Here is a 144179-nt window from a genome sequence, read left to right on the forward strand (position 1 = left end):
ACTGCGAGGTCCATGTAAACTGTCCAACCAGAACCACAAGCACTTTATCACTTTTCAGGAACTGAAAGAATGCAAGAACTGTGGCCAAGAGGGTAACTTAGAGGTTGAGTCCTCCCACTCCATTTCACCCTGAATTTTTCCAAATAAAGTCATCAGTTGTTTTCTAAGATCTTTCCTTTTCTGTAGGAAATTTTGGTCTTCTACTACTGTTTGCAGAAAGCCAGAATCTTTGACTTTTGACCAGCTCTCTCATTTTCTGGTATCTTAAAGTAGACAAATCATCATCATAAAAAAAGGAGCACCTTGGAAAAGGAAGAGCACCTTCTGCACAAGACCCCTTCCTGTATTCTCACATGCATGCATCTGATACTCTCAACATAAGAATTTTAAAAGTGATCTTCTTTTCTTCCTTCTAAAAGCCACCTGATTAGTAATGGCAGCTAAGACCTATGGAGGCATCTGATGCAAGGGGGAGCTGGGACATGCTCATCTGCCACCCTAAGTATGAGGAAAGAGGCAGATTTTGCCCTGGCAACCTGGCCCGATGCAGGCAAGCCAGCAGCAGCTCACAGTAGCCAGTGGTGTATGCGCCACTAGCACCATCACAACCAGGGAGGACCCACAGACCACTCGCACAGCTCGGGTCTCAGCAGAAGGCAACATTTAGCTCCTTCGGCTATGCCACCAATTCTTCCTGGCTCTCTTGAGAGAAAGATGATACCCCTCCCCAAGCTTCCAGTAGCTGCTCACACCAAGCTGATGCAATCAGCTCACCTTGATAAGGGGTATTTTAGGCAGAAATCACTCTAGTCATGGGGTTACCTCACTATGGAGCACAGTTATATCCTCTGTTCCCAGTCTGTTTTCTGCAAAAGGTCTTTATGTGGCTCTGTTGTGGCTGTCCATTGCATATCCCAAAAGAGACAAGAACTGCCAGTTAGCATTAAGCTGCCTCACGGCCAGTGGTGGTCATGTGGGGAGATGAGAAGATTCAGGGCTAGCTAGATTTAGTCGTAAGATAATTTTGGTGTTTGTGATCAAATGTCTGTGATGGGCATTACTCAGAGGTACAAGCAGTGCCAAAAGAAGAGAGATCAAGATTATTGCAAAGCCCAAAACAATAAAAATAAATTGAGTTTGGGGAAGAACATGCACACATTTCATCTTTGCCTAGACATGACTCATCAGTACTCTCCTCTCTATGCAGCCCAAGAAGCTGCCCTAGTACTTCTCTCCCTCCTCCTCTGGTCTCTCCCCTGTTCACTCACAAACTGCATTGAGCCATGGCTTAATAGCTACATCACTTAGCTGGGCAGAGCATGCATAATAATTCAAGGACTACCATTACGCTACTTTTGAATAACTTTTTGTCTGCAAATCAGGATGAAATTGGATTAGCTTTCAGTGCCTGACCTCATGGCCACACTACCCAGCCACTTTGAAACACTGCTTCATTTTCACTATAACATTGATGCAATAAGGAATTATAACCATTTTATAGAGGCACGGAGTGATTAAGCTGTTTGCTCAGTCAGCAGCAGAGTCTACAGCTGAAGTTGTAAAATCTAAAAGCCCACAACCCAAAAAATAGCGTCATCCATTGTCTGTCTTTTTGATAATTCTGATGCTACAAGGGAGAGTTTCCTGGGATGGTCATGTTCCACTGCTTCTCTGGCAGAAATGACCATTTCCCAGATTTGCTAATAGTAGAACAAGAGAAGGGAAATATTACAGAACAACTTTAAGCTTAAGAAAAAACTGCAGACTGATCACACAATAAAACCTCAGGGGATTATACAAACAAGTACCACATTGTATACAGTGAAGCAGAAAGGAAATAGTTTGTGTACAAAGGAAAAATACTTCAGAAGTACAGCTATGGTTAGAGAACTACAAATAACTTTATTTAAAAGTATTTATCAGAAGTCTGACTAAGAGATTTTGATTACCCTGAAGATATGATTTTAGTGGAATTTCCACACTCCTCTATCCCTTTAAAAGTAGTCTTTACCAGGAAACTAAGAAGAGAGGCAGACCTTTGAGTGTATTCTCATTACCTCAAACTTTCCCACATCTCAGTCTCACCCCTGACAGTACATGCTGTTCTACAAGATATCTCCTACTTCAGATGAACAAGATGCTAACTCACTGTATGCCTTTCATCTCAAAAGAGCAAGTTTAAGCACCCAGACAACACCCAGTTGTCAATCTTAACCATGAAGAAGCTATTTTCTACAAAGAAATACATTAAAAGTGGGCCAGAAGGATCATTTTCCAAATATACAGGATGTAACTTGAAGACTCCCACTGTTGTACCACATCCAAGGAAAAAAATTTCTCTTCCTCCTGTTCACTTTACAATTAGAAACCGTATGATATGAGAAGGAGTTACACATGAACCATACAATTTCAAAGTAACTAAAGTATACACAGAAGAGTTTCAATCCTCCTTCCATTCCTTATGCTGTATACAGATGTGTTTCTCAGGGTTTTTGATCCAAATAATTTTTCCTTGTATTTTGAAGAGGCTAACGTTTTGTTTCCATGTAACTAGTATTTAAAAAAAAATATTAAAAATTGCACCATTTTGAATTGTAGAATAGCTACATGACAGAAAAATGGTTTTCTGACCATTTATAGATTCTAAGTACATTTTTTTTGATAGATCTGTCATTTTAAGGTAGTTATTATTGCACTTGGGTTTTATAACGTGATACATTCAGTTAAACACTGTGTTACAGTGAATAGTGTCACTGTTGAAGAGAATGCAGTTTAGCCTGGCTGATCTCTAGCGATTCATGGAGATAAGCTCATTATAACTTCAACAACAAAACCGTAGATCACATGAAAGAAAAAAAACAAAAGGAAGATTTAGCTGGTGTGTCAGGAAAAACGGCTATAAGAATACAGAATAACTGCATTACATTCTTCAGAACAAGAAGAAAATAGCAAAGGAAAAATACTGTTCTCTACCAAAAGAAATATTCCTTTTAGGATATTGTAATGGGTTAAGAGCAGCAAGAGGAAAAAAGCATTTAGTTTACAGCTTGCATTTGTAATTTGACATCAGGCATTTCAGTATTTTCCCACCTTCCATACAGAAAACCCATAGGAAAAAGTCAGTTGTAAATGATACAGTTTTTCTCTCTCACGCAATTTAGAAACTCCAAGAAATGCCGCTGCCTGCAGTGGAGCTGATAGGACCATATTTCACCACTGCCATGCTGAACTTCCTGCTCAAGCCAGAAAAGGACACACCAACAACACACCAACTGAAGAATAGTTTTCTCTTCCTCCCTCTGGCTGGTCTCTTTCTCACACAGACAATTCTGCTGCCCATGACACAAACTCACAAGAAAAATCTCATGTCGAGGGACAGTTCACAAATGAAGTTGCGCTAATGCACAGGTCTTGGTGCTTGGGCAGTAGCTTGTTTCTTTTTCAACATACTCTTATCGTACAGTTTCCTTCACTTTCATCAGAGAATAAGTGTTTGCAGGTTTCAAACACACACATATGTATGTCTCCCACAACCCATTTTAAAACAATCATTTGTCTTTTAGTCTTGGATCTTTAACGTAACATTTTGATTTTTTAGGTAAAAGCAGCCTGAGATGGTGTAACTATAGACCTTAGATGTCCTCAGGAAATTCAAAGTGCTTTAGCTAAGCTGTTCTCAGTTTCAGTAACGTGGGTGTTTGGAATTAGCACTTGTCACATTTATCTTATGTTAGAGTGGTTACAAATGCATTGCTGAAACCATGACACTTTAAGAAGCTGCCAGCATAAATTAGTACTACCTAGCATGTTAGCTGTGAATCTCAAAGCATGCTACAGAAGATGGTAAGCAGCATGCCATTTAGCAGACAGAAAAGAGTGAGAGACAGTGTAGTGCAACTGCCTGCCAGGGGCAGCTCAGGAAGAAAGGTTCCTAGCCACTGCAAGTGGGGCTGATAACATCTTGAACAAGGATGCTCCCTGCCTGCCTGCCTGCCAGCAAACCTTCAGAAACACCTTGCATGCATCCGAAAAGCAAGGTTTCCACACAGTGTTATGGAAGTTCAACTCTTGCTACTGCAAAAGAGAGAAGACAAGGCAGAGGACTCCCTATATGAATGCATTTCCACAGATTGGCCTTCTCTTAAAATGTTTTTCCAGTTGATTTTTCACCAGGAGTGCTTTTCAATTCCAGCACTCTCCCGTGTCTGTCATATTTTGAAACTCTGCTCAAACCCAATCCTACTGCCAAAACCACTAGAAACCTTTCAATTTCATACCTGCAAATCAGAGTAACTGAAATGCTCTCCCATATGAAAATGCCAGTAACCATTTTAAGCCACAATATATTTCTTTAGCAGATGATTACAACCAAACTGGCTTTTAGTCAATCTAGTCTGCTGTGCCATACCATATCTTCTTTCACTAGAGCAAATGGAAGCCTTTTTTAGTGAGCACGCAGTCTAGTCTCTAGCATTGACAAAACACAGGTTAAGCAGCAGACAAAACAAAGCTAAATAAAAAAAATATTTAAACATTGTTTTGATAGAATACAACAAAGCTAGTTTATGCCTGTTTAGATGTAACGTGACAAAATAGGACTCTCATTTTCGAAAGTTAACCTCTTTTCAGATTTTTATTTCAAAGCATCTCAATGAGAAGGCTATGGCTATTTCAACTACAGCTTTCAAAAAAGAAATCTGTGAAGCATAACTGGATATCCAGAGCTGAAATTCTTGGCTACTTACAGTAGGAAGTAAATGCATAGCATGCACAGAGGACCATGCTTACGCAGTTTTGAATCCCTGTACATCTGACATGTTTGAAGGATACTTGAAAGGCATCTTGGAGAGAACTACAGCACTATCTAACATCTTTATACATGTGTGTCCCTCAGTACCACTCTTTCTGTCTCATCAACACCTAAACATTTGCTAAGGTTGGAGTAGGGATTGGTGTGACACAGCATAGGCTTTCTGTTGCCTATTCTTTCCAAGTCTTTTTTTAAGAGCTGACTCATGATGCTTTGGCCATATAACATGGTTTAAAAGTAGCTGGAATGAGAAACAAAATCCTAATTTGCATACCAGGGTACAGAACTCAAAACATGGAGTGAAAAACACTCTAAGACCTACTTTTGAATTGTTGGACTTTCATGAAAATGGAAGAGTTCAAAACAGAACTTGCACTTCCCCCTGAAAATTACTAAATCTAATGGAATGAAGAAGAAAGAAGCAAGAATGAGATACACTTTTAAAGGACAAAACCCTACCAAAACCAAATAAACCATATTTTAAAATATATTTCATAATGATATTATATGGGGCTTCTGGATTGAAGATTTCATGCTCATATTCTCCTGCCTAGATCAGTCTTCCCAGTTAGCCCAAGTTCTTCTGTGATGCACGACTTGTAGCTCACAGTGGCTGTGCTCTCCTTCCTGCTCTCCCCTGTGAAGCCCAGATAGGACTTGTAAGCACTGGGAAGAAAAGGAAACTCAGGACTTATAGCAGTGTAGCATCTCAGAATAAAAAGAATTATATTTACAACAACAAAAATAGATTTGCTGGGGAGAAGACAACAAGCTTCTTGCCAAAAATTCTGATTTTTATTTAGCCTTAGTTACAACCTTTTTATTGGCAAATAGCCAGCAGCTATTCTAAGCAAAATTATGCAATTAATTATTACAACAATAAATAACAAATTATCTATTTAGATACTGATATGAAAGCAATATACACTTCTAAAGGAATTACTCTACAAATGAGCAGGTTAATATATGTCTTGTACTATAATTTTCAACATACCAGCCTGACAGATAACACACACGGAGAGAAAATTATGAACTTTGTGTCCAAGTAATTGTTGCCCCTTCATAGCTACTGTATGTACACACAAGTGCATGGAAAAAAGTATAAACACTGTAAAGCACATTTAAACTTCATAGTCATATATTAATTTAGTATTAATAATATTTAGTATTTCATATTAAACATTAGCTGTCAAAGAAGTGGTGAAGCTACGTATCAATATTTGTATCTGTGCATTGGTAAACTTATGCATTTGCTGCTAGGTTAAAGGCTTTTTGTTTTGATTTACATCATGTAATTAATTTCTTTCAAAACTCTGAGAAACTAGCAATAATGCTATAATTTTTGGCTAAGAAAAGAACTGCTATATTGTATAGAGGAAGAAATGAAAAAAAAATTAAAAGTTATATTCAAAGGTTTTAATGGCACCTAAGATGGTACTCAAGCCATTCCATGCTTAAATGTATTAAAAAAAAAAAAGAGAAAAAAAAACAAAAAAAAAAACCCAAAGAAGTATTCACAAGGACAGTATAGGATTATTTATTCCAGCAAACACAGAACCTCATAGCCATCTTATTCCCTGTGCTAATATTTGGAAAGCACTGAATTTGAGAAGCAATTCAATTCCTAAAGCCCTTTACATCTTTTTAAGACAGAGGAGGAGTAAGGAAGGGAAATTTCAGTCAGCATCATGACCCATATAAAAGAAATATAGTAGGTAAAATTACTGAAATGATACTCCAGGGATTACTATAGTGAATAGATGTTGGAATTTTTTCTTAGAGGACCAGGGTTTAGAAAAAGTGGTTCCAGGCTCACAGAGTAACATTCACACTACTCTCAGATCTACTCCATTTTTTTTTCTCTATGCCCCAAATCCAGTTCTATAGAAATGCTCAACTCTTCATTCTTAGTTTCTCCTTTATACACTCTGTCAAGGTTGCTGTCCTCCTAATCTTTTTTCCTTACCAGTTTTTTTTTTTCCAAATACTACTAGACATGATTAGGAAGAAATTATTAAAGTTGGAAGCATTTATTCACAGAGAAACGGCAAATCTATTCAATCTAAATTAAAACATAATTATGTGCACTTTGCCAAAAATAGCTTTTTTTGGTACAAAAACACAAAAACGTGCTTTCTGTAAAAAAATAAAAAAAATTAGTACATACTTTCCACTGAAGGCTAGCTTTTTAAACTACAAAAAATTCAGTCAGTTCCTACCAGTGTCAAAAAACCTCAGTGCACAGAGACTAAAAAAAGCCTAACAAAAATTCCCCAAAAAACCCGAGTGAATCAAAAAACTTGACATGTTAAACAGCAAAGTAGCCAACAGCAATCACACTCTTGCAGTTTCTTCCTTCTGACTACATAAAGAAACCTAATCCTTTCCCAAATGTCATTTCTTCTTCTTCAGCTCTCCTCATTCACTTCCTTTTCCTCAGCCATTAGTTCCAGCTCAAACCCATTTAAACAAAGCTTGCAGTAGGTTGCAGAAGTCACGCTAGAGCTTACTGCCTTCAGATACATAGCTACGACAAGGTGAGCCTCTTTTTGTTTAGATTATTTTCAAAGCTTCAACTTTCAGCTGGAAAGTAAGATGGATGGCAACAATAAGAGTGACCCATTATTCATCTTTTTCCCTTTATTAAGCCCTTCTTCAATGCTGGTGAAGAGATGCATACAGGAAAGGAAGCTTTGTGCCACATGGCTATTCCCCCGGGTAGGCAGCAGCTCAAAGCCAATGAAATCACTAAAAAGTGGCAGACACTGAATTTCATCTTTCTGGCTTTTCTGGCCTCTGGAAGGGGTGTTCAGCAAGATTCTGGTCACCTCCATTTTCCCTGCTCCTCACTCACTTCCAGGCAAGCTTGCAGTAGAGGAGTTTCTAGACCCTGGAACTTTCATCTGTTCTTTCACCTCCCACATGAAGCAGCAGCAGTCATATCACAACTATGATAAAAAGAATTTTCAGATTAGGAATAGTAAATTGAAGCATCTATGTAGTTCACACTCCTGTTGATGGTGGGAGTGCCACCCTCCTAGCTTGCTTTCAGTTATCATTAAATACAACGCAGCAGGTCACTTTTCCATTGGTTGCAACAATAAAATTTTAATATGCATTTCCATTATTTAAAATACTGCATTTATTTCTGGTGTTATTTTTGCCTTGCAGCTAAAAAAGCAAACACAATCACTACCATTGTTCCCAAATTATTACGTATGTATTTGACAACTGTTCTTGCCTTTGCCTTGTACTGTCTTCAATGAGAAGTACAGTTGCAACTAGCGAAAGACTTGAGAAAGCAGAGCCATATCCATCCACCTTTAGAAAAACAAATTTAAAGTAGCACTGATGCAATTCAGCTTCCCTTCTGGAGGCTGACAGCTATGTAAGATGCCTTTCAACACAGTGAGAACAAGTATTTCCCCTCCTCGCTCGTACTGAGTAACCTGGATATGTAATTTATGATGAATTCACAAACAAACCGGTCAATGGTTCAGTACAAACCAAACATAAGTAGACACATTTCTAAACCTGTCCGTCATGCTGCTTACACAATCTGTTGATCCATTGAACAAATATATGTTGAGAGATTAGGCAGGAGTTGACTGCCATTCAGTAAGATAAATGTAGACTAGACTAATTTTCTGCCTGACTTAACACTTAAGGATTTGTATTAAAGGGGAGGAGGAGGGAATTCCAGCCACCTAGGTCTTCAGAATGAGATTACCCTGCCAAGGACCTCACACAGAGGTCCCTACCAGCTCTCTTTCACATACTGAACCATCTGTTTTCTGAATAAAATTGCAAAGCAAGTGAACTGGTACTCAAGGAGCACTAATTCTGGTTATTCAGATTTTTTTTTCTTGGCAGTAGAGAAAAAAAAAAAGCAGACGGATGAAGTTGTATGAGGTACAGTTGTAAGTTAAAAGTGCTAGCTGTGCTGTCATGGTCTTTGTTATACTGTTTTTTCACAAAAGAGTTGCAGGCTATCGAGCTAGAGAGAAAACTGAAGACCATTAAGTGGGGAAAAGCATTCATGTTGCCTAAGGCCATCCACTGGCATATTCTAAACCTCTCTCTGCTCCTTCTTAGTGACAGTCCCTCTGAAAGCAGCTTCAGTGTGCGCATGTTTTCACAAGCTTACAAAAAACATCCCTCCACCCAGTGTCCAGAGTTTGCATCCCACATGCTTTCAGGAATGTGTCTTTCTAGCAGCCTATACCAGGTGTCTATCTTGTGCTCCTAGATCTCCTGGCAGAGATAAGTTATTCAGCATCTCAAAGCCTTCTATCCCACGACAACTGAAATGCACTTGTAAAGATTTTGGGACAAGTGACAATTTTCTAAGCATCTTAATTCTAACCTGTAAACTCTTGCTCCATTTCTCACATAAGACAAGATTTGACAGAAGCAGGCTGGATATATATAATTATTACATAATCCCTTGTCCTGCTCTTGGACCAACACTGGCATGCTCCCTTGATATTTTGCTACCTCACAAATAAGAACAGACATCTTGTATGCCCCAGTGCCTATTTCTCTTATGTTACAGAAAAGTTGGTCTTTCAAAATTTTTTTTTTTTTCTCTAGAAAGTAGCATTTAGAGTGCTAAAACATGCTAAACCTAGGTCACCTCTCCACCCTTCCAGTTTGTTAATTTACTGCTTCTAAAGTAGATCCTGTGGTCCTTAGCATAGGATGCCTTTCTGTTTGTTTGTTCCAACAAACAGAGGCCAATGAAGTGCTGATCCCTACCGGACACTGCTGTAATACTGAAAGCAGCACCGCATTAAAATAAGCAAACCTACTGCATACCAGATACAGACCAGTAAACAGTCCAAACATTACTCCGGTTGATTGCATCTCCCTGTTTCATCTGCAAATAGTAGTCTCTGCGTATTTTAAGTCCAAATTCACTATAGAAATTGAAGCATTTTAGAAAGCAGAGGTAATTTTGCTTAACCACCTAAACTATATAATAACAGAGCAAACCACACTTATATTTTTAATACATCTGGTATTACTACAGTACTCCTACCCACCTCATAATCTGTTCGTCCTTTGACATTTGACTCACTGTTGTGATATGATGCACGTAACAGATGGGTTATGTGGTCCCAGGTACTATTGTGCTTTATTTTCCAGATGCGTTTCTACAACACAATGCAATTCTGCAACAGAAATTGATCAGACTTTGGCCTGTTACTGGGCTGTGAAGAGTCTTGAGATGATGCTCCACTGCATGACTATTATGATGCGTGTGGGGCAATGTAACTTTGTATTTGGTATATTCAAGGGCATTCAGAAAAAATAGCAGAGGCCAACAATCAAGAGTTTGAAATAGATGGACAGACACCTTCAGAGGACATGTTTTACACCTGCTACATTTGTTTTGACAGGGAGAATACAACTCTTGTTTCCAGCACTCAACAGCTTTTGTTAGAATTCAATCTACTTAATTAAGTAAGCGAATGGAAACTTAATCCTATGATTTCAAAATTTTATACATCTATTTGATGCTTTGTCAATGAATGAATTCAAATTGGATAGTTCAGAGGACATGATCAATTTAACTGTCACACCCTCGCAAGAAATATTTCCTTATAACTAAACAAATATCAGAAGAAAAAACATACAATCTTCATCTCCTTCTCATGGTGCATTAGATGACACCAGTTGACTTGCTCATGTCAGTACTTCTCCCATACACACAGAGAATAGTCATACTATCTATTGCAATCAACTTAAGACAATGAAGTAGCAGTGTGATACTATTTACAGACCGAACTGCTCACTATAGGACCATTTCTCATTGTAAATGGGCAGAGTTCACTTCCTCCATCTTTCAGGAAGTATAAGAAAAGAAGGATTAAAGCTAGTTTTATTTTAAAAGTGACATAAAAAAAATCCTAAACAAACCAAAACCCCCAAAAATGCAAAGTAGTGAACACCCAGAACTGTCCTTTCTATACTGTTCTTTCCCAAGTTTAAAAATAGACGAAAAAAATAAAAATAGACTGTCCCTTTACAGATGAGTCAGTGAGTATCCTATTATTGTCCCTGTATCTGCTTTTTCTGTTTCAATAGAAATTTGGTTTCCTGAATTCTCAGAAAAGTTGCTATCAGAAAAGATCAGTAAAACTATCAGAAAAGATCAGTAAATAACACCTACTGGTCTTTCATAAGACATCTGGTGCAAATTGCTGGTGGGTTTGGGTTTTCTTGGGTGTTTTACTCAGACAAAATTATTTTTTACATCACTAGTCATAAGTATTAGAGTTTCTTTGAGGCTTTAATTCTATAAGAAATAATTTGTATAAAACCATTTTATTTAGGGTCTCAGAATTGCTTCATCTTTAACCTACTTTGATAGAACAATTAAAGAGCAACACCTGTCCTAAATTTGGGGTACTTTAACCAATCTTTAAAACAAATGAAAAAGCAAACAAGCAGAATAGTATATGAAGAAACAGTCTGGAAACACATGTAGACAGAGATATGTAGTTAATTAGCAGTAATGTTTCTTATTCAGTAAGTGACACACCCATGATAAGAATAAGGCAGATACCCTGGCTGAATACATTAAAACTACAGCTCCTTGTCATTCAAACATTTAGATTAATTCAAGACAAAAACACTGTATTAAATACTGTCCTGGGTTCAGCAGTAGCAGTCATTTTTCTCTTTCTTAGTAGCTCGTGAAGTGCTGTGGCTTTCACTTTCAGCCTGGGAACAGCTCTGATAACACTGATGTTTTTAGTTGCTGGTCATTAATGTTTACTCTGACCAAAGACTTTCTGAGTCTCATGCTCTGCCAGGGAGAGGGGAAGCCAGGACGAAGCAGAGACAGGACACCTGACCCAAACTAGTCAGAGGGGTATTCCATACCACAGCATGTCATGCCCACTATATAAACTGGGGGCAGTTACCCAGAAGGGCTAGATCACTGCTCAGGTCGGGCTGGGTATCGGTCGGCAGGTGGTGAGTGGCTGTATTCTCTTCCCTTGTTATTTCCCTTATCATTATTATTATTGGTGGTAGCAGTAGTGATTTGTGTTATACCTTAGTTACTGGACTGTTCTTATCTCAACCTGTGGGAGTTACATTCTTTTGATTCTCCTCCCCATCCCTCCGGGAGCAGGGGCAGGAAGGCAGGGGGAGTGAGCGAGTGGCTGTGTGGCTCTGGGTTGCCGGCTGGGCTTAAACCACGACACTACTTCTCAATAACCTAAGCATTAATTAGCAGAAATTTAATTTAAAAAAAAAATGCAAAGGGGAAAGAGAAGGGGTGATGTGTGGGAAAGAAGGGGAGATAGAGAGGAAGAGGGGGGAGAGGGAAAGACAAGAAGCGAAAATGGAAAGAATTGTTCCACAGTTTAAACCCTTCAGGAAAAAAAAAAACAAGCAAAACAAAACAAAAACCCAAGCAAAACGAAATAAAAAACCAAACAAAAGAAAATCAAACCAAAAGAAAACCAACCAAACATACAAAAAGCCCCCAAACAATTAGGCAGTTGATATTAGTTTGGCAGTCCCAGGCTTTTTAACCTAGCAGGTAAAATTATACTAGAAAAAGAAAGCTACAATATGGTTCTAATGAATTCACTGGAGACAGTTTTCATTTTAAAGAAAACACACTTGACCATCTGGATTAAGTTATGGCAGACTGCTGAGTATTTTTCTTCCTTCAGTCCCACGTATACGTCTAGCAACATCATATTTGTCACAGCAGTAACCTCTGATAGGCTCCATGGCTCTTTTGAAAGTCTGCTGATACCTGCTCCAAACTTAGGAAGTCAAATTGTAGTCATCATGATAAATGACAGCCAAAGAAGGCATCATTTGGTATTTTCATAATCTTAAGATAGCCACTACCATTACTCTTTCTGATGCCATAACATGTACTCAGCAAGCAGCAGCTACAGACAGCCAAGTCCATCTATCATACCAGTTACTATCTTGTGTTTTACAGCAAAAAGAAGATAACAACAAAAATCCAAGACAAAATGAGTACCTGCCCATAAGACCCCTGTTATTCATAAGCTCCTAGGAGTGCAAAATATGCATAGCTCAGAACTTACTTGAATTTATCACACTTCCTCCACTCTCCTCAAGTTAGATGCATGTTCCAGTTTTAATCCCTACTCACCTGAAAGGAGGAACAGACAAGCTACATTTCTTATATTAGAATCAACAAACAACAAACATGGAAACCAACAAATAAAAGTATGCAGACAGTACGTAAGAAGTGGTGAGTGGGAAAAAGAAGGTTCAAAGGCTACTGAAGTAGCTCAGGGCTGCATTCAGCACAAGGTACTTTCACCGAACTCAACAAATTTATGTACAACTTACATGCAGATCAGACTCATCTCCAAAAAAAAATCCTTTAATTCTCTTTCCTGCAATTAACAGATGAATTTGCTGGAAGCAGGAATTTTACAAGCACTACCTTACACTGTACTACACAAAGATTTTGAAGCTTCAAACACACTTAAATGCAACTTTTCAACTAAAAGAACTCTTGTTTTGAAACACAGGAAGTTAAGACCTAAAGTTTTGCCCAGAGAGGGAATCCCACAGTGTTTAAAAATATCTGATTCAGCAGAAGGTAAGCAGCAGCATTAATAATACCTTTATTATGTCTTGAGAACAAGCACGGGTCACCCCTGCTTTCTGTTTACACTGCAGTGACACCTGAAGCTTCTAGAGCAATTTGTTCAGCTGTGTATACAAGCCACATTATGTGCTGCATTCCATCTGGTGGCCAAATTTTATCTCATCATCAATATCCACACACACTTTTTGATCTATGGTCATTACAGGTGAATAAGCAGCTTTTCTGTCTCACACGAATTTTGCCTTACAATTGATAACTAGCAAATACAATCTGTGTATCTCAATGCCATGGTAGAGTATATGGTGTCTAACTGGCCTTTACAACAGATGAGATTACAATTAGCTGAAATATGAGTAGGAGGAAAACAGTGCTCTTAGGATCTTCCCTGGTCCATCACACTGCCTCTGGACAAATGTGCATAGCTAACAGCACGGACAGTAGAGCTGAGTACTCCCAGCTCTTCCCCAGTAAGTATGCCCAGAGTTATGAAAAGGTTGCTATCCTTTTGAATCCACATTTTGTATTATTACCACTAGTCAAGCTTATTCCAGCGCATACAATGTTTCTGTGACTGCTCAGGTTATACAAAGAACATTTAGGAGAATTAGGACACGATAGCAGCACATAAAGCTTTCTACAGCTTTTGCAGTTCAACCAGGAGTAAGTCCTCCATAAAGTCAGTGCTGCATACAACTGCCACACTTGCAGTTAAGAAGTCATCTCAGATACTGCATGGGAAGGAATGATTCATATACAGAAGAGCTTTAACAGTTCTCAAGGATGGAAAACACAATGGTATTTTTAAGGTATAAATTCCTTCTTCATCAAATGAAAGGAAAAAAAAAAAAAAGAAAACCATGACAAGATTTTGCAGCCCACTCAAGACTGAGTCATATCCATGGAGGAGTTAAAATTACCATTTATTCTTTTTCCCCCCACATAAGGTTGTCTTTTCCAGCTTCTCTCATACCAGCCGGCTATCACCTGCATTGCTGTTTCCCCATGTCCATCTAAGCTACTCTCCTTCTACTTCATTCCATTTATCTTCTGCCACCCATGTGAGTTATCACTTGTCCCACTCCAGTACATGAGAAATACATAATAAAAATTGAGCAAGGACTGCAAGTGGAACAATGAAGAGGAGGAAGACAATGTCTCATCTCTGAAAGAAAGCTAGTCAGAAGGAATAGCCGACAAATCACTCTGCCCCAAACTTCTTCCAACTCCATTTAAAAAAAAACAAATTAACCAACCAAAACCAACTAAAAGCCAAAACCAAACCAAACCAACACAATAAAAACCCACAAACAAACAAACCAAAAAAACCAAACAACCCATAACTCATAATGAGAATGGTCAGGCACTGCAACATGCTCTCCAGAAAACCTGTGATATGTCCATTCTTCTAGTTATGCAAAATGAGAATGGACAAGTCCTAAGCAACCCAGCTTAACTTTTGAATAAGGTCCTATCTGAGCAAATGTTGCACAAGACAATCCCTTCTGACCTGAATTTTATTCAATGATCATATAAAAGACACAGACTTCATGAGACTTTCCAAGCTATATCAGTAACATTGATAAGAACCAGCTTTGTGGGAAGAAGAGCTGGCAGGAGGTCAGAAGCCTTTATGATAAACATCTACATAAGGGTTATGGCTCCTCCTTGTTTTTACTGAAGTTATTCTTTTACATGAATAGGGACTAGGAAGTAAGAAGACATGAAGCTCGAGGCCTACACTAAATATTTTATGGGTTATTTTTATGAGACAATACAAGAGAAGCTGCTGAAAAATAACTAGATTTTAGCAAAGGCTGGTTTAGATGTATAATTGAGGAGACCTATGGTGGATGTGCATGTGTCAAGCTTCACTTGGTAGAGCAAGTAAGTCTGCTACCTTAAGAAAAAGTTTTTTGTAATTGGTTGTTAGTTTGTGGGTTTTGTTTTGGTGTTTTTTTTTTTCCCCATTAGATTTCCTGCTGGATGTCTGAATTGATAGTTATGAGACAGCCTCCTTCCATCCGCAGTAGGAAATCAAGCACATATTGATCGCCCAACGTGACATTCCTTGCAAAGCTAACAGAAACAACAAAACAGCTTCTTCCTCCAGTACAACAAGATACTAAACACTGTAGCCTCTTAAATTGCCAAGTCCAGCAGATTGGGATTTAATACTACTTCCAACTAGTTTAATCTAGAGAGATTGGTCCTGGTTTACCAATTTGTGCAGAATAGCTCAGCAGCCCAAACCACTCATCACGCTGGTTCCTCAGGACTGCATAAGAAATAGAAAATTGCTTATGTTCAATCCCAAAACAAAGATCAAGAGGAAAAAAAGAACAGAAGAGATGTTAGGCAGGCCTTTCAAATCCTCCCCATCTCCATTTAGAGACATTCAAAAAGGAAATGCTAGCTTTAAAAAGCTCAAAATTGCAATGGAAAATAAATCAGTGAAAGTAAGATCAAATTAAAGTTCTTCTAGAAGAGGAAACTTGATTGCTGTGGGATATTCGGACAATTGTTCAGAGCTGAAGCTGTTTTTTTTTGTCTAAGTGCTGTTTTCTTTCATTTTGCTTTTGTAACATGAATTTCTTCACATTGGCGTAGAAGCAAGTTACCTCCCAAGGAGCTGGAGAGACAGTCAAATAACTGGCAATGTTTTACTTTTGATTGAATGTCTTGCTTGAGGCGTATTTTCAGGCTTTGGATGAAAGCATGGGAAATTGCTATGATAAGCCTCAGACTTTAAAGTAGTGGTGTAGTGGGGAAGACACTTCACTATAGCACAGATTGTGGAACATTTCAAAGCAACACAGCAGAACATTATTCTGTTCCTGACAGAAGATTCTGTTACTCTATATGAGATTAACAAAACACACACAAATATAAAACCCACTTTTAAGGATTTCTATAGTACCAGCCCTAGAAAACCAACAGTGATTTTGAATGATACCTGCAATTTTCTGTATTATTTGCCAGTTTGCAAAGATTAGAGAGCACGGAACGTTCAGTAGGATTGCTAAAGGATTTTATCCTTTTTTTGAGGTAAATGGCACACAGTGTTCAGCATTTTGACACTGGCCTGTATTAGTTCCTAACAGGAACTATTAGTGATGCATTGTGCTCGCCCATGCTGCAAAAGGCAGTGGCTTCATCTGGGCAAATACCTTCTCCATTCCTTTCCTATATCCAGGTTCCAAAGTCTCCACATGACTTATCAAGAGTTAATCATCAACATATTTGCACTGGAAATTTTCAGTCTTTTCTAGATAACTGTGTTCCTGAACAGGAAGGCGAAATTCCTTACAAGCAAGGTATTTTCCTGTGAACAGAGAGGAGGACCTCTGGTGGTACTTACATACAGCTTATTTTCATTAGAACAATTTCAAGCAAGCTAGCTCAAACCAGAACATTGAGGTCTCTGCCAAAAGTACATTACATTTTAACCACAGTTGTTAGCCACCACCTGGTTGGATAAGACCATTTCTCAGGAACTTATCAAACATGCAGATAAACATTTGCTTTTATATTTGCTCTTTCACTGCCTTCTTTCCTGAGGGTACTAAGAAAAAACTCAGAACAACCAGCAGTGTGTTCTGGCCTCCCTGTATTTCGTTCAATAACACAGAAGTAATATTTCACCCAGATCGCTTCAATCAAGTATAAAGTCTTGGCTTACCTTTCTGGTGTTACATCTTTGCTGCTACTTGAATGCGCTGTATCAAATGTATTTCCATTTCCTCTGTAAATGGAAAAGTCTTCCCTCCTTGCAGAAAAATAATGTTCCTTTCCAATCCACAGTCACCTTCCTTTCCAGTAAACAAGACCCAGATAAAGCAATTCTTCTCCCTGGCTGAAGAGAGGCAGCAAAGCCAGGGTGTGCAATTCCTTCCCCTCAGGTGCATCAAATCTGCTGCAGGCAGCTTGCTGCAGGGAGGTGAAGAAGATGAGAAGTTCACTGTTAATTTAGTGGACACCCCACAGGTGGAAGCAGCCACAAGCCAAACACTTGATGTCACCTCAAGAACCCCTTTCTTCCAGGACTTTTTCTTCACTTGCCCCCTCACTTGCTTGACCACCTTAGGCAAGCCCAGACCCAAACGAGTGTTTAGTGATGGGGCCATAAATTATTTATTCGTATATTTGTTAGCTCATTCTTATTCACAGTAATTTTATCTATACTGCATCTTGTGATCCAAATTTCCCACTGCCCACGCCACCCCCCTAAATTTCCTCTGACAACCCTTCTCCCAGCAGGGCCCACATTCCAGTCCCCCTTCCTCAGCTCCCCATTCCTCGGCTCCTTGCCTAGCATCCAACCCGCTTCCCAGCAGCACAGGGGCCGGCTGGGTAAGCTGGTACCCCACCCACCCTACCTTCACACTGCTGCTTCCCCCTAAAATCACTGACATTAACTGGGGGTCCACCAGAACATGACTTGTCCTTGAGGCTACCCTCTTCACCAGGCTCTTCCCCCTCAGGGCCAAGAGCCAATAAGAAAAACCTAGTCAAATGGGAGGCTTTGCTCTTCATCTTCCCCCCTTCCTCCCTATATTGCCTCTGATCCCATCCTGGCACCAAAAGCCTTAAAGGCTGTGATACTGCTATATGCCTGTTTAGTGCCTTTTTATAATCTGAAGGCTGAATCTTTATGAGGGTATAAAAACCTCTGGGATATTTTTGGCTAACAGGACAAAACACTAGAGGATTTTGTCTCATAGTGGCAAACAGTGGGTACTAGGTTGGTTTACCCTCAGATGGATTACCAGAAAGGTACCCTGCAGGAGAAAGGATAGTTTGGTAGAGCCCAGCAATGCTCAGATCAACTATTTCATAAAAAAAAACAAACAACAAGTGAAAAACTTTGATGGAGAAGCTGAAAAATATTATGAATAGTTTCAATGAATGACCATGAATATGACCGCAGGTACAACAAACTATTCACTGCTTAAAAATTTTTGCTAAGGCTAGGAAAAATGACACCAGCAAAACATTTGATATTCAGCAGCATACTGCAGTAAATTGGAACCATTTTACAACATTTTGAATGCTGGAAATCTGAATAAAGGCAAAAAAAAGCTGCATTTTCCTAGCATAGCAAGAAGAGTTAGGAAGACATAATTAAAAAAAAAAAAAAAAACAAACGAAAAAACCAACCCAAGTCAGGCTGATTAAAGAACTCAGATTTCGCTTTTCTGATGTGTTATTGGCTGTATTTATGCAATATGAAAAACAGCCTGACCAAACTCAGACTGACCCAACTTAGATACTGACAACAAACTCTCTTTAATTACAGAAAAAGAAAGCAAACGCAGCTTAGTGTCCTGTCTTTTGCTGGAGCTCATGAGCTGTTACAGGATGAAGGGTGCTACTTATGGCTTGCACATCTTTTCCAGTAATTAAGTGTTGGCTGAGAACTCATTTGTCCAAACTATTTTTTCCCCCACTAACCCTCTCTTAAAGCATCCACTATCTAGAGCAGCATTTGGTGCAGTTCAAATCCCTTACATCCCAGTCTGAACTTTGTTCTTTCCATAACAAAGCTAGAGCCTGCAACTTCAAATTTAAAATAAGAAGCTTCTGCTTTTTTTACTAGAATGATTTGTTACTTCCTTGCTCTATGCAGAATAATGGGTTTGGCCTCATTAAAGTCAAGAGTAGGCATTCAGTAGCAGTGCTCACATCACATCAGCAAGGAGATATTAATTCCTGGATACTGTGTGACACAACTGTATGTGTTTGTTACAAAAGAAGGTAAATTCAGTGATTAGCCAGGGCAGATTTTGTGTGTCCTATAAAATGGACAGATTTTGTGTACCCTTTAAATGTTCTTTGCTCACTTCAATATAGGTATTGCACTATACAAACCCCTCTGTGTTTGTTAGTAAATGGAAAGGTTTATTTTGAGAATGCAATTAGTATTTAATACCTTGGAAGATGAACAGCTATTGTAAATATAGAATAAAGGCTAAAGCATAGCTCTTCTGTTCCTGTATTTTTCTTCAACAAGAAAAGATACACAGCACTAAGCTGCATAACTTCCATAAAAGGTGCTATAACTAATTTAGAAAGACAATGCTTCAACAAATCAGCATTTCAGATAGACATCAGTGAGCATGCGTAAGAATTCAAAACGGGTCCAGAGAGTGTTCTTGATCCCCTTCAGCTGTGCTTTGAACTATGAGTAGTACCTGTTTTGCCATGCTGCCCTATTCTCAGCACCTCTGCCCTCAACTCCAGCAGGCCACTAATTTTCCTTATCAGTTGTGTGAGTGTTAATAAGCCTTGTTGGCTCATTTACATCAGTGGACACTAATACAGTAAGAAATGAACACATTGATTTCACTGAGATCCCCTGGGTAGCTGCCAGTTACCGACAGTTCTCAGTTGAGTATGAAAACAGCAATGCTTTTCTTTGCAAAATGGCTATTCCCCTGCTGCTGGTCCCTCCCCCCTCACTCACTTCTGATCAATACATCATTCTGATTTACACACACATCTTCCTCAAAAGACTTTGAACCAACTCAGTACAATTGCAAGCTCAAAGAAAATGCTGGCATTTATTTTTTATGTTGCTAACTAATTCTACGTATCTCCTCACTCAGGATTCAAGAAAAAGTTGATTTTAATTGAAACTGAGGTAAAGAACAAGATTAGAAAGGTAGCTCTAGTAGAAATGACAGTGTATCACACCATGAAGAATACGTGGGAATTTGTTTAAGCAAGACAGAAGTGAGTCTGAGTCCTAGCGGCAAAGAATTTAATGCTAAAATCTATGAGAACTAATGTGTGTCCCATGACCTTTACACTCAACAGTTACAGTATAAATCAGCTCAATTTCACCATAACTGCTCCAAAATCAAATGTTTATTATGGATATACACACAGAATGACATAACCAATGTTCCTACTCTGACCAAGACTAGATCAAGCAGACGCAATTAACATTTTTTTTTGAGATTAGCTTCATAAATTACCTTTCGTTTTTCTCACTAAACTTTTGAATTTCATAGGTACTAACATCATTAAAAAAGACATAGTGGCTTTTGATGACCTGCACAATGATGACCTGAATTTCTGGTTAAGGCTCTAACATTTCCCATCTTCCAATAAGGAGATGGAGACAACAAAACCTATGACTTAAGCTTCCTGGAGCAGGCTGTCTACAAGTATAGCTAGGATAGTAATTTGCACCCTCCTTCAACCACACATAATACAGTCTTTATTCAGAAAATAGCAAAGTCGTTTCACACCATGCCAAAGGTCAGCTTTTGCTGTATTAATAGCTGCTCTGGGAGGATCAGTGTTGTGCTATCCTACATTTTTTCCAGCGCCTGGAGATGCAATTTCCTACAATCTGCAGGCAATTTCCCACCAATTTTCTTGTGGAGCTAATAGGCTGTGACAGGAGATGGAGCTAGAAAGCAGCAGGCAGCTTCAGAAAAGAAAAATTGCATCTCTGCCACCTAACTGGGCAATCTAGGAAGACAGAGTTTATAGCTTTGTAGTGTTATTGGGCCCCATGCTAACAGCAAATCATTCAAGCTGCTATGTGAATTTCATATTCTTCTCCTTCTAAATTTGTTACCACCACATATCACTTTGTAGCACTTTCTCTACAAATGACAGTTAAACATGGATAATGTATGATTACTAGTTTAACTGCCTTTTAACTAGACAAGCCTTGCTAAATGCTATTCACACTTAAGAGAAATATACCGTCTCACTGTCAAACACAGTGATATTTTAGATTACTTTCATACTTGTCAAGGTACAAAGCAGATGCTTCCAGAAACGGACTCATTTGTAAGCTACATTCAAATCAATCACACAGTGCAAACTATGGGAATATTTTAAAAAGTCACTACAGTGAGTACACCTATTGTGGTAAGAAAGTCCCACTGATCTTACGTAATACAAAATGAAAGTGTAAAAAAAAAAAAGGCGCCAAATATAACGCTAAGTTCTCCTATTCTAGTAGCGCTTGAAACCTAAAAAAGTTAAACTGAACAGTCTACAATCAGTTCAAAAACATCCATGAAACCATTTAGCTTACAAATTTAAAATTACTTTAGTAAAAAAGAAAGTTACTAAAACTAGTAAAGCTATAAGAATGTATCACCATATCCACTTTAACGGAAAGGAAAGGATTTAAAGCCGCTAACCCTCACCTAAGACACATATTAAAAAAAAAATAAAAATCAATGAATTAAAGAAGATTATTCAAAGGCACATAACACCAGCAACTACTGCAAGTTATATCTGTCACTGTACTTCCCCTTACTATTACAGCAAACCCCGGTATAAATACTGTAAACACATTTTAATACTGAACCCTGTATATCTGTATGTTTTTCTTCAGTACATAGAAGAGCAAGTTTCTGAAAGCATGGGAATTATTAAAAACAACCACCAATACTAATCAAATTATTATAATTAGAAAAATCTGCAAGGTTAATATTTTCCTCTCCTCCCCACTAAGAATAAATTAAGTAGAGTAAAAAACAATCCCATCTAAATTATTGCTGTCCACTGGGAGACAAAATTAATACTGAGAGATATAAAATTTTACTATAATTCAACCTTAGGGATTTTTTTAATTATTTAAGTAATTAAAAAGTGTAAAATTACAATGAACAAAGTGTTGAAATATTCTAACATGCATTTTGAAGTTCTCACATCTAAACCACTTGTCATTAATATCCCCATTTCATATTTGTGGTTTTTAGTAAGTTGTAGTTCAATAAAATACTGAAGAACCACACAGAATTATAAATAGAGTACCAGGTCAATAACCTGCACTCAATAAAGAAGAGTGTCTACATAAACAAAAAAAACTATGAAACCCATTCAAACCCAAGAAGTACTTCCTTAAAGAGATTCACTGATAAAAACACAAGAGTATCAAGACTCTAGAATCTTGAATTTAACAAGTAACAATTAATGATTTCTCTATAGAATTCTGAAGTACACATTCAAAACCTCAGTGATATCATAGATTAGCAAATATGCACTCAACTGCTGTCAGAAATACACATTTCACATAATTAACAATCAAAAAGAGAAATGTATAAGTATTATGCGTGTATACTGCATTAAAACATTTCTAAAGGACTAATACATATGCAGGAGGAAACATGGGGGAGCACAGTAGTAAACTGGTCCCTGTATTGAAAGGAAACTTGTTCTAGGAAGTAAATTTAATGTGGTGACAAAATTGAATCAGTCCAAAGTTTTGCTGCATGCATGGCATGCTAAGCAATACCAAACTGACATTAAGGACTTAACAGCAGTGTTTGGACGATTCATCGGTAATCAAAAAATATTTTGAATTTTCAAAGCCATCAGATTGTATATTTACTTGAAATTTAATTAAGAAAATACTCAGGTCCAACAAAAAAAAAAAAGCAACAACAAAAAAAAAAACAACAAACCCACAACAAAACAACAAACCCAAACAATAGCTGATAATCCTTTAAGAATAAAGTGAAGCTTCACTGCTCTCCAAAACATCTTTTCCTAGCAAAGCACAAAATAAGCATTATTAGCTTATCATAATTGCAGCCAATTTTTGAAGTAATGGGGTAATCCACTGTGGATTGTCGTAAGGAAGTGGTACAAAGACTGTGATGTGAAACAGATGGATTTTATTTTCAACAAATTAGGCTCACTACCAGGAAATTAACAAGTGATTTCTAAGTTTCCCAACACTATGAATTAACGTTCATTTATGACCCCTTCTTTCTGCTTGTTAACCTTTTTAAGATGCCATTAAAACCAGACCTTGAAGGAAAACCAGCATTTATTATTTGCAGTTACAAGCCATCATCTCAATTTTCTATACTAATGCCAGAGTATACAAAATGAACAATGATAACAGTATGTTTGATTACTTAATCTCCAAACTATGTATTATCTTCACCTCTGACTAATTCTTGGCAGAAAACAGAAAGAGAAATGAGGTTCAAGAGGTACTATACCTTTGTATTATGAACATAGCAAAGGCAATCCTTGCCAAGCTCTATGCAAAAGCAATTGTCTAGTGTGCGTTGCAGCATTTCTTCTGCGAATCAACATAGCTTTAGGAGAAAAGGTCTCAAAATTTAAGTTTTACCTCAGAAGAATTTTCCTACCACTTCAGAATTTTTCTACAGAGTCAACTACACTCATCAGTAATTTCACATACAGTTAAAGTATGAGTATGGAACAATGATGCTATCTTATATTTGGGTTCTGGCCTTGGTAATGAAAATTATTACAACAGATGCTGGCTGATACCTATGCAGCTATCCACTAGAAGATTCAATCACCAACAGACTTGTTAGCAACAAAATTCTTAGTAATGCATGAGCCAGAAAGGGCACAGCCTGTCATTCAGCTTTGACTGAAGTGTAGGAACTAGCAATGCAGAAAAAAAAAACCAAAAAACAAAACAAACAAAAAAAAAAACCACCCCCCCCCCCCAATAATGTAAACTCAAAACTTTGCTTAGATTTGAAAATGGTAACTAATAAGAACAGCACTTTAGTTCCAAGGAAACACAAATCCAGTGCTCTCCAGAATTAATATATCGTAGAAGCAATATGTTATTTTGATATACAGCATCTTTCAGAACAGTCTGCCTGCTGAAGGCAATCATTCATTCATTCCTCTTCCCTTTGGTGTTTTCTTGGTGTATTCAATTCATAGATGTTTTTAATTATGTATGAAGAAAAAAAAAAAAAAAATCTACACCCCCCCCAAAATAAAAAAAATAAAAAATAAAACCAAAAAAAGCCACACCCATGTGCTTAAAGCATGTTCAAAGCACAGGTTTTGCTCATTTAGAAAATGTTGAGTGAGCAAGCTTTTCTCCTATACAGTTGAACAGAAATTTTGAGTAAACTTCCCAGAAATGTCAGTAGTCTCACAAGGCAAATTTTTAAAGCACCCAGGTCCTACATGTCTGTTTTCCCCTACAAAATCTACCATGCTGCACTAAGCACTTAAGCTGCAATCGGACATCTGGGAGCATATTGCTGAAAATAGGATTATCAATTGCTGGAAAGCTGATCTTGAGCTACAAAAAATACTAGGTAATGGGAAATACTGAAAACTGGCTGTGACTTAACTCTCTTTCCTCTTGGGATTAGATGACTGCTTATGGATGTCAAAGAAATGCTCGCTTCCAGCTCCAATACACATCTCAGGTGTCACTGAATTACTATGCAGAAACATCTGAACAACTTGATGTTGACATATGTCAGTGAAATGTGCCATCATACTGGAATCTCATTCTAGGTGAATTTTGCAGTTTAGGTATCAGGTGAAATCTAAAATGTATGTGTGTGCATGTTCCCATCCTTCCTTGTCCCCACATGTATCCCACGCCATGAACCGTTTCTTTTGGTGTTCATTGGGTCCTACTCTGAGCTGCTTCACCTTTTCTATTCTGTAGTACAAGAACTCTCTCTGGAAGGACACTGTAACTCAAGTCTTGCATATACCTACATTCTCACCTTCTCTCTATACACTTGTGGTTAAGGAAAGCCCAGACAAAATCCTTTGAAGAGACAGCACAGTTGGAGTCAGCACAGCTTCTCCAGTGAACTGGCTTAACGGCTAAACAATTTATCAGTATTGTTAAATCTGAATTCAGTACTCTTCCTTAGCCTGGAAACAATAAATTCCACCCTTCTTAGTTGCTAGAATGGTTGAAGTTCCTCACCAACTCAAAATTGTACCAATACAATAGAAAATATGAAGGAGTACTTTAACCAGATTACATGATCCCGGCAAGCTCACAAGTGCAGCAGCCTTTCACAAAAAAAACCTAAACCAAAACCAACCAACCAACCAAAAAACAAACAGCTGGTCAACCTGAGTTTAATTTACTTGAGTCACTTACACACTTCTGAAAATTCTACCTGCATCACCAATGGAAAACTGTGACAGAAAAATTATGGTCAATTGTTTATACAAAGAAGTATGCATGTGATCAGATGGCAGATTCTATTTTGATGTTTATATTAAAAAAAACCACTATTTTAAGAGTCTGTGCACTTCATATTTGTTTCGTGCTCCCTCCGCCCTTTAAAGGGGCAAAAGCTTTTCAAATGCCAAGCAACTTCGAAAGAATTAATGTGGATAAAAATTCTCTCTCAAGGCTTGTGGGTTAATGTCGGGATCTTTCCTTGTAACTATAATCCAAGAGGTATTCTGACATAGACAAATGCATTGTGTGGAATAGTATCACGATTTTTCTGCACAATTGATTTATAAAAGGTTTTGCCTGGTGCACATAAAATATATATATATATATATATATACATATATACATATATAACAGCTGGCAAAGGATTTTGTTCAGTTGAACTGGTATTACCACAAATGTCCTCTTCATCAGTTATTGTTTGCACTGACATCTAGTACATAATTTGTAAGGATTCCCTGCTTCTATCTGGCGCTAGTGTTTGCCAGACCTGCACCCAAGTATCTCTGAACACTGAGGACCACCCAGCAAACAAATACTGTCCCAGGAAGGGGTAATCAAAGGAATGTTTCAGGATTGTAATTAAATTGACACGCGCCCACACACACACAAATAAATTACCTGCACCATAGTTATTGATGTACCTCTTTTTTTTCCATGTGCTTTTCCTAGTGCCTTTTCTGTTAATGCTGGTCAGGGTTGGTCTGCTTCTTCATTCAATATACAATTATTTTCATCCACTTATTTACACAGCACTACAAGAATTTATGGAAGTTTTAAGCTCTATTAGTTTTAAATCTTGTACATAATAGCATAGACCAAGATGCCAAAATTTCACCAAATGTATCTTTTAATTAAAAATTACATCTGGTGGAACAGGCTTTACTGTTTGACAAACGAAAGACAAAAATTTCATAAACTGCAAGTGAAACCTGAAAAAACATCTGGAGAGGACTATTGTATGCTGCATCCCCAAATTTGCAGACCCAAAGCTTAAAGCAGGTCTGATTGGGGGAAAAAAATCTTTCTTAATTACAAAGAAATATATGGTACAAATATGATTAAATTCATTCACACACATAAATAATGTCCAATTCCATAACTTCTCTGACTCATTGTGCATTCTGGAAGCTAACAAGAAAAGACAAGGTATTTCATTATTTTCCTGATACTATGATTTTGAACTTCCTTATTGCAAAGAGTGTGGTCTTCCTAACAACCACTATGTTGCAAGTTATAGCAGAACCGTTATATAAATGTTCCTGTGATACCAACTTTAAAGAAAGGCAAAAGAACATCTATGAAGTAAAAGCCAAGGTGACAGCAGTGTGGCAGAAATCCAAGTCTTCCAAATTTGCCACTGCTGCTAAATAAAGTCAATGATCACTGGCAGAGTCAGACATTTGCAAAAACTTCAATATGAAAACATGGTCAGTGTAAAATTCAAGTATCCTAGTACATACTCTCTTTTTAAGATTTCTCTTTTTAAAATGGCATAGCACTTCACTGTTTCAATGTATCAAATACAATTATTTCTTTGAAAAGCATTATGGTTCTCCTTTTTGTGTCAGTATGTGTGAAAGAAACATGACCACCACCTAAGCTGGGATGTCATTTTCATACAGATTTCATACTCACAACACAGCAACAGACAAAGATACAGATATATATGGATAGAACACTAATTTTAAATGTCTAGAAGACCAGATTATCCTGAATGGTTAACATTTTACATTCCAAATGCAAGGTTAATGTATTAAGGCTATTACAATTCTAGATGTTATAAAACTGGTTTCAGTAGAATGGTCATGAAAATTGAGAAGAAAACTGATGTCGCTTCAGACAGGAAATAGAGAGAAAATTTGCGCCCAGATGAGAAATTTCCTATCCAGTGAATGTATCTGTCAGTCAAACTTGTTTCTTCCTAGTTACATGTCTTTAAAGAGCACAGATATAGGCCATTGTCAAATTCTAGCAAAATGAGAAAGCAGCTCTTCACGGATGAGTCTCCCAGTTTGTGTAATCTGAATTATTTGTTCAAAGATACCTTTTCGTTCATCTGTACTCTCATTTGGCAACAGAAATTCCAATTAAATTTCAGAATGTAGGAAATATATGACCCTCACTGGTGCAACAGTTAGATTTGTCCAGCACAACATGGTAGAACTCATTAATCTGAAAAAACATGGTTAGAATAAAATGTACACATTCTCTCCTCATTCATTTCTCGAGTACACCGCAAAAACTTGAAGATGCATAACTTTGGTAACTGGCTGCTTAGCATGGCTCTCCACCAATGTTACACTGATTGAACAGGGGAAAGGACTGAAAGATTGTTCAGTACAAATATACAGACCCTGTAGGCCCGCGTAACATGGGACACTCAGGGAATTTAATTCTAATTAATATGTACAGTGGATTAGTTTACTTAAAAATAAAAATATTTCTTTGTCAATATTCTCACAAGAAATTAAGAAGTTAGTTTAACTTAATTCAGGTTAATCCACTTCACTTGCATCCCTGCAAGTATCTAACATTGTTTTAGGTGATTCCCTGTAAAACTTAACACTTTTGGTAATTTGATTAAATTCACCTGAATATCTAAGCATAGACAAGACATTAAAAAAGAAACAGTCCTTAACTACCACTTCTCTGTAAAATATTAACGATGCAACTTATCTAACTTTGATTAATCACAGACATCCTCAGTTAATGAATAAAAGCTCTGATGTATTTAGTTGAAATGTGGTTCGTGTATGAATTCTGTTCAGCTGAGGGAGAAAAGAGAGGGAAGTCACTCCCTCTTCTAGAGAAATGACCAAATGAACTATGATCAAGCACGTATTACTGTATCTGCCAAAGAACATATCCATGGGACATCAGAATAAACTTAAACTGCACAACTTTGTGAAATGTTCCATTTTTATATTTACACTATCATTAGTACAAAATTGCCTTTTAAGATTTCTGTAGCACAAGACAGTATTCTACTGGACTTGATACCCTAATATGTCAAAACAACTACTTTGAAGTATGATAAAGGAATCTAGGAAGAGTTATAAAGAATAAGACACCATTTTCAAACTATACATAGTGTTTGCTTTTGCTTCTAAAAAGGTACTTATATCCCCAAAAGGTTTTAAATTTTAAATAAGCAGGGTAGGCAGGGAGAGGACGGGGGGAAGACTGGTTGTTGGTACTAAAGCCTTTACTGTAATAAACTAAAGATATTTACAATTTATACAAATGCTTGACCTTCAACAAAAATACAAAACATATCACAAGATGCAAAACCAGAAAACAAGTTCATCTGAGACACCACTTCTCTACACAGGACAGAATGCAACTTGAACTGCACAGAACAGAAAAGTATTTATCCCCCATAATCAGGCAATGAGAACAATTTGCATGAGGTTACAAAGAAAGAAAAAAAAAATAAAAGGCTCCAACAGTCTTCAGTAGACTCGGCTTTTAAAAACTATGTCAAAAACCTACGCTACATCTGTCCATCTTGCCTCTGTGTTCCATTTGGTCCACGTAGCCAATATTTAGTTGCTGGATGTTGCCTTCTATTTTGAAAAATTGGAGCAGGTTCATGGCAAGGTCTGGAACCTCAGTACTTTTGTTCCTTTTTAAAAGGCAAAACTTTTCTACTTCTACAATTAAGAACAATTTTGGCCCAGTTCAACTTTTAAAAGTTATATCCCCATCATATTTTTCAGTAGATAACTTCATAGACTGTAGCCTTTTTGTCTCCAGAGCCAGTGACTATGTACTTATCATCCACAGAGATGTCACAGCTAAGCACTGACGAAGATTCTTTGGACTAGAAGAAAAATAGAAATATATTACATAATTTAAAAAAAAAAAGTCTGTTACCCTCATCTCAGCATCCCAGTTTGGGTAGAGATGTAAGTGAAGATATCTGAGTCCGCTCTTGGGACTCTGGGTGTTCTAGTTATCTTTAAAATCATCATCATCCCCACCTGAAAGATACTGGCTCCGTAAGGAGTTCTCCATGCATTAAGAAGGTTATCTTTCCCAGTACTGACAAACCATTTACCTAGAATATAAAACAGAAGGGCTATGAAAAACATGAAACACATATGGGTTTTCAACTCACACCTATGAAGTCTTTTATCTAATTCCTGCTGTAAAAGTTCTCACTACTAATCACATACTTTTGCTTACAATCGGTGTGGACACTGATGCTTTCGTAGCGTGTTAACATATTAGGAAATCCCTAGATTCTGTAAACTGAAATGTTTTTTTTGCACACAAATCAACCATCACAGCAGCTTTTAGATAAACAGATGGTTGTTTGTAGGTAAGTACCTTTGAACTCATAAAGCAGAGATATTTATTCATAACTTAAGAAACTGAGATACACTCCTGCTACGGAGAGTGCTGGCCACATGTGCACCTTGAGGCATGTAACACTGACTCTTCCCCAGTGGTTTGTAGTTATGATACTGCTCTGTGCTCTGTTAATTTTTAGCCTGTCTGTGCTGAGGAACATAAAGGTTTCACTTACATTTCTACTTTGGAGACGCTAATTAATTTGTAGTATGCATACTGGAACAGGCTGCCCAGAGAGGTGGTGGATGCTCCATTCCTGGTGACATTCAAGGCCAGGCTGGATGTGGTTCTGAGCAATCTGATCTAGTTGAAGATGTCCCTGCTCATTCCGGGGGTGTGGACTAGAATATCTTTGAAGGTCCCTTCTAACCCAAACTATTCTATGATTCTATGATTATCGAATGAGCTATGACTATGTATTAATGAATTAGTGAAATATGAACTAGACCCTGACTGCCAGTTTTGTGTTCAGTGCAACTTACCACAGTAAGCAAACTTGAGTGACAATACACAACTCTCATGAAGGTGCAGTTGATATTTGTCTGGTTTATTTACATGTAGCACTTCTACGTTGCTGCTCTCCATTCCCACAGCTAGCCATTCCCCAGTAGGACAATAACCAAGGGAAAATATCTGAAAATTAAATAACATTTACACTTATTTTTTTTCCTACAAATACTTTTTTTTTCTACAGTGATTAAATTGATTGGGAGAGGGAGAGAAAGAGCCAAATAAATTCACACTGTTCAATAGCAAGACTGCTGCTCAAAATTCAAGTGACTATAAATAATTCTGATCTTACATATTTAACTTAGAGTAATAGGCAAAGCGAGTAGTGTCAAGCTATCATTTTGTTCTGGAAGCTCAGCATATGAAAGCTCCAAAATATTGTGTTGTAAGCAGCCAAAAGGAAGAGCGGGAACAATCTGCCAGCTGCACTGGGCTCAATCTCAGCTTTCATCCTAAATGTTTCCCTCCCACCTTCCCCTCTTGCTTCCCCACACTGTAAGAAAATCCAGGTATACCTGTGATGTGAAGTCATGCTGTTGTAGCTGTCTTCCTTCTCTCAAGTCCCAGGATCTGACAGTGTTATCCAAACCTCCCGTCCAGAGCTTGGTACCATCGTTAGAAATGTCAATACAGCTGGCTCCATCTGTGTGGCCCTGGAATTGCCTGATAAAACAAACCAGACTGAATAATGATTTCCTGCCAGAGCTCAAGGTAAACACTGTTGTGGTGTTAGTTTTGGACTCTCTGTGTCTGCTGATGGGTAAAAATCAGCCCCTCCTTAATTTTTACCATGCATGAAATACAACAGTATTGCAAAAACATTTTCCAGGTGCTAGGAGAAATTAATTACATGATGGTTAGCTGAACAAAAGCAAGTACTTCCGATCGGGTTTTGAAAGCAAAAAAAAAACCAAAAAAATCCAAAACTTGGGAGAACAGTAAAGTACAGTAACTATACTTCAAAGCAATTAAGACGACTCAGATTAAAACAAGTGCTAAAAGAACAAAACTCCAGTTTCAGAACACAGCTTCTGTATTTTTCCTTGGCTGCAAGTCAAGATGATAAATAAAAGCAGACATATTAATAGAAAGGGATTCAGATAGCGATCCAGACAGTTAATCACAAGCATTGCTGAGTCAGCAAAGTTGCATACTCTGTGGCAGACGATCATAAAAATCTAAATGGTGTACTTCGTTCTAAAAACTTCTCATCAGTGATTCTTTGTCTTCAGCAACCAGAAGGTCATCTCAAGTCTTCCTTAACCCTTCGTCAAAAGCCTTCCGAGCCTCTTGCATTTTTCATCAGCAATTAGCATTAGGAAAAATCCTGTGACTCAATGTGAAAGGTGGAGGGCGTGGGGAAAAAGACAACTAGCTTGGGAATGAAGCATATGAATCACCACATAAAGGTCACACCACACATTTTGTTTTGCAGCTCTGGTCTCAAAATACCTCATGTTATAAATTAGCAAGATCAGTCAGCAAGTGGTGGAACACCTACAGCAAGCATCTAAAAGGCAAGGCAGTCACAAGATTGGGTGCACCTTTACAGAGACCAAGCACACAAAGGGCAAACTGAAGACTGTATATAGCTAATATCTTCTTTGTTCAACAGAAAGTAAAATTTGCATGTACATTAATACAACTCTGAATATAAATTTAGGATAATTATTGACAAATGGAGTATAACTGAAACACAGCAGATGAAGCAAATTCTTCACTGTTTGCATTTGGAACTTTTAAATTATCATGACCTTTCCCAATTCAGGCTCTCATGGTTTAAGCCCAGACAGTAACTCAGAACCATGTAGCCGCTCACTCACTTTCCCCCCCCTTCCTTCAGCCCCACTCCCGGAGGGATGGGGAGGAGAATCGAAAGAATGTAACTTCCACAGGCTGAGGTAAGAACAGTCCAGTGACTAAGGTATAACACAAACCACTACTGCTACCACCAATAATGATAATGATAAGGGAATTAACAGGGGAAGAGAATACAACTGCTCACCACTCCCTGACCAATACCCAGCCCAACCCGAGCAGTGATCTAGCCCTTCTGGGTAACTGCCCCTAGTTTATATACTGGGCATGACATGCTGTGGCATAGAATACCTCTTTGGCTAGTTTGGGTCAGGTGTCCTGTTTCTGCTTCCTCCCAGCTTTCCCTCCTCCTGGGGAGGAGCATGAGACACAGAAAATCCTTGGTCAGAGTAAACGTTAATGAGCAGCAACTAAAAACATTGGCGCTATCAGAGCTGTTCCCAGGCAGAAAGTCAAAAAACAGCACTGCACCAGCTACTAAAAAAGGAGAAATATGATTGCTACTGCTGAACCCAGGACATTATCCACCCCTTATTCCACACCATTCACATCGTGCTCAGATCCCACATTTTCAATATAACATCACTCTTATCTCGTATGCATACATATATATACACTCATACACAGAAAGAGATAGATTATTCCCAAGTGCATGGACCAATCCCTATAAAGCTGCTGAGTCCATCCGGTCCATGATGTCAGGCTCCATCTCTTGTAACAGTCTTTCAGAGCAGGAGAGGCTGTGTGCAGTGTTGGACTGTTGCCTGCTGATGATGCCGCAGAACTCGTCTGGTTTCATCAAAGTTCAGTCTTTGTTGGGATGACAGTTGGAGGGAAGTCAGGACCAGTCATTGGTGACCTAAAGACATCTAGTTGGTGGGCTATAAAAGTGCTACATAGCAGGCAACAGCATACAATTGAGTTCGTTGGCTGTTTTCCCCTAAAATCAAATCCCCTTGAGGTATACATCAGACTTTCCCATCTTCCCGCATTACCCACCAAGTATATTTGGGTCCCTGAGCAAAACCAGTCCCATAACTGGGTTTGCTTTTACCTGAAGCAGGAATAACCCAGACTGTCTTCCCCAGCAAATTCTTTATATGCACCACAGGAACTTTGTCCCCTTCTACAGTATGTAAAAGTTCTGACTAGGCTGGGCCAGCCCTGTTGGCAGATCCTCTGGTGTTGACCAACCAGGTGGCCTTTGGTAAGTGTGTATCCCAATGCTTGAAAGTCCCACCACCCATTGCTCTCAGTGTAGTTTTTAACAGCCCATTGTACCGTTCGATTTTCCCAGAAGCTGGTGCGTGGTAGGGGATGTGATATACCCTTGCAGCACATGTTTCACACTCATGAATAACGTGGGCAATAGTGTCCATTGTTAAGTCCACCCCTCAATCACGGGCCCATCTATATGTTGCATCTCTGCCCTGATGGCCTGAAGTGTCATGGGCCCACCAGGCCAAAAATAATTCACCTTTATGTTGCCAATCTAAGTCCATCTGAGCCACTTCAATCTTAGCCCCTTTATCCACTTGTTGGTTGTTCTGGTGTTCCTCAGTGGCCCGACTCCTGGGTACATGAGCATCTACATGGCGTACCTTCACGACCAGGTTCTGCACCCGGGCAGCAATATCTTGCCACAGTGCAGCAGCCCAGATGGGTTTACTCCTGCTTTGCCAGTTGCTCTGCTTCCATTGCTGCAATCACCCCCACACAGCATTTGCCACCATCCATGAATCAGTATAGAGGTAAAGTACTGGCCACTTTTCTCACTCAGCAATGTCCAAGGCCAGCTGGATGGCTTTCATCTCAGCAAATTGACTCAGTTAACGTCATGTTGACAGGGATTAGTCTTTATCACAGGAGCTGGAGTAAAATCAGCTCTTCCACTCCATCTGGGAGCCTGCTTACCAGAGACTGAAGCCGCAGCTTTCACGGGATGATCAGCCTTGACCTTTGTTCTCCTCTTCAATTCACCCGTTCCTCCAAATCTGAGGTAGGTTTTCCGTCCCACTACTTCATGTCTACTCCGTGATCCTGCAGGTAAAACCACAGGGTGGCCCGTGGCATGCACCTTCTATATCTTCTCTCTCGAGCAGTAGGATGCCTTTTGTTAATAGCTGAGACGTGTGTTGGTACATGTGGGGAGATGGATAGATCAGATAGATCATCTCTCAATTGTTTGAGGTCCTGGGACAGTTTTTCCACAGCTGAAATGATGGAAGGGGTGAGATTGTCTTCGAACTCTCAGAGTTTATGAACCATTTCATCCACTGTTAGTGGTACTATGTCATTTCAGGTTACTGTTGCCAATGAATGGGCATATGATGACGGTGCATTCCGTGTAAATTTCCGCCACATGGGTCGTGTACATTCAACTGCATCTGGATCTATGTATGCATCCACAGCATTCATCTTGATGTGATAGATGATCTCTACAATGACTGATTCCCTCAGAGACTGGATGCCTTTCTCTAGAGTAGTCCACTTGGCTGAATGACTCATAACATTGTCCTTGTATGGAAACCTTTCTTTTGCAGCTGCCAAGAGCTGCCTCCAAAGGCTGAGGGTCTGTTTCTCTCCTGCAATTGCTTCGTCAATTCGCCTTTCCCTAGCAAGTGATCCCAGCTGCTTGGTTTCCCTACCTTCATGAACTGGAAGTTCGTGATCGTCGGCCCCATTGCCCCAGCATCGGTACAACCAGGCGATGATGTGCTCCCTTGGTTGATGGGTAAATTCTTTTCGCACATTCCACAGTTTGGTTGAGGTCCGAGGTCGAGAAGTCACCTCCTTCTTCTGGTTCATGTGATGATGACTTCTGACCAGATGCTGTCCAGGGTAGTAAGTGCATAGCCACTGCTTCTTCATCTTGTTCCTTCATCTTTATTTTTTTTTTGCTTTTCCCCTTGTGTACAGGGGCAACCGATATCAGTACGAATTGATCCTCTGGTTTAGCTGCAGTGATTATCACTGCAGTTGGAGTAGCTGCAGTATCAGCTGTCGGGGTTTGGGTAGCTGCTGTACCTGTTGATGGGGTTGGCATAGCTCCTGTGTTTGGAGCTGGGGTAGCTGCATTATCTGTTGTGGTTGAAGTTTGAGTAGCTGCTGTACTTTTGCTGGGGCTTGTGTAGCTGCTGTGCTTGGAGCTGGAGTAGCTGCATTGTCTCTTGCTCTGCCCTCAATCCAAGGACATTTTTTTTCCCTTTGAAGATGCTGGATAGTGTTGAACAGGGCTCTGTAAGCACAGGGCAAGCCCCAGCACATTGCCATGATTTGTCTCTCTCTGGTATGACCAGAATGACCACACACCTCATCTAAGTGGTTTACTAATTTTTCTGGATTTTGAGCTTGTTCACTTGTGAACTTTCAGAGCCCTGGATGGGCCCACTGGCCTAGAAACTTCCCATACTATCCCACACACCCTGTCACTCATGACTGTCCAGCCTTGGGGAAAATCTCTTGGTCCTCCTATATCGTTGTCTAACCCTAGACAAGACCCAAACCCGACTCTGCTTAACTTTTGAGATCAGATGAAATGGTTGTGGGTAAAACACGCTCTGTATGCATGCCACCATGGTGATCCCAATCAGCAGGCAGGTCTCAAGGATACCCAAAGGCCATTGAAAACCTTCAGAACTCTCAAATGATGCTGTAAACAGTCTGTTGGGGGGCTGGGAGTGTAAGGGAATGTCTCCTTCACAGGCTGACCACACGAGGAGGGGGAAAAAGATGTATAATTGCTAAGCAAAGGAGAATCGAAAGAATGTAACTCCCACAGGTTGAGGTAAGAACAGTCCAGTAACTAAGGTATAACACAAATCACTGCCGCTACCACCGATAATAATAATGATAAGGGAAATAACAAGGGAAGAGAATACAACCGCTCACCACTTGCTGACCAATACCCAGTCCGACCCGAGCAGTGATCTAGCCCTTCTGGGTAACTGCCACCGGTTTATATACCGGGCGTGATGTGCTGTGGCATGGAATAGCCCTTTGGCTAGTTTGGGTCAGGTGTCCTGTCTCTGCTCCCTCCTGGCTTCCCCTCCTCCCTGGCAGAGCATGAGACTCAGAAAGTCTTCGGTCAGAGTAAACATTAATGAGCAGCAACTAAAAACACCAGTGTTATCAGCACTGTTCCCAGGCTGAAAGTCAAACACACAGCACTGCACCAGCTACTAAGGAGAAAAATGACTGCTACTGCTGAACCCAGGACATCATAATAGCGTATAACACTACTATTTTGGTAAGCATAAACCAAAATTTTTCTTGTCATGAACTACACAGCTAGTTGCTTGAAGCCATTTCACCGTCAGAGCACTAATACTGGATAGTGACCTGTCAGAAATGTTAATCTTCCTCTAATGCATTTATTAATCAAAGGTCTAACAAAAGATTTTAAAAGTAACTTACATTGCAATCCATTTATTCTCTGTGCAACCCACTCTAAAACTTTTAGAGATCAAATTCCCCCAAAAAACTCATATAGCTTTTTTTATGAGTGACCTAATATCAGTTCTTTATGATTTCCTGAGGAATTGACACTTTCAACTGCTTTTGTAAGTTTAATTTTAATACTTACCATCACTAAATATGAACTGAAAATTCTCTTTATTACTTAACAAAGCTTAGGACAGAGGAACACACCTCAAAGAGTTCCCTAAGTTACGTTCAGTCTACACCAACCACAAACCAGCAAAACTGCTGACTGTAGAAACCTGCAGACAAATCCCAACTAACCAAAACCAACAGAAACTTTCAGCATGTTATGGTCCAACCCTTTAGGTAGGCCCTGAAGCGCATCTTCCAAGACTAGGCTGACGCTACCAAAACTAGTTTCTGCTCAACTCAGGTGGCAAACCACATTCTTTGTATAAGAAATACTATTTACTTTGCTGTCAGGAACCATTATTCAGGAAGATAAATATTTATGCAGCTGTCCAAAGAGTAACTTCTATCAAAGTTTTCTGTAAATAAGTAATGACTCACCTGACCAATGTCTGATTATGCAGATCCCACACTGCAATGTTCCCATCACTGCAGCACGAAAAGCACACCTTGGAATCAGGGCTGATAGCCAGAGCATAGCAGGCAGGGGCTGAGGATGTCAGCTCTGCTTTTATACGAGGAGTTGGTGCTGCCAGGTCCCATATGGACAATGTGCTGGCTTCTCCGCCAACTATTAGGGTGCATCCATCAGGCAGCAATTTACAAGAGCGGATGTAGTTATCTCTGTTCTGTACAACACAAATCACCTCAGTTATGTTAATACATGCCCTGCCAATAATGACCACTAATACAATTCCGACTGCATCCAAGTTTTAAACAGTATGCAATTTTTTCCATTATCAGAGTACTGAAGAGGAACCAGGAAATTCTAAAAGGCTTCAGACACCTATTTCTCATCACTAACCAGAGACTGCAGCTGCAGAAACCAAACTGCAGACTTCTGCTGTCACAATCTACTCTGTTTTAAACCTGATGAATGACGAGTCTGCCAGCTCATTACACAAAAACAGAGCCAAAGTAAGCTTGCGTTTCTGCAAGTGCACTCCACCAGTGAAGGTCACCAACAACAGAAATATTAAATCAAATGACCTTTCATTTGGCATTTAGGTAACCCTATGCAAAAGTGTGTTTCAAGTCTCATGCCCTTCAGGTTTTGGAGTTCCTTTCAAATACTATTTTGCATTCACCACTGTAAAGTTAAAATATGAAGTAATCCCATAGTGCTCCTGAATTTATGTTGGTCCTTGTTCAGCATGACTCTTATCATACTTGTATCATTAGTTTCACATTAATGATACTATTGCTGACTGAGAGGTACTACAGGGGATTTAGAACTGGAAAACATTTCAACCTTCACTTATTACAAGCTTGACTTCTTAAGTATATTGGATACCCACTTCTCCATAACAGTTGCTGAATTAACCAACACTTCTTTAGGAAATGGAGGGTTAAGATCTGTAACTCAAAACATACAAAAAACCACTGCAAGAAGTAGTCAAGAGCATTCCTACTACTATTCTCTTATTCATAAAAACAGGGAACAGTAATTTGTGCAGTGGGCTTAGTCTTGTCAGTCATTACTGCTCCATAGCTAAAATGAAGGCAGGTAGGACTTTGCATTCAGATTGATACCTGCCACAGAACAGAATACATACTCAACCATACTTTTACTACTAGACAACTAACATAAGAGTAGCAGTAAATAAAGGGTAAAGGCTAAACCCAAACTAAACTAAAACAAAAACTACATTACATTTAATTGGATCAACACTGAATCTAGAATTATTCTCATTCAGAATATATATTAGTGTGCTTTGTGACAGTAAGTCTTCTTAACATTTCACAAATGTTTATGCTGCTTCTAACATGAGAAGCATGTTTAATTGAGCCATCCTTTTTTTTTAATTAGCTTTTCTGCTACCTATACTGATGCACTCAGTCCCTTTCAGATCCTGCAGATGTGGGAACAACCAACCAAAATGTGTAACTCGTGGATCACCAACAACAGCACAGAGACTTAAACTGACCTTCATACTTTGTCACATTATTTCATTATGTGGTTGCTGTCCTCTTACACAAAAATCCGGTTGTCACTGCTGGTGTGAGTGAAACACCTAGGAAAGTTCTGTGCAGCCCTGCATAAGCCTGATACATTCCTTTTAAACTCATGCACAAAAATCATCAGCATGACTAGAAGGGGAAAAAAGTAAAAAAATCAGCTACATTCTCTACTCAGAATTCTTATCTGATCTGTTACTTGACCCCTAGTGATGGTATTTATCCCTAAACAAACCAGAACTCTTTTCCACAACTCCACCTGTTACGTGTTAAAAAAAGACAGCTAAATACATAAATCAAGAAACAGAACTGCCTGCTATTTCCATGTAATATGAAGAGAATACAGACAAGGCCAGCTATTTCCTTATTGAGTCTCCAAGCAGAAGGTACCCTTATGCACAAGTTCCTGTTGACCTACCAGGCAGTCCAGCTGGGAGACAGGGCTCTTGTTGCCAGGCTGGCTGATGTCCCAGACTTTGACACACCCTTTCCCACCTGTATATACATGTCTCGTGGGGTTGCTGATGGTAACTGCACACACAACTTCCCCGTGGTTCAGAGTGTTGATCTGACGGGCATGGCGAGGGATTCCTGGACCAATGAGGGCATCAGGAGGGAAAGGAACAGGCTGCATCTGACCATCTGCAGTAACATGAAAGGAGTAGGCTCTTTTGGGGAAGAGAGAGAAGACAAAACCAAAAGTATAATCATCAGCCAGTTAGAGTGGCATAGTGCAAGAAAATGAGTATTTTTTATTTGATCTTTCAATCTTTTTTTCATGACAATCAGAGCTACAGTGCCAAGTCATGCATGCACATGAAACCTCAGAAGGAGACAAGGATTCACAAAAGGTATTTTCAGCTTGCCTCACCTGAAGCATTCGTGCAGTGGATAAACACGTTAAATTCTACTCTTAACTCTGTGCACTAAGGTCATGGCTGGTATCTGTCAGCCACCTGGATAATCAAAGGAACTTTCAAGCCCTGGTTTCTAGCCAGCAGTTCCAAGTCTTAGCCTGCAAGTCCTGCAGCAACAATCCCTCACCAGGCACTACTACTCTTCCAGTGCTCTTCCATGAGACCTGCACATGTTGCCTTGCAGAACCACTAGCCAAAGCGCAATTTTTGCTCCATTTCTGCACCTCATCTTTAACATCAGCACTAGCTGTGCTCACATACCTCTCTTTCCAGCTGGTAACTAGTGCTTTAAACAGAAAATAGAAATTTGCAGAGCGGTTGTGCACACCTTTCATAATGAACCCGATACCATCTTCCCATTATTATATTTTCTTGAATTTTTCAGAAAAGCTGAAACGCTTGGTTTCCCAGGTAGTTCTGGCACTTCTGTAACACCTAAAGTGAATCCCAGCACTGAAGAAAAACTCTTCTTTAGGGAAAGTACACAAAATTATTTCTTCATGTTCATGGCAATGCTGAAAGTCAGCTGTACTTACAGACCAGAGCACAAACAGTGGGTAATAAAGGTTTCAAGTGCAGAGGGGGATTCTTTGTTTCCTTTAAATAATAATGAAAATACTCCTGCAAAAGGCTGCTTTTTGTTACACTGGTGATCTCTTTTCAATTCTTTTGTTTTAAACCCATCCATAGCACATATTTTTAATGCTGTCATAACGTCATTATTCAAGAGGCCAAAGTGGATAAAAAAATGTTGAGATCTTTTCCCCTTATCTCCCCATTAATAAGCTATGGTCTTTATAGTGATAACTTCATTTTTCTAATACATTCTTGTGTTCAAAATTGCCCTTTCTTTTCCAAATGTACCTTCTTCCTCAGAAATCTTCAGTCACTGTAGCTCAATATTAGTATTGCATCACTCTAGCAAGGACCAAACAACAGATAATTCAATTTAATCTTCTGTTCTGAGCTACTATTTTCAAAGCATTTTATTGCACGTTACCAAGTACTGCACAGTTTGAAAGGAAGAACAAGCAAGATGACTGGATCTGTGACAGACATCACAAAGCAACTGAACATGCCCAGGAACAGAGCAGAAGATAATTCCTTTGAAAAACAGTGAGAAGTGGAGAACCAAAAGAACTTTACAGTTCTTTCAAACAGATGGTAACAGTGGAAACAGGCCCAAGCAACACCACAGTTTTCTCAAAAGGGTAAAAACTGGTTAACAATAATGCTATTAAACAAAAGAAGTTAATACGCCTGCTCAAAGAATACACAGAAATGGAGGATGAAAGAGTGCAAAAGATGACAAATCATTTTGGTCACGTAAATGTCAGGAATGGGAAATGCAAGATAAGAAAGGAAACATGAGGTTCACTCCATTACATGTATACAAGATTCACAGCCTATCAAATGTATTTCTTCCCACAGGACCCTTTATCTTTATTTGTATGAAGAATTACAGTAATGATAAGGGCTTAACTAGAAATTTGTTTGATTTCCATGAAAAGGAGTAGAGACAGAACTGTCCCAAAGTAGTTATTCACTAAACAGATGATGAGAGAGAAAGCAGAAAAGGAGTGGCAACAAGACTAGTCAAGGCTCAAAAACTGCTCTGGTTCAGATACAGAATCCAGCTAGTCATAGCACTTAAGATGTTGAAAAGATGGGCCCGATCCTGGGCTCCAGATCAAAGTCAGTTGCAGAGTATTTGTTAGCAGTAAGAGTACACAGATCTGCACACAACTCTGAAGTCTCAGCCTGTCCCTGCTTTTATCATGGACTGTAAAAAATAATCGAGCAAGCATTAAACCATTTTTTCCGGCATAAATAAAATTAACAATCCACTTTACATGACTTTTTTCTTTTAACGGAAGATTGCAACATAAATGTTCTGTTCAAGTCAAAACACCTAAATAATTGGTATCTTGAAATGCTTCTGTGCATACACAAGGCTTCTCAATTCTGGCTGAGATGGGGTGGGAGGAAGACAATAGGAACATTTTTCAAGTACTTCACGCATACTGTAGAATTATGATGACTCTTCTGCTCTGAAACACCAGAGACTTATGCAGTGTACTTTTAATCTAATCACACAGAATTTCCACAGTGTGCCCGTATTTAAAGTGAAGTTATATATATCTTAAAAGTAGTCTCTCTTTTTTATCATCCTGAGTAGGCATTTGCTTCCAAGACCAGCTGGTCAGGACTCAAGATGACAGAGTTTTAGGGCTTAACAAACCATCTATAATTTTTTACAAGCCAAGACAGCTTTTTCTGCAGTGCAAGTTATCGGCAATCCACTGTATAAAGAAATGGCTATACATTGCCAAATCCTTCTGTCCCTCCCAAGAGAAGCACACAGAACAGTAAATGTTCCCATTTGCATGAAGATGTGAGTCATGTCATGCTAACATCACCACGGTCAGCATACTTCTGTGCACTAGTAACCTGTATCTACTAGCTATTATGGTATAACTTTGCATTACACATACCTTTCACTTTGAAAAAATCTTTCATCATTTACCAGACTGACACTCCCTGGACAAGGAAAGCTTCTGACTCCAGAACGAAGTACTGGAAACAGCCTTCCATTAAAGTATTCCTCATTGTGCATTCACTGAACAAATGTGAAGGTCAGAAGAACTGAAATATTTTTTATTTTTGCTTTGAGCAATTCACTAACAGCATGCTATTTCTTTCCAAAAACACATACAAAAGTCAGCTTCTAACTAGAAGTTGAAAGAGTTTTCACGTGGAATTTCCTTTTCCCACTAAAATGAGAAATGTGTATTTTCAGCTCTGTGTCTGTAACGCCTCATGCTTCAATTAAAACCACATTTAAAAAAAAATACGGGGAAATACGTTTGCTCTCAATCCTACCATTAATTCACAATTTTAAACTGCAGGGAAGCAATAACATGGATATAAATCTTCCCAGTAAGCCTGAAAATCTGTGCTTAGTGCACAATTCAGCTATGAGAAGGTGTGGTTCACATCAAGGAGAAATCCACAAGAACATTAATTTACCAGCTACAGAAGACTAAAAGATAATAAGTACCTTGCTATGCAAAGCAAAAAACATGATTACAAAAACACACCAAGAACTTGCAATCCAGGGCACAGTTAAATGTATCAGAATGACAGAGGGCAAAACTCTGACACCACATGTCCATGTCCAAAACTAGACCTGATTTCCTGCCCACAACCTAAGACAAAGATAATTATTGATTAGGTGATACCTCAAAACAATCTGGAAGGAAATCCCCAAAAAAACCCCACCACCAACAAAAAAACAAACAGAAGAGCTCCTAAAACGACAATAATCTACTACTGATCGGAATCAACCTTGAAACCAAGAATATGGAAATTTACTTGATGCACATTCATACAGACAAGTCCTTGTCTGCAAAATTAATTACTGAACTACAAACAACTGAAAACAACTAACATGAGATCATATCTGCGTACACCAAAAAATCCACGCAAAATGTAAAACCTGAAAAGCCTTACAGGAAATAAGTAAAAAGAAAACAAAAAAAAAATCCACGCAAAACAAAAAAAGACAAACAAAACAACTTCACACACACAAAACCAAAACCCAACCCACAACCTGCTACCACATGTGAAGACTAGCTCATTTGTATAATTAAGAAATTGCTGAATACACTTTGACTTTCTAGATTGCTATCCAATCTCCCAAGTACATTTATACCACTTCTAACAAATTAGACTCTGCAAAGAGCAAAACTGAAATATTAACATTCAGGAACGGACATAGATGACAAGGAAGACTTGCATTTAATGAAGTTACAGAAGAAGGCAAGAAAAAGGCAAGCTTTCCACATAACAGTCCACTGATAAAAGGCAGACAGACACGTAGGAGTGGGTACTTCAGCAGTTACCAGTTTTTCTAACAAGCTACTCATTGACAGATCTCAGAATACACAGGGGTTAAAAAAAAAGGTGAGTGGTAACAAATGTCACCCCCCTTGGGAATAGTTTAATTTTCTCTTGGAAGAAGAGTCGGGTGGAAAAAAAAAACAAACCAAAAAACAAACCAAAGCAAAAAAAAAGACAAAGAAAAGCCCTAAAATAACCACTGATAAAAATGGTGCAGCCATAAGCGTACACATATAGCTTGGGATCCAATGGTTCAATTTGAAAATTAACTGTACCACTTGCAAAACGAGACTAAATCTCCGCATCTCATCACATCAGTGTGGCATCTTAACTACGCTCTAGGAAAAGGCAAATGATGTAAATGCACCAGGAATACTCCACTAGTTTTCATAATTATATAACCATGTACTTGGTATAGAAAACACAGTAGATTTGCCTAGCATAAGTAAGAGATACTCAAAGATGCTGCCGGTAACAGCATCTAGCTAGCTACAGCAATCAACAGTAAAACAAGATTGTTCTAAAGCCGTCAGTGGAAAGATAACAGATCAATTTATGGAATGTTAGGCTTGCCTCACAATAAAGATAAGAAAAGAAGTCACTTTAAGACAAAATGACTGACTCAGTCAAACTAACACAACCACAAAAAAATATTACAGAGCACACCAGCAAATCAAGTGGAAAGTAGAGAGTATGTAGCAACACTGTAGGTGACCTACAAAGCAGTGTAAATAAAGTGCTGAAAATACTGAAGATTAAAAAAAACCAACCAACAACCAAACGAACGAAAAACAACAACAAAAAAAAACAACAAAAAACCACACACACCCCCCTCCCCCACCTATAACTTAGCTATGAAATCACAGGATACAAAGTATAGCAGCATACACGCACTGCTTTTGTGCCTTGAGTAGTGCAACAACTAAAACTCAGCAATAGGAAATTTCTGACTGAACAAAAATAGGCTTTCGTAGCTTGTAATATAAAATATTGACAAGCATTACTAATGGAATAAGTCATTGAAAGCTGATGAATATACGTGTTTAAAGGTAAAAACTTACAGCCACTGGACTATGCAATCTCAAAAAATACTTTCTGTAAGTATGTCAAATTCTACTGAAGTCAGCAAGAGCGACCCTGACCCTCAATAAAAGAACGTTTTGAGAACAAAGCCTGTTCCTTACTGCACTAAATTGAAATATACCACCATTCGACACATTACACCAACTCACTGAGCCCTCACTTCAGGAATCTTGTTAACATACCACCAACTTTTCTTTAAGTAAATCCTTAAAAAAGATTTAACAGGTTTTTCATGCTGCCAACAGAGAGCTAAGTCTGTTCTAGAAGCACAGTGGGTAACAACGATGAATGGCTTTCCTAATTTAAGTCTGCTCTTTTCCTACTGCTATGGAAAAAGAGTAGAAGAAAAAACACACTTTTGCCTGTAATCTGGTGTACTTTTTAGGATGTCTGCATGACTGTCATTACAATGTATCACTAACCATTAACAGAAGTTCAAAATGAAGGCAAAGAGTGTATAACTTTCACTACAGCATGTCTTACAGCTTAGTATTCTAAAAATAAGTTTCTGAATTTTTCCTGAAGCTGCAAAAAGAAAAATTAAACCATGATAGACTGGTAAGGAAGATAGCCTGTAACAGGAACACACAGCATAGAAAGTGCAAAGTGTTAAGTGAATTTCAAAATTGTATACCTAGACAGAAACTAACTGCAACTTCCAGTTGAAAGAGAAGACAGGACTTCATGCCAAGCATGAAGGGATGAAGAATCCTGGGCTGCATCAAAAGGAGCATGACCAGCAGGTCAAAGGAGGTGATCCTGCCCCTGGTCTTGTGAGACCTCACTTGCAGTACTGTGTGCAGTTCTGGTGTCCTCAACATAAAAAGGACATGGAACTGTTGGAACAAGTCCAGAGAGGAAGGGCCATGAGGATGATCAGGGGACCGGAGCACCTCCTGTATGAAGACAGGCTGAGAAAGTTGGGGCTGTTCAGCCTGGAGAAGAGAAGGCTGCGTGGAGACCTCATAGCAGCCTTCCAGTATCTGAAGGGGGCCTATAGGGATGCTGGGGAGGGACTCTTCATTAGGGACTGTAGTGATAAGACAAGGTGTAATGGGTTAAAACTTAAACAGGGGAAGCTTAGATTGGATATAAGGAAGAAGTTCTTTACTGTAAGGGTGGTGAGGCACTGGAATAGGTTGCCTGGAGAAGCTGTGAATGCCCCATCCCTGGCAGTCCTCAAGACCAGGTTGGACAAAGCCCTGGGTGAGATGGTTCAGTGTGAGGTGTCCCTGCCCATGGCAGGGGGGTTGGAACTTGACGATCTTAAGGTCCTTTCCAACCCTAACTATTCGATGATTCTAAGAACAGGTCGTACAGAATGCTGAAAAACCTCTTATAATTTTCTCTGCCCCACTCTTTCCAAGAAAACGAGTTAAAATTTGCAGTCTATGCTCTGTTTGTACCTGTATAGACTAGTTGTCCAGAAATACTTAAAAAATAATCACTTTTTTATCGTGACATACTCATGAGCCTACCATGCATGTGTAAGCTAAATCTCAGTCTGCCAAAGCCAAATTACTGAAAAAATTGATGTATGTTTTTTGATGAATTCATTTTATTGTAACATCAATGAGCCACAGCATCACACAAGTATTTTATTTAACCACCTCTTCTTCAGTAATTGAAACTTTTCAATAAAAGAACCTATTGCAAAAGCTACCTTACATCTATGCATCACCCGCTACACAATTGCTTCATCATTCCTTTTGCTCTCCAGCTGCACACTCACATAAACATTTAAAAGAGCTTTCTCTATTATGCAAGGTGTGGATCAGCTGCTAAAGTAGCTGCTTCAGGCACCCACTGGGACCAACAGTTGCAGACTCTCATGCCTGTGCCAGGCATGGAGTCTGTGAGTTTGCACTACATATTCATGCTCAACACAGTAAAAAGTTTAGTTTCAATAAGTTTTATCTTACATATTTTACCACTACCAATTTGCAGTCCTCTTAACTTCTCCCAGAAAGAAGGAAATAAAAAAAGCCTTAAAAGTATACCTTCAACAGCTTTTCCTTCAAAATAACTATATGCACACCTGTTTCAGGATATGACAACTAACATTTGAGAATTTATATGCTGTACCTCTTGCCAGGAGAAATCTAAATCTCCTGGGAACAACCAGACACTGCCTACTTTAGAATTCTTTATTCACTGACACAAGATAACTTTATTCTCCCTAGCTATTGCAGATGTTACCAAAATGTTAAAAGTTACTTACGGTTTTCCCCCAGGAATCCCTGCCAGATTTGGAGGAATGCCAGGTACTCTCATGTGAGGAGGAGGATCAAACCCAACCTGACAATGAAAAATGAATTAATCTCCCACTTGTAATTTCTAATTCAACAAACCCCTTCTCTTCACTCCCAAGATACTTGCATTTAACCAAATGTGTCTTTTATACACAGTATTAGATAAGTGCATGGCCCTTCGTGGGGGGTGGAACAAGACGTTTTCCCTAGGAATGCTTCTGCATTTATAGGAGAACAGAAAACCAGTAATGTGTATCATGCATTCATACCACTGAACACAAATACCCCTGTGTGTAGCCACGCCAGTGCTCTTAAACTCTATGACAGCAGTGTGCGCCCATGCAGGCACAGCGTGGTGCTGGAAAACAGCATCAGACCCCTGCTAGTACCTGCATGGCTCCACATCGCACTGTGTAGCCACATCAGCTAGGAGATCTCTCGCAGATCTTAAATATACTGTGTTCCCTTTACATACTGCAATGCCACTAAACTTTCATATCTTGGATGAGGATATACATCAAATAATACAAACAGAAATCCTGGACTAAACAGACCTAGTTTTATTTTTCACCCAAGTTAAAATTCTTCTTGCTTTAAGGAGCACATCTGCTATTGAGAATTTCCACATTTTCTGCCCTAATGAGACGAATACAAGCTTAAATCCAATCTTGTAAATTTACAAGTAGGTAAGATTGTCTATGCAGAAAACTGCCACTTAAACTTGAGAAGAAACTTCTTCTCAGTGAGGGTGACGGAACACTGGAACAGGCTGCCCAGGGAGGTTGTGGAGTCTCCTTCCCTGGAGACATTCAAAACCCGCCTGGACGCATTCCTGTGTAACATTATCTAGGTGTTCCTGCTCTGGCAGGGGGATTGGACTAGATGATCTTTCGAGGTCCCTTCCAATCTCTAACATACTGTGATACTGTGTGTGTGATACCATGCTCATGTTTGCAGAATCAGGCCCCTAGGTTATTCTGGTTGACAACATCTCTAACTGCTATGCTGCACTTACTCGCTACACCCACAATTATTCTTAACACACCTTATCACAGAGCTCCAAGACACGTAACAAACAACTTCCACAAAAAAAAAAAAAAACAAAATACAAGGAAAGAAACAAAGTTAAGATTCTTCTACATGCTTCAAGATTAATTTGCTATGTCTGCGTGGAACATAAATCTGGTTCAGCAAGAGAAAAGATGATGTCCACAGCAGCAATGAAATACTTCATAGCTACCAAAACAACCTTCTCAAAGCACAAAATACCTTTTTTTGCCATTTATTCATTAGTCAAAGCACTGATGAAGGTGAAAGAAAAAAGGGAAATAAATACACCAAGATTCTCTGTTTTCAAGGTGCAAATTTGTTTCTCTAGCTACACAAGAAAATGAAACACAGTGAAGCTGTCAAGTCTCTGGCACTGTTATAACTTGGGAATTCGACAGTGCTAAATGAAGCATGCAGCTCTTCCCAGTGAACCACAGCACACAGAACTGAGATTGCATGCAATATATGGCCTACCATAGGAGATCTTCCATAGGCAACCACAGCAGCTGCAGCAGCCGCAGCACTCATCTGGGGTGACATATTGTGCAAACTGGCATAGGCTGCCCCTGGACTGGTTAACTCTCCATTTATGCCAGCATGAGGTACCATTCCAAATGGAGCAGGGTACGGTCCTGGTACTGCCAATGGTGTCCGCAAACCTGCAGCTATGGAATAATGAAACAGTTTTATTTATATATTCCCACACATGTGGAAGAAACCAGTCCATTTTTTCCCCATAATACCTAGCCTTCCCCTTTCACATATGCACATTGTCAAATGCCCTCATTTATCAGTACTGCCACCTCTTTTCACTCAATGTAAATAAGATCTACTGAAGTCTGAACTTGCCGATTACTTCTAACAATCTCTTCTAGCATTACCTATTTCCATTGCTGTCATATTTCCCTGTTTACGTTAGTCTCTCCTTAGCCAAATTAAGCAGTAAAACTGACAGACATGGTTTACACAGCTCATGTCTGAAGCAACTGTGCTGTACCAGCCTGAATAGCGAAAGTAAACTTCCCCCTCTGTATTTGTCAAGATTTACATTGCCTGAGTCTACTAATATTCACTGCAAAAAGCTGGAGAAGAGATTGCATTCAGAATGAGCACCAGAAACTTCTGAGAAGTCTTTTTATATTGCATTCAGTATCTGGATTATTTGCAAAAAAGATAAAGACAAAGTAAACAAAGAAGGATAAGACACAAAGACATTCAAACTCTTGATAATCCAAACATCTGCTTCTCATCAAGCCCTCTCTTGATATCAAGAACAAAGCAATATATTTAGTTAACATTTGCACAGAACTACATACATAAAAAAAGATTAATTTTGGAACCACAGAAACACGTGAGGTAATGCATTACCAGCTTGGTTAACCAGAGGGTCCATTGCTGGAGGTTTGCCAAGGCCTGGACGAAGTCCTGGAGTTGCACTAGTGCCTGGGGTTGGCACATCACTTCGAGGAGTCGGTGTGCTGGATTTCAGAACAGGCGTGCTGGCTTTTTCATGCTGGTATCATTAAACAAATTAAATGAGTATTATTTTTAATCCAGGCCATATTATACTATTTATCACAACAGCAGCTGGGATGCTGGGCGCCTACTACCTAGTCCCTCAGCCAATTTTTATAAACCCAGGCAACGCTGACAACATTAACTTGTGAGAGAGAAATGCTGACCTTTTTGACTGCTGCCAAAATTAAGAAAAAGAAACCAACCCAATGTTATTTTTCCTTCTTCCACTGGCATTAAAAAAAAATAATAAAAAATGCCTGAACTGTTTTTTTTTCAGGAGAAAATTTTACCACAAAATTATTTTAGCTTGGAAACATTAATCTCAATTAACACTATACACAGCCAATCTAAGTACAAAACCAAAATACCTCTACAGCTGATAGTACCAAAAAATTGTGACACAAAAGCTACAGAGAATCTCATCAAGCTACAAGTGATACTGCAGTAAATATTTTCAAAGAGTAACAGCTTACTTAGAAGAATTTAACAAAAGCCTGTAGGACTTCTTAGCGTCTATATTCAGACTATTTTAAACCATAAGCCAATGCTCATAAAGAATAAACAATGCTTAAGCAGTAGTCTATTTCAGCTTCAAACGTTTAAAGCCATGTACTTTCTGCCACAAATAGTTGCAAAAGAATGAAGACACAGACCTCACAAGAAAGAACAACATATATCTGGACAACAGACTGCAACCCACCAAGCTCATTTCTTTGGATTTGAGGGAAGTGGAACTTCCTGAAGAGGCTGTAGATGCTGGACTGCTAGAGGCATCTTTCTTCAGCAGCCGAGTTTTATCTATACCGTTTTCACGTGGTGAATGAGTTGGACTTGCCCTTGGGGAAGAAGGATCCTAAAACAATGGGAAGGGAAGAACAGCACAGAACCCTGTCATGGGCTGGTACAGAATCGTCACTAAGGAGTCTATGGGAAAAAAGCTAGAAAAATTTTAGGAGCAAGTTAAAATTACAAGACATTTTGTTATATCTATAGAAAAAAAGCTGAAATCCCTTCACCGGTTTAGAGACGTAGTTCATATTGTAAACAATCTGGTTTTATTTTATACTATATGTAATCATAAACTGTTTCCAAGCATAAAGCTTGCCATCTAAGCATATCTAAGTACAAACTAATGCAAGCACAAATGACACATGGTAAAAGCAAGAAAGACCAACACTAATGCAGTAAATTTACACTGGTTTTATTATGTACATTCTCCACACACTGCTAGTGACAACAAGCACACCAATAATCTATTTAGGCCATACAAACCTTGCTCATCTCTATCTTCAGAAGAAGAAATAAAGAAATGTTTTTTATGTCTTAATATCTGTCACTTCTTTCTAACTATCACTTGCAATTGCCTTGCTACTTCAATCTACAGGAAAACCTGAAATCATCTCTCAGGTGATTATCTTTCTTCCAGAGGTACTCTCAGCATTTACTTTAATCTGAAAAAGCCAGCTCAGTTAAGCTACCATGTCATCAGAGTCTGCAGGTTCTCCATGCTCCTTTGGCTCAGGAGAATAGCAGCTGGAAGGAAGCAGTCCTCACAAGAGGAAACTAAGTATACTGGCTGATTACTGAGCAATTTCATCCTAAATAGGGCTTCTGAAAGGATTACTAAAAATCCCTTGTTTGATACCTATTTTGCTACTTGGCTGACATCATTTGGGCACTTGGAGCCACAGAAGACATTTCTCTGGCAGCTTCTCTCCCTGTGCTTTTCACAGAGCAGAACCTCGCTACCATATTCAGGCTTCCTAAATCTCTTTGTTGCATGAAATAAAAGATTTTAAAAAGATAAGGCCCATCCCTTCAGTTTGATGTGACTGAAACGTCTCTGCCCTGAAGGAAAAAAAAAAAAAAGTGATACAACCTCTGGAAAATATTGTGAACTGACTGACTTCATTCTGACTTCAGCTGACTTCCCTCCAAAAACCAAGCATTTCTGAAAAATGTTGTCTTTAACACAGGATATTAAAATAATTATAATTTTTAAGGTACAAAAAGGTTTTTAATAATACTCCTACTACTAAATATAACGTTAGATAATGTCTTCCTTTTTCATTTGAAGATAGTAGTTTGAAAACCAGAGCCCTTCACCTGCATCTCACCACAACTCTCTACACAACAGAGCAGCTGTGAAGCATCAGAACATAACTGCCAAGGGAACAGACCTGGACAAAGCAGTAGAAGGAAAAGCTGAGAGGGCAACCAGATAAAGCTCTAAGGAAGACATAGTGATTAGTACTAGAAAAAAAAGGAGAAGTTGTGAATATTTTAACATATCCACACAGGATTCTTTTTGTTCTAACATCTAAATGCACTTTTCCTTTAACCTTTGGGCAAACGTCAAGACTACAAAAATGAAAAAAGTTACCTCATTGGATACATCTACAACCAAGTTATCGTCACTCTTGTCCCCATCACTGTCCTATTAAAAATAAATAAATATAGTGTTCATTTAAATTAGTACATTAAGAGCCCAGAGAGAAAGACTATGTATCTACTCAGACATTTTGTTTTCCTAAACAAACAGCAAACAGCCTTTCATTATTAGCAATAGGGAAAACAACGAAAACAGGAACACAACACCTTATTTCTGCTTCAGTAATAAAACCCAAATAAGGTAGAACTAGTTGAAATCTGATGGTCTCACCATCAGTGCAAGATGGTCCAAAGCTCCTTCTCATTACCATCATAAATTATCACTACTTCTAAAAGAGAAACTCATTCTGTTCATATGCTAATCTCATGTGTTAATCTTATGGAAATTACTACTTGTGCATACCTAAAAAAAAACCCAACAGACCTCAGAAAACTGGAGCTTTTTGGCATGTGTTTGATGAGTGATCTTCCTCAAAGTGATAGGACAATTTTTCTCATTTTCCAGAAAGGAAAGTTTTGAAATGAAAAATTCTGGGGAAGAAAAAGCTTCAGAAATGCCAAGGCATGTCAACATTTCTAACAAAACCAAAATACTTTGACATTCCTAAACAGAAACGATTTATTATGGCTTGTCAAGCTGCATTTTGACTGTTTCACATAAATCTGTTCACCTGAGCTGCTCTAGTGCCTCACAATAGCTGTTACTCAAGTGTCTCCTGGTCCCTGTCTCCAATACAGGCAGGAATGCCTGTTCTATGATACACAGTGATTTTCACAGTCCACTGTGGTGGTTCAACCAGAAAGTGAGTCTTAACTCACGAACAAATCAAGTGAATGACAAAAACTTAAAATTTTCATTTGGACAAGTTGGACATTTCCAACAGAAATTCTTTTAGTTAAAAGGTTTCTAGGCAAATAAACCAGACATACAAGATTGATCAAACTGTCCCGTGTCTCTTGCTTTCAATGTGCCTGGGCTACCCCAATTTTAACAGTGGTAAAGTAAAATGCCAGCTCTTTTTCCTCACTTCAGGCCATAAACATTTAAAACAAGACACCACCACCACGAAAAAGAAAAAAAGAAATCACCCACAAACCAAAAAACCAAACACAACCCCCCCAAAACAAACAAAAAGAAAGCCAACACAAGTAATATTCATAATAAACAAACAAAACTAAACCCGAACAAAGAAAACCCACCCCAACAGGTAGTGTTTTAACACTTCCCTTCTGTTTTCGTAGCTGAATATTGGTCCATGGAATACTGCAAACATATTAGGACCCAATAGTGCCACTAAAGACAGAATGGTGGCTCTTTCTGCCACTCAGGAAGCTGTCCAAACAAAGGTTGCAAAAGAAGGAATAGGAAAATTTTACCCCTGATTAATCTGCCACCTCTTCAAAAGTATGAAACATCCAGAAAGCAAGAATAGGTTAGAACACATCTGAGCATGTGGGAGCACAGTGGGTGGGACACTTGTTCACCAGAAATACCACTCCTGAGGAGGGCAAAAATAGCTGCTGAGCAACGATTAAATGTACTTCACTGACTGTCATCTTGAGAAACTGAAATTTACTGGGACTATCAAAGGCATGTCCCATAGGTACTATGTAGTATCAAAATACCGCCTCAGTAACAAACCCACAGGTTGAAACTATGCAGGTCCTAACATGGAAATCAAAAGAAGAAAAAAAAATAATCGTGGTTTTGTATCTTATTTTCATTAATGACCATTCCTGCAACTTGTCTGTCTCCTTTCTGACAGAAGTAGTATTTCCTTGTCCCTAAAAGGGTCTCATCTAAAATGAGCTGGAAATCAGCAGTTCTGTTTGTAGAACTGGGGAACCTTTAAAAATAAAGTTAAAAATTCCAGATTACAATAAACCTGGAACCTTTAACAATCCTTGTTTTGCTCAGTTCTTTGATGTTGCCGTTATCTGTAAAATCCATTTCAAGCAAAGAACAAACAGAACCACACATTTAAATGTGGATTAAAACAAACTGCTTCTACAGTGCCAAAATATCCTTTTCATCTCTTCTTGGCAGAAATCCAAGAAAAACAAACATGGTAAGCTTTTTCTTCCTTTTTTTTTATCAAGCGTATCTTAATAATGCTTAGTGTTCAAACTTTAAAATGGAAAATGCCCATAGAATATCAAAACCTCAAAGTTGAGGGAGTAACATGGGGAAGTGTGCCAAACCCCTCTGTAATCAAAACAAGATTAGAAAGTGGTGGAAATACAACTTGCAAAACTGTAACTGTACTACAACACCACAATGTGCAGAAAGGGGAAAGTTGTCCTAACTACTGTCAGTAGCACCAGCGATATCCAATAGCTACTCAGAGATATTCTTAGTCAAACTGGAGAGAAATTACCCTACCAAATACTGAGGAAATAAAGGGGCACCTTATTTTCTATTGGGTTTCAGTAACCAGGAAGTAATTAGTGATTAAATTCATATTCAAACCAATTTGCCACATTATTGCTATGTCAAAGAACAGCATCTTCTGATAGAGTCCTGATTTTTCCGTACTTTCGCACCAGTCCTAGTCTCTAAAGCCTGTTCATGTATCACCCTGTGATTTGGCTCAGCATTTAGACTTGGAAGTTGAAAGCCTGTATGAACCTTTTGAGATTCATGTATGCCACACTGCTGTAGTGATGTGTCTCTTGGAAACCAAGCAACAAGCAAGCTACTCAAAAATGCAGAACACAACCATGAACTTTTTATATTTCAATCTGCTTTCTGCTGAAACTGCCATATCAGCCAAAAGCAGACTTTAGTAAGACAGTACAGCCTCCTAACGCAACACGTAACAGCCAGTATCAGAAAAATGTACTAAAACCCATCAAATCAACAAAATCCTTCGCTTCAAACAAACCTGCAGATTTTAGAGCAGTCCAGAAAGGATCTCTTGCTCCAACTCTGAGAAATGTCCCAGGAAACTTGTGAATCCCAAACAGCTACTCCTGGCTTTTATTCCCTGTTGAGGAGTATTACTTGACAATAGCTCAAACTCTTCCCACAACAAGAATAACAGCCTCTCTGACACATATATTCATGTACTATATCAGCCATAGGAAACACATTGCCTCATTCTTCTCAGCTCTTTTACTCCTCATACAAGCACAGTATGGGCAAATAAATTAATAATTTCTTTCTTTTTTCTTTGATTTTTCAGATTTGCTTACATAGTGGCTGGAATCCTTATCATCCACCTTTCTCTTTTTGATGTCATTGGTATATTCAGGGCCATTCCTGCGTTTATCTGTGCTCCGCAGACTGTCCTGGACCAAAAGAGAATTACTCTGTAAAGACAAAAACCAAGGTCAATCAAAAATTCCTTTAAAGATTCCTTCACAAATGCTTAAAAACTGGATCTGATAGATACTTTAGAAATGTGATACCTACATAGTCTTTCATTCCATTTAGTTCAACTCAAAGTCCTCCAGGCAAACATGTACAGCTTCATGTATTCTAAGAAACTTGGCTTTTCATTGTTCAATGTATCAAAAGTTTAGTTCACTTGTCAGACACTATTTAACTAATTAATTCAACTGAATTTATTCTTTAGGAGAAGCAGGTTTGCTGTTTATTCATGAGCAGGTAACAATCTTTTTTTTCTTTTTTTTTTTAATATTCACATCCCATTTAATAAAACAGACCTCATAAATCTAATCTGATTGATTGCTCACTTTTAGGTCATCATAAATAGATCATGCTTTGGTATGTTTACATCTGCAGGCATGGGAAATTGCCTTTAACTCTTAAAATAAATATTTACCAAATAAGATGATGCAGTAATCATTCTTTAGCTGCGGCAAACTCCAATTGGATGCCTTCAATAAAGGTATGGCAAACAAAGATCAAATATTTTTACTTCCAGCATAACATTCACTACTAGTGTGAAATTCAGGCTAAAGTGTTATTTAATCAGATTTGACCTGAAAAACTGAGACCAACACACACAAAAGACAAAAGCAAAGACTAATCTTTTTCTCAAACTACATGGACTGCTTTCATTCATGGTAAGGTATGCTAAGTACAAACTGTTGACCCAAAGAGAAAGGCATTTTAGACGTTTTTCAGTCACATGACAATTTGACATGCCTGTGATTCCCATCTCCATCTCTGTTCCAGCTAAAGCATTAAAACGTGTTACAATGAGTTCTTTTAAGTGCAGGATTAGCATATGCAAGAGAGCAATTTGTTCAGTGATGTGTTAATGCTGTGAACAATACTGAATGAGTTGAGAAAAAAGATTTCCTTTCACAAAGACTTGGTAAGCCTACTTCCTAAAAGCCAACTACATGCTTACATAAATAAATATATGCTCACACATATGTAAGTAAATGCTTACATACATACACGCATCTCTCAAGAAAAAACATAACACATATTCAGTAAGTGTAAGCCCTCAAAAGGAAATACTTAGATCTGCCAAAGAGCCAGAGATACTTACTTTTAATATATCATAACCATACTAATACCCAGTGAACTGTGCACTGAATGGCTTTCCCTTTAAAACCAGAGGACAACTCAGTAGCTTTGCTCAGACATTGTTTAGTCCCAAGAAGGAAAACAAAACAGGGTACATAAGGCAATCTGAATCGTCTTTTTCCTACTTCAGAAGCTGCACTTTAAAGCCAACTCTAAGCTCTTTTATTCATGACTATTCAAGCTAAACAAATGCCAAGGGGCTTACATAAAGCATACAGGAGAGTCTAATGAAATTCAGTATAAAGAAGCTCAAAATAATGTCTTTGCTGCAATGTTTTGCAACTAAAAGGTGGGCTCGTTGGATCACTGAATTAATTGCCTTGACAAATATAGTCCAAATTTAACCCCTTATCTCCTCACAGATGCACACAAACTGAGGGATTCACTTGTTTGAAGAACATTAAAACACATCTTCAACATTTTAATATATTAATAATATTAATATTTAATAGACATTTTTAATATATGTTTGTAGTAGTAGAATAATCTTTAGAAGCTGCCAATTCAAACTTTACCACAGATTTGAGTACTGTAAACGTCTTTTCTTGAAAAAGGGAGAAAAGCCTTTTACTTAAGAGATACTTCCCTTAACAAAAAATCATTAAAAAAAATGTATTTTACTGCCAAAGATCCTAGCATAAAACAAAGACAACTAACGTAGTAAAGTGAGTAAACTCAGTTTCTCATTTTAAATTGTCAAAATTTATGTGTAACAGAAAGACAGCAAAGGGGAAACAGCTGGGAAAAATTTAGCAACCCTGCTATTTGAAGTTACCACACAGCAGCAAATATGAGTAACTGTAACTCCTGACCCTTTTCCTGGTTTAATGTAAAGTTTACCTAGACAATATTGACAACATTCTGTACAGTTTGTCTCGCAGATTTTCAACACTGTGAAAGGTACAACTCCTAGGTACACCTAGCTCCCATTGTGTCCTAAATTTCAAGCCAAGATTATCCAATTTTTCTTCATGGAACTGGTGGCTTAGTTATCATATAAGCGTATAATTACAACAGTAATCTATAGTCCTTATAAGCCAGTTCTGCAAAACATCTCCCCTGTGGTCTGCCTTTCTCTAATTTACCACTTTCATTTAAAGGCACTGTTCTCTGGAATCAGAGTAACAAATCCAGAAGCTGCTGTAGACCAGCTTACTTTACAATAGCTATACCATCAGTTGCAAATAAGATCATGTTGGTTCTCTGGCAAAATTTACCTGTAAACTCAATAATTAAGAAGTTACTGTTTTGTTTCCCTTAGGAGTATAAAGAAGTTCTAAAAATTGTGACTAAAATCAGGTAAACTACAACTTTTGATTTAAAAATAGCTGTTCCTCATTTCAACACTGGTAAAGTTTGTATTTGCTGTATGTTCACTATCAAGCACAGGGCCACCTAGGAGACAGCGGTAACAGCTTCACAATGATAGAGTTCTCCCTATGTCCTCTATAGGAGAAAAAAAGGTGCTAAGAAGAACTGCTAAGTTCTTTTACCAGGCCTGCTAATATCTGACCTAATTTTCAAAAGTGGGTCAAGTATTTCTATTTTAGCAATTTTTTTTTTCTAATACTACAGAATTTTCAGTTGGGATTGATCTTCAATAATTAGCAGTTTGTACAAAAAAAAACGCAGTTGATTTCCTAAGGAGAAACTGCATGGCATAAGTTTTCATTTTGTATTAATTTCAACAGACTAGATGCATAATTGAGGATAATCCTTGCTTTCATAGTAGGAGTTCAGTGCAACATCCGCAAATCATGAATCTCAGTTCAGAAAAAATGGTCAAAATCAATTTTATGAGTTTTCTTTTCCTTCCAATCATTCAAAATTTATCCAAGATTCCCTTTTCTTCAAAAAGACCCAGAAGAATTAAAAAAAAAAAAAAAAAAAGCCTGATGCAGCACCGCTTCCTGTCAGTTACCAGACTACATAAGGGCTTTGTAACAGGCAATTTACAATCCTGAACCAACTTTGCTGCCAGCATAAGCCAAACACTGAAACCACCAGCAGCAAGTGTGAAACGAAAACCTAATCACAAGGCACAGAGAAGGAAAGTTCCCTATTAGGAATACAAGGCACGTTATTCAAACGCACTTCTTCAACTGCCATGCTGCTCCCCACTGCAACTACTTCCAAACCACAAGTCTGAGTGCCAGAGGTACAGGCTCAGAGCCCACAGTATCTCATTTAGCCTGAGTTATAATACAGCACAGACAACTCACTAGAACATACAGAACTGACAACTAACTTTATGCTGATCATTACAGCAATTAAATAACAGTACTGACATCACATCTGTGCTCATCGTTCAACTACACCTGGTCCCAATTAACAACCTCTCTAGTGATGGGCTCCTTATCCCTCTCCCTCTCTTCTCTCCTGACTCCCTGTTAATCCAAACCAACTGCACCCATCTGCCATTACAGCCAGTTACTACATCTAACTTGCATTTGCCCTTATCACCAAGCAGGGCCACTGAGTTTCTTTAACCACTACAGAGGACCTAAGCACCACACACAAGTGCTGTCTACAGACGTCCGCATGTAGACAGGAACAAATGCAATCCCTTGTTGAGTAGGTGAACAGGATCAGGTCTAGCATCTACAACAAAAACATCAGTTACTCAGCATTACCACTGCTCATTGTCAGGACTCATTAACAGGAATATACTCGACATTGGAAGAGGGACCAGTGTTTCCTCTACCCCCTCGCAAGGCACAAGAAGATCACACTCAAAGTAATTCAAGTCAAGAATCATTAAGTTCCATTTGTTGAATACGCTTCTTGCAGGCACATGTCAACAACCCAAAAGTTGACTTATAAAAAGTCAGCAGGTTTTGTTTTAAATTATCAGTGATGGAAAGCTATTGACTTTGCCCTCTTTTTGTCCACCATTTAAAATTATATTTAGACTACTTTGTATTAGGAGCAAGGAAATCTAAAGCCTAAATGGATCTGAATCACAGTCCACACTGATGCAGTAATCAGGAGACATTAGCAGAGAATAAGGCTTCTGTTGATTTCTGTTTTTTCCAGTTAATGTTTGTCAGAATCAGAGTATCCATGAAAAGTTATACCAGACCACCCCAACCCCTTCATCCTTCATCATCAGCCTCATGTTGCTTTGTATCAGCTACAAACTAAACTGTACCACAGCATCCCATAGCTCTTCCGTATGGGCAACTCCTGCAGAAGCTGATTTGTGGTTTGCATCCATAAAGACTGAAAAAAATCAACTTCTTTTTAAGTTGACAAAGCTAACAAAGAAAATATTTAACTGATTAAGGAAATTAAAGTTCATCCATTACATGCTATATAATAGAAAATACTACCTTCTTCACAAAGGCCAAGAAGAACACACGTACTACACTGAAAAGTACCCTATATTTTAATGTAGCTCCTTCTATGATTACCCACTCCCTCATTTAGAAGAATTAAAACACAAACCAAGAACAGCTTGCATATAGTATCAACCAAAAACTATCATTCAACTGTGCATGCCCCCTTAGTCAAAGACTGGAAGAACAGGACAGAAGCTAAGGACATAGAATATATTTACTGCTGTAAAAAAAGACCACTTGCTTTACAAAACAATACCAATATTAATGCTTAAAATTGAGGAAAAAAAACTTCTTGGAAAATTTGTGAGTACTCCCCAAGTACTAGAAAACAAGCTCAATGTCTTTCATGAGGACAACCTCAATGTAAATCCCAAGCATGTAACAAAGTCAGACTGCACTGTCTACAAATTACTACTGATACAATAGAGCACTTCAGAACATTTGCACTTCTATATCCTGTCCAAACTAGAATAGTGAGAAGACAAATAATAAATGAACACCTGAGTTTGAAAATGTTGCCAGTATGCTCCCTAGAGAAAAAAAATGTAGACATCAAAGATGTTTTGTACTGATGTCTCCCAAAACTTTTACTGAACTTCAGCTGCAAAACTTGCTTACTTTGCCTGGCTTCATTACCTTGAGCCAGACTGCGTCACAATAGTAGGGATGCCTGCATTCCCACAATAACATGACCCAGTTTTGGATGGTTAGAGCTATATCAGCCAAACCCCACCTGCCATTTCCATATAGTCATATAATTAAGTTTTGACCACATAATACTAGCAGTTCATGTATGAGGTATACTATTATTACTAACTTAAATGTTAAATGTTTCACAAATATGTCTTTTACAAAGAACCTTCCTTCATATTATTTCCCAAAAATTTAAGTAACACAACAAATAATACACTAGCCCTTGCCATTTAGATATAGCAAAAAGAGGTTAAACAGACACTGATCACAATCAAGAATAATGAAATCACTGAAGTTCCTTTATAAATACATGAGTCTCACAGTATTATTAAGTCTTCCTAAACACATAATAAAAGCTTATGCTTATTTGCCTAAGGACACTTTAAAAAATAAAACCAGATCTCATTAAAAATAAATATACCTAAATAATACATTACAATACGCTTTAACTCAAAGTTATTTTAAAATCAACTTAAAGCCAAATAAGCAAGTGCTTTACTGTAGTCTTTTCAAATTGCACATTTAAAGTTGTCAGCTTCTACTGATGATACTGGAAGGTCACACTAGATGCACAGTAATAACAAATCTCACGGTTAATTTAGGTAACCAACAGACAGCATGGGGTTTGGTGTCTTGGGATAATGAAAGCAAGCCTTTGTCAGGATTTCTAGCAGCACCATTACACTTAAAACATTACTCTGAAAATAAAAATCTTATTTTGGTGACCCAAAAGTTATGAGCTAATCTGCCCAATAAGAGTCTATTGCTCAATTGGAACCACACATAATAATTACACAGACCTGCTGGTATGTCTTCAGGAAAACCCATCTTAAAATTATTTCCACAGTTACACTATCATTAATAACATTAAGTGAGCGGAAATGAATGCTTATTGCTTCCAGTAAGTAAATGTCAAGCCCTATTATATAAAAAAAAAAAAAGGCAACAAAAATCAAGTGTCCACTATGTAAAGATATGTCAAGTTAGTTCTTGTCTTTTCTGATTGAGAAAAGAAACAAAACAAGAGCCCAAATTCACCTATGAATTCAACAAGAAGAATTTGCTTTGTTACTTGAAATGATGTGAAATTTGCCATGCCTATCTCCAAAAGTTTGATATAGCAGTATCTCTGAAAACACAACAATATAAAACGCTGTTAACAATGTACTTCTTTGGCTGTTTTTCGAATAAGAGTGCCTTAGATTAATTCTATTACAGCTTATGCATAAAGGGGAAAAAGGTACTGCTACAGAAGTTATTCTTGAAGCACAAATTAAGCAGTGAAAACATTAGTAAGGCTCAAAGAGATTCAGTTAAACAAAATACTAGGGCCAAACACCGTCATGACACATGAATTTTAAATTTCTCACCTGTTCTGCAACTTTAATTCATGAAAATCCTACAGGAAAAATCTTAACTCTGACTAATAATGTTATACTATAATTTGCAGTTCACGTTCTGTTTGAGTTGCAGCTTCCCCCACAGTTCTAAAAACCAAACTAAAGTTCAAGCTTCCCCCAAATCATTCTGCTCAGAAACAAACTTGGCTCATACAGTCCTCCAAATAACTGACAGTGTTCTGCATAAAACAAGAGTATCTGAGCAGAAAACACTTAAGTGGCATGGAACTGACTAGAAGGAAGATAAAACACACAAACAGTGCACGGTTTGATTATTAAATTTTGTAGAAGTGGAAACATTACCAGGAATGTTGGTACTTACTGTGCCCGGCTCTCTCTCTGCTCCCGCAGTAACCAAGAAATGCACAGACATGCCCGTTCAGACACAGAGGCAAGAACAGAAATAAAAAAGGGGGGAAAAATTAGAACACAAGCCGCAAACAGTTTTAAAATGGCTTTTATTTATGTAAGTCATTGCACATTCCTAATACAGTGATTTCCTGAAAATTACAGTATTGTGTAAACATGATTTACAGTTTAACCATACACAAAGCCTAGTTTTATTTCATGACAGAATAAATTATTTTCTTTTCAAAAATTAGTCAAGTGCAATTTTGCCCAATATTTGAGTACTAGAATTTAAGCCTATGAAACTAAAGTAACAGATGCAATTATCTAAATTTCTTGTTTGAACACATTCTCTTCAAAATTTTAACTTTTCATTCCCCCTACCTTCCCACCCACCCACTTAACAACATTACTTTCTTTAAAAAAATTATCCATTATGCAGTTTAACAGTTTTCCACAATATGGTGCAGGCTACTGCTATTACAACTAAGCATTTACCAGGATGTCAAAATGCCCTGCAAACTATAGAGCAGGTGACACCTAGTGATCCCCATTTAAAATAGTGAAAAATTCCAAGCTGAATTTTGCTTCAGTGGTATATATGCAGACATTTTTAAGTTTGCCAACAGTTTTTTCTCATTCTATATAACTTGGAATCTTTAGAGATGCACATAATTTGCAGCAATGCGCAAATGTGACAATGTCCTAATCAGGCCTGCCATGCCTCTCACCTCTGTGGTGGTCTGCATCGTGATGCTTCTTGTCATCTTTTATTGCCAAGTGAGACTGCCCACCCAAAGCACTAGAAAGGGCAAGAAGGCCAGCACTGCTTCCGAGTGGAGGGATTCCTGGAGGCTGAAGTCCTGACGGATGTGGTGTTAGAGGCACTGGAGGTCCATGGCCATGGGAGAGATGTTGAGCCTGCAACTGCTGCTGCTGTTCCCAGTGGTATCATCATCCCCAGATGAACAACACATAGCACATAGATGGGGAAGGAGAAGCAAGAAGTTTGGTTAATTACCAGGAATCAACAGTGGACTTTTATCAGTTGTTTGTTTGGTTTAAATTTAATCTCTGCTTTCTGTCCCAGCTATACACATACATTATACTACACTCTGTGCTTGTGTCCCATGAACCAAAAAAGGCTCGCTGCATAATGGTTCTGCAGCCCAAGGAATAGTTTCAACTACTTGCAGGTTGTTCCAGGCAGCTACTGCCTGCCACAGGATCATGGGTGACAAACAGCAGCAGCAAAAAGCCCAAGTACCATTCCCTTTCTACAGAAAGGAGTACCACTGCTCTGGGAAAAAATTAAGTTTCACTGGCAAGACTGATTCAAACTTACATCCCTCTCTTCCCCTAATCTGGAAAAAGTAAGTACATTTTTATTTTGAATCTTAAAAAACTAAAAGACACTGCTCAATTTCGTATTCTGAGTACTAAATTTATGTTTTATTATAGCCAAACTTTGGGGGGGGGGGAAAAATTATTCATGAACTGACACGGTGTTTATGAACCAACTGTAAGTTTGAAGTCCAGGTATTCCAGATAGCATCAATAAGGTCATGGAACTCCCACCAAGAAACATGGTATTAATGAATTAAAATACTTCCATCTGTTTCAAAAGCAGCTTGCAAGATGGGTATCATAATGACTAGACATACAACCCTGTAACCAATCTGGCAAAATAACCTTTAAGCAATTTTATTAGAAGCAATCCTTACAATAGAATGTCTTCCCCACAGCTTAAATATTAAGGCATTTTTTAGTTATAGCTGTTATGGTTTTATTAATATTTTGTAAGTTCAGCTAACCATTTAATTCATCCAAAATGCTCAACACAGATTTATTCAGAAAATTATGCTTCAAAACAATCTTTAGCTTGGTCATAGCTCCACTTCAGTCTACTAAACAGATTTTCTGTCCCTTTCCTCCTTCCTTGCACCTGGTCTTACAAACAGAAGACAGAACAAACCTCTCCACCTTGGCCATGTTCCACCATCCCTCTGACGAAGGTAGGTACCATGAGAAAAGCTAGAGTACCATTCAATTTATGGGATCAAAGAGAAGACAGATAAGGAAACGTCTGGACAGGATGAGCTCAGCTAGACATGAGTTTGACCTCGTGAATGCTAGTGGTCCTGTAAGAGCAGGCAGAATTGTTACAGTACTGCTGACAGCTACTGAAATCAAACCTAAAGCCCACAATATTTCACAAGTTACTACAAAATAACTCAATCCAAAAAGTATTTTACCTGCTTCCATAGGTCCCAAGCCTCTTCAAGACAAGCTGTCAACAAAACCTGCAAACATCTACTGGCATATGAATGACTTTATTTATTACTATTTATGTAACTACTATGCCCTACACTTATATTTCTTACAACCCCACCCCAAGACATGCCTTGAGCAGTTTATGAATTTATGTAGACACAAGTGACAGATATGAAGAACTGTGGACTGGACCTGCTAATCTTTCTTACTATTCCAAGTGTAACATTGCCATCATGTACTTATTTTTATACACAACACAAATAAGATTTACCACAAGCCCTTTAGTCAATTCTACACACTTAGAAGTTTACCCGATCTCTCACAACATATATCAGGATTTTCTTTCCATATGTTGCATAAAAAGCCTCGTTAGTGTTCACTGGAATGCATGTGTCTGATAGCTATTCTCGCCAACTTTTAAGTATGCTTAAAAAGCAAGGTAAGAAAGAGGTGGTTCCTACTCTTCTATTTTAATGTGTTTTACAAACAACCTGAAAAGCACCATTTTGAAGGAAGTATTAAGAATTATCTTTATTTGAAGTAGTTAAAGCAGTAGACCACCTTCTACTAAATCAAGGAGCTACTACTATTTAAAGTTCATTTAACTGAAGAAGTATCAGTAAGGAGCACTGCAAAGTCTGACAGGACTGCAGGGCTTGGGTTTTTTTGTTTGTTCATTTGTTCGGGGTTTTTTTTTTTTTTTTTATCCAGCTTCTAAGGAAAAAAGCGACATCTCTCTTCTCATTTATGAAGTATAGACTTCATGATGACTATAGTAGTTTCCAACGTGTTTCCTCAAATCAGGAAATAACCTGATGTTTTGGCAGGCTCTCTCAGAGAGACAGTATTTCATTTATTCCCTTTCTCACTGATGGCCTTAAGCCAGGTCAGTCATCTGCTCTTAGCTATGAGACAACATATATCAGCAGTACTGTATGGCATTCATGGCATCGATCTTATTTGTCTCCAACTGCACTATCACACTGGATTACCCTGCTGTGGCATTCAATTTTGGCTAAGAAGAAAATGTCATTTATCCCTTCCAAATTGGTTTCACAGAGAAAAACCTTCTCCCTTCTCCAACAGTGACCGCAAAATAACTTCTGCAGGGCACGGGAAGGTCAAAATGGGGAAATAAAGTTAAACTGTTTCCATTCTTGTCCATATGCCTTCAGGGAGCCTCTGAAAATTTCCTTTATTCATGTTTCTTGCTTGGCTTAATCAGCAAACAAGTTAACCAGCACAGTTTCAGTCTTTAGAAAGCAAACTGTTAGGGACATATTACGTACAATTTCCTTGGTTCTGCTTTGTAGCTTACACGCATGGTATTCTGAAAGACACATAACTGAGGACCAGATTAATCCCTTCTAAACAGGTTTTGAATCTGAAGGAACATGTTGAGAAGAGCTATGTCCTGTTTCTCTGATGGGACTATATACAAATGCTGGGGAGCAATGCCCAGTGTAAGGTGTAGAACAGATGAGAACTGCAAGTGGAAATGCATCACTTTGCATAACATTTTTGCAGCTTTACAAAAAGGTTACTGATGGTAATGGAGGAAAATGGTACCCAAAAATGGTTAAATATCCAACAACAATAAACAGACTTAAGACTGAAAACCTGATCATGGTCTTCTAAGTCAAAGGTATATTGTGAATTAATGTTTGTTATATGAGGCTCACTGCTGTTTAAGACTGAAGAATATTGATTGATATATATTACCCATTCATAATAGGTGTATAGTTCTCCATAACACATAAAGATGGTCTTCTCCAGAAGTTCATGATCATTTTATTTAGAAAAAAACTTCAATTTTAAGAAGTATTCTTTTCCTAGAAGTGGAAAAAGGAATATGTGCTGCACACAAAGGAAGAGGGAGATAGGTAACAGCAGCATTGACCAGATGTATTTAGTAACTAGATATTTGCCATAGTAGATCCTAGAAACAATTATGCTATGCATATTATCACCTTCCCGTCACTTCAAAGACACTAATGCTTGCTCTGTCACCTTTTAAGAGCTCAGCAGCAGTGAGATATAAAACAGAGTAAGTTGGCAGCAGTATCATGGTCTACTAGGCATGTTCATTAGCAGTTAATTAAAAACTAGACATCTGCCATAAGAAATGTGCTCAAAAAAGGATGAGTAACAGATCTGTCTTACTACCAATTATTATCATTACTTGCAGAGCAACAGCTGTGTCCACTTTCAGAGGGAAGTGGGAAGGTAGAGAAGACTGCAATGATGCATACATAAGTGACTGCACTGAGATAACTAGCTATAGCAGTGATTTTAAAATCATCAGTAGGTCACCCACCATTTTGTCGCAAAACCAGAAGATCTTCATATTTGCAAAAGGACCAAACGAATGTCAAATTCAACTTACTGTACTTCCAGATGTAGGTTTTCTTGCCTTAGTTTTTTTTCCCAGCATTCTTCTAATCAGGCCACAAATGCCCCAAAATCAACACATGAAAAACACAGCACTTGCTTTGCTGAGCAAGCATCTCCTAACAATTTCTGAAGCAGTACAGTTTTTCACCTCGAGCATCCTAGGCAGTTTCCAGCTATAAAGAACTCTTTAACAGGGACTTAAAATTTGTGATTAACTTTGAATCTCTGCCAGAGACAGAATAAATCTTTGTGAAACAGATTTCCTGTACATAAAACAACGGCACACCTCCTTTAGGCTCCTTACCAAGATTGAGCATGAGCTCCTACAATCCCTACTTCCCACCTTAAAGTAGCTCTGCTGAGGTCACAAACACCTATGGCTTACTTAAAAGTGTAGTTTTTAACTCCTAGCAGTAAACAGATAGATAGAATATTCTTCTGGTCTTCAACAGATGCGTGATGTGCTATTCAGTATCTGTTGAAAAGCACCAAATTAAGAGTTCAGATGTGTCTGTACATGAACAGCAAAAAAAAGGTTATACCTGGTCCCAAAGCACAATAGATGACTTCTCTCATGCCTTTCTAAACAAATGCCTGAGAGCAGAAAAAGTTCTCAGAAACCTTTTCAGCACTAGCACCAGTGTTACTGTCAAGAGATTCCCCCAAGCTCCATCGAGGTGTTGTGAAAGAAAATCTGGCAACCACAAGTCATTTAGAGACCTGACATTTGAAGAGAATGATTTCATGTTAACTTCTGTAAAACTAAGAAGTATGATTTTGGTAAACTCAAGCAGGCAGAAAGTCATGAGAGAATTACTGTGTTCAATTTCATTGTCATATCCTCTCTTTCCCAAAGGGAAATCAGGGTTTTTTTATTTTCTTATTTCATTAGCAGAAGGGAGAGCCTGCATGAAGTACCTATGATCAATGAACATACAAGGGCTAGCCCTATACCACCTAGCCAGCCAAGCAATAACCTTCTCCCTCACTGTTTAGAAATACTTACAGAACCAACATTGCAAATGTAACCCTCCAAAAAAAAAAGGAAAAAACTCAAAATTATGCTCCTGTCGGATCCAGTCTTCTTCCTCATTCTAAAATAACCCAAAACCCTGCACACACCACCCACACTACTAACATGCAAAACTAGCAGGAGTAAACTTATTCAGACAGTTTAAGCCATTAATTAAAACTCATATATAAGTTTCTGTAGGCATTTTCAAGAGTATTTCAGTTACCCAGAAGAACTCGCTACAGGATGACAACCAACCACCCTTAACTACATATCCACATTCTTCTACAATGACTTGACTACACCAGTGGGCATGGGAAGAGCTACAGGCATCATCTACTTAGACTTCTAGAAAGCTTTTAATACAGTCCTTAACAGCATTCTTGCCACACAACTGGGAAGAGATGGGATTGATGGATGGATTCTTAGACAGTTGAGGAAGTGTCTGGATGACTACATCCAAAGAACCGATGAGACTCAGTCCAAAGAGTCAAAAGCTCAATTTCCCTGTGGAAACCAGTAACTATTTGTGTCCCTCAAGAGTCCATAATGAGACCAACTCTACTCAATATCTTCATCAGTAGAATCACCCAGAACATACAGCTAATAGCATTAAGTGCACCCTCAGCAAGTTTGTAGATGACACCAAACTGAGTAGTGCAGTTTGAGAGAAGGGGTGGCACCCAGATGGACTTTTATAGGTCTGAAGAGCAGGACCTTCATTATGTTCTTGTGAAATTCATTAAGTTCAACAAGGCAAAGTGCAAGATTCTGCACCTGGGTCTGGCCAATCCCCAGTATCCCCCTTGACTGGAGGATGAATGGACTGAGAGCAGCCCTGTGTTCACTTTCTGTAAAAAGACTTGGGAGTACTGGTGGATAAAAATTTGGACATGCAAAAGCAATGCGCACTTGCAACACAGAAAGCCAATCATGTCCTGGCTGCACCCAAAGAAGTATGGCCAGCAGGCTGAGAGAGACTATCATCCTCCTCTGCTTCACTGTCTTGAAACCCAACCCAGATCACTGCATCCAGTTCTGGGGTCCACAGTGCAAGAAAGACACAGACCTGTCACAGCAGGTCCAGAGAAGGTCTGCAAAAGTGATCAGAGGGATGGGGCACCTCTCCTACAAAGAAAGTCTGAGAGAGCCAGAGTTGTTCAGTCTGGAGAAAGGCTCCAGGCAGACCTTAATGCAGCCTTTCAGTATACAAAGTGGGCCTATAAAAGAGATAGAGACTTTTTGTCAGAGCCTGTAGTGACAAGACACAGGGAAACGGCTTTAAACTGAAAGAGGTCAGGTTTAGACTGGAGATAAGAAATTATTTACAGTGCAGATGGTGAGTCCTGATATACACCAAGTTGAGTATCAGCCAGCAATATGCCCTTGTGGTAAAACAGGTGAATGGCAACCTGGACTGCGTTAGGAGAAGCGTTGCCTGCAGGCCGAGAGAGGTGATCCTTCCCCTCAGCACTGCTAAGGCCATACCTGAATTAGTGTCCTGGTCTGGGCTCTTCAGAGAGACATGGACATACTGGACAGCGTCCAGTGATGGGCACAGAGATGGCTAAACAGTCCCAGTTCTCTCAGCCTGTCCTCGTATGCAAGGTCTCTTAATCAACTTTGTGGCCCATCACTGGATGGCCCAACAGCAGGGCAAGAGGTAATGGGCAGACTGAAACATAGGAGGCTTGTCCTAAAACTCAGAAAGCACTTTTTTCCTGCAATGGTGACAGAGTACTGGCACAGGTTGCCCAGAGAGAGAGGTGGTAGTCTCCCTGACTAAAGACAGTCAAAAGCCATAGAGACATGGTCCTATACAACTGGCTCTAAATGGTCCAACTTGAGCAGGGGAATGGACCAGATGACCTCCAGGGGTCCCTTTTAGGCATTCTGTGATTCTGCAATTGTTATTGCTTACTGTTTTCCTCCCATTTAAACATGTTTTAGAAAAATGAGAGTCAGCTGCTACAATCAGGGCTTCATTTTCTTCCCAGTTCCTTTGAAACAAATGTTTATTTTGTTTCATTTTGTTTCCTTACTTCCTCTTCTTCTAAATGTTCAGATTTTATTCTGACAGATAGGAAACTACACTATACCACAGTAAATAAACTTGAAAGTACACACCACTGAATCTCTAGCCACTAGGCAGAAAATGGAGCCTTTGTAGTTTTGTAGAAGTTATTTGAAAACTATCTATTATGAGAAAAAGCCACAGTGGCCTGGGCACGGAAAGTGAATGCCCTCAGAAACAATGAAATAGTGTCTTCAGTAAACCTCTTCCATCTATAAAGCATGTAAAATGACATTGTACTACAGAGATTTAAGTCCACAGAAGGACAGTAATGGCAAAACCTATCCTAAGCAATATACTTCACATATATAAAATCTGTGTGGCAGCAGCATGATTAAAGGCCCAACTGTCTCATAGGAAAAAAATCGCATTTCTTTTTCAAGCTTTATTACAGAAGATGCAGAGTACAGTGTATTTAGGTCTATTTATTTTCCACTCCACAAACAACAAACAAAACAACACACCAAAACAAGCTTTTTACTGTGTACAGAACTGATGCCAAAGCAAGTATCAAAGTCAGAAAGAAGATGAAAAAGTTAACTTTGTTCTTTGATATTATTTTCTATGTGGTGATCTGCTTCAAACTAATGTTAAATTTTTGAACAGAAGGCTCTTCAAAGTTTTCAGCAGCTCCCATTTCCACTTGTTCAAACAACTCAGACCATACTAGTAAGTCTCAATTGCACATCAACTTTTTCAAAGCAGATAAGGGGTTGCATAAATAGCATCACAAACCAGAAGACCAATGCAATAGTGGGATAACGGCAGCTTCCCCCACCAACACACTCCCCAAGCAGTCCTTTTGTCACAAATTGACATAATCTCTAAGGTAAGTGAAATGAGGCTGTGAAATTGTACTTTCACTGCTCTGCTGATACAGTGATTGTAAGAACACTAAGAAACTAAGCCCTTTTGCCACCTTATCTACTAAAAAAAATAATCAGATGCAAGACCCTTAGCTTGTCCAAAGCACTCCATGAAGCTACTGCAAACCAACATGAAGTTTACAGTTCTCAAGTAGTCTTTTCTGTTTTCCTTTCTTAACTTCTGTTTTTCCTGCTCTCTTAATTCCTTCCTCCCTGTATTATCTTCTTTTCAGAATTCCCTTTGAGTCCTCTGCTACGGGACCCTCCTTTAGGAATCAAGTCTTGTCTCTTTGTTCTTCAGAAAACTCAAAATAGGAAAAACAATGTTGATTTCAACTGGCTTACGAAGATTAAAAAGACCACTTTATGCTCCAGTGCTCTCATTACAGTTTTACACTGATGCATGCATGTTTTACTATAAATTTAATTTCTTCTACAAATCCATGCTACACGTTTGGCAGAGCATACTAAACCTGGCCAGCTCCAGAGTCAGTCCTTTTTCTTTTTTTCTCCTAACATTAGAGAGTAAACCGCATTATTTAGTCTTACTAAAGTAAGGCACACTAAGGTAAACACAAGCTTAATTCCTTATCGACTTCCTTTGTGAGGCTAATAGTTCTATATATAAAGAGAGAAAATAAAAACTAGTTGCAGTCATGAAGCTGCCACACTAACTTCTCTGAAACAAAAATGTATATATATTTATTGGTTGGTGATGTAGCTTGAGAGAAAATATGATTCCAGAGAAAGGTTACAACACAGGCAGAGAGTACAGATTCTAATATGGGGCTAACAAACCACTGGTGTGCAGGATTCACCTCCAAAGAACCCACAGAGTCAACAAGCGTCAAAGCAGTTACACCAAAGCCTTCATCTACCTAGCAACACTCTAAATTTCACTCTGCATTACTACAACAGGAAATTTTTTAATAGCTCCTTAAAATCATTATATAAGACATAAATGCTAAATATATTCTTCAGGTTGTATTTTAGAATATATTCTGTATTTCATGAGGATATTTAAATGATTTTTTTTTTCAACATGAGAAAGGCTTGGGTTGTTACCAGTTTGAACTACATAGCCAGTACCAGCCTACCTACTAGTAGACACAGTACTTTTGCTGAATCACAAGATCCCATCTTAAAGTTTTAATATTTTAGTTAGCTTTACACCTATAGAATTGAGAAACAGGTCTGCTATGCTCCCCAGTATAACACAAGTAGCAAACAAAAATAATTTCCAAGAGCAGCCTATTAATCATTGATTAGTTCTCACATCACTGTCTTACACCAGACACAGACTTCAGACAGCACTCTCTCTTCCTCAGCAATATGCTTAGCAACAACTCTAATCTTTGCTGTGCCTTTCTGTCTCACTTTAAACAGCTAGGTTTCTCTCACCCTTTCTTCTAGCACTTTGGGGGGCAAGCCCAAGCCCCAGAATGAGAAAGATAAAGAGATAATTACACTTCAGGAGTCTTTAGAAAGATCACTCTTGTAAACTGTAATGACAGATGTGGGTGATCCCACCCAAATGATTTGCGATTGCACCCAGTGAACAAGCACATCCACTATTTTTTCTGCTAAAGGGATCAGCAATTAACTATTTAACAAAAGTTTAGTGATAAGTGTTAAATGGCAAGATTTTTAACACCCCATTGACATAGAGGTAGTAACTACATCGTACTGCCAGCATGACTAGTACTTTCACAACAGTAGATCTGAGCTAGCAGCTTAGCTACACTGTGGAGACTTCAGATCATCCCATGCTGGCAGAGCCCTGCAGTGAGGATGCCGGATATTGCCAGCAGATGGAAGTCTTCCAGTTCAGTGACATCTTCTCCCCAAGGTGCGTTAGCACTCCACCAGTGTAGCTGCATCCACATAAGACCTTTTGCCAAAGGGAAAAAAAAATTTCTTCCCTCCTCCACACTTTTAGGCACTGTAAGTTAACCTAAATCTTAACAGCTTGTACTAAGTGCAGACACACTGAAGCATGACTACTACTTGTATAAGCAGCTACGTAGGCAACACAACAAACAGTCCACATACTAAAGCCGTTTTGCTAGTGTAATCTAACAATTATATACACACATATAACATTTTATGTATCATATACACAATTGTATATTTTTACATTTTAATATATTGTATCATTAATATATTGCTATACACTACATACATGATACCCACGTATAATATTCAGTATATATTACACGTATATTGATTGCTTATATTAAGATGAAAATATTTAAGTTGTTCTCTATGTCTGTATATACAGCTTTTTCATTGACAGCCATTCTTCTAAAAATGTATATTGCAGAGCTGGCTTAAGAACAGTTCCTGTCTCAAACAGTTTCTAATAGAAAAAGGAAATAAAAACAAGCCAAAAGTTCTAAAGGCCCTTGTTTTAATGATGTTTGGGTTTGCTCTTTTTTTTTCCCCTTAAGTAATGTTAGTTTTGTTTTGGGGTAGTTTTCATTGGGGTTTCTTGGAGGGGATGGGGTGAGGCTGGAGGTGGGTTTCTTGGGGTGTTTTTTGGGTGTGGATTGCTTCATTCTTACTCAAGCACTGAAGGTCACATCCCGTTTTTATCTGAGCTTACTGACTCTTTACTTACTCCAATTCCCCCACTTGTCTAGCTTCAAGTATGAATGCAAAGGAGGTATTTGTAAGAGAGAAGGTAAGCTTATCTTTTCAGATTGCCTATTTTTACTTCCTTGATAACTTAAGGGAAACATGTATAATACTCACAAGAACTATCTTCAAATATGGAAAGCTTCTCTGCCTGCATATGCTTTAATCAAGAGAGGTACTTTTAATCACTTTCCTCTGGGATTAAATAACCTACCCTTCTGTGCCAGTGACTTCATATATATATATGTATCATATATATATATATATATATATATATGTATCAACACCTCTCTGCCTCAACCAGATTCAAAAGTAAACCTATTCCTAAACCCGTTTTGTCTTTCTGACAGCCCTTCCATGTTTTCTTTACTAAAGCTCACTGAACACACTTCCCGTAAATTCTCGCCTTGAACTGTAATATTGAAGCACTGTGACTCGTTTAATCCTTTCCATTCCACTGAAATTATTCCTTCCAAACCTGTCTGTTTAACAGAACCACCTGGAGCCAAGTTCACAAAAATAAGGAATTATCCCTGCTAGCATATCAATCTCACATTTCCCATGAACTTCTCTGGTCTTCTGTTTACACATATACAGGTTTTTCTGATCTTAGCAGCATCCCCTGCACCTCTCTCCTGCTGCAAAGCAGACCAATTTACAAGCTCTACACCCTTCAACACGTACATTCCCTATCCCCACCATCTGCTCAGTGGACAATAATCTAGCAAGTAGTACCAACTCACTGTTGGTACCTCACACAGTCATCTCATCAGAATCTACCTTCCCTCTGCATTCTCAGCTGCAGCTGCGTATCTTCTATGTAACCACGTTTTTCCCCAACCATCTCCCTTTCACTCCTTTCCTGAAAGCTGTTTAGCTTCACAAATTTGTAACTATATATTTGGTCTCACCTTTGACTTACCTTAGACATTAGGTGGTTCCCCATCTAGATCTAACAATTTTTTGTTTTTGAACAACATCCAAGATGCAGCATTTTCAATCCACCCACATATGAAACTTTGCAAGATAAGAGAGGTCTGGGCTGCTACTCAATTACATTTGACTTTTGGATGCAATTTTCCCCTCTCCAGAATGACTGAAGAGTCACTCATGAGAGAATTTTGTTTTCCAGGAAATGTCTCATTTAGACACTGCTCTCTATATTGTTTCTCTGAGGTTCTCTGTTTCCCCACCGGTACATAGTATGTACAAAGGGGATGGGAGGATGTCAAGTGGAAAACAATTATGGTTAATACTACCTATTCATTCACATTTTACACGCCTTCTTTTCAGGTTTCCTGTTTTGAATAGGACAAACTACCAAAAACATCAATAACACTTTCTTGTTTTTCCTCAAAACTTAGTGACACAAACAACAAAAATCTGACCATTGTTCAGGAACTAGTATTCTGACAATACCAACTGTCATGCTGACAAATGCCTTCTTCCTTCGCTATTTTAAACTTAGTTTACAACTTTGAAGCTTTTTTATTCCAAATCATCTACTGTGAAGAATCCTAGTATGTAATTAAGGTTTCTGTGTATTTTAAAAAAGGCAAAATATGAAGAATAACCCAGGATGTTGCCACACAGAGTTCCTATTGTCAGAGCTAAGTAATTCAGACTTGGGGTTAGCAAGTTAACGTTAAAAGGGAGGATAGTTTTGTGCTTACTACATCTCATTTTATTTAATTTGAAAAGAACTGGGCAATTTTCCCTCTCTCAGCACATAATGCAGATCATGACTGAGGAGATCTAAAATAATGTTACAGCTGCTTAGCTTTTCCCTTGCACTAAGTTTTGCATTCATTTCTCCTCTAGTCTGTATTTCTATTTTATAATGAAACATACAGCCAAGTTATTTATAGGCTAAGGATTAACTGCACTCATAAGAACAAACCCTCAAGAGGTTAACCTCATCCTCTTAAACTTCACACACTACAATCCCAGAGACAGCTGGCGACCACAGCCGAGAGAGAAAAAAATAATCCCACATCTTGCTAATCCTTTAACCAATCACCTCATGCAACAGTGGAGAGGCCTCTCCAAGGCCTACAACTCAATCTGTCTCAAGAGTACTGTCAATCCAAAAGATACATATTTCACAGAACCATTAGCAACATGCCTCAAAAGGCAAAATAAGTTAGCTGGCTACCCAGTGGTACACCAAAATCATGCATCTAAAATGCAGTACTAAAAAAGATCCAGTTTGCTGCTTGTATTCCCCATTCAAATATTTGCATATTCTACCTATAAACCCGCCTAGTTTATTAATTTGAAAGCACATCTAACAAATTTTGCATTGTTTACATCTAGATAGACCAATTTAGCTGTCCCTTATACTTCCTACCACAAACTTTGAGCACCTTTGATTTTCCAGCCGAATTATCTCAAAAAACGCCACAAATAAACAAACTAAAACCACAAAAAAAACCACAAAAAAAAAAACCAAAACCCAACAACTTTAAGTTAAACCTTAATCATCTACCTAATTTTTATCATATCATAATTTGGATTCTCCCTTAACCCCACATATCGATACTGCCTGCAGCTGTAGCAGTATCAGGGAATTAAGAAGTGCACTCATCTCTTAAAGCTTCCTGGTTTGTTTGTTCTTTATCTAGAAAAATTGCTACTCATTCAACTTCAGTATAAAAATGGTCATAAAATAAAAATAAAAATAAAAAAGCCAGGAGGTTGTTTAGCCACACTGCTAAGCCCACGGTTGGAAGTTAAAGCCTCCAAAAACATGCAGCAAAAGTATAACGCTATGACTGGTAATAACCAAGTACCATCCACAGTTCTTTCCTAAAGTAAGAACTTTTACTCAACACAGAGGATTACCGCTGCTCACAAGCTCACCGAGTCCAACTATATTATTTTTTCATTTTTTAATGTGTCAATTCATTCTCTTTTGTACATCCTTAATATACACGAATTCCAAACTTGCTTTTGACTTTGTAGGTAAACTGTGTGAAAGAAATCTCAGTCCCATGAGACTACAGAGTTCCTGTCTTCAGTCTGCCATCTAATAGGCTTCCACCTTTTCAACTATAAATAACAAAATTTAAAAAAACACAGTTATATACTTATATATACTATCTTGATATGTAAAGTATGAAATAAATATAGTAAAAAAATCATCTTGTATTTCAGAAAGTTTTTCCCACTAATTAAAGTCTTTGTTCCCTTCCAGCAGCAACAGGAATTGCTGTAACACAGGAAAGCCAACTGGGAATCTTTTGAACCCAATGGCCCATAAAGAGAGAAAGGAAGGAATGGATAAAAGTCAAACTCTGACAAAAATGAAGATTTTATCCAGTCAAGAGAAAATACAAAAGTGAGTATCAGCTATGAAAATTAAACTTTCTTGCCATCTCAAAACTTATTGTACGTAAGTATTCTCAGTAGTATGCTGTCAGAAGCTGCCTGATTGCATCTCTTACTGTCGGCCCAGCCTGTTTGCATTCTGAAAAGAAGTTTTATGATCTTTCATGGCCATAATAGATGTCTAAACTATTTTTTTCTTATCTGAAAGACTCTGCACTTTACCAGCATGGCCCTTCCATTGTTCTTTACACTAAGTCAGATCCCTGAACAATACTGACAGCTGCTAGCAAACTGGGGTGTGCTCACTCTCAGTGCAGCTGCCGCTTGTAGGAACAGACAGGCTTCTGATGTGTCCTCCCTTCTGAGAGAGGGCTTGACACACTGTGTGCTCAGTGCAAGGAAGCAAAGGTCCACCGAATTGTCAACCCAATTTTATGTTATTCAAGTTTTCTAGGATGCACACCATCCCTTTCAAAAAAATCAAGCATATGTCAGAGCATGAAACTTACTGTGCAGCACAAGGTAATTACTGATTACGTAAGACTGTAAAAGATCACTGGGACATATATCTAATTTTAGCATGCATCTTTTTTTTAGCATGCATGCATATACACAGGCAAATTCTGTGCACAAGGTATTAAATTCCTAATTTGTAGTTTGGAATTTGTACAGCAGCATTCAGAAGTCTTTCAGAAGACACAGAAAAGTAGGAAAGTATCTCTCCTAATGAACCTCAAGTATCTGAAAAACAGAAAAGGTGGAGACATAGAAGCCTGCTCCCAAAGACCTTCCCACTTCCCCTCCTCTACCCCCCCCTCAAAAAAAAAAAAAATCTTAATTGCATGTGGTACTTGTAGATCCTATCGCTTTTAGAAGCCTGTATCTTGCAGACTATAAAACGGGGTACGTGACATGCTCGAGATGATAAAATCTGGTTTGGCTAACTTGCACTAAGTCCAGCATGAATGTTTTAGATCTATTTTAATACGTATTTCTTTTTACTGCATAAAATATTCTTTAAAACTAGTTCATTAAAAAGGTTTTTCTTTCAATTTTTCATCCTAAAGAATTATTTTAAAAAAAAAGGCAAGAAAGTACATTTCTCTAATCTTTGCTCATCAAATACCACAAACATATATGTGTTGTATTTCAAAGATCAAATCAGGTATTTATACAGTAATTCATTACACAAACAAAGCATAGAGGAGATTGTGACAAATACAGATGTAATTGTGTGGGTTTCTAAGATGTGATTAGCAAATCAACTGAGTAACAGTCAAAAATTTGATACAATGGGGAAAAACAGCACATATTTAAAGGGCGGGGGTTATGTTTATGCAAAACTAATCTGTCAAGTGTAATAAAGCAGCTTGAATAAAATTTAAGATGGAAATCCACTGAATCTCCCCATTTCAGGAAGGAAAAGCTATTAAAAGGAAATGAAGGTCACCCTCCCAGTTTATTTCACCTAATTGACTGCCAATAGCTTACCACAGGCAAACCAACTGCAGATCTGCAATTGAGAAACTGATGAAAGGAGCATTTTCAAGCTGAGGCTCATTCTTTTAATCCTTCCTCACTCCCCCTTTTTTTTTTTTCTATCTCCAGTTGGGATGTAATTTTAAGCACAGATGGATTAACTGGTTCCATTGTCTGTAGACGTCATTGGACTATGGCACTGTTAATCCATACAGCAGCATGTCTAATTACCATTACAAAGTGTCTGAGGGAACTACAAAGACCAGCAGGGCATCTTCTCACAAGCAATTAACATAAACTGATAAATGAGTAATTTGAATCCGATCAAGGCTCTAACATATGAATAAAATCAGAAAGCACAGGTTCTTGTTTCGACTACTTCTTTCACTTCGTCTGGAAGGGCAGAAAACATGAGAAATATTCTAGACTTAGTGGTAGGGGAAATGAACTCATACAGTGGAATGAACGTATGGTTTGAAATTCCTTAATACAAACCAAATGACTTGTGATTGACAACCAGTCACAAGCAAGTAGTAGCATATTTAGAAGCACATACATGGTGAAAGGCTATTAGAACACCGTGTCAAGACAATCAATACGAGTTCAAAAGCAAGTGAAGTTTCTTTTCAGTAGCTTGCTAATTTAAAATTCATGAAAGATGCACAAGAAATAAAGAAGAATGAATAGTTGTACAGGCTCCAAGAACTCAAGTGTCACAAAAAGCATGAGGCAAAGGTAACTAGATCAACTGACACACAATACCTACAAATAAACAAGCAATTCTCCTAATCGTTATGTTTCTTGCAGAAGAAGTTTTGTTATGCTCAGCACTGCTGTACAGAACAACAAAGTAAGCTGTTAACTTTATTCCTGCTAAAAGCAGTGTGCAGCAAGGCAAACACTTCAGCAACACTGAGATATCAAAATATCACGCTTATTTTAAAAACAGAAAAGCAATAAGATATGAAAGCAAGTTATACACACTGTAGGAGGTAGACCTGGAAGGCCACGTACCCCGATGATGGCATTCAGCTCAGCCATGGTCACTTGTTTGGCACGTTCTACAGCTTGGGCCACTTGTTGCTGATGCTATTAAAAAAAGAAGGGGCATGGGGAGGAATCTGTGTTAAGGTATTGTCCACATCAAATCAAACCAAGATAAGAAACACCTGAATAACTGCAGAAACTCAAGCTACCTACTGCAAGACATCTTGCACAGGTAAAATGCAACAGTGCCCCCTTTCTCACCTGTTCGAAATTAAACAACAGCCCTGAAGGCAACCAGCTCACCTCTTTCCAGATGCCACTTCAATATTAATTTTCTGGCAAACAAATGATCACTTTCTAATTGAGATGACAGGACACTAATGTCAACTTCACACTAGTGTCGGTTTTAACACTTAAACATTCTGTGGCCATATAGCAAAACCTACTGAAATTACAAACAGGGAAAAAAAGTGCTGAACTAAACAAGAATTACAAATACTCTTCCTAAACTCCAGAATTTGAAAAGCCATAACCAAAATAATAGGCTTCAAAATTTAACAGCAGCTGCTCACAATACACTACAATTGCAGTCATTCAGCCCAGATGCAGGTTTGCAACCTTAAACAGTATTTTGCATCTGAACTAACTACACACCTTTACAACTGAGATCTGATACAAATTATGTCAACAAGATAAGCATGCTTATTTCACTAGCTTCACATTTGACAACTGAATATCAAATAACTAATCACCATGATTAGAAACTAAAGCATCTTGTTGCACTGGTAATATTTTACAGACTCCCACTCTCCCCAGGAAATGAATGAGGCTGAGCCATTGTCACTAGTTTGAACTCAAGATTTGCTAGACCAAATTAGCAGGGGGTTTGCACACTTCAGCTATAACAGATGTTCCTTACACTTGTATATTGTGATAAAATTAACATCTTAAAACTAGCTAATTTGCAAATAGAAAAGCAACCTAATTGCACTTTAACAGCTGAACAGTTTTACTTACTTCCTGAGACAAAAATGGGATGACTTGTGCACAAATTGTATTCAATCTCTTGGCGATTTCTGTCTATAGAGGAAAAGTATTTTGATTAAAACTGTGGTTCAGGTTTTTTGACAAACATTAACTAGTGTACAAGATTATATTAAGTTCACACAGTGAAGAAAGTAACAGAAAATCCACATCTTCATTCTACTGCAAATATAAGTTAATATATAAGACCATATGAGGAGAGAGACTTAGTAAGCTACTGTAGGACATCTGCCATGTCTAAAGCACCTAATCCGTATACACATTTATGCACAAATCTGGTCCTTGTATATTGGTCATTAAAAAATAAAGCATTTTTAAAATCCAGTAAGTCCAAGATAAAGCCTTTTAAAATGTAGATTTGTTATTGCTCAAATTATCAAGTAGCATAACATGAAGATGACAGGCATGGAAGAAAAATGTTTCTGTCACAATCGATTTTATCTGCCTATTAGAAGCTAAAATTATTTTTGCTGACAGAAACAGACCATCATGAGTACAAAAGAAGTACCAAAACAGAAGCAAAGCAGAATGGAGACAAAAGATACAGACTTCTAAAACATCCATATTGAGAGAGAATTAAAATAATGCAGACAAGAAAGTATCAGATCAGAAAACGCTATAGTCAATAATAGTGAATTAGTGAAACCATGAGTAACAGGAAAACTGTAAGGCTAGGAGCCAGCAGAGAACAGAACAATCCTCCACTGAAACAAGCAGAGAAGACAGCAGGTCAAAGTGTTTGAGTCCCACTTTTTGACAGCCTTATCTCCCACTTTTGGCCTGTAAATTTGAACACAAGATTTCTGGAGGGGAATGGGGATCTTCTTCTCCCATTACTCAGTCTTACCGGTGCTTACAGCTTTTCAGGCCTATACATCTGTCTCCTATTTAAAACAACCACTATAACTAACCCTTAAGGTACCTGCACAACTCCTACATTTTTTCTTAAACTTCTGCAGTCTCTGTAGCACAGTTACACAAAATCAAAATTAGCATCTACATGTGAACACAGCCTATGTACAAAACACTCTGAAGAGCTCTTGTCAGTCTGTTATATCATTAACCCATATAGGTATTTCCTGGGGTTTCTGTTTTAAGACAAGAAACAACAGATCCCTGCTGAGACTTGTTAGACCTTCCATGAAATGACATGTACAAACGTGAGCAAAGAAAAACTTTTTTCAAAGTCAGATGAAAGCACTGCTAACTTGTCAGACAAATCCTGCATTCCCATCATCCTGAGGTTTTCAGGAAGACACCGTGATGTGCTGATCCTTACACATCAGTCAAGCAGTAATCAGGATACACCCTCCACTTGGTATGTTTCAGCAAACAGGTGATTTGGGATCTAAATACAACTGGCAAGCTTTAAGACCTCTTTCCCCACCTCTGACAGACACAAGAAAATGCTGAATAGCACTGAAGTATGTAAAACACTATGCCTCTGACATAACCTGAAGTATTCCACCTAACCAAAATCTGACACATCCATTCAAAAGTTTTGCAGAGACAAGAGTCTCCAAAGTAGTTCTGGGATGTATTCACCCTAGGACAGAATGGTTCTGCTTAAGTAAGGGCAATGAAGTGACAGTTGCTTTACAACAAACCTTGTTCCCCTGGGACACGGGGAACAGATCCCTATTCTCAGCCGTATTTCACAAGGTACCACAGCAGTTCCCGTTTTGTCTGGACCACGACCACAAAATATCCATCATCCTGTGCATAGATAGCCTTTATTACTGGTACTACACACCTACCAGCAAATGCAATTAAAGGAAGTTACTAGCTTAACTATTATCAGTTACCAGACTTAACTATTACCAATTCTGTTGGTGCTTTCAGTGTTTGTTAACAAGCAGAGGGGAAAAAAATAAAACAAAAACCACATTAAAAAAAAAACAAAACACAAAACCACTACACAAATACACACACACACACTTCCACCCCAACTGTGAGAACTTATTTACTGAAGGGCATTTTTTCACATGTTTAGTATGTCTCCCCAGAAAGCAAGGTATGTTAGCTACAGAAAGGAAGTCTGTTACATAGCAATCTAGCTGGCTGATGTTTAGCTAAAATGTTCGAGGTCCAAGAAGTTAATTGCCCTAGACCAATGGGATTACCTTCAAGACAGAAGCCAGGATGAATCATAGCAGCTGATAAGAGGGGAAAGAAGATTAAAGTACAAAACACAAATTGGCTTCTGCTGAAAAGTTCTTTGGCCTGTATGGCCTACACAAAGGTCTCCCTATTCTGTAATACTGAGATAAGTATCCTTATTGTAGCTGTAAGGAAATAAAAAAATGTTTCAATAAAGTCTATAAAATACATAAGTTGTCAAATTATTTTTCCAGGGCAGGTCCCAAATAGCTAAGCTTCACTCTGACAACACTGCATAAAGGATGGCACACACTCAAGAGAATGCAACATTGTGCAATAATTACCAGTCCCAAAACACGTATCAGTTAGTTTGTTGGGAATTTTACTTGTTCGTGGGGTCGTTTGTTTTTTGGGGTGTTTGTTTTTTGGTTGTTTGGTGGTTTGTTTTTTTTTTGGGGGGGGGGGGGTGTCTTGGTTTGTTTTCTATTATTTTCTTAAAGATAAAAATTAAAAAAAACTTTTCCCCTTTCCCAGTCAATCTTACTTTAAAATTATTGTCTATATATACAGCATTAGAGTAAGCTATATATCCCAGATTTACGGCTTATGCATTTGAAAGTCTTAAGAAAGGTACTAATCAGTTTCTACTACAGGCCTCCCAAAGTAACACACCTGTTATCTAACTGCTGATCTTGAGACATATAGGGCAAGCCAGAATAATGAGTAAACTGATAGTACTGAGCACAGGTATGAAAAAAAAACGTATCCTTCAGAGTTTGTCTTTACCAAAGGAGGGCATCACTGATGATCATATACTAATAACACCTTTAATATCCATCCACAATAAATGTAAATGTACATGCCATAAGTAAGTTTATTTCAAGATTCCTTGCTGCTGTTTCAAGTGCCAGTTAAGAGACATTTACACTGAAAAGGAACTGAAAAGACTACATACTACATAACAAAAGTCTGCTTGCATTTAAAAAGCAGTTTGCCTACTAGAGGTATTTTCCTCACACAATTAAATAAAGTATTTAAAATTATTTATCCACTATGAGATTTCATACATCTCCTGTTTCCTGGCTTCAAATGTTTAGTAGAAATTATTCACAAACGTGTTATATATTTTCATTCTCTAGTGAGTTATGAAAATTAAGGTTTAATGCACAATTCACCTAATCTTGCCTATTAAGAGTTCAAGAGGTTGTTTTTGGAAGAGAGGAAAAAAAAAGATCTTTCATTACTTCAAAAAGCAATGTATGTTCAATTTTCAAGGTGAAATTATCTCCAAGTATTATGCACGTGTGTGTATATATATATATACACACACACGCGCGCACGCTCATTCTTGAAGGCTAAAACCTTTTCTGAAGGAGTATAGAAGAGCTTTGTTAATCAAGAGTAGACATCAGTAATTGGTAGCATTAGAAAAAGCTATATATTCTGGATTTGGGGCTCATGCATTTGAAAGTCTTAAGAAAGGTACCTACCAATTACTATTAGAGGCCTCCCAAAGTAGCATAGCTATTATCTCAACGCTGATCTTGAGATACATAGGGCAAGTCAGAAGAATGAGTAAATGAAGAAAATTCTGCAGAAAGCTACTTGAGCATAGACAAACATGACTAAATGCCCGTGTTCTCTGGCTCCTTGGTAAAGCAGACTGTGGAAGCCTGCATCTCTCATGAAAGCCCTCCTAGCTCTATGACAGCTCTCAGCAAAGCATTTGAAGTGCCCTTAACTGTTTGTGTTCTTAATACAGAGCCTCTTGAATGCATTCATTTTTAATAGAGGACCTGAGAGGGGGGCCCATCAAAGCATGGCAAAACTACATCATTCACCAATTCTTGCTGTTGTAATGATTGTCTTTTGATTTATTTGCAAATGGCAAGCTTACTAGACCCCTAACTGAAGTACTATCCTACTTTCGGAAATATCATTAAAAATTAACATGACAGAATTCAGCTGCAATTTATAAACTTGAGTCAATGGATTTTTCTTAGCTCTTTTTTTTTTGGCCTCTGTTCTGTCTAATGAAAGACTTAACTGTTTTGACCTAACCATTCCCAAACTCAAGTGTCTGTACTTTAGTCCCTTGCTAAAGTGAATTCTTAACATAATGGCAGAGAACAAAGCAGCCAGACTACTAAATACATATTTAAATAAGTAATTTTACTCAACACATCACAGAGCTTGGATATACAATTTTACTTTTTCCTTCTGCCTTTTAAAAAAAAGGCATGAATATGTTTTCGTCTACAGTAGTCTATTCCAGATTATTTCACATTTTGACAACCTGTACTTTCCAAAGCACCATTGAACATACCATATTTAAATCAATATGATTTTTTTAACTACCAATTTTTACACTGGAATGAAAAGAAGTAAGTATAATACAAGTAACCAAACTCTATTTCTCATCACACCTAACACCCATGTGTATTTTATCACTAGCGGTGGAAGCCCTAGCTTATGGGAGCCACCAGTCTCACTTCTGAGTGAAGACTTAAATCACCTTTCAGCTTCAAGGGGTTCAACAATAAGAATTTGGGGTTTGCTCCAATCAGTACCTACCATACATGTCCCAGTAGTGACTTTAAGTACAGCATCCATGGTCATCTAAAGCAAAAACTGTATCTTACAACACATCATTTTTAACGTGTTGTGATAACCGCTATATTATTAGTGAAGAGACTCCTAAGAGCTGTCCAGACCTTCCTACCTTCCCTTACAAAACAATGCTCTGCAAAAAATTGTCCATTTTATGTCAAAAGCTTATTATTCTTTCTTGAAAGCTGCACTTTCTATATCATAGAGATCAGTATCTGAAAGCACTCTATCACCACTTCTTAGGGACAGACTTATGTGTTCTCATTTATTACATTTTTATTTAACTATTTCAACCCAATTTTGACAATCATATTTGCCATTAGACTGGGAAGAACACATTTTAATATAATTAAAAGTAAAGCAAGAAAACCAAAAGTTCTGATGATACCAAAAAAGCATGCCCTGATCCATTCTTTTAAAGCAAAAGATTCAGAGAATCAGCCTTTAATTCATAGAAAAGAACATACTGTAAGTTCACACTCATAAAACCTCTAGAAGGTTAATTGTTCTGTATTCTACCTCCACTTGCAACATACACAAAGATAACATGGAACTCCTGGAAGAACAAAATGGACTCCCTGCCATTTACAGCATGTAACACAGTAACCCACTAGGGAGTAAAGGTCTGTGTTGTACTTTTGGTCATTACTGCATCATTTGAGACTATCTGCGGTGGGGATGAGAAGATTATCGAAGGCTATAAGAATGCTGCAAATGTCTTGACCTCAGACCAATTTTCATTTCCATCTAACAGACATGGATAAAAGGCATCTTTATAGAACATGATTGTCCATTTTTTTAATCCCAGTTGCAAGACAGATACCAGTTAAATATTATATTTCAAAATATCTAGGGTAAGAAACTGCATGTGTATATTTTAGTCTTGAATTAAAGTTTAGTATCTATTTAGTAGAATCACAGAAACAAGCAGTACATTCAAACAATGTAGCCTTCTTTTTATCACTGAGATCTTCAAAGGCAACAAAAAGCACACATTCACAAAGCAATTACAAAAAAAGAAACACTTCACTGTGCTTAGCACTCTGCATGCTTTGTTAGAAGTTTGCTACAGAAGGACTCAAGCATTTCCAAAAATTTGTTACTAAGAACTGGGGGGGTGAGAGGATGTTGGAGGTATAATTAAATCTCAAAATTTAAATATTCAAGAGCCTCAAATGATTAAGGCTAGCATTCTGTGAACTTTGCTGTTCATGAGTTGAATCCATGTTGAGCACAGAGATATGCATATATTATTAGTGCCCTTTCACTTAAAATGAATATGCTACAATCTGTTTTGGCGATGGATGAAGAGGAAAAAACAAATAAAAATAAAGGCAACATGGCATTTAAAAGTTTAGCCCCCCCCATAGTATATCAATGTCAAACAACTGCGTGTCAAGCTAAGATTCAATTCAGGTAAGTGCCACTGACAAATTTTCTTGTTCCCAGACGTGCTTTAGGATTATTTTATTGCTTAAAATTTAATTTGTTCCAACTCGCATCTCCATGACAACATTGGCTAACTCTGCAAATCATTTGGGTAATTGGGTATCTTATCTTTCTACTGCTCTCAAATCAAATGATTCTGCTAGAACTGCAGCGGCCAATCAAATTTACAGGCCTCCTGAGTAATAGACTCGCACAAGTAGCCGCATTCATCTCCCCTTTACCGCCGTGTTAACCACCCTGTGACAAACTGTGGAAGTTGGCCTTCAAACTCTATTTTAAATTATAAACACTGTCATTACTAACATTCTCACCAACAGAAGGGGGTGGGAAGGTTTATTCTCAACAGATACTTTAAATTCAATCTGACAAGTGGCAATAAGTAGTATTCATTTCTGCGACAGGAACAATCTCTGTATTTTCAGTGTACAATGCCAGTTTACCATAAAGTATCATTAACAAATACAGCTTTTCCTTTGCCCCACATGTGTACTACACATTTTAATTGCAAAATCAGCTGTCCACAAGATGATATTAGAACTCCAAAACACTGGCATAAAAAAAAATCTTTAGCTATGAAAAAAACCCAAAACACCTCCATACTGCAAGTGGGAGTGTGGGGAAATAACAGAAATATTAACAGAATAAAATCTCAAAATGATAAAGCCACAGAATACTAGATAGTTTCCAAGGTGAAATCAGTTGGGTTTTTTTAATTCAGTACCTAAAGTACATTTATCTGAATCCTTAGATGTTAATTTAAACATAAGCTACATATGACGCGCAAGTCAACATACACACTTGCCAAACATCTAATACACATTTGGACCTCATTCAACTGTAAAGTCAAGTGACTGGCTATATTTCAGATGTCTAATTTCAAAGCTCTCTATAATAATAGAGAAAGGCTGCTGCACAGCTCTCAAGGAACCACTGTACAAAACTGCCCATCCCATTTACAGCTGTAAATCCTGCTGAACCCAAGCCAACTGGCAACAAAGAAGCTGTTGTCAGGATGTTAAAACCCTCCTTTCACACATCCCCACTATGTCAAGACTCTTCTTAACCTTGGCTAAACAGGAAAGTCACCACATTTCTCCTTTAATCCAACTTCAGCCCATCTTGCTCAAGCACCCCAGAGTACTACGGCAACCAAGCTAGGAGCAGAGGGTTTGTGAGGAAAAATAAACTGTAGGAAGAGGGGAATTCATCCAATAAGACTGCACTCTAATGGTGACTAGAAGCAGCATGGTATTCAAAATTATCCACCATACTCCACATTATTAGCTCAAGGACATTAAGAACTTAATTTACTGTGGGCAGCTGAGCAACACCACATTATGTAAGAAGAAGGAGACAGAAGAAAAAAAGGAAGGAGGCATAAAACACCCCAGTATCTGTTAATTGCTACACCCCTATCAGAAAAGAGCCCTCTTAGCTTTTCATTTAGTTCAGGACATGATTTTAAAGCTACATCCTATTTTGCTTTCCCTTACACAAGCCGCATCCAAATTTCTGCATACAACCTTGCATCACCAAACTACTTTACTAGGATGGCAATGCAAAGTCAGAGCTCTTGTATAGCTGAAGATGTGCCTAGAACCACACAGTTAATGCTTTAATTTTTAGAAAGTTCCTCAAACAAAAGCATTCAATGTCAATAACAAAACTCCCAGTCAGGATTCAGTCCTTATCAACATTAAGTAAGCCTATAATAGCAGGTAGAATCTGGATTTGACAACAATAAGCATGAGATCTGGAAGAAGAAAAGAAAAAAAAAAAACAAAAACACCAAAACCAACAACAACACCACCAAAAAATAACCCACACCCACCCCCCCCCCCTTAATACAAAGATCTGGGGGAAGGAAAGGAAGGGGAATCAAAGAGGAATCAAATGCACTACATTCACAAGAACTTTAGCAGTTAACTACCTAATTAAACTTACCAATAAAGTCACACACACTGCTGTATCTTAAATATGATTTTACTGTTTCACAATACTTATCCAGAGCTACATCCAGAGCTCAGTTTCAAAAATCTGTCACATCGGAGAACCAATTTAAGGCCTTAAAGCTGTGTTCATGTCAGTGCTTCAGGTGCCATCAGGCGACTCACTAATAGAGTAACAAGTTAAGAAGACCGACAACCCTTTTGTCAGCAACTAGCAGAGTTATCTACCACATAGGATTTGGGAGAAGAAAGTGAAAATCTGTTATTTTCACCTATGTGGGAAAAGGGTCTGAAAATCTTTCAAGCAAAACTTTGGGAACATGTCAGCAATTTCTTGCCCATTTTATTCGGTTTTATATATATTCTGTTGCACACAGAATAGAAAGATAGAATGTAAACTTGATACTATAACTACTAAGAGAGAACAACTGAATGAAACTCTCCAAACAGTTAACTAATTTGTTAAAACCCAACAATCACTGCAGAGTTCATCATTATGCGGTCAAGAGCAAAGAATGAGAAAGCCAGCAAGACTTCAGGAAAGCAAATGACAACTTGTAAGATCAGCTTTGTAAGACCCATTACTAAGGAGGTAGATAAAATGGCATTATGGAGAACTCACATTTTCTTTATGGAACAAGACTAAGGACATGGATGATAGTTAATACATCTGAGAATGGAAGAGGAAGGGACAGAGAAAAAAGGAAAGGAATGGAATTGTGCCAACAGACTAAATCCCAAATTCTTAACTGACATACAGGAAAATGTGCAGGAAGTGTAAACTAGGTCAAGTGAGGCAGTATGAGCACACACATACAAGTACATAACTATTTGCCACTAGTAAATAACAACTGAAGTAAAGCTTCTGCTCTACAGATTGGAATAGTTGGAGGAGAACAAAAGAGGTGCAATCCCTTCAATTAGAAAAGATATAATCAAGGGACACTGAGAAGGCCAGAAAGTCTATACATTTTTGCATCCATCTTAACTATACAAAAACTACCACCAAGCACATAATTAATACAAATTGATAGTCATGTAAGGTCAACACTGCAGCTTAAGCAGAAAAGCAATAGGTCAGAGAGTTCAAAGTAAAACAGAGTCTTCAAATTGACCAGGCCTGATGAAATTAAAAAAAAAGCAAATTAGAGAAGACTGTGGACACCTTGCAGAACCTGCCAATGTCAAGTGGATAGGAAATTAAGAAACAACAGTGCCTAATGGACAGAAAACAGAAAATGAAGGAGCAAAGATACTCCAGCTTAATCACTATTCTTGAAGTCTGGGGCAGTGAAAAGCTTCTTATCCATAAACATCTCTGTGAAACAGGGATATAAATCTCAACTCAGAAGTACTTTCAGGATAAACACCACCATAATTATGCAATGTCCAAAAATTATGGCTAAGAGAGGCAGATGATGTTAACATCTACACTAAGAATGACACTGGTAGCGCTATTAGAAACGACACAAACAGCAGAGCACAGCTAAAACTTTACTTTGTGGGAACAAGTACAAAACTGCTTGATAATTAACCTATGTATGAATACATTCTTCTCTTCTGCAAATTAAGAAGATCTGCATGCTTGATAGGTCCAGTATTTTTAAGTATTTCCCACTAACAAGAGTAAAGATTTCTTCATTTGCCCTAATCCTTAATTTGCTGAGAGCTTCGAACTGAGACAGAATATGCTGGAGAATAGCTTCAGAACTCACTCTGCAGTGAATGGGAAAATGGACTACAAAGGAGAAAGAAGGATAGGGATAAATGAGGATAAAGGACCATAGCATGCCTAGACAGAAACATAAAGGAAAAGGAAATAATGGGCCAGGAAGGAATCTCTTGGTCACAGCAGATCAGAAGCTGAACGTAAGTCAAAAGCATGCTGTGGCAAAAAAGACTGTCGCCACAGTAAGCCATATGCTAAGTAAGCTTTCTATGCTACTCAGCATGGCATTTCCTCCCCTGGAGTACTGCACTTATTTCAGGCACTGTACATCAGCTGGGCAACAACATTCAGAGAATGAACATTAGACTGCGCAAGTATACAAAATGGTTCTGGAAGGCTCTGGAAGGGATCTGCTCTCCCTACCCCGGGTGAAGAAAATGAATAGTAAAGAGCAGATTGAAGCTGTAACTGAAGCAGCATTTCAACAGCAAGGACATAAAAGCATCCTACTACCTTGAGAGCTTGCAAGTCGTCCCTGCTGTTAAGTCTTTGCTAACAGATAGGACAAGCACCCTATTAGCAATGACACTGGTTTAGCCAACCCTGCTAGGACACAGGGTGCAATAGGTCCTTTCTAGTGCTGCAATTCTAGTTCATATTTCAGTTTAAAGGAAAAAACCTAAGACCTTTCCACTGGTCTTGTTAACCGAAGATTTTGTGTTTGCTTAACTGGCAGTTTATGTCCATCATTTGAGGTCACAGACAGCTAGCTGTCTGCAAAGTAACAGCTGGAAACCTGACAACCAATTCAAAAAAACAAATTCAGTGACCTTACACCCAAACTCACACATGAAAAATAGCAGTAAACATTTCAAGTTTGTTTGGGTTTTGTGATTTGGCTTTGTTGGATTTGGGGATTTTTTCAGGGTGAGGGGGGAGTCAGTTGTGGGTTGTTTTTTTTTTTGGGGGGGGGGGGGGTGGGGGAAGTGTGTTAACAAAGCAAAAATGTTGTGAATGAGAACTGTTGTGGCAATACTGCAAAAGAATGATCCATTAGTAATTTTCCAAAAGAAATCATGGGATTTTTATTCCCTCCCCCACCCCAGGATTTAATTCAAAGTTTTACATTTAAAAAAGTTGAGATCATCATACCATGAAGCATAGAGCACAGCAATTCAGGGGGTTTAGAAGACTTAAAACCAATTTCATGAATAGGCAGATTTCCACAGATCATAAGCCCTACCTAACTTCAAATGTCCTTTCTTTTTCTTGACCTAAAAAATACAGGTTTCCTCACAGACTTAACACCTAATCAAGATGCAGCTGAACAAGCATACCAGTTCTTGCTCCCCATCTCCAAAAGTGAAAGCTATCTTTTTTGGTTTTGCTTGCTAATCCATAGAAGCCTTTAAAATGGCACAAATAGAGGCAGCAGCACTTTGTTCTCTAAATCAATTTTATCCTCAGCCATCAACTAGATGTTCCAGCACAGAGAAAGAACAGTCCTTCCCTTCTAATTCAAAAATCCATAGTACCATTGCCCTTGCAAACTGCTAAACAAGCAGTATCGGCAATTCACTTGTGTTCTGTAATATATTTACTGCAAATCCCAACAGCTTGCCTCCTAATGCAGTTTTCTATTCTGTCTGTTCTTGTCAATACACTGATTGGTCATCTTACAAGTGAGTTGCTTTGACCGGCTGTTTACATAAACATCAAAAAGCTTCAAGAGGAATAAGAAAAGACTGAACAGAAAAAAAACCAACATCAATACTGCTTGGGGAAGGGAAAAGGAAAAAAAAACACACAACCAAAAACCAAATGAAACAACTAACCAAACAAAATAAATTAAGAAAACCACATACCAAAACCCCCTACATCAAAACACAAGTTAACCTCAGTTTCTGTTTTGTTATCACATTGTTAGCTCTTTGGATCACCTAAGTAGGAAATATTTTCAGATAAGCAGCCGTGACACAAAGTTTACCCAACGCCCCTCAAAGAACTTTAATCTGCAGTTTAATCATCTGTGCTAATTTGTTCACACATCTGCAGAATATAAAGAAAAGGTGAATGCTACTGGCTAACCCCAGTTAGAGACTGGACAGTCTTTAAACACTGTGCAAACCATCATTACCCACAGAATACTACTGCCATTATAAAAGTTCAATGAAACCTACCAAACAGGTTCATTTCCTGAACTGTTTCCCCCATACTAGAAAGTATGTTTTGTAACAGCTAGGCTTGCTAACAACTGAAATACTCAACACAAGGTTGAAGTACCACTACTACCCTATGAAATAATGCTATAAACCTTTCTGTATTCCAATTTCACTTAAACATACTGTGATTATGGTTCCAACTGAGAGAATTCAACATTATTTCAATTTGTTTATATGAATCTTGAAACAGCAACAGGACAGGCCATTTTTCTTAAGTACCAAAAAAGATGCATCACTAGGCCTTCTTTAAAAGGGACAACCTTAGGAAATAACAGATTTTCAAACTTAGTCAGATTTAAACTAGAGTTCTGTTAAGAATATATCCAATTTCAGCAAGCTCTACTCTTCAGTCATCTCCAGCACTGTACCATCAACAGGTCACCAGTGGAGCTTCACTGGGGCCTTTACTGCAATCCACTTAAAGAGTATGTTCAGCTGTGAGTTGGAAAAGACAGCCAGCAGTAAGAAAGCTTGCTCCATAAGATAATTCATTCAAAGTAAAAACAATGGCTGAAGTCTAAGTGGGTAATGAAAAGAATTTTACCTAGACAAAGTTTTCACACGATGGGAGTAGCCATCCCTAGCCTCAATGTTAAATGATGGCTCCTGGGATTAAAATCATCCTTCATGAGCCAAAACTCAAATGTAAAAGGCAAGTCCAGCAGTTCAGCATTTCATGGCAGTCTAAAGAGAAATAAAATGTTGGGAAATTTAAAGAAGAAATGGGGGGGGAACAAAACAAAATATTAAAAAAATACACAAAAGCATACAGAAAACAGAATTATGTGATAATATAAATTTCTTGTTCACCTGCACCTTAGAACTGCATGTAGTTCTAGTCCCCTCATTTCAACAGGCTAAGTTAAAAATTAGAAAGGTTGAGGGAAAAGCAAGGAAGATGACCAAAGAAAGCCAAACAACTGTGTAGGTTGGGACTGCCCAACCTGAAAAGGACCCAACACAGATACCAAATTTTGAGTTAATTGAAAAAAGCAGGTAGGCATCAACGACTTGTGTATTCTGAGAACTAGGGGCAACCAAACAAAGTTCAAAGCAAAGAAAGGTTGGGTTTTTGCCCTACACCTGGGCCAACCTCCTCTCCACCACAGCCAGGGTGGAAACACACCATAAAGCAATTGTGTAGAAGGGGTCAAGAGGTGTCCTGGTTCTTGAATATGCATCAGCCCCTAACCCTCATGTTGGTGAAGGCTACACCCCATATTAGAATGCAATGGTATGACTGCAAGCAGCTACCTGCTTAAAAATTAAAAGTGTTCCCGCTGTTTGGCAAAAAGGAAGATGCTGACAAAGTGGAGCAAGTCACTAAGTGACACCAGTACGACGATCTGGCAATCGAAGCATGCAATGTACTAGGAAGAAGTTAGATTTGTTTAGTTTCAAGAAGAGGAGGAGTAATGGGAGAGGTGATTTGATTGCTGACAGAGATGATTATAGAGAAGACTAAACCAGACTCTTCTGAGAGGTGCTCAGCCAGTAACAAAAGGCATACAACGATCATCGGTGCAGAAAGGCAAAGTCACAGTTAGTGAAAGAAAAAATTCTTCCCTATGAGGGTGGGTCAAACACTGAAAAGTGTTGCCCAGAAAATGTCACACCGTGTTACCCCCACAAAATACTTAAGATGGAAACCTGATACTCGCAGAAGGTTGTTTGAACATGGAACCAACTTGCAAGTACTTCAAAAGCCATGGCCTACAGGTAATCCTGAGGACTAATCTGTTAAATTATCTGTTTTGACAAATACATGAGGGAAAATGGGAACTTCTCCCTGTTGGTTGTTGTTTTTCCCCTTTCTGAAAGAAACTACATAAGAAACTACTATTGCTCAAATAGCTACATTCAGAGTCCAACTAAGAAGTGTGAAGCAAAAGACAAAAATAGTAGTGTTTGACGTAATTGCCATTGTATTTCCCTAAATCTTACCTCGAGTGGCAAGATAACCTCACCAGTTCTACTCAAAGCTGCTATCATTTTTAAAATAATAGTACTGTGCAGTCTTTTGGTAAGAGCCAGTTAACCTAAAGCTGTTTTTAAAGGCTTTTACTGTATGCCAATGGTGACCTACTATCAACCCTGAAAGTTCCTCTTTCATTTTGCACAGGAGACACAATGCAATTTTATTGCTTGGCTAGGAACACCTAAGTGCTTGAGTAGGGTGGGAGGAAAAGCAATTCAAATGCATAGCTTGAATTGGTGTAACAACCAGCAGGAGGAAAAGCATTAAGTTCTTTTCCCTGGAATCTGTTCAGACAGAAAGGTACTATACATTCACAAAACATCTTCCCTCTTACTCCCTTACTCCTCTTCCTACCCCAAAAATTACCAGGGCTTTTTTTTTTCTTTTGCCCACTTTAACCAATATATAAAGTGCATCATCAGACATTTGGTAATGTACATTCCAGCAACGCAAGGAAGGAGGAATGCTGGAGGAACACGTTTCATCTCTCTTTCCATGGTTCTATGAGGAACCAAAAATCTTGTAGATCAAGTCTAAAATGAGAGATAATCAGGCAGTGTTTAACGTAAGTACAGTTTTTACACTGTGACATACTTTCAGATCAAGTCATATATGAAGTTGACATAGGAGACAGTACCTGACAACCTGGTTATCTAAAAAACACATAGAAATGTATTTCACACAGTGCCCTGAATCTGTCAGATAATTCCTCACAGTAACTCTGGCCTTGACCTTATAATGTGGTTCAGAAGTTGAGGTCATTATTCTTTTCTCTACATTCAAACTGTCAACTCCAGTTGTGGTAGAATAGGCTGCACTGCTGAAACAACCATACTCATTTAAAAAACTAACATTTGTATAATACGTACAACTTTTTGAGTGAAAAGTATTATGTCCCAATCAACCTTACCATTTCCTCTTTAAAAAAAGAAAACAAAACGGGAGGTTTTGCACATCTTATGTGGCAGTGCCAACTGTAAAATGTTCTTAAAACACCCACTGCACACCACCAAAACCTTAATGATTCAAGTCTTTCATTTCAACAATTGAGATGCAAGTAGGAAGAAAAAAATTCTCTTTAAACCCTTTTCCACAGCACAGCCATCCTACTCAGAAGCTGTAGAGAGCTAACTAAGATCCTTAAATCCCTCCTATTTAACCCACTTCTAAAGAACATCATGATGTTCTAATGAGGTATCAGTGCAAGATTCTGTCCTTTGCTGTAAAACACTAGCAATTATTCCACAAAACAGTCCAGGTTAAACCAGACTTTTGCATAACTCGTTAACATAATACAGTTTTAGAGTTTGTATACTCTTCTACAAGAGGCTAGGTACTGAATGACAGATTTGCCTTCAGGCAGGTCACAGAGATCACAATAACCCACCCAAACAAAAGGAAACTTAGCTGTCACCGCTGGGATAGCAGAAACCCACATGCTGTAGTAGTTTATATAGTCTGTCAGTTGGTTCAGCAGTGATGAATTTCTCTTTCTTTGGCTGTCTGCCACTGAACAAAAGCTAATCTTTCACCTAAACAATCAAGGCATTGAATGCACAGGAAGCCTTATCTTCTGGCTTATGACATAAGATGACACACACAGCTGGTGAAAATAAAGAGGCGCTGCCCTGAATAGCCAAGCGCAGCAACTCTTTAAGTACAGTGTGATTTTTAACACCCAACCAACTCCACATCTTGGCACTAGCAGCTGATGCATCTGTTTTGCCAGCCACAGATGTCACAGTGGAAAAATCTGACTCAGACCATGTATCACAGAAGAGAAATTTAAGACCACCTAATATATCCTTAACTCATTCAGTCTTCTTGACACATATGAAAACAATATTTGCATGTATCCTAAAAGAATCTTCAGGTGCTTGTTTCTGTTTCAGGTGTGCAAAACTTAAGTGACTATTCACCTTAAAATAATTTATCTGTAAACAAGACAGAAGAATCCACACACAGCATCCTCTTGCTAGCTAACCTCTGAAATTCTTAAAAAAAAAAAAACACACAAAAGACAAAAAACCAACCCACCAAAAAAAAAAACTCAGAGAAACTAGGGAAAAAAAAAACAAACAAAAAACAAACCCCCACACACTAAACCACAAAACCCACTAGACACAAATATGCCAAAAACATTATTTCCTGACCACTGTTTAGACAGCAAGTTGAAATGCAGGAGCAGTACCTCAATTTAAGCATGCAGTTAAACAATTAAACACTGCTAAGATACAAAGCTAAAGTTGTGAAGGAAGCCTTACACGGCCACTTCTGGACTTAAATGCAACATATTCAAGTGGAAAGCTCAGTATGTATGGGAAGTTCACCTCAATTTAAATCTGTTTATAACAACATTTAAGTCCCAAGTAACTTTGTTTCATCAAAACAATTACCAAATTAAATGAAGAGAAACTGGCTGATGCCACTGTATCAGTACAAGTCAACCTTCTCACATGCGGGCAAACTGTGACTACTTCATTTTATCCACATGACTCTACCTTAACAATTACTTACACACCACACTGCATAAGGAAACACTGCCGCAGTCTAATTTTTGGGTTTTCAATCAGCAGCCCAAGCATTCTGAAGGGTTTCACACAGACTGAGTGCAGCATCCACATAGCAGGCAGGCCTTAAAAACATTAAAGCTTGTTCAGTGGAAAGTTTCCCCATCACTGCATTTTTCGGTAACAAAGATGTTGTCAGAAATGGCAATTTTTCACGTCCCTTGATGATGCCTTGCTAGCATTTGGTTATAAGCCATAAAGCAGGAATAATTTCAGCCTGTCAGGAGTCTAGCTAATGCCCAGTTTCCCCTTAGAGAGAATTCCTGTCAAATGTAATGAGAGCTCCAAAGGCCCTCTCTACAACATAATGAGCACTTAGGCCATGCTGGTGATCAGCCAGCAAAAAGCATCAATTTGAGCCTGGCTACACACTTGGGGCTAGACGTCACCAGTTTTAATAAGAATTATGATTACTATCTGCCAAAAGCCTCCTCAGAACTTATTGTTAACGGTGGAAATACAGAAGAATGTCACTGGTGGGTTTTTTTTTTTGTTTCCTGTAATCTAAGACCACCTACACACAACACTGTAACACCATTTGGCATCCTCACTGCAGGAATCTAAATCAGGAGTCTTTAACGTGAAGGCGCTACTTTTATTAGAAATTGGAACAACTTAACACGTAAAAGCATAGTATCTAAGACTCGTATGCAGGGAAATGTATTACCCCTTCAAATGCTTATTACTCTTTTAGCAGCCTACACAGAGCAAGGGTGCTCTGCTCTCCTTGGCTAGAATCCATGTAAGTATACTGCCCTGTCGTAAATCTTAAAAGCTCCCAGAGTATCACTGCCTACTGGGTATGGAATTATAGTTGCCATACATACAGAACATTAAACCCTTGCAATACACAGATGTTAAGGTCGAAGTGGAAACCTCAGTTTCCACTCTTTAGTCCTTTGGGCTTAATTGATTTCATCTAAAATTAACTCCCAGTACATTTCCTGAAGTCACATGTTCTCTTCAAATGTCTTCTGAAAACAACATCCACTTCACACCAAACAAGGCTCCTACACAGGTGATGTTGGCTTCCTCATGGGATACAGTGTGCCAGAAAGTTGTTTAAGAAAAAAAAAAAAAAAAAGAAATTCAAGATGGAAATCTCCAAATCACAAAGCGTGGAAAAGTCACATCACAGAAAAACTTTTAAGTTCTTTTTTAACATTAGAAACATGCAGACTAATGCAGCTAAGCAGAGAACAAAGTCAAACACAACTGTAGCTGCTCTGCCTTAAAAGAACACACCAAAAGAGGTTGTCATAATATTTCTTTTTTTCACTGCCATTTTGGATTCAAGCAAGTATACTTCTAAGAACCAAGAAAACACCTACTCAGCTTTGCAGACAAAAAGTTGCCATGGAATTACAATACCATCTTACCAAATATAGTGTTTTCAGGGGGAAAAGAAAATATATATATATATAAAAAAATAAAATCAAGAGTCCAGTTACAAAAGCAAAATTCAACTCTGCAATTCACTTGCTTAATGAAAGTCTTTGAATATACTTAAGATCTCGAGCCTGAACTAATCAATTTCTTCACTGTGCCCTAGCCGGTCAGCCATGCTCTTTAATTTAATGAAACAACAGTTTTAGATGAAATAGCACATACACATCAAGAAAGAATTGTATTGTTGCACTTTGAAATGTGTCCAACTGTGCAACTTCATCTAATGATAATTTTTTTTAAGAGGCCATCGATTTCTGAAAGACTTATTGTACTAGCATCTTGATGAAAAAGTGAATGTCAGCATATCTACAGAATACTTACACCCTGCCATTAATGCTTTATTTGGCAGACAATGACTACTCAATTGAGGGTCCTCTGGGCTGAGCAATCATTTAGCTTTTCTTCTCTTTTGAGGTCCTTAGTGTCTTGTTCCAGTTCAATACTCTTTTTATTCACCATTATAGTGGCCATAAGTGTGAATTTTATGGGAACTTGAAAGCTCATAGTCATAACTAGAGCTTTCCAAGTCACTAATCTTTTCATACCTTTAAACGGCAGGGATTTGAGCAACTGTCAATAGGTATGCTACACAAGCATAAGACCAGTTCTGCACATCAAAGGCTCTATCACTAACAAAATAAAACAGTGTAAAGCACCGAATTGTATTTTGAAGCTTCAGACACAAAACCTTTCTTTTTTTTGCCAAGGTCTTACAGGACCAATACCAAGAAAGCCTTGTTGCTCAACCTAATCTATACCTCATTTGACAGTAGGTAGGCAAGGGTTTACTAATCACAGCTACAAATCACAGCTATTGATTCAGACACATGATACAGTCCTTTGAAGGTAAACAGAATGGCTACATTTAAATGCACTAGACAGACTGAATATTTTGTGGTTTAGAAAACAAAGCACCTTACCTGTTTGTGCATTTCAATGTTTAATCCATACGACATTTCATAATACTGCAAATAAAGGAGCATACGTTATCTTGTTATGCTGACTTACACTATATTAGGAGATATTTACTGAAATAAAGAAAAACCAAATATACTTACCATCACATAGTGCCTCTGCATTTCTGTCTTTTCGCTTGCCAGTTTCTCACATTCCAATTTAAGGCTACAAAACAGATCACACTTTAATGTAACATGTCATTTGTTTTGACATGTACCCTCTTTATTTGTATTTTGACAGAAGCAGCTAATTAAAAAAATCATAAACTAACAGGCAAATACAGAGAGAAAAACTTAATTCATACATAAAACACAAAGGCCGAACAGGAAATTTAAAAGGCATTTCGTGGGTGCTGTGTGAAACCCAAACTGCCTCCAGAACTCAAATATATCCAATATTCATGCTTTGACAGGGGAGCTGCCATGAAGTGCTACAACTTTAAAGCTATAAAAGGATCTGAATTTCTCTCAAGTACTACTTCTCAGAAGTCAGAGGCATTTCTTTGTACACAGCATTTAGTAAATTACTGCCAAGTAACACCACTCAAGTTTAGAATTACAACTGAGTACGTCTATAATTCTTAAGGTTAAGTAATCTCAAGCTAGCTTTATCTTCCCACAGTTTGAAAATCGGTATCTCTGTCAATTGATAGCAGGTTTGTTTTCTATTTTTGTTTCCATAAATGAAAAAAAGTTAAATTTGGTACTTGCGTATCTCATCACTAACCACAGCACAGTTCTGATTAATTTCATTGAGGCCAAATGCCTCCATGGTCCCTTTGTTCTCCGCAAACTATTCTTGTTTTGGGTCTTCTACTGTTGTTTTGGTTTGGATATTTGTTTGGATTTTTTTTTTGTTTGTTCGTTTTTAGTGACAGTAGTAAGCATCCTGGCGAACTATTAAGTGTGTAAGTCAGCATTTTTCACTTACCGTTGCAATACTGAATGTTTACAATTTACACTGTATTTCTAAAGTAATAAATGATTTTAACAAGCAAACAATTTTAGGTAAAACTAAAAATGCAGCATCTTAGGTAATAAAAAGGAAGCCCAAGCAACACCAGGCTATTTCTACCTGAGAAACCTGCAAAGCGCTTTATTCCTAGCTAGATCTTGCTGGTGCATGCAAGTACAAAATTAAGTAAGATCAATGCCCTTTAATGGCACTAGCTCTGCGTATGCCAAGAACCAAATAGCCTAAATCTCTATTGGGACTTCATCAGCAAGAACGTAAAACTCAACAAGAACACCTAAAGGACAGCACAGCAGTCAAACACATCAGTATATTCACATCAACTCTGTGTTAGTACTCCAGTACTTGAGTACTTTCACAATCCTTCTCGGTTCTTTAAGCACCGTATGTTGGCATTTTATTAACCTTTCCATTATCACCACACACAAAATGAGCAAATATGAGAATTTGCCTCCTTAATGCTCTATGCCACAGAATTAGCGCAGGTCCTCTCTCTATACTTTAAAAAATCTTCCACTTAAGGATCCCAAACAAATAGGGGGGGTTAAGTGCATACAAGCGCTGAACAGCTCCAGCTTCCACGGTACCACCCTCCCTTCGCTGCCTGGGCCCCAGCTCTGCGGGACGAGCCCTCAGGCCATGTCCCGTCCTGACCCACACCCCCCTCCCCCCCCGGGCTCCGAGCGCCCCGGACCCTCCGCCGCCGCTGCTGCTGGGGCCCGGGCTCTCCACTCCACTCTCGCGCTAATCGACGCTGCCGGGGGCCGGGCCCGGCCGCGCGGCGGCGCTGAACCGCAACGCCACACGCCACCGCCTGGACGCCGCCGCTCAGTGCAGTCCCCCATGCCCGCCGGGCACGGAGAGAACAACCCCCGGGCACGGAGAGAACAACCCCCCGGCCCGAAGCGGCCCGCCGTCCCTCACCTGTGGTACTGCGCCTGGAGGAACTGGAACTCCTCCTTGATGCGGTCCAGCGACTCCGGAATGGTGAATTTGAAAGGCTGGCCCGCAGCCTGGTGCGGAGTCTGGCGCGGCGGCGGCCGGCACGGGAGAGAGAGGCACGTTCAGTCACGGCGCGGCCGCCCCGCGGGAAGAGGGGAGAACGGCGCTGCCCGCCGCGGCAGGGCCGCAGGGATGTGAAGAAGCAGAGAGTGAAGCGAGGAGGCAGAGGGGAGCCCGGCCCGGCTGCCGCCGCCCCGGGGAGCTGCTCACTTGTTACCCACCTTCCCGTCCCTCACCTGCGAGGTGACGCTAGCCACGCTCAGGGAGCCGCTCCGGCCCCGGCCCACCCGATCCTGCCGCCACCGCCTACGGGAGAGCGAGGCGTGCCGGCTCCTCCCCGCAGACCCTCGCCGCAGGGGCACAGCTGGGTGTCGCATCCGGCGGGGATGGGGGTGCTGCTCGGGCGGGCGGCGACCCCCCGCCGCATCCCCAAGGCAAATAAGTTGCCCGCGAAGCAGAAGGGATGGGGGAGAAGTGGGGGATCAGGGGAAACGTCCCCTCTCCGGCCACGCCCGCAGGCAGGATGTGCCGCTCCTCCCTGGAGAGGACAAGCTTGAGAGGGCATCCAGCCACTCTGGTCCCCCATTCGGGCGGGGAGCAGGGGGTGCACACCGACGGGCAGCGCCGACAGCTAGCAATGCCCAGCCCCGCGCCTCCAGCCCCGCGGAGGGGCGCCCGGGTCGTACTTACAGGGTGCCGGCTCTGAGGAAACATGGTCGCGGAGGATCTCCCTCGCAGCGCGGCTCTGGCGGGGAGCCCCCCCCCTGCCCCGGCTTCACGCCCGGGGCGCCGAAGGGGCAGGAGCAGCTACGCCCGCCAGCCGCCTTCCCTCCTCTGCTGCGCCTTTCAGTGCGCCCGCCGCGGGAACATCCTCCGGCCGCGGAGTCTTTTGTTGCTGCTGCTCTGGGTTGGGGGGCCCGGGAGAGGTGGGTGGGCTCCGCTGGACACTCTCACCGCCGCTCCGCAGCGCCTGGGTGCGGCAGGACAGGACGGGATCCGGCGTAACGATGGGGCACAACCGCCGTCCGGATGAACGGTCGGCTCCCCTTCCTGGGCTCTGGAATTGCAAATGTAGCTGTAAGGCTGGAAAGCCCGGGCGGAGCCAACTCCTCTCCCCACTCCTGCCCCTCACCAAGGGCGGGGGGGGGGGGGGGAATCCAGCCGGGAAAACGCGGTGTCAGCGGCGGGACCGTCGCAAGCGGTGGGGGCGAGAGAAAGTCTCCGCAGACAGCCGCGCTGCTCCCGGGAGTCGGTGAACGGACGAGGTCATCAGCAAGACACGGAGCGGCGAACAAGGGAGGAAGGCGGGAGGCGGCGGGGGAGAGCTTTGCGCAGCCGGCCCCGACCGGAGCCGCTCCAGTAGCACATGCACGACACGCAAGGGGGCAGGGAGAGGGAGCCACACACGCTGCCGAGACTCCTCCGTTACTTGCAGATAGGTCCCTCGGACAAAAGAGAAACGAATAGAACACTTAACGCTAAAGCCCGCTAGCCCGACTGGCCAATCCGCCCGACCCGTCGGGGGAGAAGAAAAAGAAGAACGAAAAAACACAAAAGCGTCCGTATCGGGGCTAGTTCAGACGGGAAGCTCCTTCGTGCAAGGGTACCACTGCGGCCTCCTCTAGGCGAGCGCACATCGGGGAGCTGCGTGTCTCACCAGAGCCCCCCGAGCGCGGTACATCGCGGCGGCGGCACCACCACCACCATCATCATCATCGTCCTCCTCCTCCTGGCCCTGCCTCACCGCTCCCGGCCGGCCCGGGACAAAGTTCGCCCCGACCGACCAGCCGCGGGAGCGTTGCGGATCGCGGAGGGCCCGGCGGGAGGCGCGGGACGGGACGGGACGGGACGGGAGCCGGACACACCGCGCTCGCCCGCGCCGCTTACATTAGCACGCGGTTTCACACTCCGCCAGCTAACCGGCCGCGCGGCACCGCCCACCCTTCCGCGCGGGGGGGCGGTACGGGGAGCGCCGCCGCCGCTGACCAATCGCCGATCCCGGAGCCAACGTGGGGCCGTGATGCGCGAGTGCGCCGCGGACCAATGGTGAGAAGGCGTCTCTCACCGCCTCGGCCTTTCGCTGGGAGCCGTTTGTGGCGGAGCGGCAGGGGCTCCGCGAGCCAACCAATCGGAGGGCGCGAAGCGCGCGGAGCGCCTGGGAGGGAGGAAGGTCGACGGGAAGGAGTGGAGAGGTTGGGCTGTCAGTCAAAGTAACGTGGGGCGAGAGAGCGAGCGGGCGCGGTGGGCGGGGTCGGAGGGGAGCGGCGGGCAGGGCGGCTGCGCGTCCGCTGTGGCAGGGCCGCGGCCCGGGGTGCTCATGCCCGTCGTCTGGGGGCCGCCGTTCTTCGCGAGCGGGGACTCCGCGCCTCCGGTCCGAGGGCCCCTTGGTCAAAGGCGGGCTGTCCGGCGGCGGTGCGGCTGCGCTGCCCTCCCCCGCGGGCGTTCACCGAGCGCGGGTCGGCGTCTGCCGGCGGCCCGCACGCGCGCCCAGGCTTCCCCATCCGGGGAGCCGGAGCTGTGGGCCGGGCAGGCCGTCACGGCCTCTTCACCCGTCCTGCGTGCACGGCGGTACCGGTGCGCGTGGTAGCACCTGCTGACGGTGCTGCCGGCGGCACAGGAAAGCTGTGTGGAGGACAGAACCTCCAGCGCGGCAGCTGAAGTGTGGGTCACGGTGCCCGCCTGTAGGGCGGACGGCGTCCTTTGGGGGAAAGTGGTTTTGTGCGTAAGAGGGGTCTCACGGGGGAAAGCTGTCAAGAGCTTTGCTGCAGTAACTGTTTTATAGGCCCACTCGAGGTTGGTGAGGGTCAGACAAATCCCACAGACTCTGCGTGTGGCGCTAATGAGATGACAAACGGCGATGCAGCTTGCAGTGGGAAGTAAACTTCTAAACGTACCCTCTGTTAACAACCACCCTATTCGTACCAGAATTACGCGGTAGAGTGTGAAATACCAGTACCTTCAGACTTAATGCGTTAAGATGTATTTATGCTGTTAGCGCGCCTTTATACTCCCTAAAAAGAGGCCTCAAAATGTTGGATCATTTAAACTCGACAATTTTTATAATTTGCTTTTTCTTGCAATTCCGTATTAATGTTTTCTAAACACACTTACTTAGAATTGTATTATGCTTCACCTTGTATCCTAAGGAAAGAGCAGTCTCTCTTTCAAATTTGATACACAATTCGGTATGTTCCCTGATCATTGCAGTGGGATTGAACTAGACAACCTTTGAAGGTCCCTTCCAACCCAAACTATTCTATGATTCTGTGTTGCAATATCAAGATACCGCTTTTCTTGTTCAGAGTGCTTATTTCCGTACAACATTATTCCCAGTTTTACGTAGAAACGACCAAAGGAAAAGAAAATTAAACTTCCCCCAGTCTTTTGCAATGAAGTTTTGGGTTTTGTTTGGGAATCCAGACTGAATGAATCCATATATGCTTGAGTGCATGTGTCTTTATGCGTGTATATGTATATGTGTATGAGTAATAGTGTCTGTACCTATGAATATGTGTGTGTTTGTCTGTATGTATTATACAATACATTTATGCATACATAGATGTGAGGCCTTTGAATATTTTGGGTCTTAATTTTTTTAAGGGATGAGGCAGAATACCCTTGATAATGACCTTTGATAGCTTGTGGTTCCCAGGAAGGGAATGAGAACTTGTCTGTTGGTCTGCCTGCCTAAGTAAAGCTAAAAATCTTGCTTTCTGTTCCCAGCTCTTTCCTTGAAGTCTTGGACAAGCCAAATCACTCCTCTGTTTATGGCACTGGAAAGCTTAATTAGTTCATGCTTATAAAGTACTTAGCTCTTCAGATCAAAGGTGCCGTAAAAATATACTTTGTGTGTATACCTAGTAGCTATGGAGTCTGTAATAATGTAACACTTACCTAACTTTGGTTGTACTTTGCTTAACCTGCCGGTGCAAGTTGTTAATGAGATATTAACAGATACGACATTACAACATTTTGGAATGTAAACAGAAGCTTTTTTTTTTTTTTTTTTTTATTTTGATTGCTTGCCTATATGAAATGTCTTGTAACCTTTACTTGTCATCATTAAAATGTCCAAGGCATGTTTTAACAGAAAGAGAATTGCTGTATTTTACTGTTAGGTTTTAGGTTGTTGTTTGTTGGTTTTCTTTTTTATTTTTAACAAGTGTTTTTAACCTACTTAGATTCAGAATTCACACACTTTAGGGCATTTTGAATCTTCTTCATTATAATCAAGATAAAGAGCTGTAAAAGCAGTAGTGGAATCAAATGTAATTATTTGTACTTTTTTTTTTTTTTCAAAATGAGAGCCACTGACATTACATGACATGAACCATAACCAATATGATCTGATATTTTATTTATAATGCATCATCGTTGGCCGACTACAGCATAAAAATTTCCTTTTGTTAGTCATGTATAAATCGAGGTTAGTCCAGGAAAACTGAACATGCTCATTCCATGGCAGTACTCACTACTTACACCAGTGAAAAACAGCCCAAAATATGTCTGAGCATATAGTAAAGAGCCTTATTCAGCTGAAGGTAGTATTTTATACCGGATCATTATGCCACAAAACTATACATATGCTACAGAATTCTCAAATTGGATTAAGTGTAATTGTGTTTAAACCTTTGTCTTATGTTTTAAAAATGCAATTAAAAAATTGCATTCAGTATTAACCCCCCAAAAACTGTTCTGTTTAATCATCCGTAAGCATTTTAATGTAGTGCTCCTATCTCATATAGCCAAGGACCTAATCCTGCGTTTACTATGTAATGAAAGCTCACACTGGAAGCAGCTGGAGCTTTGAGCCAAAAAACAAGTACTGGGTTCAAAATGCAGTTTGAACATATTGGAAGGGTTTCAGATATAGCATCTGTTCTTTAGGGAAATGACCTATTGTATGATGTTCTGTTTACCATACTGTTTGGTTGAGGGTTTTTTTTCCTTTGCTGTTAACAGTACTATTGCACACAATATTTTTTAACTTCCCACAGGCTGGCACATATAATAAAAATGTTGATGATGTTAATCACTAGGAGTTGGCTGCAGGTGGGCGGGAAACTATTTAGCAAATTTGTGATTTATCCCACTGTTCTACTATCTATACAGTGAGAGAAAATCAGTAGGGGAAGCAATTACAGAATTCAATAGATTTTAAGCTTTTGAAATTTTAGATTGAGAGATCGTTTGATTTTCAACTGAAAGAGAAACAGTGTATGTTTAAGAATTATGTGTATGTGCATGGAGGATGGGACTGTTCTTTATTAATGGCAGGATGGCACAAGTATAGAATAGAGTTAAAAATGGTGTCTGAGTCATAGAGTGCATGTGGTATAGTAGTGACTACCTATACAGCTGCAAGAATAATAATTATTGTGAGAGCATGCAAAACAATATCACTTTAAAAGTATTTCTTTATTTATGAAGTGCAAATGATATGAGCAGGGTAAAGCAATTACATTTCTAATTATTAACTATCTTTTGGCTGATAGCCATTGCATACCCTCTTTGTAATTTGATTTCTTTTTAATTAGTAGCTTTCCTTGAAGGCAGGAATGTTCAAAAAGTTATGCTAGGTCATTTCATCGTCCCTTCCCCCATTCTTTCACCCTTAAAAATTCCCCTAGTTGAATTAAAAAAAAAACAACAAAACAACAGTCAGTAGCAGATCGTGCAGCAGTAAAACCTCAAAAAAAAAAATCAGATCCAAAGAATCCCTTGTGGTTTCACACAATATGGTAAAATTAGAGATTGCAGGAAACCAACAAAATTAAACTGGGAACATTTGAAGAGAAATGACCAGGCTTTATGAAAATGACACATTGACTGGCCAGTGTGTGGGTTTTTTTTTTATCAACAATTTCTTTGTTGAGGCATGGATCAAAGAAACCTGCATATGTTTTCATTTTATTCTATGTCTAACTAGAAAATTACATCCAGATGTTTAATAGGCATTCTGTTGGTTTTTCTGCATTGATTAGATACGTTGGTACTGTTTGCTTACAAGTGTAGTCGGATCATTAGCTAATGCAAAGAAATGTTTGTAGCGAGTTGCTAATTAGGTCTTTTGGAAACTCTCCATACTCATGAACAATTTGTACAGTGGCCAGAAAAACTTGCGGTACTTGAGAAGTCGCTTTCCCTTCTGTGTCTGGGAAAAAACAGTCAGTTGCTTTCCCTAATCTCCTTTTGCCTACAGGGATTGCAGCTTGATCCCAATGGGTGGAACTGCAAATAAATTAGGAACAGACCACACACACGCACGTGCATGTGCGCACGCACCCCCACCCCCCCCATCTGCTGTTTCAGTCAAAATGCTTTTGTACAATCCTTCAGAAAGCTAGCCAAAATGGAGTGTTTGAAACTAAAATGTGTTAAATTCTCAACCTTCATGTTATCAAATACACAACATTTTTGAGCATACTTTAGAGACAGATGGGGAAGCCCTTTATGATAAATGAGTGTACTTGAATTCATTACTGTGGTACTTATAATTAAAGTATCTCTCTCACAACTTCACTACTCTGCAGGGTACTTCAAGACAAAGCTTAGGGGAAGTGTATACATGGGTGACAGAGGGATGAAAGACACTCAGAAGAACTTCAATCTCCGGTGTTTTGTTAGGTCTTAAAAGGGGTCAGAGATATTACCTGTTTACAATGTTGTTAGAGAAATTGTTGTAGACTTCATGGCTCTGGCCTGATAACCTTCTAGGTGCAATGTCACCTTTCAAAAGGTGCTTGACAATGTCAATGACCGTTCTAATAAAGACCACCTGCCAACCTATCACACTTCAGTCTGTTTCAGAATGAGGTCTCCACCACAGGAGACAACAGCAAAAAGAGCAATGTGTATCTGCTTTGTACAGTAAACGAGGACACATGCTCATACCAGCTCCCCGATCCTGTTGTCACGCACATGACTAAGTTTATTCCTAGAAATAGTCCCTTTGAAGTCAATGGCAATACTTACATTTAAAAGGATGTCTTTGTGTCAGATTTCACCAGATTAGGGCCATGCACAGAGAATGAGTAGGTTGTGAGTGACATACATATGCAAAACATGTGTTTTTTTAGCAAGGAGGCTATACAAGTATAGAAGACATGGTTTTATCACCTTTTTTAAGAGTTACTCAAAACGGACCGGAGCCACAGAAGAATGGTTAATGACTTCACTTCAGAGGACTAGTCATGGTATGCTATTTTTCCTATACTTGCAAAATCCTAAAACTTTTCCAGCCTCTTTTGGTTTCCTATATGCCGTCTTTTGACATGACTAGTAGATTTTTTTTTAGGTATCTTTTTTCTAAGCTGTCAGTAACACCTCAGAAAGTGTCTACAGGTCACCAAAGATCCTTAGGCTTAAAAAGCCTGGGGAAATAGCATTGACACAAATGGCCTTGTGGAAATGTTGCTTCCACAGCATTTGTTGAAATGACTGAATAAACTTTCATCTTAGAAAGAGAGGGATTATCTAAGAGGGAGAGATGGCTCCAGATGCAGTAGCGTTTCAGGGTTAAGAACAACTGCTTGCTACTGCAAAGATACATGAAGGCCTGTGCTTTACCCTAATACCTGTTCTCCCAGTATAAAAGCAACAGTCTTGAGGGACCTTTTAAGTATAGATGTGATACAGAAATACTGTGTGCAAAATCATGACTGTCAGCTAATAGGAATTAAGTTCAACTGAAAATTGGCTGGAGTTGGGCAGCTGTTTCTCTAATACTCCTTCCTTTCAATTCTTCAGAATTTGAGTTCTTGTCTATACTGAGATTATGAACCCCATATGAGCTGCTCTCATACTAACATTCTACTCCAGACCACAGAGTTCAGTATGGTGGAGTCTAGATGAGAGCAGATTGTGCTATCCTGCAGTCTTCATAATGCGGATGCTGTAATGCTCTGGCATGCTACTGCTGCAACATCTGCGGAGATGCTCTTCCAGCACTGGTGACACAGAGGCACTGGGTCTGTTTCCAGCTTTCCCCATGCTGTAAAAGCTCTGGGCTCCCATATTCCTGAGGGAATAGATTTACCAATATATCTTTCAGGAGCCAATGGAGAGATTATAAGAAAGAAGTTGCTAGACAGGGGTACTGATGGGGAGGAGAACTGGAGAGAGGGAAAGTAATTGTACAGGGAGGGAACATTTCAGTACCAGTATGATGCAATTCTTAACAAATGTGGATATTTCTGTAGAAAATCACCATTGAACTTCAGGCAAGACTGTAACAGTTATAGTTGCTCACTGTATGAAAAGAAAATAATTAAATGTCTCAGTCACAGAGCACTGTCCGCTTCTGTGTTTTATTTCTCACTTTGAGCTTACTGGCCTTCCACTGCTTTCAGTGCAGGTGTCTCAGTTTATATCCTGAAGGGCTAATATGTAATGACAATTGTGATTATTAATAGAGCATATCCATCCTCCAAAATATGAAATAATAATTTCCATAGTTTGACATACATCTAGGACTGTCACTAACGTGTATCATCACAAGTGAGTGCACAAATGAAATATCCTACCAAATGTCTTGCAACTGTTAATCTTTTCTGATACACTGGCATGCTTGTAATCAGTGGCATCACCCAGTAGGAAGAAGAGGAAATAGATATCCATCCCATGCAATTCCACTTAAGTATTACTGTGTCTAAAATACCAATAAATCTTCTACTGCAGAAAACCACATGATGTGATTACATAGACAGTAGCCTAACCATGCACCAGTAATCCAAATATCTGAATATTTAGCCATTAGAAAGCATGATGAAGAGTTACGATTAATGCTGGCTGTTGAGGAAAGGGCAGTGAAAGTCACAGAAAGAATATTGTTTGTTAAAACAGAGGCCTAATAAGAACTGTATAGATGGGATGTTGTGTATGAATTGCTTGTGGGGATAGGGCTGGCTGCATGAGAGTTTTTTTCTTGGGTTTTGGGGTGGGGTTTCTTTTAGTGTTTTGCACAGGAATGATTTGTCATCTATCTACCTGAGCTCAAAAGCAATGAAAAATATGCACATATTTATAATTTACCATTATAAATTCAATAGTTGATAGTGAGATATTTTCCTATCCAGCCTCTCACATTTTCCACTGTAGATTTACTGTCTGTTAATGTGCTTATGCATACTCAGGTGCTTAGCTATCTCGAGTTAAGTGGCATCCATGCAGAAGAAAATCTTGATGTTGCATGACCTCAGAGCATAGCTCAGGAGAATGTCTGTGCCCTAACACTGGCACTAGGTTGGGAGCAGACTGGATCATATAAGTGGAATCACTATATCTTCATTAATTTTGCCATAAAATAGTTTGCGAATCTCACCAATGCAAACCATGAAAAGCAGGGAGTAAGCAGCACAAGGCATACAGATGTGCATATGCACCATTTAGCATAATTATACATTGGATTAATGTTCTCATATTGCCCATATGGATGGATAACAGTTAAGTATTTTGCTTTTGAATTAAGGTCTTTCACTTAAATGAAAGAGGAATGTGATTAGTCTTCTGAAAGTGGTTCAATAGAAGAGCACTTTTACCAGTGCTCTTCACATCTGCAAGTGAGATGTCCTTGAAAGACAAGAACAGTATTTGGCAATTTGTAGAAAACCAATTGTGTTGATCATTATTAATGAGGTCTTATGGAGTCAGGCACCTTTTCCAAGAGCATTCTATTGCATCATAACATACTGACAATCCCGAGATTTTGCTTTTAGCACAACAAAGGTGGGTAATATTTGGTTAACATAATTAAGAAGTGGGTTACCATTTAGCGATATTTTTCACATGCCTTTTGTATGGCAAATTCTGCAGTCTTCCAGAGCAATTCAGAATATGGCATTTAATATTCAGGAGAAGTGTACTGCCTGCAGCGAGAGCAGTTACTTCAACGCGACTCTTCTAAAAGTGAAAGTATTTCATTCATTTAATTAACCTGGTAAAGCTTCATCCATATTGTTGTAATTTACATGTTTTTCTCAGGAGCTTGATTTTTGCCTGCATTTCTTATAAATTGAGGTATGTCTGAACATTTATCTCAATTTGACATTTAAGTAAGCAGATATTTTTATTTTGAAATGACATGCTCTAGTTTGAATTAGAGGGTTGTACAGTTTCTTTTCTTACACTGTCAATTCTACTGGAGAAAAAAAAAAGGTAGGAAATAAAAACAAATCACAGGGCATTGTTCAACTTTTGGTCTGTCCTAGGTGAAAATTCTATGGAAAGAGAAGAGGCCATGTTCTGAACCAGTTTTCTTTAAGTGGTTCAGGCAGAGCTCCTGCTGAACTGGCCGGTTGGTGCAGACAAAGTCACATGGTTTTGAATAATTTTTGACTATTGGTCAGTTCTCTCCGAACTAGCCAGCCAAACCACAAGACAACTTCTGAATCCTTAATTGAGCAAAACTCCCAGAAGCAAATTGCTCAACAAAGCCTGGCATATTTTGCCCCTATGTTTTAAAACAACAGGAATGGGAAGCATATTTCCCGACTTCTATCCCAAGCTGTGAGATACCTCACAGAAGGCCTTCGGAGGGGAGCAGGTCATGTACAGGGGAAGGGTTATAGCACAAGGATGATTGTTTCGTAATGGTTTCACTTGAATGTGGGCTGCCAGTTGCAGCACAGCCATAAACCTGGTTTCCTTTTCTCTGTGCCACCCATCAGCCCACCTTGTTTAATATCATAAATCAAGCTGACGTGCATCCCTGTCACCTGGCTCATAAAGTATGAGAGACAAGGGACAAGGCCAATTGTAGGAATACCAATGGTGCACATATCTTACTGTATTCAATATTCACCAGGTCCTGTTCATTTCATCCCAGGTATCTGACACATCTGCTAAAATACATTGACTATCCTAAGATACACTAATAGTTTTCCTGCTTGGGGTATGAGAGGATTGATAAGAGCAACTATCCAGAGTTACCAGTCTTATCCTAATTGTCAAGCATAGTTGTCTTCTCAAGAAACCTGTGTAACTGCAGAAATGTTGCTGGGTATGGTTTGCAGAATTTTACTGTGGGAATATTTGTGCCTTTTTGTCCACTCTTTCTTATTTTAAAGTATTTCATAATTTTGCTGCCCTGCATGAATGCTGACATCTTTTGCCTGAAAAGGACATCTCGGACTTGTTACTTGTACAGAGAAGTGCTAGAATATAGTTTATCTGGAATACAGTACTAGAAAATATTTAATCAGCAACTGCTGAGTTCAGAAGAAAACATGTCTTTCTCTAGATAGCCTTCTCTCACTAGCTTTTAAATCTACATATATGTGTACATATATTTTATATATAATATGTATTATATATAATGTATATATTACATATAAATAATTATAAATAAACATAATATAGTGTGTACATATATGTATATAATTTTTTTTTTTTTTTTATTCCACAGAATTTTTAAGTTCTAGTGGGAATGTAGGGGAACTTAAAAAAAGATAAACCTTTAAATCAATCAGCTTATTATGTTGGTGATCCCCTGGAACATTGCTATATCTTTGCAAGAAGTTGAATCTCTTCAGTAACTCTTCAGTAAAAGCAAAGAACACATTCATCTGGATAAATAAGTATTTGAAAATCATGAGAGAATGGAAAATAATGTTTAATTTCTTTTTAAATGCTACTTTAGATATTTGATTTGCTGGATTGCTATTTATTTTCATTTGAGAAACCATTACACAGAGTCTTGGGCCTAGTTAGATATTTTCTTAATGAGTGGAAGATTATTACAAAAAGCTGGACTACTAACATCTGGCCCAAGCCAGAAAGATTATTCTTTTATAGAAGATAGACTGTATTGCCCTAAGATTCTGATTGAGCTCCATTTTCTATGTAGTATGTGACCACCAGTTGCCCACTCATGAATAAGATATAGAACTTTTAAAGTGTGACTTGAATGAAAAAGAGAATATTATACTTTCCCAATTTTTCTGAAAAAGCCCAATTTTATAACCATCATGTACACATAAAAAATAGCAAAAATTTATGAATATCCCGTCTTTTTCTCACATCAGCTAAGAAGAAAGGGAGACACACAGGCACTGTTTAGGACACTCAGTGTGGTATATACTAAATGATGGATATATTACAAAAGCTTGCGTGATACAGGGTATAATGTGTTTCCTGATTGATCTAAAAAAAAAAAAAGAAGATATGTTTTTCAGTAAATCAGGAAGTTATTTATGCATGAATACATATATATTGGTAGTTTACATACATGTACGAAGACGAGTATACATATACAACAGTATGAGGTAGCAATTAATCTGTTCAGTTTCCAGGCAGGTCATTCAGTGAACCAGAAGGGTTGGGACGAGAGAACCCGATCCAGAGGTGTAAAACTTGCAGTTTGTGCTATGACTAATTGAAAGTCAAACCAAAATAACCTCACTTCTTCGCCCCCCCATCCCTGTTCCATGGGAATGAATACAGAATGCTTAAAAATGTCCCTGTTAAAGTATCAGATGCCAGGGAATGCTGTTGTCTTCTGCTTTCACCATTTTATACCTTCTATTCATCAGTATAAATGGCAAACTGCAACTGGCACCTGAGAAAGTGTTAAAACACACTGGAAGATTGGAATGATGTTGATAAATGCAAACAGCCTGCTGAAGGAATACACTTTAATTTAGATCATCTGTTTTCAAATGTGTATATCTGTGAAAACAGACATACTAATGTAGCTTTTACCACCAAATCAATACTTAGAGAATAATTTAAATGAAATCATAAATATCTGTTGAGAGTTTAAGAAGAAAAAAAGCTCCTTAAGATAATTCTGTAATTAAGAGTCCGAAAAACCTTAAGTTTTTATCATAAGTTTAAAAATTATGAAACATTCTTCTTGCAGCGTAAGAGTTTCTGTTCCTTTTTCTTCACAGTGTTATAAAAAAAAAAAAAGAGAGGAAGTAAATTTCTCCCTTTTCAGTAAAGAATCTGATTTTATTAAATGCAAACTCAGCTGTAAAAGTGCCGGCATATTAACTGATTCAAAGTTGTGCTTTAGATTACTTTGTTTTATTATTGCATTTCCCTTTCAAGCCAGTCTGTCCCTTTCTGGGCCAATATGCTTCCTTCAGAGAGGATAAAACATTCACTTTTTAAACTATGAGAACGAATTGTTCAATTTTCTTTCTCTGTCTCCATATATACACATATGCACACTCATACATACTCATATATTCACATAAGCAAATACAATGTTAATGAAAAGATGTTTCATGATGTGTAGTTGGAAAGTCACTGGGATTTGTGATCAATGTATGCAGAACAGAAGAAATGATAAAACGTATTTGATTGTATACTGGTGTAAAGGATATCCTAGCTGATAAATGCACTTGGTTCTTTAGATTATTATATTGAGGCTGACATAGCATTTTACATTTATAAATAAGAAGCAAACAAGCTGTGAAGTTACTTTCATCCTTGAGTCTGGTTAAAGGAGGCAATAAGAATAGATGTACCTTTCATCTGCATACAAAGGGTAAACTGTGAGAACATGTAGCTAACTTATGTATGGTTCACACTGGATCTGGGAGGCAAGAGCGAAGTGACTGTCTGCTATACTTGGCACCAGACTGACATTTTAGTATTGTGAAGAATGACATATTAGCGCTCATATGGAGTGGTGATATTTCGTCTGTTAATTTAAAACTGTCAGATACTGGTTTTAGAATACATGATGCTTTTCCTGAGATGACACTTTTTCTGTTCCACACACCATTCCCTCATTTCCCATTTGCATGTCTACTGGTGAGAAGGGGGAAAAGATGTGTCTTGCAAGGCGGCAGAGCATTATAGTGGGATGTGCTCAAAAGTTATGTTTTGCTCTCCAGCTGCTGTGCAACAAAATGAACAAGTCAGTGGTTCGTTAGGTCAACACAGCAGCTTCCACTGTGGCATACTCTTGTTTTACGAAAGAATGCTAGAGCCAATCCAGAGATGCCTGTGCTACTTCATGTATACAGTTGTGTTGGCTTGGTCCCACAAAAGCACCACTAGGTGTTTGAGGTTTTTTTGACACGCTAAGTAATACCCCAAGGATTCAGGGTAAAACCAGCCACAATTATGAAACCCTGTTTCATCGAGTCTTGTAATTGCAGATTGGAAAAAATGTTTGGTTTGATGTCTAACCCATTTACTTTAAAAGGAAGTGAAAATGTTTCTGTGAAGCAAAAAAAAAAAAGTCAAATACATTCTTGTATTAAAAATTAATTCCAAATTTTGGTTTTGTTAGTCTAGATCAAAGAGTCTATTATGTTACTAAATACTTATCTGTTGATTCAATCTGTTGAATATTTGTGTGCCAGAGGTATTTAAAAAAAGGGTTTAGCCAAGTGGCATTGTTAATCACTTTGTTGCAGGTAGGTTGAGCCCTGTCAATACCCAGCCTTTTATCCACAGCTATCTGAAGGACTGAAAGGTTTATGTCACTGAGGATAGGGCTGGTTATGTGCCCAGGGATTCAGTTCAGTGAGAACCTGTAGGTCCAGCTATAGCTCATAGCTAAAAGACCTCTCCTTTTAGTTTAAAAAGAAGTCTGTAGTTTGGAAATTAAGTACTAGGGTTACAGTTACATCTGTGGGTGTTGAAGGTTATTAAAGGGAAGCAATCACATAATCAAGATCTTTCTTTTACCAAAGAGAAGTGACATAAAATTTTAATTTAGGGCTGTATCTTTGACAACTATAATTCATAAAAAATGTTGGCTAAAAGAGCAAGTACTTACTTCTTTTAGAGTATTTATTAGTAACTGTTTTAGAGTATTTTTCAAAGTGCCTAGGTTTTAGCTTCACCTAGTTGGTTATTGTACCATTTTTGTAAGAAGGGAGAATAGGGTTAGGAACACTAAAAAACAAGTAATATATATTTAATTTTTTCTTTCATGTCATCAGAGGTGAGCTTCTAAGGGGCAGAAACAAAGATTCATGTGACCAAACCCTAGTGAAGCTTCTGCTTCAAAATACATGGGTCTATGGGTCTATGCTCATAGACTGAAGAAATATGAATGCATGCTAATGTTATATATTAAAATCATTTCCAAAGAGCACACTCAGGCTTCCACTGTGGAAAAAAGCAAAACGAAACAAAAATGAACCCCGAAAAACAAACCAAAAAACCCCCAAAACCTGAACAAAAACTAACAGTCAAAAGATTGATTTTATTTGGCATTTATAACTGCTGACATACAGGAACAGTAACCCTACTTTATTGATCAATGCAAGCTACTGGAATGACACCAGCACAAAATGATGATGTGCCAACATAAGAGAGGAACAATGGCAGCCATCAAGGACCTTGTCTTACCTTTCCATAGAACATCAGGATAGCCAGTAGATAATAAAGCAATAGGAAAAGCTTGCTTTTTCAAAGCAGAGTATGTCTGCATTTCTTTTCAAGGAATAGTGCCCATGCTTTCCTTCTCATGTCATGGAGATGCTATTATCATATACTTGGACTTGATAGCTGCATAACAGCCAATCCAGCTCCTTCTGTGCTGCCACAGTTTCCTTCTACTTCTTGAAGAATTTTGAGTGTGTAGTCAGATATGATCACAAAGATACCTCACTTTTTTTCCTTTTGGTTGTATTGCTGTTGTGTGGTAGAAGTCAGAGGCAATTATCTTTAAATTCTGCAATTCTTTATCTACCAAGACACTGTTTCAAACCTCTACCAGGTGTCCTTCTTCATTTAGATTCTCACATCTGAAACCCAGCATAGTGAGGAAAAGCAAAAAGTTAGTCTATCTTGAAGGAAATCAGACTCTTTCTAATGGTAAAAAATACCTCTCTGTCAATCATGAACTATATTTTCTCATGTCTGACACCTGCATTTTGATAGTGTTCTCAACTGGAATTAGTAGATTGATCAACATATGGTCACAGCTTTCAGTATTCAATGTGCTTGACTGCACTTCCTGGCATATTGTTGCTATTACCTTAGAGTTACTTCCTTGTTCTTCAGAAATCAACTATTTTGGTTATATTTATAAAAAAACTATGGTTTGTTATAGAACTTCAGATGCATTCAAGTTGCCTGAAAGAAGGGACATGCAATTTCTGCATCTTGTGATGTAATGTTATTGCTTCTTTATGACGTATTCCCACTATACCTATCAGCAGATTTGCACATTATAGGGTTGAAAGCACGTACAATTTAAAACTTATATTTAAAAATACCACTTGTCCTAAAGTAAAATACTTTTTTATTGAAACAATTTGGTAAACTTAAGAAATATTGATGTTCCCTTGAATCGTCAGCTGTTTATTGCATGCAAGCTTATTGCATGCTACAAATAAATACATAGAGATACCCAGGAAGGACCATCAAAACGCTATAAAGATATTCACCCACTAAGAACCTAGAGCAACATCTGGGTGCTTCTGTGAAGGATATCCAGATCTGCAGGACTCTTGAGTAAGCATGCTCCCATGTCTCAGCCCCTGGGAGGCAGACCCCTGTAAGAATTCCAAAGCGGTGTCTGTCAAGAAAAGGGGCTATGTAAAATAAAATGTATTCTTAAAATCCACAAATATTTGGTTGCTGACTGGGCAAGGTGGGGCATTTGGCTACCACTTCTGCAGACCCTGACTGTTAGATGGAAGCACCCCCTTGAGAAGACTGAGAAGGGCTCTGGCAGAGAGGGCAGGCAAGTCCCAAAGACAGGCTGTGTGGGCAGGCCTCAAAGAGAAGTGCAACCAGAAAGTGCTAGGTGAAAAGCAGTATTTCCATTTTGTGGCTAAGATTCCTTGATCTGTGAAGCTTAAGGTGCACCTTTCCTTGAAACAGAAGTATGTTGGACACATTGTGCCAAAATACTCCACAAAATACTTCCTAAAACACATGAAAGAGAGTGAGAACAAAATTTATGTTCTGTTCAATACTGATTGCTCTTAGTCAATGATTAAGAAGATCTCTGCAAAAGGCATCCAGTGGAATCTCTTTCAGTGTTTTCTTTTGTAGGTATCGCCATGGAAAGAAAATCTGTTTTCCTATGTGGATTAACCCCATGACTGCCACAATTAATGCCAAAAAATTGTTTTAAGTAAGTGATGAGGAATGAGGCTTTCAATAGGTTAAAACAGGTACATGTTAAGGTGGTTTTCAAACATTGACATATAGCTCTTTAGATGAAAAAGATTAGATTAAACTTTAATTGTACATTTTATGAATAAAAGTTAACACATTCCCTCTTGTATCAGCGCTAGTTTGTTAAAAAAACAAACACAAATTTCTGATAGCCTGGTTCAACTGATTTCTATAATCAATAAATCATATCATGGTGAGTTTAAATTACAAAATAGCTTCTTCAGAGGTTTAGTGTCTGAAAATTCTGGCCCAAGTTCTTGGTTAGTGCAAGGGAAGTGATTATATTTCACTTGAAAGAGAAATGTTTGCCGGTAGGCAAGCCCGTAGATATTTGCCACTGCAAAACCAGGACCATGGACTCCATTCATTTTTAACCAGCAACTGGTTAAAAAGAGTAAGAATCTTGTTTTATTAGCTAGACTATCGCCTTCTATCCTTTGTTTGTGGAACGTGTAATGTGCCGCTTAAATAGAATATTTTCTTTTAGATTTCCAGGTGGTGGTAACTAGGGTATAATTTATTTTATTAATCCTTTCAGTTTCTCTTGTTTACATGACTAATGTTCCTGAATTGTGCATGTCTGATGCCAACACATCGCTCTGTTGTCTCTTTGTCTTCTCCATTGAGCTTAAAATCAGCAACAAACTTTTCTATCTTTCCAATCTTGGATTTCACCTTACATGGCATTCAGCTTTTAGAAAAGGTGTGAAACTCCTTTTGAAACGAAGTAGTAATTCATATTTACCACTGCAAGAAGTAATTACTTGTCTCTCATTTCCAGTAATTCACTTCTATGAGTAAACACTGTTTAAAAACAAACAACAACAAAAAAAAAATAACCCAACAAAACACAAAAACCTTCATAGAAAGTGAATTAACTTCCTTACTGCTCGAAGCCTTTTATTACACCTCTCTGTTTATATTCTTTGTATCTATGTTACCCTTCTGAAAAATATAGATATATATTCTAGAGTGTGTAAAAGCAGGTGGTGGCTAATGACATTTCCCTGAAGTCTGGCTGTCTGGCAGGCTAGTAACCAGACTGCCAGAACAAAAGAATAAAGGCACATTCATTCTCTGTCTGTGCTCTCCACCACTAAAACAGCTGTGCTGAGACTCAGCCAAAGGGAGCAAGAAGGGAAGGGAAGGGAAGGGAAGGTTGAAAGGTTGGTAGGTGAATATGGCAGAAAAGGACTTCTTGGGTCACTAACTCTGGTCCCTTGCTTCCATATGTGCCGCATCATAAAAATATGCTTGCATGAATTGTAACAGTAAACTGTCTGTCTTGAGAATTCTGTATTTAATAGTTAAAGAAACAAAAATACCACATACATCTTTCAGTTCTATCACTTTTATAGTATGAGACTTCATTGTGCTATATTACAATTGAGTTTTGATTGATCCTTAAAGTAAGTTCAATTTACTTAAAGAAAGTATTTGAGACTAGAAGATGATTCAATTTAGAATACAAATTTAATAACTAAAAAAATTCTTATGAGCCCTGTATTTACCTTAAACATTTTTTCCTAATTATTTTCTTTTAATTACTTTTCCTTTAGATATTGCAACTCAGTTTTGGCTTCTGTTTGGAGGTAATTACTAGACCATCACATTTGCCATTTTTCATAGGTTTGCAATTGGCTAAATTATTTTATACTGGAACTATTCATATTTTAATTCACAGAGGTTTTGAATATTTTTTAGGTATTGCAATGTGCCTGAACTATTGGTTTCTCTTGTTTTCTGAAAGTAGGAATTGTTTAATGCTGTAAAAAAGAAGAATGCACTCTTACATGGGTGATAGTCACTTTATGCTGAAAAATTTCTGCTCATATGATTGCGCCTCTATGTGCCTTTCACAACAAATCAACATCTCCTTACTGTAGGGACTCCAGGTGAGGTTTGTGATCCCTTTCTGATACACACAACGCAAAGAAAAAACAAGATACTTTTTTTCTCAGAGACTCCCAATCTGAAATTACTTTACATAATCCCTCTTTGAAGATGTTTTACTAACAGATACACAAAATCTGATCTACCTTCTTTGCAAACTGAGTGATTGTGAAAGGTGCAATGCAGAAAGAGAAGAGGGAAAGGTGGGCTCTACTGAAGTGTTTTTCTATGAACTGCACAAAACAAATGCATGCCAAAGTTCTGCCTCCTGCTGTCATGGACAATTCAGAAATGTACATAACGAATAAATGCTGGATAAACCCTTTAACTGAACTGAAAACACAATTAATGTCCAGATGAACAAATATTATGAAATTCAGTGGCAAAACATGTAAGTATAACCCAATTAGTAGGTTATCTTTGAAAAACTTTATGGAGGAGTGGCATTATTTCTAGGTGGAAAAAAAGCAGGATAGCAAAAATGCTTCTGCAGACAGTCTGTGCTGACTTTGCCTTTTGCTAATTTTACAAAGTTGGTCAGCTACTGCATGGAGACTAAAGCTTCAACCATCTCAAGGTCATTGCTTTTTAACATCACTGTTTAATGTAGCAGATGCTGTGTCGGAAGTTCAAGGCCTGTACAGTCAAACATCTGATGAATAGTACACTATCTAATGAATAATATCATAAATTATTCTTTTCATCACTCCTTTTTATCTGCACATGAATGCTCTTGCATTGTTTGGCCTACAAGAACTAGTTTAAGACTGTTAAGGAGATTTGCTTTTGTTTAGTTTTGATCTGTGTCAGCATATAGAAGGGAAGTAGTTTCTTGATTTTAATTCTGCTTCTTCAGGGCTTAAAGCAACTTCTAAAAGTCACTTTACGTTAATGTGATGGTAGTCTTATGCAAGACATACAGAGTAAACACACACTTTTAATAGTGTACACCCATTCTGAATAGTATCATTATAAGGGCATTCAGGCAATGAGCATGAGACTGAACATCATAATTTTCATTTCTTTTTTGCATGTCAGCCTATCAGGGTCATGTCAGCAGTACTGCTTGCCTTGCTGCATGACATGTGCAGAAGATGAGTGGAAAATGGTAATACTGCTCTGAGGCAGAAAGCTGACACCTGGGATTGCATTTCTGGCGGATACTAGATATTTCTTATGATTTTCTGCAGGCAAGGAGATATTTGAACAGAGGGACAAAATTTAAATTTTGTTGCATGAACCCTTCCAGTTTTGTTCCCCCCCCCACTTTCTTATAGGAAAATGTCATTGATCCTCTTAGGAAATGTGAAAACAATTTAAGTTATTTTTGAAGACAGTAACAGTATTACATATGAGACTAATTGTTCATAATTAAAATGCGGTTTCTTTTTAAAGTAGTACACTGTTACATTGTACCAGGACTGCCAGATGGTTATTTTTCACTATGACAAGGCTAATCTTGGTTCTGTGCAATGTAGTGCTTGGTGTTAAGATGAAGGCCACAGTTACAGAGATTTTGAAGAACGTAGGAAAAGGAATGATTTAAAGATCCTGCTGGGTTAAAAAATTGTTCTGATATTTTTAGTTATGTTTTCCTCAATTTCAAGTAAAACGGATGCCTTACTCCTAGTGAAGCTTGGTTCTTTGTTGATGTGTGCAGGGGTATGGTTAGGCCATGAGCTGAGGCCCTGGTCCATGTGGCTATCTAGGACTTTTGACAAACCATGTTTTTAAGCACTTGTCCCTCATACTCCGTGGTGAATGCACAGTTTTGTGTCATGCATTCAGGCTACTGGTACAATGCATGTGAAAGATGAGGTCCCTTGAGAGCCTGGATAGAAAACAGAGCTGCCTGAACCAAGATGTAGTGAAACATCAGAACGGTGGGTGTCTTAATTTCTATCTCAGTCCATTGCTTAAGCTTGGGACTGTGCGGGGAAATGTTTTACAGGAAGCACCCTCCTTCCACAGCCCAGGACATTAGCATTTTCTTTTGACAGTTGGGCAAGGCAGAGTCTCTAGTGCATTGAAGAAATAGAGGAGAGAGAGTGGAAGTACTTCCTTTTTTTTTCCAGCATAGCACCCTGTTTCAGTTGAGTGCCAGTCACCAAAATTCTCTCCTGGGAAAGGGTTCAGCCTGAAAAATTAAAAGTTATTCTTGTGTGACGATACTTTCATTTTTTCTGCCTTTGCTCCAGCATACCTAAAAGTCCTGTGTGAAAAATTGTTCAGCAAATTGAAAGGTAGGAAAAAACACATTTTTTTCTTGTAAGTATTCAGTTAGGAGACTTCACTCAATGTGTATATTAGACAATGATAAAGAAAATAGTCATGAACTTCAGAAGTGACGAGGGACATCATCATGCTTACAGTGAGAAACCTGACTTGGAGTTTCTTGACTTACTGGACAGCCAGAATTTCCACTTTCAGTATATTTTTTCTACTTTTTTATTCTTTCCTTGGAGTGAATCAATGAAATAAAAATCCTAGCTACAGTTAAACCTCTCAAAGTATTTCTGTATTTTCTGATGAAATACTGTTTCATAACCACAACAGCATTTTTCCAAAGATATCTCTTACCCTTCCACAGGTAAGAATGTATCTCAGAGGACCTTTCTAGTTCGCATATCATCCGACCAAACAAATGAACTGTTGTAACAAAACTGCTGTTCCTGTCTACCACATGACTAATAAACTGTTACTAAGGAAATGAATTTTGTTATAAACCTCCAGATAAAACCTTGTGAAGAAACCTGCCTAACATTCTAGGTACAAGATGGTGCCTCAAGTCTTCCACTATTTCAATAATAATAACTGTGGAGGCCCAGTAATGAAGGTAATAACAAAAATACGCTCCTTCAAAAAATAGTCTTTAACTTTATTAATGTGTGTGTTTATTTTTTTAATGACTGTCGTATCAATCAAGTAGCAAGTCTACTTACTAAAACAAGGAAGTACATACTGAAATAAAAGCTGGTGTGAGAAGTGTAATGTCACTGGCTCCTATCAGGTTGTCTTAAGGCTTCATTTGTGCTGAGTTTTAAACTTCATGTGAATCGTGAGCTCTTAAGGCGGTGAAGGACTGTGATAGTTTTAAAATCAACTCTGTCCTATGTCAAAATACAGCATATAAGTAATAGCACTTCAGTTAGTGGAAAAGAGCTCCTCCCTTTTGTTCTTGAAAGCATATTGCCCAGATTATAAGTTAGTTTTGTGAGCTTTTACCCACTCTGAGTACTTTATAGTCTTTTCTCAGAACAAGAAACTTGAATACCATCTGTTTTTAGCCAGCGTTGGCTAAATTTCAATGATTTAGAGATTTTGTGACATCTCTTTATAAATTATATACCAATAGAATATTTTCACAGAAGTAATCACATAGAATTTCTGATTCTGTGACTGTCCACACTTCAACCAGCAATCAAGTGTATGTGTCCTATTGCCAAACCCCTGAATGATGTAGTCCCTTAAAATTGATATATCTTACTTGTCATTTGTAAATAATTTTCAGTATTTGATAATAGCTCTTGGCAGTGGCATGACACTATGGTAAATTAAATATATTGGATCTGTTTCGTTACCGTTCTTTGTGTTGAATGAAGCTATTATTTTTAAATAGCTGCTCTAGCTTTAGTGGGATTATCTGTAAAGTAGAGAAATAATGTAAAGAGGGGGCAGAAAAAAATAATAGTCACCTTGAAGTAGACCACAATAGTAGCTTCACCTCCTCTAGGATTTTTATGCATTATGTTCTATAAAAAAGAAAAGAAAGAGCTTGCAATTTAAGAATATAACACTTCCTCTCCACCTCCAAAAAATTTGTATTTAGTAATTGTGATCTAGGGCTACTTGCTAGTTATCTGAAGCACTTAATCATACCTGTTGTTATTTTATACTCCAGTATCTTTGTTAAACTCTACAGGAAAGGGCTGCTCTTTGTATATGGGAGCTGCCCAATATAGCTAAGTAGAAAATATATGGGAGCAACAGTATTGATCTGAAAGTAAAAAAATATAAGCAACTGTATGAGTACAGCTGAGAAGTGACTCCAACTGCTACCCTGGCAAAATAGCAATAATCTTCATCCTTCCTTTTGCAACAAAAACCTATCTTTGTAAGAAGTTAATTTCTTAAATTCCGACAAGTGTTTATGCCGTTTGCATATTTTAATGTGTAAAATGACATTGACTCAATGAAGGGAAAAGGTTTTCCTGTTTAAAAACTTACAGAAGACCCTTTCTTTATTTCTAGGAAAGGTGAACTGCAAATTTCTGTATTTGTGAAGCAAAGTCAGAGACCAACTCTGAAAGCAGACTGTTCAAGCAGGCAAACAAGGAAAAAAAATGTATAGGAGACTGAATCAATAATAAAATATAATCTGAAGATAAGTTTCATTTACCACCATTACATTAAATCATGTTCAAATTAGAGATAAGAATAGCCTTGTTGGTAGAGTTTCAAGCACCACCACCATGAAATAAGCTATAAGCTTTTTATCTTGTAAAAGGTTTTAACTGTAGTTTTTCAAACTTGGGTGTGCGCATGAGGATGTGATCAGATTCCCTCTAAGCCTCTTAAGAGTACTCTCAGAAGTATGATAGCTTCTGCTGAGGTGCAGAACTGCCAACATGGCCTTACAGAAACAGTCTTAATGTTTAAGAGAGAAAGATGCTGGCCCGTCATCTACGCTGTGGCCAAGCTGAAGCTTGCAGAAGTTTGTGAAAAGGAAGGCAAGTAAATTTAGCTGTGTAGTGCATTAGTGGGAAAAGGTCCTGACTCTATGGACTGCATGCAAAAATCTGCCTGTGCTGAGAGCCACAGAGACAGACTACATACTTCAGGGAGAGAGCCAGGGAGAGAAGAGCTGTGGGAGCTGCCTACAGACAAAAGATTTATCTCTTTTTTTCTGAGGGATGGGGAAGGGCATGGTGTAGAGTCCTCTCAGTAATATAAGGGGTGTGGCTTATGGTGAGAAGACTGAGCCAGAATGAAATATTGCCCCTGGAAATTTCCAGTTATAAGGAAACCTCCTCAGAAGCCTGTAAATTCAGTTTGCATTCCACTTTATGCCACAGGGGTGCCGGAACTGGTGTGACTCTTTTTCCATTGCTGGTTTGCAAGTACAGGCCCAAGTGCAAGAATTCAAAGTTGTAATTAAAAAAAAAAAAAAAGAAGAAAGAAAGAGAGCTTTGATGAAGGCTAACACGCCCACTGTTTCCAGCAAAATTCAAGATGATTCTATGAAATAATAAAGATTTTTATTCTGAGGCAGTTAAACTGCCAACAAGCTTCTAGCTAAAATCCAGACACAAATGCAGTCAGCATTGACCCTGGATCAGAAGATTAATGGCAAACTATTGTTCTGCATTTGGTGCTTTTACTGGCCAATCCCTTTAAAAAGCATTGTATTACAAAATCTGTGTTTGCTTAGACCAGCTTCTGTTACTCTGTGGTATGTGGCTATTTTTTTTTTTTTTTTTTTTTTACTTAGATAAATTTTAGAGGCAAATCTTTATAACTAGAGAAGGCTGCATGGAGACCTCATAGCAGCCTTCTAATATCTGAAGGGGGCCTATAGGTATGCTGGGGAGGGACTCTTCATTAGGGACTGTAGTGATAGAACAAGGGGTAATGGGTTAAAACTTAAACAGGGGAAGTTTAGGTTGGATATAAGAAGGAAATTCTTTCCTGTTAGGGTGGTGAGGCACTGGAATGGGTTGCCCAGGGAGGTTGTGAATGCTCCATCCCTGGCAGTGTTCAAGGCCAGGTTGGACGAGGCCTTGGGTGATATGGTTTAGCGTAAGGTGTCCCTGCCCATGGCAGGGGGTTTGGAACTAGATGATCTTAAGGTCCTTTCCAACCCTAACGATTCTACGATTCTATGATTCTATGATCTGTGGTTGTATAAAGTCTGTGATTCTAATTGTGACCTACTTTACAAGTTACTTAAAACTAATGCTAAACTTCAGGGTCATTTGAAATGGAAATCCTACTTCTTTGGGTATCACTGTAAAGTCTAGGACATACATAACTCTATCAAGTTATAGAGGAGGAATTTCAGTAAATTTAAAAGAAAATAATACTATTAGTTATGCTTTCTGTCACATTTCTTGTTTTATATGCAAGTTTTTGCTTAATTTTTTAATACTATGACAGTTTCTTCCCACTTCCCATCCCCTTAGGTCATAAGGTGAAAGGATCACTAGGTCCACTTCCAAAGATATGAGGTCAGAGGCATATCCTAGACTATACACACGCACATGAAAAACAGGTTTAGTATTCCAAAGTCTGAGCTAAACAAGTTCTTTTAAATGCTTCATTGTATTCTGGCAATCATACACCAGAATGCCATATGTTGCAAATAAATAAGACTTCACTAGATAGCCATTGTCCCCTACAACAGACATAAACACTTGTTAATTAAACCTAATTAAGCCAATAGCATACATATTGGAAACACATGCTGACCAATTTGCTAACCAAAGTTACCCTGGCCAAGTCTTCAGCTTTTGGCAGTTTGCTGACATCTCAAAGCCATGTGCATTAAGAAAAAAGTCAGGCTATTTGGGAAGACAGATGTGTAAAAGGTTTTTGTATGCAGACACAACCCTCATGTATGTGCAGATGTAAGGTTAATTTTCTCTGTGGCCTTAAAGCAAGTGACATTTCCAATTTAGCAAATTTAGCCATGAAAAGTGTCTCAGCGAAGAGAGAAATCACATACACCTTCACCACCTTGTTGATGGCTATGAACAGGAAACACTGGTGGGTATATGGCCAGAAGAAACATTGTGCTATTCCAAACTCACAGACAGCTGTGTTGCACCTCGCAGTGCAGGTGCCAAAGGCTGTTTCCCCAAAGTACCTATCCATCAAATACTGCGACCCATTCAGAGGACAGTAAGAGTTTTTATAAAACCAGGAGCAATATATTCACAGATGTCTGTGTAATCTCAAGGTCAGGTAATTTTCAGACTTTTGTAATTACAGGAATACAGTACAAAGTCCATCACTCTTTTATATATTAGCATGATGTTAGGAACAGTAGGGGAACAATACATAAAGGTACATTACAGCTGTCATTCTGTTTTAGAGTTAGCATCCTAGTGACACAAATACTACTACACTTTATGCTCCCCTCCTCCTTCCCAATTCACCATTTCAGCAGTCTGGTTAATGCGCTATTAGCCTAGATATTTCAGCTAGTACTTTTGTGGAAAGTCTACCTGAGCTCTCTCACCTGAGACCATCGGTGCGAAGAGGAGCACAGGTAGTTACCCATGACGCAGCCTGCAGGCAATGGCAAAAAGGCTGCCTAAAGTGTTGGTTCACATTTAGTGGATTGGGTATTAGTGGCTTTTTTAGCTTAGTGTTGAAGATACCTGGCGGTTGCCGTGCAGTTGTGTTTCTTACAAAGCATACAGTATACAAAAGAGTGCAGTGGGCTTGCATTTTTACAAGGTTATTGTCTTTTTTTAAAATAATCATTATTTTGACTAGAAAATTTACTAGCCCCATATCACACCTGCGGCCTTTTAGAAGCTATAAGCAGTAATATACTGTGAGCAAGCTGAGGACATAACTTTCAACACAACAAATACACACTGAAATAGAGACATTTTTAGGAATATTGAAAGGAAAAAAACATGAATCTGTTATAACATGATTCTGTTCTGCCTCTAACTACCAACTATTGCAGTTTGTTATCCAGAGTTGTTTTTTTTACAGTATGAATTGTAAATAAGACTGAAGAAGAACAATATGATTATACATGCTTTGATATTCTTAGTTGCCTTAATCTTGCTGTGCAAATTCATTCACTTTTCCAATGTCTAGTATGACTTTTTAAGCCAATGAAATAAAAAGAAAGCACCTTAATGTTTTATTTAATTCAAAGCAAAATTTAATTCAGATGTCTCATATGCAACCAAATATTTGTATGAAGTATCCTCAGTATATGAATATGATATTAGGAACATTTATTAGTTGGCAATTTCAATTAGCCTATATTTACATATGGAATATTAAGCCACAAAATTGCATAAGTTTCCAAGAAGTGAAATTCTTTATAATGTTTAAAGTAACAGTAGGGAAGTTATTACATTGGAATAATGGGACAAGAACTGGGTTTTAAACCACTGCAATATCTATGGATTCCTTAGAGGGCTGATTACACATAATTGCCTTCACTCATAAATCAAAAGAAATATCACAGTCATTTAAAATTTAGAATATAGTGCCAAGAGGTGGTGAAATTATGATCAGATGATGAATTAGATCTCAATACTACCTCATACAGAGCAGTGGAAGTTTGCAGGAAAATGTGAGAGCGATTCTTCCTAATGGAAGTCATTTGAATTATTCCACCTCCTACAAAAGGGAGATAACAACAAGTCCAGGTGTTTCTGCTAGTTTTCTAGTTGTTTAGGATGACGTGAGATCCACTAAATGAATGTATATACTTCAGGAAAAATTAATTTATTGCCAATAGTACTTTAACTCTCCTGTTTTTTAAGAAGCAGCTAATAAAATCAAATAACTTTTCCAGACTTTTTTTTTTCCTTCCTTTTGGTAGAATGTGAGTAGAGTCAAGGCCAAGCTTAAGATGCCAGAATATACATTCAAGGTCATAGGGAAAACATTAATTCTTGTTGCTTTCTTCCTCAAAATGGTAACTGAAAAATAAATCCTTAACCTCAGCTACAATATTTTCCATGGATTAAAGCAAACAAACATTTGACGTGAACAGTCTGAAATATAGTCTTGTTTATAGAATTAGTAACTAGCTACAGAAGATGTGGCTTTTAATGTTCTGGAAACAGAGACATTCAAGCCAGTTATGTCCATCAGTTTTTTTAATGAATGTTGCATGAAGAGTTATCTGTTTTACTTCATTATTTAACTGTGCATCATATGTATACAGAGTTTTTTTTCAAATTAATTTCAAATTCTTTGAAAGTCTTTTTAAAATATGCTGCATTAGTTTACATGAAGGTTCTGTGTGTCCTCTGCAAACTATGTGTATGACCAGGTTCATGAATCCCAGAAACTGGGCTTGCAAGAAAACATTTTTTTTAAATGGGTTTTGCAGATACAATAAGATATGCTAACAACTCTGTGAATTTTGCTAAACTCTGGAGAACTTTTATAATTAAGCTCACAGAAAATCATTTGTTGCAAGCAGATGCAGGTAAAATACAGCAGCTTTCATTGTGCCATTGGTGAAATTGCCATTGCATGTCTCTGAAGAACAAAATTGGATTTTCATTAAAATAGAGGATTTTTCCACCTCACTGTATCATTTTTATTTTGAATCTGAGAAACCAGAGAAATAGAGTGCAACTTGACAGTGTTAGCAGATCAAACTTTTAAATTATTTCTATGTTTCATTCCAAAATTAAAGCAAAAAAAGGCAAAACTTTCAAATTCTTGTGGGAATTTTGTTCCCAGCAGAAACCATGCAGGAATTCTACTGTTCTCCAGAAAAATTTTCATCACTTTTCTTAAGAACGACATAAGAGATATTCCTCAAATTGACGACTACATTTCTTCATGTTTTCATACACAAGAATGCTATACCAGCCCTTTGTCATCATAATCTGGCTGAGGGTGGTAAAAAATTCACTGCCAAACCATTAAATTGAGCTTGAATAAAGCAGCTTGATCTTCCTGCTTGTCAGTAATTTCCTCCATGAAATAGGTTAGTAGTCTTTATTCCATAGATGCTTGTAAAAATAAGTGTGTTTTGGCTGCTAGGTCTTTGAAGATTTCTAAGTATTGCTAATAGATCTTTTTACTGTATGTGTAAACGCTATTGACCTACTAAAGCCTGGTCTTTCAAATACTTGCCTATGAAAGCTCATTGGTTTCAGTAAGAATACTCTCATGAGAAGAATTCTAAAAAGGCTGGCTACAGAATCAAGCATAATGACAGTCAGTCTTTAATTATTTCTTTCCCCAACTGAAAATGTAATCACCCACAAAGTCTGATTTTTAAATAGTTGAGTCAGTATAGAAAAAGACAGCATGTGTGTTAGGTTGGGGGTGAGGAGAGAAGCATGAAATATCCAACAAAATTCATTTTGTTTAACAAAGCTATTTTACCATCCATTTGTTATTTAACCTGTGATGATGCATAAAACTATGCAAAGATAATCAAGAACCTAATTTGACATGACAACCTTGATTACTGTGGCTAGAACAGCAAATAGCTTTCTGAAAAGGATTACATTAAGCATAGACTCTTTGTTACCAGCCACTTTCAACAAATCTGTTAACCATTTTATCACCTTGCTTAGGTAGGAAGTTGACCTATCTGACTGCTAAGAATATGAGTTTTACAAGAAGGTGAATAATGAGGTGTGTCCTCTCCAAATGAGAACAATGTTACTGTCTTAATGTGTTTCTGAAGCAGACCAAGGAAAGACATACAGCACAACGTAATACATTCTTTTATTCATTATGGTTTAGGTAACTGGCAGAAATCCTTGAACCAGATTGATAAAGGATTATGTATTGTAAAGCAATATTTTGAATAAGTTTTTTCGAGGATTGAAGCTGTAGAGAAACTGGAACGCACCAAAGAAATGAGAGTCCTTTTGAGTGAAGCATATTGTGTAGCACATAGTCATGATTGCTGATAAAAGAAATGCCACTAGATAGTATTATAATAGAGAGAAATTATTTGAATGCACTACACATTCTGCTACCTAACAGTTTCAGTGTTTATACTGGGTCTAGCTGGGATGGAGTTAACTTTCTTGTTATCAGACAATATCATGCTGTATTTTGGATTTGTAACTGGAACAGTGCTGATAATACACCAGTGGTCTATGTATTTCCAAGTAGTCCTTGCGCAGTGTCAAGGCTTTCTCTTTTTCACATTCTAACCCCACAGTGAGTAGGTTGAAGCCAAGCAAGAAATTGGAAAGGACACAGTCAGAACATCTGACCCAGGCTGACCAAAGGGAAATTCCATACCATGCAATGGAATGCTTAGCAGTAAAGCTGGTGCAACAGAAGAAAAGTGTTTGGGGGTTTTATGTTTTCCAGGGTGGCTGTTCTTCAAAGACTGGCTAAGCATCAGTCTGCTTGTGAGAGGTGATTGATTACGTTTGCATCACTAATTTTTTATCTTCCTTTCATTTACTAAACTTTTTCTCCACTCATGAGTTTTCTTCCTGTTGTCTCCCCAGTCCTGCTGAGCAGGGCAAAAGGGAGCAAGAAACACTGTGGGTGCCTAGCTGTTGGCCATGGTGAGCCCAGCACAGTGTTATACCTATAATAGTTTTCTTTCACTCTCAGCGGCATGTGTTTTTATTGGAGAAATAACAAATGCTTGTTTTTTAAAAACACACAATGTACTTCTGTTATAGGTCATGGCACATGAATGTTACCTCCTTTCTCAAGTCTGAGCCTGTATGGCTTCTCCCCAAACCTTACACACATATCTATATGTATGTATATATATATATTCATACAAACTCTTCAGTTGCACTGCTCAAACTTCCTACATCCCTGCATCCAAGTTTCATGAGAAACAAAAGAGATTCTTGGCCCAAATACAGTAACACTTAATCCCATGAGTACTTTGGCTGATGTAAATTTACCCACTAGAAATCTACTAAGCTGGATAAAGAATTTCCTGGCCTTCTTTTTTTCCTATCTTAAATTTGGAATTATTATTTTTTTTATTAATAGGCTGACTCCAAAAGACTTCCCCATATCTAAGCAAACTCATATGTATTTTCACTGACATCAGGAAGTGTTCCAAGCATGAAGAACATTCATTTGATTTAGAGATTTTATTGACTATAACTAGTCTTGATATGTTTTTTTTGGCACAATGTTCTTGGTGTAGTGGCTTTGTGGTTGAATTCTACAGACTTTGTGCAACAAAATCCCCATTTAATGGTGTAGTCTGGCGATATTTCAAACCAGACAAAACATGATGCATTTGTATTTTGTAGGCTTCTTTTCCAGTTTTTGTCTTTCACTTGGAAAATTTTATTTTTAGCAGCAGTATGCTCTTTTACATATGAATGGCTTCAGCCTGCTAGGAAAGAATGCTTTTTGCAATATTTGGTGTCAAAAATGTGTTTACATGTTGGTCTAATAATTTTAAAATCTTGAATATCACTGTAATGACTGCGATAGTAATCTAACTGGGGAAGCTGGAAGGGAGCAACAGTTTTTGTGAAGGACGTGAAGAGTCAGAATTTAAGAATCAGTAAACATGATGGTATGATCTGTAGATTTTCTATTACACTGGGAGATGCAAACAGGCATGAAAGGTGAGATACAGTTCACCTAGATAGCTTACAGCAAGAACATCTTTGTCTCAGCTAGGAACCTCTGAGGGTCAATGAAGAGAAGCTGGAAGTTCTGGAACATGATTCATGTGATTCATTTCAAATCAGGGTGAGAGATTTCTCTTTCTGTGCTGACAATCAGGAAAGCCCCCAAAAATGGCTTATATGTAGTCATGCTTATATGGAGAAAGTAATCCTCTCACTATTTCATTTTCAAAGACTGCAGGATCCCTGTATATTGACTTTATTTCTACCATATTTTTAGGCATCTTGACACCTTTAAAAAGATCTGGCCTGCAGCTCCCAGGCAACTGGCTTAGATAACTGCACAGATGTTAGTAAACACCATGATTCCTGTCCTCACAAACATTAAAGAACTTGAGGCTTACTGATCAGGTAGGTTCCATGATTCAGAACACTGGAGCTCATTTACCTCAGTAAGTTTAATATAGTTATATTTATATATAGTTATATATATAACTATATATATTTATTGTTATAAAGGAGAAAATATAACCTAACAATTTAACAATAGTACTCTGGATGTTCAAGGGTGACCTGAAGAAAAATATTTGAAAAGCAGTGTCGTAGTTCATGGTTTTCTCAATTGTTCAGCTTTAAGTCCTGAGTACAATTCACTACCATTTCTGATATAAACAGAGGTGTTTGCTTTGAATTTAGGTTTTAGTTTCTCATTGCATAATTATGCTGTGTGCACTTCAAAACTATTTTGTGACCTTGAAAGGAGGGGATTTCTTACAATGCTGGTGCTGTATTTTTAAATCTAAAACAATGGATAAAAGCACGCCATTGCTTCAGACTTTGCAGGATCACCCAATCAATGTATCATTAAGAAAGCATGTTCATTACCTTCTTCATTATTAGACTTCTATGAAATATGATTTGCCCTACCCATTGCAATACACTGGTGTGCAGACGTAGGCTAAGGGCAGAAATGTAGCTTCCAGGTAAAGGCAGTACAGCTGGATAAATGACCTAACACTTCTGCACTTAGTTCTTATCCCTCTCTCTTCCTTAGATATGTGAGTTACCTTCAGCTGGTCATTAAACAACCATGACTAATATCTTCCATATGTGGTTTGCTCTTACCCTTCATCTTATATACAAAATACAGTATTTTTTTTTTTGTTAGAGTTCTATTTATTCTTATTGTACCCATATAAACATGTGTTGTGTTAGTGCAAGCAAAGCACTTAGTCTTGGAAGCAGGAGTAGAAAATGGTAAAAATTGTTAAGACCTTTAATTTACTTTCACATTCTCCCACTATTTCATACAAAAAGCATTTCTATAATGACTAATAGACTTTAAAGTTCCAGAGATACTGGCTGTCAATCATGGTCTTTATACTGGAAGATATCTTTTCGATACAGATAGACTGAGCAATGAGCATGATGAATATAAACATCTAAACCTTTAGCCTGTCTCCACACTCTCTGATAAACCAGCTTCACAGGAGCAGTGTGTTTGTTATTTTTATGTCAGCCTGTGCAGCTAAGGGCACCAGTGCAGCTTGCTTTATAGGACAGATTTCCCCAGAGACTGATGTCTTTAGCCTTGCTGTAGTTTCAAAGTGTAAGGCTCTGAGTAACATTTGGCCCTCAAATGAGGGCAGAATTCTGAATCTTTCTTCATTGCATTTTTAATAAGCCAAGAGGGAAACCAGCTATAGGCAAGCATCCATTCCCATTATTATCCTGCATGGGAATACCAAACAAGATTGGAGAGCTATGATTCTGAAAGGCATCAAAATGACATAACTATGCAGTCATGCTGGATCCAGCAGTTACAAGCATAGTGCCAAAAAAATCATCATTCCTATTTTGCTGGAAAACTTTTAAAAACTGAAACTAAACCCCAAAACAACTACTAACCAGAGTTCAATTTTTTTTTTTGAATGCTAACTGGATGTTAAAAAAAAAACAAAACAACAAATCCAAACCCAACATGGATAGGAAACTCACCCATAAAAATTATACTAGTTCTGAATTAATCAAAATAGTCTGTGTAGAAAACATGAAAGCAGAAGAGGTTTGGCATTTGGCTCCATGAGGAAGCATGGAAGTCATGTGGACAAAAGTTCAAGCCCTCATTGTTGAGATCTCCAAGCTTCCTGCTGAGTTGCTGGGTTTCCTCAGGCTTCCAGACTCTGGTTTCACAATACTATGAGGTTCACAAATCAAGCTGTCTAGATCCACAGTCCAGTGCCTTAGGGGAAAATTATATAACAGGTATGTTACTGAAATGCATTAGGTTTTAGCCTTTAAAGTAGTACAACAGGTGAGAATGCAGAAGAAATAGCTTTCCAAAGGAATGCTGATTGTATTTCATCAAAAGTTCATAAAAATGAACTATTGTGTCTCCTGTGACACAGCAAAGCCTTAATCAAATAAGTGGTCTGAAAAAAAATGTTTTGTTGGAAAATTCTTAGCCAGTGTCATGAAAGCCCAAAACTGTCAGTCATACAACAATATTTTCCAGAATTATTTTCCAAGCCTAGTGGGGTTTTTTTTTGTGGTTATTTGGATGAGGAGGAATAGTGATTTTTTTTTTTTTTTCAAATGCCCACATACGCAAGTCAGCCCTGTTAATTCGCTGACTTTTGAAAAATTCAGTCTCCAAACAGAACAATTCTGGAAAATGTTTAGGTGTAAATACTATAAATCAATGTTAAATCCCAGTGAACTCCAAGCACAATAGCAACAGAATTAATCCCCCTGTTGGAGCTTCTAGTATATAAATTCTAGCAATATTTCTTCACTGCTAAGAAAATATCTCCATCTGTATTAAGATGGTATGTTGTGTTTTATTTCTTCCTTGGACTGGTTTCCAGTAATCATCCATGATGAGCACATAATATTTTTTAGTTTCTGTGGTTAGTTTTCAAATGATCAACATATCATAACTCTCAGCAAAGTTTTCCATAGCTTTGCCATCATCACTGGTTAATATCAAAGTCAAGTAAATACAGAATAAATAAGTCTGTGGTGGCTGGTGACTGCTACTGAGCTAGAAAGAGCAGTTAAAGGTCTTTTTCATGGTGGCCCATGATATGAACTAGACAAAAAACATTGTAAATGGAAAGCAAACCTATACACAGAAGCTGACTCCATTTTTAGGCAATATGGCCATTTTTTTATGTCAGTTTAAAGATTCACGTGGCTTCAACAATACATACATATTCTTCTAGTTAACCTTTAAGGCTTTTTTAATGCCCCTTGACTGAACTGTAGATCAAAGAATTTGTTATTCACCTTAAATCCTTTATGGAGATATTTTCATTATGAGGGAGTAGTGAGAGAATCACTGAATTATATTTGAATTTCATAACTGTATTTGAATTTAAACATTGAATTTCAAAGATTTATTTGAAAATGAACTGTAGCTTCAATAATTTTAGAAGTTCCCATTGATCTAAGATCTGAGCAAGCTGAGATACCTTGGCTCGGCATTCATTCTCAGTTACAAGCTCCACCATAATGTAAGGAACTTTCTGACAGTAGATAACTGCTTTCCAAAGCAAGAGCTATATTAGTAGCTAGATATAGAATTGTTGTTATGTAGAACATATTTGACAAAACCAGGCTTCTTAACTTGATAAATATGTCAGTAACAGAACCAATAAACATCTTTCATGTGTCCTTAAAACTAACAAAACTTTGTTAAAAGCAGGTTCACAAATCTTTCAGATTAATGTATGTTGATATGGACATTTTCATTATTAGCACTATTTGTTGACTCTGTAGGAGTCTTTGCAACTGTGTAAAAAGACTTAGTGAATTTAATTTTGTGATGTTGGATAAATTTTAAACTAGTTCCTTTGAATCCCAAGGGCACTGACCACATGAGCTGGAGATACAGTAAAACTTCCACTTTTTTTTAATGCCTTCCTCATGGGTCTAAACAGCCTGTCTGCCATCTCTTACGTTTAGTGAACTTTTCCTCAAGGGTGATGTTCTCTGTTGAATCACCACTTTTCTTTCCTTACCTCCTACACAGTCTCAGATATCTGTCTGGTTGTTTGGAGATGATAGTCAGACAGACTCTAAATGTCAACAGCTTTGATTCTTCTTCTGATGCTTGGAAAGTGGAAATAAAACTCAATTTCTCTGGAAGGCTGTGACATGGAAAGGTCCAAGGATTAAACAAATCTCACACTAGATGTATTCTGAAGATGCTGCTCTCAAATTCTAAGAAAATAACCTTGATCAAAGTATCCCTTCTGCTTTCCCATTCACTGTTACTATGTATCTACAATGGGAAGTAAAAGAACCTTGCCTCTCCACATCACCTTACCTGCCTAATTGCATGCTGCAGCAAACACAAGGGTTGTTACAGGGACAAAAATAAAACAGCTGCTGTAGAAACCACATGTTTTCTATCATACAGGGTTAAAAAATAAGGCCAGTGAGGGCTTGAAGGGTTGTAAAGCTTTAGTCTGTCTGAATTATTTTATGCTTGTGAAAGTTAAGCAGATGAGAAACACATTAAATAAGATGACAGAATTTAGATTATACCTCCTCCCCTCCACATTCCCTTTCCTGGTCTTTAGCTCAGTGGATGAATTCTGCCCCACATCCTTTTTTTTTTTTCTTCAAATTTGTTAAGATGCTGAAATCTGCTTTGTGTGATTTATGAAGGAACTTGAAGTGATTAGTTTCACAGTGCATGAAAATTCCTCAGGTTCAGAGGGATGTCCAATCTGTTACACCGTGAGCTGTTGACTGGATGAGAACATGAGCAGCTCGGAGCCATAAGGAGATTGTGTTGAGTTATTAAACACTTGTGGTAAAGCTGCTTATTGTTAATTCCCCAATGTCCTGCTGAAGCGATCGGATAAGATCAGATCGGATTAGATCAAAGAGCCTGGGAACCAGCCTTTCAAGCAGATTCATTTAATCAATAAAGAGGGCCTCCAAAGAGAGAAGCAGTACCAGGATCACAAGAGATTAGAGTAGAGAAAATAAGAAACAACAGATTATTTTCCTCTTACTTTTAAAATGTAATTCTGTAAGCCCAAGCATGATTTTGTGTGTGTATGTGCAAATTCTTGTAGCCAAACCAGCCAAAAGGGATATAAAAGGGATATAAAAGCTCCCTTAAAACTTCATTACCAATGAGACCGTTTAAAACCAAGTATTTTGTAATACAGTAATACTTTATAAATCAAAAGACTGTAAAAGTATTATTAATCAGTACCACGAAATACCTACTGTGAAAAAAAAAAGAATTCCTATTAAGAGTGTTTCAGCAGAAGCAGTTTTTGCTTTAATGATTTTCTAAGAATACAGGATTCTGGGAGCATTAATCTGCACAATTTCTGATCTTTCTTTCATCTAAAATAAAAAAGAGAACAAACCCCCAAAACAACAACAATAAAAAATAAAACCACCCACCAACATCACACTGAGATCTGAATATATTAAATTAATAACACTGGCAGATGTTACAGAATTGTAACATTGTTACAGAATTGTTGCATTGTTATAATACATGCAATTACAGTACTACAGTTGCTGTTAAGGCTTGTGCAGTGAACAGACTTGTGCATAAGTACTTAAAGAACCTTGCTAAATCTGTACTAAAAGCTGGAAGTTGTTGGTAAATTAGGAGAAAGTTAACCCACAGAAGAAACAAAAAGGAAAATACAAAGAACAAAGGATCAGTTGTTGTTTTTTATGAAGCCATTGTATAACTCCTTTCCATTTCTAAAGGAGAATTTGGCCTAAAATAATTTGGAGAAAGGACACATTTTCTTCAATTTTTATTAGTCCTAATAAAAAAATTTACATCTGCTTCTTACAGATTATAATTTATATTCAGAATTAAGTAAGACTACGTATCTATATATACATTTTATAAAATATAAGTTTCCACGTAGATAAGCTGATGACTTCAGGCCCTGCACACCTTTACCAATTGTTGATTACTATGGCATGGTTTAGCACTATTTTCCAAATCAGCAAGCATGCATAAAATGACTGCAATCTAATTTGACGTATTATTAGTGATGATTATTGTCATAGATAAATTAGATTGAACAGAAAATAACCTTCATCCTTAGCATGTTTTAGCTCTCAGAATTAATATGATTTGGTGAACACATATAAATAAAAGTCTGATGAGTCCCTGCTGACTGCAGGGTCTGCTGGTGCTGAAGTGTATCAATTTCATGCAGATGATGAATTCCTTAAGCATTCAGTGATAATCATGCTTGATTTGACAAGACTTTCTCATGCTATTTTAGGGCCTTAATTTTCTGTGAAGTTCTGTCAAGTGTTCATCAAGCACCCACTTATCTCCCTATCTTAACCTGGCAGCCAATCCAAAGGTTGCCTACCAGTGCTGCTACCAGTCCCAGCCCATTAATATTCTTGCCACGTGACTGTCCAGGGAGAGAAGCCAATCAATGGCTGATTAACATTCAGGTCACATGATGCCCAAGGAGAGTAAATGAGTTACACAGTAAGACATCAAACAAATTTTCATCTTGAAAGAGTGATTGCTTTTTCTGCTGCTGTGATGTTTGTCAAATTCACTCTAGCCTTGTCCAATTAAGCTCCATGAGCTGAATAACTAATGAAGAGATGGAGGCACTGTGCCAGCGTAACAGCTATGAGAAGTACCACTGAATAAGAACTGCTAAAAAATTTGTAAAAAGTTCAAAAACCAAAACCCACGATGTTTTAAAGATCACATCTGGGTAACGGGTGTAATTGCATTAAGTTTTCAGATGCTGTTTAGAAGTCTACAGCAAAAAATATAAACTGCAACTTGCTGTATAGGACATTTGCTTTCTGTCTAACTTAATCATTGGAAAATGAGTTTGCATTTTTCTCATAATAAAATTATTTTTGATATTTTAAACAAATATACATTAACTTGGATTATTGCCAGCAAATGTGCTAATGAACTGTCACAGGCTGACACAATGGTGACAGATCTGGTCGTAAACCATCAGCCAGCATGGATAAAACAACACTTTATGAAAATGAGTGGAAAATAGGGGAAAAGGAAGATATTCAACAGATGACGTGGGGGAGGGAAGAAAGTTTATGCAGTGGACTTTAGAAGGAAGTAGATTTACAGGACAGTAATTTAAATATTGGGTGAGATTTTTAAATAGCATAATCTGGCACAACTCCATTTGCATCATTTGCAGAGCTGATCCAGTATGGTTATTTTATTTCAGTTTAGTTTATGTCACTACTATTTATTTGTTCCTAAATTAAAATTGCTTAAGAAAACACAAATGAATGCTTGAATAAAATTATAATCTTGTTTAGCAGAAAGCTTTTGAAATGGATAACCAAACTACATTCTGGGGCATCCTTGCAAGTCTACTTAGTCAGAAAGTCAATTGCATTTTAGTGCTGATACTGTACTAAATTCTAGTGACATGTTTAGAGACCCTGTGACTAATAAAGCTTTCATCCAGTCTCTGAAAGGAGTTACAGTCGCCTAATGGATTGCTGAAGATATGAAAGAGCGTCAGATCCTACTTATTAGGTTCTAGCATGAAATTAGTTAAATTCCCAGGGCATTTTGAAGCAATATTTTCAAGTTGGCTTAATAAGAGTGTTAGAGCATGCCAATTAACTGGCAGCCTGAAATAAATAGTAGTTGGAGGCATAAGACAGTGTTTATGTCTGCAAATTTAATGACATTTTAAATGGGACTTCTTGGTATGATGGCTCAAGGTGCTGTAAAAACGCAAGATGTGGAACACACTGTATTCAAAAGACTGTAAGTCAATTCTCAGCACTGCTAGTCAAGGATGGAGACTGCAAATAGAGAAGCAATGAATTTCTGAGAGTCAGTGAGAAGGAAGAAAAGAAAGTAGGGGGCTAACAGTTCAATGAAAGAAGAAGGGGGCAACAAGTGGATATTATTGAAGCAACCTGTGGTGAGTGATTTGGCCATCAACACAAAGGCACATGATGGAAAAGACTGTAAAGGGGCAGGTTAAAAAAGGGAAGGAAGAATACATTTAAATAGTGATATGGTGTGCTGCTTGCATAAAGCATTGTTTTTGATAAAGTATCACAGTAAACTCCAGACCTCCACATTGCCTTGACTTGAAATATTAGCTGTTAGATTACTGGTTTACTTGTTCCTGCTGCAACCATGCCACAGAGAATTCACAGGCTTTAAACCATTAGCTGCTCAAATGTTAATAAAAAATGGTGAATATTATTATAAGCGACACCACTTGCTGAAACCTTTAAATCAACAGTGAAGAAGGTGTCTAACTCTCTGTCAGTCACATTAGGTGGTTATGAATAAAAGAGTATTCTACTTTCTGCATAACTTTGCATAATTAATAGTTTTTCATGCAAGCTATTGTTTGCTTTAATTGTTGTTTCAACAGCTGTTTTCATTAAATTGTAAAGCTCTTTGTGTCTAATCCTTTGAGCTGCACTATTGATAACAAGAACACACTGGAGCTAGCTTTAGAGGCAGAGAGTCCCTGCCAAGCTGGAAAGCAGTCATGAAGTTACTAGAGAAATAAGGCCCTACAGTGGGACTGGTTGTGTAGCTAATCCATTAGTCTTTTCAAAAGGACCTTGCTCTGCACCCTTATGGCTAAATTGACCCAACAACCTATCAGTGCCTTTATTTGCTGAGTGGCTGTCCATGAAAGGTCTCCGTGCTGGATCCAAGCTGTAATCAAAGCCTCCATCAGTACCAGGGCCCTGATGACACAACTGGCCCAACTTTCGACGAGGCTGGCTGGCTTCCAGCCACACCATTTTGAAGATACAAAGAGGCTGTGTTGTGCTGTGGAATTCATTTTCTTGTTTACTTCCTACAGAAACAAGAGCATAATCAGCACTCAGTGCATCGGATCAGACCGCTGAGTTGTTGACAGAAGCTTGGAGAGGCTTGCCAGCTTTCCACATGAAACACTGGCTTTCTTCTAATACACCCCCCACCGTCTGTGGCCCTGCCAATTGTAGCACATCAGAGCGGCCATTGAGATAATGACCGTGAAGTCTCATGATACACTTTGATGAAGTGTAACATTTTTTAAAGGATTTTTGTCTGTGCCAAAATGATAGAGACAGCTGACTAAAAATCACCCCATCAAAATCAAGGCTGATGAACAGCAGGCAAAGACATGTGCTTCCACAGAGGAGAGGGAGGAGAATTTACAGCCAAAGACTCTCAATGACTATGTGCACCGCAGATTCCTTTATTTTGCTTTTAAATGATCCTTTGTTTCAAATGAATATGTGTAACTTTGCCAAGAGAGCAATTTCCCAAAATACTTTTTTTCTTATTTTGCATCAAAAAATGATTCAGCATTTAGCTTTTATAATGCTAAATAATTACCTTAACTATACAAGCTAATTTTATTTCTTAAGATTAATTTTTGCACTTGCAAGGTAATGTTTTGGAATAGCTGGGACTTAAATACCTCCTCAGCCACTTTTAAATTATATAGTGGCAACTGGTTGAACCATCTTAGCTTATGGTAAAACAACTGGAGATGTGTTTTCCACAGAAACCACAGGGAAAAGAAAAAGTCACTTAAACTTTTACCCTGCTTGCATCAGGGGTGCAATATTTTTCCTAACAGGAAATTCATTACTAGCAATGGATTCATTGATACACAGCAGTGCTAAGGAGCCTGTGTTTGGAAGTTAGAGAAAGCCTGAAGAATTTCTTGAACCAACCATTTACTGTGAATATAGACCACCCCACTATGCTGATGGAAGTGTGGTTAGGAGATCTTTGAGCTGAATCAATCTGAGTTGGAATTTTCCCAGTGTATCACAGTTACATAAACACCTGTGCAAAATATCTTTAAGCTGAATTAATGGCATAGGGGTGCAGGGGAGAGGAAAGGAGAGGAATGGAGTGGGAAAGGGAAAGCTGTTTTCAGTAGCTTGCAACATTTCCTGCTTACAGCAAGTTGGTCTGGGGAACTGATTTGAGACTGCTTTTACTGTAAACAGTACGAGCGCTCTTGTAGTTTCTCTGTAGTGCAAGCCTGTAACAATTCTCTTTAAAGTCTCTTTCTCTTTTTTGCTGTATTCCTATTAAAATACTTTTTTGCCAAGCTTGAATTTAAAGAATGTGCTGGAGATCTACAGTTGTAAAGAAGGGTGGAGTAGTTCCAAAAAAGAGCAGAAATACTGGCAGAAGAGCAAACTATATTTTGAACCCAGGTACACAGCATGTTGCAAACAACAGTATTATAAGTAATATAAGTGTGCAGAATGCTTTTTTTGTTTTCAGTTTTTTTTGTTTCACTTTACACTCCATGTTTGACTTTGAAGAAAGAGTAAAATTGGAAATAAAAAAAAAAGGGGGGAACTGTTTTGCAGTGGACATGTATGGATGTTTCAATAGCTTTCTTTGCTTTCCTGGAAATGCTTCTTTAAAGAGAGAGTACCGAGAATCCTCAGTAGAAGATACTTCTATTACAACATAGTCCCTGTAGTAGAGTAAAAGACATATTGGTACTTTACTTTGTCTGGAGACTGCCTCTTTGCTCTACTGTTTTAATAGAGAATATTTCAACCTGGCAGTATGGGGATGCTTTTCATATCTGAAAAAAAAAAAACAAAAAACCCCACCAAAAAATCCCAAAACCCAGCACATCAAAAATGACCAGATTTCATGTAGTTTGTGCACAGCAGAAACACATATTTTTACCCTCCCTCAGAAGAAATACTGAGCAGCTCGGATTTGCTAAGTAGTGGCACAGACTTGTAGGTTTGAGTGTGCCTTTCAATGACTTTTAATAAACCAGGCTTTCATACCTCCATCTCCATTTATAAGCAAGGCCTTGCATAAGGGAGGTGCTATGCCCTTCCATGCATACACAGAATCATAGAACCACAGAATAGTTTGGGTTGGAAGGGACCTTTAAAGGTCATCTAGACTGGATGAGGTCCCTCAAAACCCCGTCCAACCTGACCTTGAATGTTTACAGGGATGGTGCATCTACCACCTCACTGGGCAACCTTTGCCAGTGTTTTACCTTCTTCATCATAAAAAATTATGTCCTGTCTTAATCTCCCCTCTTTTAGTTTAAAATCATCACCCCTTGTCCTATGGCAGCATGCCCTGCTAAAAAGTCTGTCCCCATCTTTCTTATAAGCCCCCTTCAAGTACTGAAAGGTAGCAATAAGGTATCCCTGGAGTCTTCTCTTCTTCAAGCTGAACAACCCCAGCTCTCGCAGTGCTTTCTTCACAAGAGAGTGCTCCATCTCTCTGGTCATTTTTGTGTCCTTCTCTGCACCCTCTCCAACAGGTCCATGTCTTTCCTGTACTGGGGACTCCAGGTGGGTTTCATCAGAGAGGAGTAAAGGGGCAGAATAACCTCCTCAGCCTCCTGGCCATGTTTCTTTTGATGCAGCCCAGGATGTGGTCAGCTTCCTGGGCTGAAGAGAACACTGCTGGCTCATGTCCAGCTTTTCATCCAGCAGTATCTTTTCTTCAGGGCTGCTCTCAGTCCCTTCATCTCCCAGCCTTTATTGATACTGGGGATTGCCCTGACCCAGGTGCAGGACCTTGTGCTTTACCTCAAGGGGTTCACATAGGCCCACTTGTTGAGCTTGTCCAAGTGCCTCTGGATAGCTTCCTGTCCCTCAGGTGTGTCAGCTGCACCTCTCAGCTTGGTGTTGTCATCAAACTTGGTGATGATGAATTCAGTCCTACTGTCTATGTCGTTGAATATATAAAACAGTACTGGTCCTGATATGACCCCATAGCGATACCACTTGTAACTGATCTCCATCTGGACACTGAGCTGTGATCACTCA

The 144179-nt window shown here is 38.6% G+C and overlaps 1 protein-coding gene across 4 annotated transcripts; it reads right to left on the minus strand.

Moving 5' to 3' along the window:
• Window positions 1–28286: 28286 nt before the first annotated feature.
• LOC133270768 (transducin-like enhancer protein 1) lies at window positions 28287–101933 on the minus strand. Of its 4 annotated transcripts, none has more exons than XM_061456251.1 (20): window positions 101773–101933; window positions 101005–101105; window positions 99210–99273; window positions 99072–99116; window positions 80129–80191; window positions 79139–79213; window positions 62790–62994; window positions 62033–62049; window positions 54968–55084; window positions 51765–51818; window positions 50082–50234; window positions 49232–49376; window positions 48338–48528; window positions 46783–46859; window positions 39077–39326; window positions 37081–37328; window positions 30786–30933; window positions 30243–30393; window positions 29388–29464; window positions 28287–29227 (listed from the first exon to the last, which is right to left on the minus strand). In XM_061456251.1, the coding sequence occupies exons 1-20, from the start codon at window positions 101794–101796 to the stop codon at window positions 29120–29122; spliced, it is 2313 nt and encodes a 770-aa protein (XP_061312235.1). In that variant the 5' UTR covers window positions 101797–101933; the 3' UTR covers window positions 28287–29119. The 4 variants fall into 4 exon arrangements, with proteins under 4 accessions (XP_061312235.1, XP_061312234.1, XP_061312236.1 ...); XM_061456250.1 differs by having other exon boundaries at window positions 79109–79213; XM_061456252.1 differs by lacking the exon at window positions 51765–51818 and having other exon boundaries at window positions 79109–79213.
• Between the last annotated feature and the right edge of the window lie 42246 nt (window positions 101934–144179).

Source organism: Pezoporus flaviventris, unplaced genomic scaffold (genome assembly GCF_033815535.1).
Source record: "Pezoporus flaviventris isolate CSIRO_AGI_PZ_B2104156 unplaced genomic scaffold, CSIRO_AGI_Pfla_v1 ptg000022l, whole genome shotgun sequence".
Taxonomy (NCBI): domain Eukaryota; kingdom Metazoa; phylum Chordata; class Aves; order Psittaciformes; family Psittacidae; genus Pezoporus; species Pezoporus flaviventris.

Excerpts from the sequence above, each read along its gene's own strand:
- LOC133270768 (XM_061456250.1), bottom strand. The coding sequence starts at position 101,796 with ATGTTTCCTCAGAGCCGGCACCCT. Across the intron at positions 80,192-99,071 it reads ACATTGAAATGCACAAACAG|ACAGAAATCGCCAAGAGATT; the intron begins GTAAGGTGCTTT and ends TTTCCTCTATAG. Across the intron at positions 79,214-80,128 it reads TCCCATTTTTGTCTCAGGAA|CATCAGCAACAAGTGGCCCA; the intron begins GTAAGTAAAACT and ends TTTTTTTAATAG.